The 144,179-nt window shown below is 33.9% G+C and overlaps 12 protein-coding genes and 3 long non-coding RNA genes across 19 annotated transcripts in view; 6 read left to right on the forward strand and 9 right to left on the reverse strand.

Moving 5' to 3' along the window:
• Window positions 1-5,177: 5,177 nt before the first annotated feature.
• Window positions 5,178-6,940, reverse strand: LOC144547611 (serine/threonine-protein kinase WAG1-like). Its single transcript, XM_078296302.1, has one exon. The coding sequence runs from the start codon at window positions 6,894-6,896 to the stop codon at window positions 5,436-5,438; it is 1,461 nt and encodes a 486-aa protein (XP_078152428.1). The 5' UTR covers window positions 6,897-6,940; the 3' UTR covers window positions 5,178-5,435.
• A 10,275-nt stretch (window positions 6,941-17,215) lies between these two features.
• Window positions 17,216-20,709, forward strand: LOC144547254 (nitroreductase family protein). Its single transcript, XM_078295848.1, has 3 exons — window positions 17,216-18,921; window positions 19,665-19,854; window positions 20,378-20,709. Exons 1-3 carry the CDS (start codon window positions 17,395-17,397, stop codon window positions 20,503-20,505), a joined length of 1,845 nt encoding a protein of 614 aa, XP_078151974.1. The 5' UTR covers window positions 17,216-17,394; the 3' UTR covers window positions 20,506-20,709.
• A 2,064-nt stretch (window positions 20,710-22,773) lies between these two features.
• Window positions 22,774-23,842, forward strand: LOC144547184 (non-specific lipid transfer protein GPI-anchored 9-like). Its single transcript, XM_078295771.1, has 3 exons — window positions 22,774-23,143; window positions 23,301-23,330; window positions 23,760-23,842. The coding sequence occupies exons 1-3, from the start codon at window positions 22,810-22,812 to the stop codon at window positions 23,840-23,842; spliced, it is 447 nt and encodes a 148-aa protein (XP_078151897.1). The 5' UTR covers window positions 22,774-22,809.
• A 16,158-nt stretch (window positions 23,843-40,000) lies between these two features.
• LOC144547246 (uncharacterized) lies at window positions 40,001-41,279 on the forward strand. Its single transcript, XR_013509058.1, has 3 exons — window positions 40,001-40,338; window positions 40,636-40,716; window positions 41,014-41,279. It is a non-coding gene; the product is annotated as an uncharacterized LOC144547246 (long non-coding RNA).
• Window positions 41,280-46,496: 5,217 nt separating this feature from the next.
• Window positions 46,497-49,125, reverse strand: LOC144547585 (Inosine triphosphate pyrophosphatase family protein). The gene is made up of 8 exons (XM_078296263.1): window positions 48,888-49,125; window positions 48,732-48,796; window positions 48,200-48,263; window positions 47,941-47,950; window positions 47,805-47,836; window positions 47,568-47,680; window positions 47,266-47,342; window positions 46,497-46,788 (listed from the first exon to the last, which is right to left on the reverse strand). Exons 1-8 carry the CDS (start codon window positions 49,018-49,020, stop codon window positions 46,668-46,670), a joined length of 615 nt encoding a protein of 204 aa, XP_078152389.1. The 5' UTR covers window positions 49,021-49,125; the 3' UTR covers window positions 46,497-46,667.
• A 2,751-nt stretch (window positions 49,126-51,876) lies between these two features.
• LOC144547656 (pectinesterase inhibitor 9-like) lies at window positions 51,877-52,884 on the forward strand. Its single transcript, XM_078296352.1, has 2 exons — window positions 51,877-52,394; window positions 52,511-52,884. Exons 1-2 carry the CDS (start codon window positions 51,991-51,993, stop codon window positions 52,695-52,697), a joined length of 591 nt encoding a protein of 196 aa, XP_078152478.1. The 5' UTR covers window positions 51,877-51,990; the 3' UTR covers window positions 52,698-52,884.
• A 5,966-nt stretch (window positions 52,885-58,850) lies between these two features.
• LOC144547281 (putative cinnamyl alcohol dehydrogenase 1) lies at window positions 58,851-61,668 on the reverse strand. 2 transcript variants are annotated; one of them, XM_078295886.1, is made up of 7 exons: window positions 61,524-61,668; window positions 61,104-61,204; window positions 60,896-61,009; window positions 60,518-60,745; window positions 59,886-60,171; window positions 59,304-59,454; window positions 58,851-59,192 (listed from the first exon to the last, which is right to left on the reverse strand). In XM_078295886.1, exons 2-7 carry the CDS (start codon window positions 61,190-61,192, stop codon window positions 58,996-58,998), a joined length of 1,065 nt encoding a protein of 354 aa, XP_078152012.1. In that variant the 5' UTR covers window positions 61,193-61,204; window positions 61,524-61,668; the 3' UTR covers window positions 58,851-58,995. The 2 variants fall into 2 exon arrangements, with proteins under 2 accessions (XP_078152012.1, XP_078152011.1); XM_078295885.1 differs by having other exon boundaries at window positions 61,104-61,212.
• Window positions 61,669-64,655: 2,987 nt separating this feature from the next.
• Window positions 64,656-69,960, reverse strand: LOC144547283 (putative cinnamyl alcohol dehydrogenase 1). Its single transcript, XM_078295887.1, has 7 exons — window positions 69,948-69,960; window positions 66,924-67,031; window positions 66,716-66,829; window positions 66,323-66,550; window positions 65,691-65,976; window positions 65,106-65,256; window positions 64,656-64,995 (listed from the first exon to the last, which is right to left on the reverse strand). Exons 2-7 carry the CDS (start codon window positions 67,010-67,012, stop codon window positions 64,799-64,801), a joined length of 1,065 nt encoding a protein of 354 aa, XP_078152013.1. The 5' UTR covers window positions 67,013-67,031; window positions 69,948-69,960; the 3' UTR covers window positions 64,656-64,798.
• LOC144547144 (uncharacterized) lies at window positions 68,449-69,212 on the forward strand. The gene is made up of 4 exons (XR_013509015.1): window positions 68,449-68,545; window positions 68,651-68,722; window positions 68,814-68,897; window positions 69,104-69,212. It is a non-coding gene; the product is annotated as an uncharacterized LOC144547144 (long non-coding RNA).
• A 21,155-nt stretch (window positions 69,961-91,115) lies between the features above and the next one.
• Window positions 91,116-96,297, forward strand: LOC144547579 (WAT1-related protein At5g64700-like). 2 transcript variants are annotated; one of them, XM_078296253.1, is made up of 7 exons: window positions 91,116-91,315; window positions 91,458-91,520; window positions 92,787-92,903; window positions 93,957-94,194; window positions 94,436-94,594; window positions 95,219-95,370; window positions 96,054-96,297. In XM_078296253.1, the coding sequence occupies exons 1-7, from the start codon at window positions 91,116-91,118 to the stop codon at window positions 96,181-96,183; spliced, it is 1,059 nt and encodes a 352-aa protein (XP_078152379.1). In that variant the 3' UTR covers window positions 96,184-96,297. The 2 variants fall into 2 exon arrangements, with proteins under 2 accessions (XP_078152379.1, XP_078152380.1); XM_078296254.1 differs by lacking the exon at window positions 94,436-94,594.
• A 1,038-nt stretch (window positions 96,298-97,335) lies between these two features.
• On the reverse strand, window positions 97,336-101,722 carry LOC144547185 (L-type lectin-domain containing receptor kinase IX.1-like). The gene is made up of 3 exons (XM_078295773.1): window positions 101,643-101,722; window positions 97,818-98,666; window positions 97,336-97,750 (listed from the first exon to the last, which is right to left on the reverse strand). Exons 1-3 carry the CDS (start codon window positions 101,720-101,722, stop codon window positions 97,336-97,338), a joined length of 1,344 nt encoding a protein of 447 aa, XP_078151899.1.
• Window positions 101,723-102,861: 1,139 nt separating this feature from the next.
• Window positions 102,862-103,365, reverse strand: LOC144547655 (uncharacterized). Its single transcript, XR_013509128.1, has 2 exons — window positions 103,137-103,365; window positions 102,862-103,098 (listed from the first exon to the last, which is right to left on the reverse strand). It is a non-coding gene; the product is annotated as an uncharacterized LOC144547655 (long non-coding RNA).
• Window positions 103,366-107,141: 3,776 nt separating this feature from the next.
• Window positions 107,142-108,469, reverse strand: LOC144547580 (uncharacterized). Its single transcript, XM_078296255.1, has one exon. It carries the CDS (start codon window positions 108,176-108,178, stop codon window positions 107,216-107,218), a length of 963 nt encoding a protein of 320 aa, XP_078152381.1. The 5' UTR covers window positions 108,179-108,469; the 3' UTR covers window positions 107,142-107,215.
• Window positions 108,470-123,803: 15,334 nt separating this feature from the next.
• LOC144547339 (putative calcium-binding protein At1g02270) lies at window positions 123,804-128,540 on the reverse strand. 3 transcript variants are annotated; one of them, XM_078295963.1, is made up of 11 exons: window positions 128,390-128,540; window positions 127,846-128,001; window positions 126,922-127,020; window positions 126,516-126,621; window positions 126,063-126,289; window positions 125,348-125,424; window positions 125,114-125,228; window positions 124,840-124,965; window positions 124,617-124,727; window positions 124,422-124,526; window positions 123,804-124,163 (listed from the first exon to the last, which is right to left on the reverse strand). In XM_078295963.1, the coding sequence occupies exons 1-11, from the start codon at window positions 128,390-128,392 to the stop codon at window positions 123,933-123,935; spliced, it is 1,356 nt and encodes a 451-aa protein (XP_078152089.1). In that variant the 5' UTR covers window positions 128,393-128,540; the 3' UTR covers window positions 123,804-123,932. The 3 variants fall into 3 exon arrangements, with proteins under 3 accessions (XP_078152089.1, XP_078152090.1, XP_078152091.1); XM_078295964.1 differs by lacking the exon at window positions 128,390-128,540 and adding an exon at window positions 128,238-128,256; XM_078295965.1 differs by lacking the exon at window positions 128,390-128,540 and adding an exon at window positions 126,757-126,826 and having other exon boundaries at window positions 127,846-127,868.
• Window positions 128,541-142,579: 14,039 nt separating this feature from the next.
• The window catches only part of SD3 (import inner membrane translocase subunit), a 3,173-nt gene continuing 1,573 nt past the window's right edge, over window positions 142,580-144,179 (reverse strand). Inside the window, exons 4-7 of the mRNA XM_078296321.1 lie at window positions 144,044-144,179; window positions 143,551-143,599; window positions 143,355-143,474; window positions 142,580-143,062 (exon numbers count right to left, since the gene is read on the reverse strand). The exon at window positions 144,044-144,179 is cut by the window's right edge and continues 43 nt beyond it. Of these exons, the coding sequence (XP_078152447.1) occupies window positions 142,904-143,062; window positions 143,355-143,474; window positions 143,551-143,599; window positions 144,044-144,179 (464 nt within the window). The 3' untranslated portion in view covers window positions 142,580-142,903. The remainder of the gene's footprint in view (window positions 143,063-143,354; window positions 143,475-143,550; window positions 143,600-144,043) is intronic.

Below are 144,179 nucleotides of genomic sequence, written 5' to 3' on the forward strand. Positions count from 1 at the left end.
AGGTGGGGGTAATTAATTAAAGGAGGTAGAAAGATGTGTAAGCCACGTAGCCGACAACATCGTGTTTTGGTCTGCATGGGGATAAGTTTTCATTTATAGAAAATATTAAAAAATTATAGAGAAGAAGAGAATGAGTAACTTGAAATTTAGATTTATAGATACACTCAAAAATTTTCACCTCCTTCGAACTTTATATCAGAAAATTTCTCCCAAATTCTATATTAACTCCATATATTGACAAGTGAGTCATATTTCTCATCATTTCTGTAATATTACTATACAATACAACATATTATATAATTGTCAAAAACCACAGAATCAAAGGTAACAAAAACTTTTGATGCGGAATTTTTTTTTTTTTTTTTTTCTGGTTCTTCCAAATTTCAATGTACGTACTTCTTTTTTTCTCTATTATTTTATAATATTTTTGATGAACAAAATTTTATCCTGCATGGATAGGAGATGTGATGGGCCCCACCTTATTTATTGCTTTTCTACTCAGCTGACGTACGTCTTAGAACTTCTCCAGTTCTCCCACTATTTTGAAAAAAAAAGGAAGAAAATGAAAAAAAAATGTTATAACAGAAAGTTTGGCTTGTTACGATATAAAAACAAAATTAAATAAAAAAAAAGCCAAAAATTGTATAAAGGATGGTGGCGTTTCAATTAAGACCCATAGAAAAGTATTTTCCATTTTTCTAAACCGTTGATTGTCAATATATTTTAATTGTCAGAATTAATTCATCTCATTGTTGTTTCCAATTTTCCTTCATATTATGTTTTCAGTTTTCACCAGAAAAGAAAATAAAAACGCAGCAGAAAACACCTGGCTTTTAATATTTTATTTTATCACACTCTTTTGGTTCTTTTAATATATATATTTTAATTTTGTAAGACCTGATGCACTGGTTTAATTGTTTTGTGTGTGTTGCGTTTATATATATATATAGGTGGATGTTGCCACACTGGTTTCCCAACAAAATTGGAAGAAAGTTTGATTTGGCATATATACAAAATATACCAAATATTTGTTATCCAGCATGCATGGGACCACTTACAAATTACAATTTCGCCTGAATTAGCTGTGCAATTAAGTATGCAATCCTTAACGTAATTAGCAATTAATGTATACCATGCACCTTATTCTATTTTTCATGTACAGTGTGATGTTGTTGTAATTTGACATATTCTTAAGTGTGATAATGCTAATCCACATCATGTCCTTGCTTGATGTAACTAGTATCATCCATATTATATACCATGCATGTTATTTTAATTTCATGATGTGACAAACAACATTATATTCTGCGAAGCTTCGCGTTACTTCGGTCTCTGTTATGCATGCACTTAATTATAGAATATAGTATATTAAAATATTATTGCAGGATGAAGACTTTCAGAAAAATTATGTACGCATTTTAAAAACTATATATAAAAACAAAAAATGATAAAAGTTTTTTCTGGCAAATATAATAAACAATATGATCATATTTTAAAAGGAAGGAACAGCATCTTAAAAATAGTTTAAACGGAAAAAAAAATTAAAAATATTTTCTTACTATGAAAAACTTTTAGTTATACAGTCAAAACTATTAAATTTTGTTTCGAAACTATATATTAAGTGGCACCAAGTAAACTATATGTGTGTATTGAATTAGATGGTTGGAGGTCAAGCTACCTAAAATTTTTTTGTTTGAATTTTTGTAACAAATGATTTCTTCTATTTAAATTTTAAACTCACGATCTTTTACATAAGAGACATTTTTTTGTCACTAGATCAAATGTTGATTCTTAACGTCCAGTAAAATCTGATATTGTACTATTCTTTTCTAGCATCAATTAATGTTTTTACTGGAGTAGACCTGGTGATAACTCAATATATAGTTAAGCATTTGAAAATAGGCAGCGGCGCCAGAGCCACGTGAGAGAGAGTGGAGGTAAATAATTCTATTGAATTTGCAAAATTAATTATCATGTAAATTTAAAAAAACACAATTTTTACACCAACTCCTGTGAAATTGTTATTATTGACACCAGTAAATAACTTTTCTCGCTCGGCCAATTGAATACTTCTTTTTTTTTTTGGGTTTGAAAATTGAGTCTATCATTAATTAATAACATAAATAATAATTTTCAGATAAGAAATCAAATAATGTTTTGATTAATCTAGTCGTTTGTGTTTCATAGTCTAGGTCTTGAAATTAGCACTTGAAATATGCACCGTACTTATTAAATGATCAAACCAGAATTAATTGCAACCATGGCTAAAAAATATTGAAATAAAAGTTATTATATAATTCTTGAAATAATTCACCTTTTTCTATTATAATCCTTGGTTAATGGTTATATATGCATATCTTATTGTTGTGTTTATTATGAGAACTTTTTTTTTTTTTTATCTATCTAAAATCAAATATCAAGATCTCTTTATGTAGGAGAAAACCGGACATGTCGATCTTGACCCAGTCAACTTAAATTAAAGCTTTAATTCCAATGGAATTAATTAATTAATGTGAAGACTTTTGTCTTGAGCCAGTGCTAGTCAAAAGAAACGATCGATGTCATGCGCAAATAGATTAGTATGATAGTACGTAGCTTATTACGATGTCAAAATCTTAATCTGATAATCTTGTGCGATTGCTCCGTACTTTTTGACCAAGCTAGTACTAATATTGAAATTTGTGACGGACGTTGATCAGAGAAATAAAGTTGTGGGAATTGAACTTGGTCCATCAATAGACACTGACTGACTGACATCAGTAGGTCCCAATTGGCGTGATGCCGGATCTTCACCACTGTAGCAACCATTGCTGACATGTATCTAATCAACTGATGACGATGACGAAGTATATATGCATGGCCACCAAGAAATGTCAAATGGAAAAATAAATGCCGATTCAGAGATCGAGAGGGGGTCCACTTCCCAGATGTGTCAATGGATACAATATCCGATCCATATATAGAAGGATTTTCATATCTATAACCATATATAATTACTTTTATTCACACTCTTTCCTTACAAATTAAATATTTGTTTATGAGTGAGGCTATGCCGCTATGGTAATTTACAATGTAATGTGCGGATATCTCTGTCTTAAAAGTCCAAATAGTTAATTCGAACCGCTCAACATTATTATCATAATAAAAATATACTTGAATATCAAATTTTATATTTTTCGGAATTTTTTTACTATTATTTTTGGTAGATAGAAAATCACTACTTTCGAATGGTATAGAATTTTTAGATCAAGTGATTTTCTAATCGTCTAAAAAAATATATAAAATTTGATCTCTAAGTATATTTTCATATGATAAAAATTTTGTGTGGTTCAGATCAACTATTTAGACTTTAAAGATGGAGATATAAATCCAATGCACGAAACGATACACGTATTGCAAAGTACCATAGCCTCACTCTTTTGATAACATGAAACGAAACAAATAACGGTAATTATTCAATAAATTGATAGTACATATAATTAATTTAATTCAAAAAAAATAACAAGTAAATATATGTATATATATTAAATACATTACGTGTCAAATAGCACACAAAATTATAAATTTTTATCCCATTTATAATTTTAATTCCATTATTTTAAAAGTGAATTACTATTAATTAAATAAAATGTTGCATAAATTAATTTTTGTCACGAATTACTAATTAAAAAAATATATAAATTGTTGGATAAATTATTTTTTTATAAATCACTAATAAAAATATTTAAAATGTAATCTGAATCAATCTAATAATAATAATAATAAGAATGATAGACTTAGATTATGGTGCTTTGCAATGTACCTATCTAGTGTGATTCGATACGATAATTGTTAGATGTATTTTGATTTTCATCCAGTGCGCATCTTGACACAAATCTGACATCTATTGTATTAAAGCACACTAGGTAGGTGTACATTGCAAATCACCATAACCTTACTCATAAAATTATATAGTTATATTTATTAATTATCTTATATGATAATGACTACAAAATAGTTTTTACTTGTTACTCTTACCAGATAAGTTAACTTTTTTTCTTAACTGTATCCATATTCAATAAGTTAACTAAAAAAACATTCAGCCATATTAATTTTATCAAATACTGTACAAATCAAATAAACCGAAAAAAAAATATAATTAATTAAGACCCTAGGGTCCCATTGTCCCAATTAGGGGTGAGTAAATCGCTCATAACTCGTGAGCCGCTCATTAAAAGCTCATCTAAACTCGCTCATTTATCCGCTCATTTAAACTCGCTCATTAACAACTCGCTCATTTATTTAATGAGCGAGCATGAGCATGACCCAACTCGCTCATAACTCGCTCATTAAGAATTTGCCACACCTAATCCCTGCCACATTTAATCCTATGTAATTTTGTATAACATCAACCTTGCCTCATTAAAATTGATAGATAGTGAGCATAGTTTCATATTTAATTATGTGTAATATAATGAGTACAATGTAACATTTAATCCTGTGTAATATACTAATATTCATAGTTTCATATTCATTTTTTTTGTAAATCGGCAGAATCAAAACCTCCGCCAAAAGCCCAAAACAAGTAATAGTCATAACAACTCACTCGTTTAAATGAATTATAACAATTTGTTGGATTTTATTACGATGACTTTTAACAAATTTTGTTATGCGTGGACACACTATATAATTTTGTTATGAGTCATAAGTCATAACTCGTGAGCCGCTCATAACTCGCTCATTAAAAGCTCGCTCATTTACAACTCGCTCATTTATCCGCTCATTTAAACTCGCTCATTAACAACTCGCTCATTTACTTAATGAGCGAGCATGAGCATACCCTAACTCGCTCATGCTCGCTCATTAATCACCCCTAGTCCCAATGGCCGCAATGGGCAACTCGAGGTGTCGTCGTAAGAGATCGATGTCCCAATGAGCAATCTCTCTCTCTCTCTCTCTCTCTCATAGTTAAAACAATGCATGTAATTATTTCAGCTTAATTTATATAAGTCATATGTTAAAATTTTATCCAATGAACTTGGGCATGCCATTTATGCCCGGCATTAATTTCTCTGCAGTTTCAAACTTAGTTTTCAGCTCAACTGATCATCACTTTCGTTTAGTAAGTATATATATATATATGAAGTACATATATATATAACTCAATTACATAGAAGTTAATGAAATGGGAGGATTCAGAGACATCCAAGTTCAAATATTAGATTCACAACATAGAAATTGAAACAGGGGCTCATCATAATTCATAACAAATTAAACAGTATCATACATTCTAATATATGATCCTCTCTCTATAATATATACCGGATCAATGTACCTAGCTAGAGTAATCCTCAAACCTTTGTACAATGCAAATTAAAGCCTCTCTGTCACACCTCGCTAAATCTAAAGGACAAAAAGAACAACTTAAAAAACAAAAATACAATTTTGGAGTCGAATCATTTTTTTTCCTTCTTTCTCCCATTCCTTGACTTCAATCTCAGTAGCCCACAAAATAATCCAATTTTACCCAAGAAACCCTTCTTCTTTTTCTTATTCTTTTCAAGGCCCATTTTCCCCCCGCATGTCATATTATTCCAACTGCCCCACTTGAACGTTTCTTTCACTGTGTGGGCCCCAACTCCTTTCTCAGCCTCCGGCACAGTCGGCACAACCGGCGGTGTAACACACCTTATCAATGACCATTGAACTCCTTTAAAGAAAGGGTGTCGTTTGATCTCAGCCGCACCACGCATTGCACCCAAACGCCTTCTCGGGTCCCGCTCAAGCAATCGACGGATCAAATCTCTCGCGTTTGCCATGTCATCGTCCTCTCCTTCTCCTCCCAAAGAAGGAAATCTCAACTCCTTGTTCAATATATTCTTTAAGGTTGCCTCCTTCGTGGGGCCCTTGAATGGAGTACGCCCATACAAAAGCTCATACAAGAATACTCCGAATGCCCACCAATCAACCGCATTACCATGTCCTGCTCCAGTGACCATCTCCGGCGAGAGGTACTCATGTGTCCCCACACAGTCTTTCGAAAATGCGGTATCAGGCTCGGCAACAAACTCTAATTCTTCATTTTCAAAATTTGCTCTCTTTTCCTTCTTTTGTTGTTGGTTTTGTCTGTTGAGCCTCCTTCGATGTACCTTTGGTGAAACCGGTGCAATGAAAGATAAGTCAAAGTCTGATAACATGACATGGCCATCAGACTGTATAAGCACATTCTCCGGTTTCAAATCCCGGTACACGAAACCGAGGGAATGGAGGTATTCTAGTGCAAGGAGGATTTCACCAGAGTAGAAACGGGCAGCGGCTAATGGGAGACGGGAGTGGGGCCGGCGCCGGAGTAGCGAATGGAGATCACCGCCCGGGCAATAGTCGATAAGAAAGCACGAGTAATGAGATGCTTCAATTCTCGCATAAAGTGTCGGGAGGAAAGGGTGGTCGAGAGAGGCCAAAGCACGGGCTTCGGCTAAGACATGAGAGTGTGAGGTCTCTGAGGGGAGTGTGTTGAGGTCGATTACTTTCAAAGCAAAGAGAGGGGAGGGAGAAGGGGATGTTTTGAGGCGGCAAAGGAATACTTTCGAGAGGTGGCCAGAGCCGAGGGGGCGAAGGAGAGAGAGGTGTTGGAGTTGGAGAGGGAAGGGGGAGGAGGAGAGAGAGTGCCATTGAGAGGAATGGGAGGAGTGAGGGTGAGGAGAGAGAGTGGAGGAATTAGAGGAGAAGGAAGGGAGGGAGAGAGAGAGGGAGGAGCGTGGGGTGGTGAAGGTGGAGGAAGTGGAGTTGGAGGAGGTGGTGAAGGAGGAAGTAGAGGTGAAGGAGAGAGAGAGGTCTAGCTCTGCGGGAGGGAATTGGGTTAGAGAGAGGAGGTCCTTGTTCTCTTCTAGTTCCATGGTCTCTAATGAGAGATACATGAGAGAGAGAGAGAGAGAGAGGAAGAGAGAGCTGAGTGTGGTGAGAGGCGAAGGAGAAGCCAGGGTGGATGGGGTTATATAGAGAGAGAAGGGGACTTGATATTAATAATTTTTGGTGTTTTTTATATTTTATGTCAATTATTTTAGTTCTTCCTTGTCGACCCCTCTCATCTTTTATCTCAATTTTCTATTTCTCAAGTCAAATTTGATACAGATTATTTTTTTGATGTTGTCCCAATTTTGGTAGTCAAGCATAATTCAGTTAGAAAAAAAGAATCTAACAAAGAAAAGAAAAAAGAACATGGAGAAGGAAAACAAATAATGCATGTCAACCCCTAGCTCACCTATGGTTGAGATATGTTGCATTTGTATGTCACAGGAATTGGCAAATTAAGTTTTAGTCACAAGCCGTTGTTAGCAGAGTTTGAAGATCGATCCGTACGTGAAAGGAGACATCTAATACATGTTGATTACTAATTAATTGTGATTTCATATATTAAATTGCAGAAGATCTGATCACGAATCAAGTTGTGTATACATATTATCTTTTATATTTCACGAGTGTAAGAATATATATACCTCTTGTAATATATATTACAAGTATATACATATTAATTTCCAATTAAATATATATTGGATTAGCTTGCCGGGATCAGATAACACCCAAGTAAGGAAGCAGATCTCTCGTTTTCTTTTTTGAGCATGGAAATCCAAGTTGTAATATTCCCTGGCTATGTGGCACTCATGCATCGATCACATGCTTTATCATCACCATGAGAGGCGATCATGAAATGCATGGCACTGGCACATGACCACAATTATCAAGTACTTGGAAAGAGAATCATGCACTAGCCTAATAACAATTAGCAACTTCTTTAGACTAAACAATGAATTACAAGTCCGATGTATGTATATATATAACATGCATGCATAGTGCGATTCATGTACATTATATACCCCTAACTCCACATGATTCAATGAATGAGATGTTTTATTATATTATTTGCCTAATTATTGGTACCTATGTATCGATCTAAAAGTATGTGAAAAACCTCACATTTGCGGCTTCTTTTCTTTGGTTTTTAAACTTTTAATTACCTCCTAAATAATTGGCTTTGTGAACGATCGAGTTATTATCACGGTAGCTATATAGCTAGCTAGAGTGTTATTCATATGATATATATAATTAATTCTAATTTTTATATTTATATGTTAGGTCTTGAGCATGTTGTGTGGAGTTCAATAATTAATCAGTTCCTGTAAATTAATTAATTCTCACTAATATATAGTCTTCCAACAAGTCATGTGAGCGCTGGAGATTTAATGATACAAAAATGTATTTCTGATTTTAATATATAATCTCTAAACTGTAGAACAATTAGAATGATCCATGGTAGGCTTGGGTGGTTGGGCCTGCATGCCCCAATTTCTTAAAAAGAAAAACAAAAGGAGAAGAAATGTTTTTAAACAATTAATTGGCAAGGAAATGAAATTTGAGCTTATATTGTGCAAATCGTCTCTAGACCATGAGCTTATGAGCAAAGTAACTAGAATTTATATATATGGTGACTAATTAATTTAGTTACCTGTGCACTTATATAGATTGAAGTTTAAACTAAGAATGAAAATATTGGGCAAACTTTTAACTTCTATTACAGATTTTCTGACAAGAAAAAACATGCATTAAACTGGAAAATTAACATGAACACACATCAATTGAAAAAAATATATTATAAATTAAATTAAACCGAGTATCGATGGATGAGCAATATGCATGGATTTTTTTCAGAAACCATAATTAAAAAAATAATTTTTAGGGAACCAATAAGATTACTTTTTTTTTTTCAAAAACCATAAGAACCGTGGGAACCTCACGGTCTGGCAATTTTTTTTTTTTCCAGACCGTGTGCTTCTCACGGTCTTGCGAAATTTTTTTTTTTTTTTTTTTTTTTGGATTTCTTCACACCTGCACGAAAATTGCCACAGAAGATCCGCAATTTTTTTTTTTTTGATTTCCAGACCGTGTGATTCGCACGGTCCACCTAAATTGAAATCAAGACCGTGGGAACGGTCCGGTCTTGATGAATATATCTCAAGACCGTGGGAACCCCACGGTCCGGTCCCTATTTGTTTCCTTGGCACGATTACCTCCTACTTCTTCCTTGTCGAGTCAGTGCATCTCTTCCCCACTTTTTTCATCTTCTCTCTTTTTTCTTTCTTCCTTCCTTCCTTCAGTTTAATTTTTTTTTGTACTCTCATAATTAGTGTGTTTATTTTTTTTAATTACATAAGTTTATATATTTTTGAAAGAGGAACAAAAAGAGCTTCAGATCTACAAATTTCATTAGGTATGTATTTGATTCTTTTATTTTTGATAAATAATATGCAATTATGAATAAATGAGTAGAATAAATTGCTTATGTAGGTTTCTTTAGTGTAATTGTAGTAATTGTTGGATGATTTATTTATTTGCATGTTTTATGTAGATGCATGGTTTATGTGCATGTAGTTTTTTTTAGTGTATATGCATGTAGTTTTTTTTAGTGTATATGCATGTAGTTTTTTTTAGTGTAGATGAATGTAGTAATTTTTGGATTATTTATTTATGATTTATGTAGTAATTGTAGTATAAATAAATGGTTTATGTATAATTTTTTCTTTTTGTAGTATAAGTAATTGTAGTAAGTTTATTTTTTCAATGACGATCATATTTTAGGTTGTAAAATTGAAAATGATATCGATTATTGATTATGAATTTTTTTTGTTCAGATAATGTCTCAAGTGATAATAAATGTTTATTATGGACGCGAAATTTCAGACGCACCAACCTGCACATTTCCTGTTACTAATTCAACCAGTCTTCATGAGCTAAGAAAACATATATATGTTAGCATTCATTTGCTCCCTAGTCAGTTCGATCTGACAATCAAGGCTCGTTTGAACACGGCACCACCTGGCTCAGCAGAAAAATACCAGTTATTTAGCGTAGACGAGGAAACGATATGGCACATGATGCTTGAATATGCCACTCCGGTACTGAATTTTAAACTTCTTGATTTAGTGGTTGAGTCAGTACCAGTTGATAGTCATACCAATTATGACCCATATCCGGGTAGTGTACCTGGAAGTAGTAGAGACACAACGGTGTCTGATTCACCCATATATTATGATGACCCACCCGAAATACCGATATTGGATGATTTGGTAACTCGTTTTAACGAGATGAATAATAATACTAGCTTAGACACAAACTCTAGCTCAGACACAAACTCTGACCTTGGTGGCTCAGCTGTCGGGGAAGATGATATGGCTGAAATGGAGGATCAAATTAGAATGCAAGATGTAATGAAGGAGTGGGTAAATTCTATTCCCTTTATTAATCGAGGATTGCAGCATCCTTTTCCGGCATTTAATGACGATGTGCCGATGCCATATAAGGATGAAGCATTTTTTGGTTATCCACCCAGAATTGACGGTCAATTTTCAGTGGGACAGATGTTTGACTCCAAAGCCGATCTTAAATCCCAGTTGGGTGCATTTGCCCTAAATAATAACTTAGAATTACAACAACAATATACCAATCGTACTGGTTATGTAGTTGTATGTAGAGCAGAGGGGTGTCCATGGAGGGTGTACGCAAAAACCACTGAGACGGGAAATTGGACAATTGCAACAAACCCAGACGAGCACAATTGTTACAGTATTGCTTGTAAAGTAGACAGTCGTCAGCTGACTGCCAGGATGATTGCAGATGTAATCAGACCTGGTCTAAAGGAGGACCTGGAGATGTCAATTAAAGCATGTCGATGTTCAGAACGCCGTGTAAAATTTTGGGGAGGTTCCACGATAAATTGGTGAAAATGTTTGCTCCAGTCCACAGAGGTTCCGTCTCCAAACAACCCTCGTCCTCGTGTCCATTTGCGGATATCCTCAAGTAAGCTGAAGGCTGGCGGAGCCGGCGGAGGAATTGCCTGAAAGAATCCGAACTGTCGGAAAACCCTCTCGGGAAGGTGATACTCTACCTCCCAGAAATGGATGCACCACACGCGGCATGGAAAGAACGCCTGGTCTCTTATCCAGTGCCAGTGCATTATGTTTTCGTAACCTCTGTACGGCGTCCAATTGACAACATTGGACTTCAAACGCTCAAACTGATCCCGATAATGCGATGTGCCTAAGTTGGAAACACATGACAATTATAAGTGTACATTCAACACATACTTATATGGAAAAACATAATATTTATTATTCAAATGTACCTTTCTTAGGGTTACTCTTCCATCGATGCGGAATAGTCCATTTTGCTCCATAAGCCCGTCTCTCATCCACTGGTTCGTTGTCAGATGGTAAATCATGTGGTCTAAACTAAAAAATTACTACACTAATCTACACTAATCTACACTAATCTACACTAAAAAAAACTACATGCATCATGCATCTAAACTAAAAAAAATTAGTAGCACATAAAATATGCAAATAGACATATCACCATACAATTACTACATTCATCTACACTAAAATTATACATAAACCATTTATACTACATAAGCAATTTATTCTACTCATTTATTCATAATTGCATATTATTTATCAAAAATAAAAGAATCAAATACATACCTAACGAAATTTGTAGATCTGAAGCTCTTTTTGTTCCTCTCTCAAAAATATATCAACTTATGTAATTAAAATAAAAATTACTCTAATTATGAGGGTACAAAAAAAAAAATCTGATGGAAGAGAGGAAGAAAGAAGAGGAAGAAAAAAAATGGAGAAGGGGGCGTGGGGGAAGACAGCCTCTGTCTCGTTGTGGGTTTAAAACCAAACCCAGACCGTGGGAAGCGCACGGTCTTCAGAATTGAGGGCCGGACCGTGGGATGCACACGGTCTTGAGATTGGAATTCTTCAGACCGTTGGATGCACACGGTCTTGAATTTCATTTCGGATCTTCTGTGACAATTTTCGTGCAGGTGTGGACAAATCCAAAAAAAAAAAAAAAAAAAAAAAAATTTCGCAAGACCGTGAGAAGCACACGGTCTGGAAAAAAAAAAATGGCCAGACCGTGAGGTTCCCACGGTTCTTATGGTTTTTGAAAAAAAAAAAGTAATCTTATTGGTTCCCTAAAAATTATTTTTTTAATTATGGTTTCTGAAAAAAATCCAATATGCATGGTATCCACGAATATCAAAGCAGCCGTCCGCGCCAACCCTTTCTTGCTTCAATGCTTCTTCTTTACATATTCATTAAAATATACTGAAGATACTGGTACTGTACTTTTTAAGTATTTATTGGCACAGAGAACATGGTATATTAACAGTAATATGACTGTACGCAGGTTGCTTCCAGTTAACCCCCACTATCTCTGATTCTGATCAGTACATATCTCAATTTCCTCGAAGTGTCAAAAATTACATCTATATCCTAATTAAGGCTAGTCATTTTTGACGTCAACACGGTTATAAAATTGAAGTTTTATTTATTTTTTGCTGCTCTTTTGTTGAAGTGACAACTGTCAAGGTAAAACTGTAAATCATTGAGCTTATGACAAAGTTGTTACAAGTTGTACCAGCATTTTGGAGATAGGTTAATTAATTTCTAATAAGAGAATTGTGTTCCAAAGAAAGGGGGATCTAGCCATCTAGCTAGGGGCACAAGTTCTTTGGATGGTAAAGGAAACGACATATACAGCTTTTACTTTATAATCATATATACGCACTTTCATGAAATGCAATGTATCTATCAGACTATCACTTTGTTCTTTCGTTTTCATCAAAAAAAAAAAAAACTTTGTTCTTTCGTTCTTTATGATATTTGTTTTTTTACTACCTACCAACGGTTTGTTCCTCCCATGATTCAACTATAATAGATCTTCTGCGTTGAAAACTTTGTAGAAGTTTGTGTTATGATCCTAATAGAGAAATAGACCGTGCTTCAATATGTGATCAACCTAGGCCTCATATTATTTACTTTTATCTTTAGGGTAAAATCACACATCATGTTATTTAGTTTCAAAGCTAATTAACTCAGATTATATATAGCTGTTCAGTACTTTCTTGGACTATATAATTAATTTTGGATAATACTTTTGACCACAGCTATTAGGGTTTATTTTTTATTCGCCGAGGCAATTACAATATATGTTGTGGTTCTGTAGCGGATCAAGATGCTTCTTTGATAAGTAAACTGCTAATGGTATGTACACACACACACACACTATATAGTACACGTAGAAGTAATGACATGAAAATAGGAAGAAACATCTCCACATTGTCTCACATGCATTTTTATTCGATCCCTGCTCACTTAACGTACCAAGTCCCAAACTTGAAAAGATCCTGCATGTACCAGCTCTCAGATATTGATTGGTTCGTTATATGATTTACGTTATATATATATATATATATATATATATATATATAGGAATATGCTAGCATGCTACGTGTAGCATAGCTCCCCTCAGTGCAACGGCTCAATATTCGACTTTTTAAAATCCTAACAATTGATCCGAACCGTTCATCTTATTCTTCATATTAATATGTGTTTGGAGACCAAATGTTACATTTTTTGGAAATTTTTTACTATTGTTTTAGATTTATTGAATATCGTTGTTTTTTAGACAAATCTGGACCATAAAAAACTGCGATATTCAATAAATATAAAAAAATAGTAAAAAATTTCCAAAAAATATAAAATTTGGCCTCCAAACACATATTAATATGGAAAACAAGATGAACGGTTCGGATCGACCGTTAGGATTTTGAAAACTCAAATATTGAGCCATAGCACGAGAGGCCTCCATGCAACCCATAGCATATTAGCCAAATCCTATATATATATACATACTAGTATCATTCCCGTGCGTTGCAACAGAATATATTATAAGAGAAAAAAAAATTCATACAAAATAACATATTTTCATGAAAAATAGACTAATAAAAAATAATTATTTAACAATAAAAGATTATGACAACGTATTCTCATACAAATAAAAGATGCAAGAGATGCATGTAGATATCTGAAGAGGAAAAACAAGTAAACAAAGAAAAAATCATTAAAAGCCAGATAACTTGTTATCAAATATTCTGATATGTATAGAAACAAAATTGATGATATTTCTAGATTTTTCACGGCAATAGCTATAGAAACATAGAAGAGAAATAAGGAATGAAAGAAATAAGGAAACATAATTATATCGCTAAATTGGAGAGGAAGAAATAAGGAATGAATGAAATAAGGAAATATATTATATTGCTAAATTTCAGAGTTTATTTAATTTTAATTGTAATGCATCATGTGGCGGTACGTGTGGTGAGTATATTTTTAGTTAAATTTAGACTTTTACACATTATTCAGATGCATTTAATCAAAAAAGACAGATTATGTAATTGAATGACTGAGATTAAATATGAAATTTCAACTTTTAATCATAGCCGTTGGCGAATCGGACACCCAACGTGCTTAATAATAGAATGGATATATATATATATATAGAGAGAGAGAGAGAGAGAGAGAGTGACTAATGTGCATTCGTATGCATATCGCCCGATATGCATATGGTCCAAATTTGAAATTTCAAAATCCAAAACGTCGATCCGAACCGTTCATCTTGTTCTCCATATTAATATGTGCTTGGAGACCAAATTTTACATTTTTATGCATTTTTTTTACTATTTATTAAGCCACTTTGAAAATTGTTGATCCAACAGTGGCTTAACAAAACAGTAAAATCAGCAGCCATCGTTGAATCAACAATTTTCAAAGTGGCTTACTAAATAGTAAAATAATTCAGAAAAATATAAAATTTGGTCTCCAAGCACATATTAATATGGAGAACAAGATGAACAGTTTGAATCGACGTTTTGGATTTTGAAATTTCAAATTTGGACCGTATATCGGTTTGGCTCACATCTAACGGTTTGGATCGATCATTTGGACTTTAAAAATCAGAAAATGACTTGGTCGCACGGGAAGCTAGGAACAATCGATTGTTTATTAGCCTATCTATGTGTGTGTGTGTGTGTGTGTGTGTTATATTATAACATATATGCATACTTTGCAAAAATTCATACAAAAATATTCATTGGTACATAATATATATTAGAATACGTATTCCCAACTTCCCGAAATTTTAATTAATATATATCCATTTTTTTAAAAGTTTCAAAATATGCACCTATTTTCAACTTATTTCTAGATCTGTCAAAATCAAAAAATTATTTTTCGAATCCAACCCCAATATTCAGAAAATAATTTTCCAGATTCAGAGGGTTTCTTTCCGGAAAATTATTTTCCCGATTTGGGGTTCTGTGAAATAATTCTCCGATTTTTTTTTTTAAATAAATAAAAAATGTTATGATTTATTTAGTTTTTGTATTCAAATATTAGAAATATTTTTATATTTTAAAAAAAAGATAGAATACTATATAATTTAATTTATTAGAAATACTGTAACAAATAATCCGGATAAATATTTTTAGGTTGGATTTTTTGCGGTTGTAAGAAAAATTAAAATATTTCTTTGTGTGTTATTGAAAAAAAACAAATAGGTTTTGGATCTAGGTAATTGATTCCGGTTCAAAATTCACTTCTGGATAAATAAAGAAAATATCATGGTCCTTCTATTTTTGAAAAAATAGAATTTGATCTGACAAAATGTCAGACGAAATGATTTCATATTAATTTTTTTTCAAAATAGATCCAATATCTTATAATTTGAATGTACTGGAAGGACTATGGTATTTTTTTATGTACTCAGAAGTGACTTTTGAATCGGGATCAACAACTAAAATCCCAAACTTTTTTATTTCTTTCCAATAAAACACAAAGAAATATTTTAATTTTTCTTACAGCCGCAAAATTTGGCCTTAAAAATATTGATGCAAGTTATTTGTCGCAGTCTTTCTAATAAATTCAATTATATAGTATTCTATATATTTTCAAAGAAATATAAAAATATTTATAATATTTCAATACAAAAAATAAATAATTCATAACATTTTTTATTTAACTAAAAAAAATACCGGAGAATTATTTTCCAAAAAGAGACCCTTTGAATGCGGAGAATTATTTTCCAAAAAAAGACGCTGGATCTGGAAAATAATTCTCCAATTTAGACAGATCTGAAAATAAATTGAAAATGGGTGCATATTTTGAATTTTTTTTTTTTTTTGGATATTAGTAAAAATTTCTGCCCAACTTCTGGTTTTTGAAATTCAGATGAATAATACCTATTCAATGAAATCATAGAATCAAAATTGTAATAGCAGTCTTATTTTTCTGTTAGAAAAGTATGATATATAGACTACGTGAAAGGAGGAGGAGACTAAGAGAGACAAGGCGGTATGTTTTTCTGTGATGCATTAATTGTTCATCTTTGTTTATATTTAATTCTCACCTAAGATTCTTTTCCCTACCTTTTGAATTTGCTGCTTAATGCAGTTGACCACAACACACTCATCACAAATCGGAGTTGTGAAGCAACGTGTCTATGTCGGACGAATACAGAACGAAAATTTATTAAAATGCTTGCAACATTTTTTTTGTTGGGTAGCAAGTATACAAAGATAATATAAAAAGGTTACTAATATTTTAGATTGGTGCACTAGTTTTGTATTTTAATTAAGATGTTTGCAAAATGCAACATTAACTTACAACCAAAATGCCCTTCTGTCATTTCTTTTCCGTTGATTTTGAGGATGTGTCCCAGTTCATTAATGCTCTGTTAATTAATTAAAGAAACATAAAAGAAAGAGCCGCAATAAATGAAGTTAGGTTTTGTTGAATTATATCATCACGCATCTAAGAACCAATCGGTTAAGCCATATATGGTTTCGGTAAAAACTATTAGCTGTTGGATCAAGTATTAAAAGTATATTTTACTGCTAACAAAATTGAAAAGTTAAATTATGATAGGATTTTTCGGTAATTATAGTTTAAGAAAAAGAGTATGAGCCTATGAGGCATGGTGGTCTCACACATTCTTTTTTTTTTTTAGATCGTTAGCCTCTCAGAGAGGCTGTCAGTATATTGTGTTCAACTAATGAAAATTTGCATTCGAGAAAAATTGAGCACAAAAATCAGTCTAGGTATTGTACGGGTGAGAGCCCGCTACCTAACTAAGCCCAAGTCTCTTGTGACCAACAAAAAAATAATTTTAGCAACATTGATTAAACGCAACGGCCGAAGTTTATATTTCAAACGGGTAAACTAATGGACTCGAAAATATCCGTAAAGTTTCCCATCGAAAGCCCGTTATCATTGGGCCCAAACGACCCGAACCTTCACCTCATTCTTTCTCCAAACAACCACACACTTCTTCTTCCATCACCCATTTGCCATAGCATGAACCAGTTCCCCAGTTGTTTCATGAACCGTGATCGGTTCCTCACTGCCCTTGTGCCTTATCCTGCCTTGGAATCCTAAAACCACGTCCAGACATTATTGATATTCACGGAGCTTCAAACGTAAGCGGTAACATCACTGCTTCGTGTCAAATACTCAAATGCCTTCTCGACCTCTCCTCCGCCTTCACTCTCCCAGGCCACGACCGTTATCTCTGCTCACTCTGGCAATGATTCACTCCTCCACATCCCGCCTATCCCACCATCTCCCGCAGAACCAAACCGAGTATACGACCCAAGCGATAGCGTACCACGACCGGACCAAGCATTCGCTCACCTCCGGTTACGCTCGCGGACCCGGTCGGCTCGACTGGGCCAACCAACCCAATCCCTTCCTCCGGTTCGTACCTTCGCCTTCCCTTCCCCTCCTTCACCCCACCACTCCCCTCTCCCCTCATTTTCCCTCTATTTTCAATTCTTTCCCTTCCTCTCCTCTCCCCCTCTCTCTCTCCTCCCTCTCCTCCCTTCTCTACTATTCCCTCTCTCTGTCGGCTTGGAAAACCACTACCTTCTCTACCTGGTCCCTTCGGGTCAACCCAAGTAGTGGCAACCTCCATCCGACTGAGTGCCACATTCTCTCTCCTCCCCTCCCCAATTCCCCTTACAACGCCTCTCCTTTTCTCTCTCACTACTCCCCCAAAGATCACTCCTTGGAGATTCGAGCAGTATTGCCCCCGAATTTGAAATTACCCATTCCTTCTGATTCGTTGATAGCCGTTTTCTCATCAATTTTTTGGCGCGAGGCTTGGAAATATGGCGAACGCGCCTTGAGGTATTGTAATCATGATGTGGGCCATGCAATTGCGGCCTTGGCAATATCAGCTGCTGCACTTGGTTGGGATGCCAAACTGCTCGATTCTCTGTCCCATTCTGAGTTGGAAGCTTTACTAGGTGTCACCAAGATGTATCCACCATTGCCCGAGCCATTGCCTACAAAACCAATTAGAGGTAACCTACCTTGGGTTGAGGCGCAACACCCCGATTGTGCATTGGTACTGTTTCCAGCTAATACCGATTTTACTGTTGATTATCCAGCTTTAAGAGAGTTCGTTAAGGGATTGTCTGATTTAGATTGGGCTGGCAAGCCAAACTCTCTCAGTAAAGACCATGTATGTTGGGATGTGATATACCACACAGCTGAGGCCATAAAGAAACCTGGAGATGATAACCTTTTTTCAGTGAACCCATTTCGTAAAAGCGGTCTGATATCAGAGAAACTTTACAAAGATTTCACGGTTTATGAGGTGGTGAGAAAGAGGCGGTCTGCGGTGGACATGGACCGAATCCACTTAATGGAGAGAGAAACCTTTTACCAAATTCTACTGCACTGCCTCCCATCAGGCGAGGTGGATCTGGGGGAAAAACAAGGGAGGAATTTTGCAATGCCCTTTAGGGTTCTGGATTGGGATGCTGAGGTGCATCTAGCATTGTTTGTGCACAGAGTCAACGGTTTGGAAAACGGAATATATTTTTTGGTGAGGAATGAGGATCATTTTGATAGCTTAAAGAAGGCAATGAGGTCTGAATTTGAGTGGGTCCGGCCCGATAAGTGCCCTGCCGGACTCCCACTCTATAGGCTTGCCAAAGGAGATTGCCAGGATCTTGCAAAGCAACTCTCTTGCATTCAGGTATATTGTTCAGCAAATCTTTTTGGTAGTTATATATATGTGAATCCTGGTTGTTTATGTTAGTTTCTCATTTTATGGTTCTGTCCAAATCAACCGGAAAGTCAAACTTTTTTAATTTGGAAAACAGTGAACTGAAGCCTGAACTACAACAAATAAAACTAAGATCCAACTGAATAAATGCACTAATTTCATTTTAAATGTCTGAGTTGAAAATTATAGTTGAGAGTCCAATATATTATTAGCTAGCTATGAAAGTATCCCAGTTATTTAATTGGCTAATTTTCCGAATGGAAAAAGGTATATGTAAGGCTGTGGTAATATGCATATTATGGATTGGCATGTGCTATGGATCCATATCTCTATCTTCGTAGTTCAAACAGTCGATCCGAACTGTTAAATGATCTCCATATGAAAATGTACTTGTAGATTAAATTTTACATTTTTAGAGATCTTTTCCTATTTGTTTGGATAGATAGAAAATCACTTGATGTAAAAATTCTGGACCATGCGAAAGCAGTGATATGGATCCATGATATGGATTTGATCTGTAATATGCATATTACCATAGCCTCAATCAAAAAGTATGTATAATATATTTTGCTTTAGTCAAACGAACTGTAAAAAGAAGGGAAATGAAACTATGAAAAATGTGCAACTGCTTTGCCAATGAAACCCTTGCACGGTGGTTATGAATATTTTGTTTTCTGTTGTACGAAATTGAAAACTATACAAATAAACTGCAGGATATTGCTTCTGATGGATGCTTTAGTTTGGGAATGGTGGCGCGATTTGAGCCAGTATTGCGTGAAAAGGGTGCATGGATGTACCCGCGGTTGTTTTGGGAGACGGGAGTCATTGGCCAGGTGCTGTACCTAGAAGCCCATGCTGTTGGTATATCTGCTACCGGTATTGGTTGTTATTTTGATGATTCTGGTAAGTTATATCTGCTATAATTGTATAAAAAACAAAAGTAACAATGAGAAATTTTGCTTGGCTGGAAATTTAAAAATTAGCTATGCACAGTTATACAATTCAATTAGTCTTTGGTTCCTTTGTAAATTACACGATAAAACATCAAGGTAATAAACATTAAGCCAGGTTGGCTTGATCTGGTTATATTGAATTTAAGGAAATGGTTTTCCTAACCGGTACTTGCAACCCAAAATGGAACTCTCTTTGTTTCAATTTAAGCACGTGTTAGATTTATGAAAAAAAAACCTTATTACCAAGGTTTAAAATTGTGGACAATTGATGGAATTTACCTTTACCAATACTCAAATCTAACAAAGGTGCTTACCATTTGCATAACTAGTAACAGAATTGAGTGGCCGTTGCCCTTATGAATATTATTGGGTTGAATATCCAAATGCTACAATTGGTGTAATTTTCAAGAAAGAAAAGGGACTTTTGTAGTGCTGATTGATACAAATATATGTTTCATGATTTTAATCTGCAGTGCATGAAGTGCTTGGATTAAAAGGGAGGGATTTCCAAAGTCTGTATCACTTCACAGTGGGCGGGCCTGTAGTTGACAAGCGGATCATGAGCCTACCCGCTTACCCGGGGCCTGGTATAGATGCTTGAGTTCCCTAACGTGACATATATTTAGCCTGTAGCAGTTTGCATTCTGAAATATTTTATCGAATTGTTTCATAACACAGTTGTAGAGTTTTGTTTGCTGCACATAATACTCTATTAAAATAAAGTCAATAGTTTTGTACTTGGAATATTCATGTACAGTTTTGTCAAAAGACCAGGATACGGTACAGAAATGTACCATTTTACAGATACAGTTTTGTTACTAGTGTAAGAGCTTGCCCCTCGTGTACATTATTATTTGACATAAATAAAAGAAAATTTTAGTAGTGGCTGCATGGTTGTAAAATTTAACGGGAATGGCAAAAGCTAGCTTATCACTTCGTTTTTGACTCGATTTAATGACAAATTAAACCATTGGAATAAATTGCAGAATGAACTTTAGATTGGAATTGGACGGAGACGTGTGTAAGAGAAAAGGGAACTTTATAAATATAAACAGAAGTTCGTGCGTTAACTCGTTCAAACAGTCATTGTTTTATTGAACCAAGCTATTATAAATTATTTGGATAAGTTGAATTTTTTAAGTCATTTAAATCACTCCACACAATCTCTCTCTCTTCTGTGAAATAAGTATCATTCTCTGTTCCTCTTCGAAAATCCCAACTGCATAGTGTCTTACTAAACTGATATTTGCTTTATGTTTTGATCACTTAGAAATGTTGAAATAGCTGGAGATGATCGATCATGACAGCTGGAAACTGATGTTTGCTTTAAGTTTTGATCACTTAGAAATGTTGAAATAGCTGGAGATGATCGATCATGACAGTTGGGATCTATTCTATTGGAACGAAGTCAGCATATAAATTAACAAGTGCTGTTATCTCACACCATTTTCACAAAATATTTCTTACATATTTGCACTGACTAGTTGTTTCTGATAAAAAAGTGCATTTCTATATAGTCTGGAACAACATATCACTATTTTATGTAAGCGGAGGAATCACTTGACAGTTGACAATGATTAATTTTACAATCTTGCTAATAGATTATTCAATTTTTTTAAGTGTAATAAAAAATAGAAAGTAAATTTATAGGTACGTTATTGGACATGTAGTAGCTCGACAATCAAATTTCATACAATTTTAGTATTGTTTGATGATGTGTCAAAAACCATTAATTTCTGACCGTTGAAATTTCAAGGCCCGATGTACAGAGAAATATATATCAAATTCATCATATTCTATAGTCACTAGATATATAAATAATATAGATCATATCAAAATGTCAGATTTTAAATTTAACTTTTATTTTTAAAAACTGTCAAAATAAAGAATTGCTATTTGTAAATATCTTATACGTTGTTGTAATACTTTTTCCAAATGCAAACACTGGTTTGTGCGAGTATAATTTCTCTTACTTTACATAAAAGAAATTTTAAATATAAATAGGAAGGAAGGTCAGAAAGTGATTGGAGGGATTGAGGCACACGTTTTGGGATATATATTATATTATATTATCTTTAGCAATATTCATGGCGCACATGATTAATTCATAATTGGTTGGTGCCAATGCTGTATATGTTTTTTAAGAATGAGGCTATGGTAATATGCATAGCACGTATTGTATTGGTTAATTTGTATTATGGATCAATAGTTTTGCTTTAAAGGTTCACCGTTCAATATGATATTTAATAGATCATTTAAAAATATTAATAAAGACATATAAAATTTAGTCCGCAAGTACATTTTCATATGAAAAATATGTTGAACGGTTTATATCGACTATATAAACTTTGAAAATATAGATATTAATCTATAATACAAACCAATCCGCTTTATGCATAGTACCATAACCTCGCTCATTTTACTATCTTCTTTGCCAATATTCAGGACACACATATTAATTTAATTCATAAATGGATAATTCTAATGCCTACCAGACTTAATTAACAATAGTAAACTAGTTTTGATCAAATCCAACCTGACAGCAGTTGTCTTCATTTTTTTTTTTCACACCAGCTAATTTAACAACTTTTTTTTTTCATTTTTGTAGATGCATGATCTTATTATTATAATTGCAAATTTGTAGCTATCACAGTGAATTATGCCATTCTAAAGGTCCATAGAACCATATTTGCAAAGTATCACTCATGTCACCTCACGAGGCACGATGAATAATCATTAACCAGCATACAAAATAAAATATTTCCCTTTATCTGGTAAAACAACAAACAAAGCAATAAATAAAAAGGGCGCCAACTTGCATAAACCAAGTCAAGTCAACTCTCTCTGGTATCAATTCTCAATTAGAGAGAAAGATTAAACATCAACATATATTAACAAAACAAAAATGGAGAGGATTTTAGGAAGGAGATTCTTCTCTCTGGTGATAGTGGCCGTAGCGGTGGTTGCAACAACACAAACAGAAGCACAGGACCTGCCATGCATTGCTGATCTAGCAAACTGTGCTGAGTTCTACAATAACACTGCTCTTGTGCCGACCGAAGCATGTTGCGGGCCCCTCGCAAGTGCATTGAAAAACCAGGTCACTTGCCTTTGTGCAGTTTTCAACAATCCCTTAATTCAGAAACAACTTGGTATTAACTTGCAATCGGGTCTGGAGCTCTTTAATCGGTGCAACATCACCGGTGCAGGCCCGAATATTTGCACTTCAGCAGCACCAGGTAAGCTTTGTCTAATTTTAATATGTTATGGCTTGATTAAATTTTCTTCTTTTTTGTTGGTTGTTTAGATTGATAAATTTTGCCAGGAGAACAGAGATATGTGTGATCTAACTTATATTTCTTTTCTTTATTCTTTTTATTTGTACTTCATCTTCAGCTCCTCCGCCTAAGAAGCCTCCAACTCCAGGTATATTTTCAAAAATGAAAAATTCTAAATGCAATTTATGTTATGTTGATATATGTTAACCAAATAGAGTAACTACAACTTCTATATAGAATGTCCATTTTAAAATTGTGCAGCTTAATTTCTAAGAATCATAATGTAGAGAGATACACCAAACCTGTTCAAGTTTTTTTTTTTTGTATTTCAATATATCTTTTGCAACTATATATATATATTTATTACAACATATGTAAACTGACATCTTTCTTTTGTTAGTATCACATATATCCATTTACAAGGATCGTAATGATAACTTGTTCAGACATCTTCAAGCATATTATATGACATATATCCGAATAAAACTTAATTAAGAAGTACACTTCATATGTTTTTCTCATAAATGAAAATATTGTAAGGTTGTGTAATGTAATTTATTTTTGTCTCGAGAAACAGGGACTCCAAATGGAGCACCATTTAAATCTGAATGGATTGGTTTTTCTACCTTCTTCTCCCTTATCCTCTTTATCATGGCATAAGGTGCTTATGTAGAACTCTCAATTTGTGCCATGTAAGAGTGTACGCATATATTGAAAGAGACATTATTCACTTCTGAATTGTGCTGTTTATTTATTCATTCTATTAAATTGCTGTTTATTTATTTATTTTATTCTATTTTATAAATTTTAGATGCCAATGAATGGAGAACTCTTTTTTTTTTTTCTTTCTCTTTCATGATTTCTTTCTATTTTATAATTCCGAGGAATCGTCAGGAATTTATAACAGAATTTTCCCTTTTTCTTTCATTTTAATTTGGATGCCAATAAATCATTTCTCTAATACGTTGCCTATATAATTAACATATTAATTAGTCTGTGGATATTAATTTTAAGCTGTACATTAATTCATTTAATTGGCATCGTGGCTGTCAACGTTGATCAATTATATCTAACGATCGTAGATGTAAGTAATGTATCCAACAAAATTAGCAATTTTATTTGGGATAATTCATCGAAAAACATTTGGTAAAATATCACATCTATTAATTTGTCCACATCAGAATTTACATAATCACCGCCTAGAGTGTTGGGACATTTATTCTTAAATATATTCCGTCTCATCGTACAAGATAGAATTTTAATCAAAATAATCCAGAGTTATTGCTCCTTAGACATGCCATGGAAACAACTGACGATAATTCCGCAATATCCAACACAGATTAGAATTAGTTTAATTTGATAAAGTAGAAAACGGGGTCTCAGGGAGATATGTGGGAGATATAAAGCATAAATATTGATTAAGTTTCTTTTTCAGTATTGGAATGAGTTACTGAGAGAGAATGAAGTCAGTTTTGCTTTTAGAGGAAATGACTATATCCTTTTTTTTTATATTAAGCACTTAGATGTTCTGATTCGTCAACAGTTGTGATTAAACGATTGAATTTTGGATTGAATTTCAACCCTTCAATCAAACAGATGACATGTTTTTTATTCTATGCATCTTTTTGATATTTTTCTATATCATAAAAGTCTAAATTTATTTAGAGCATCTCTATTGGTGCAATGTTTTGCAATTGCAAAATGATTATTGAAATCAATTTCAGTTCTTAATTGCATAACTCCCACAACCGTGCAATTGCTAATCCATTTTTTTTTGGTGCCACGTCAACTAATTTAATGGAATTTGACCGAATTGACCCTTTGACCGACCCCTTCCTTTCCTTTCCTTCCTTTCTCCGCGATATCCATCTTGATATACATCTGCGCCTCATGGTCATCACATCTGCAATCCATCTTCGCCCCATGGTCTCTCTCTCTATGATCCATCTTCATCACATCTGTGCCCCCATGGTCTCTCTCTCTCTCTCTCTCTCTACGATGTCCATCTACACATCTTCGTCCCCTTCCCTCTCTCTCTACAATGTAATATGTTCACCCCCTTCTCTCTCACTGTACGATGTCATCAGTTTGCTAAAAAATAAATAAATGCATATTTTATTCCATCTCATACATATTACTACCCTTACATTGTTTAGATTATCAATTATAAGAACAATTGAACAACAATATATAAGGAAAATACTGACATCTCTGCATATGCATTTCCATAATAATAATAAAAAAAACGTATTACAACAGTTTCAAAGCCTTCCATCTAAAAATAAAAACACAAAATACCACACAGCTAGGCCTACTTCTACCACCTGTCACAACTGACAGCACTACTTCAATTTGCATCATTTTTAAATAAGTTAGCAAAAATTCGCCCAACACCTTGGCATCCAGATCAATTCTCTCAGCCAATCTTCGTGGAGGCAGTTTGCTCCCTCCAAACATAGCCTCATTTCTTTGTGGGAAAGCAAGAAATAAACAAAAATGTACTGTCCTTGTCAGTGCCTTGCTCTTAGGTTTGCTCCTTTTTTTGAAATTATGGCAGCCAAAAAAAGCTTTTAAATAAGAATTAAGTACAAATTACAACATTCCATCCTAGTTACTGTCATCTCCAAAAAATAAAAGTAAAAAAATCTAAACTGGGAATGAATACTGGTACACTGGTACCTACCTAAATTACCAGCTGCTTACCCCACTGTAATGCCTAACTAATCAGCTGCTGGTTGAAGATTAGACCCCATTAGTCTTTCACAAGTTTTTGTTTTCAATGATATGATCATCTAGGATATTTACATCTAAATTGTGCACAGTTATTGTTTTCATATCTAAGAAATACTCAACTTAACTTACTACAGAATCAAGCATGTAAAACATAAAACAAAGTGCATAAAGTTAAGTCTTATTTACCTCACTGTTTACGAAGATATCTGGAGATCCTTCACAAAATATGTTCTCTCTCTTGAGAAGCTGAAACCCAGCCGAGCTGCTATTTTGATGGCACGTAGTCACCACATATAGATGCAATAAATTACTTCATTTTTTTTTACAAAAAACTTTCCTAAATATACAATTTAGACGATTATAACTAATTACCAACAGTATATAAATTACAATTATTCATCGTATCTAATTTGAATCACAGATACATGATATTATAACCAATTATCTACATTTGGTATCTTTATTAAATCCAAACCTGATGTAAATCGTAATTAATTAGATTTGATTGGTAGATGCATAAAATAACTACTAATATTAGGTTGTAAATCTAGGAGGTTAAACATTAATTTGAGCATCTATGGAAACAATTCAATCAAAATTCAATTTATGATTATTAGGTGATCTTAATTGCCGAGTTGGAATGCCAATTTTAATAAGAATTTTGTTGATTCCTGAACAAACAATCAATTTGATTTGTTTCATAATGAGCTAATTTCAAATCGAACTAAACTCAAATCAAGCTCAAATCGAATCACGAACTACGAATTTTTTTGCCACCCCTAGCTATAGCAATTCTGTGCTCAAACGAGATTTACTTAATTTAGCAATGTTGATGGAAGCAACCTTCTGTGCTCAAACAAGATTTACTTAATTTAGCAATGGAGAAATTCAGGCTTCAAGCGATTCCATACTTTTTGGGACGATAATGGGCTAAGAAAATAACATCTAGATCTGGGCCATTATTAATTGTAGCCTAAATAATTTGCTCTTTTCTCCCGTTGGGTTTTTCTTGATTAAAATGACACATGAAATGCTTGCTGTGGTCTACATTATTTTGAATGATGCTCCAAACTTTTCTATTTATTGTATTGACAACTTGGATCTACAACCACGGATATAAATCTGCTGTTATTCCAAAGGGATCATAGGATCCTGTTATTCTTATCTCAACTACTCAAAGTTTCTCATGCACGAATCTCAAATAATTTTTTTTCACATCCGAATCTCGACAAAGATCAACAGCTAGGATTAGAATAACATACTGGCGTGATTCCTTTGGAATAACAGCATATTTATTTCCTACAACCACACAGGAGTAATATAAAACGAAGTCGGTTATTACAAAGAATGATTTTCTATTTGATCAATCATATTATAAGTACCTGGACACGACTAATTAATAAAAGGAAGCAGCTAATAGTCCCCGGACCTCAGTCTCCCAAAAATCCCCGGACCTTTAAAACTAATCCTGTAAACAAGTCTATCAGCTTCGGTAATGTTATGTAAATAATTCTGTAAACAACTTCAATTGATGTTACACATATGAAACCGCGTGCTTCCAAAGCAAAACGCGTGAAATCAGTCCAAACCGCGTGGTCAACTAAGAAAGTACAATCAAAGTACAGCTAGCAATTATAATGGGGACCACCTTCTAGAAGTTGTAACCGGGACCAGATTTTATAATTTTGTAACTGGGACCAGATTTTATAATTAGTGAACAATTTATGTGAATTAAAAAATTAAGAAAAAAATTATAAAAAAAAATTATAAAAAAATTTCATTTTTCAAAATAATTTTTTTTTAAAATAAAATAAATTAAATTAAATTTACGTTTCTACAAAAAAGTTGATAACTTAAACGATATAATGTAAAATAGTAAAAATTCTATAAACATTATCAGTAAAGTCTGTAAAAATATATGAATTATTCTATTAGCAATTTAAATTGATTCAACAGTACTAAATCATGTAAACATATATACTAAATCCTATAAACATCTATACTAAATCATGTAAACATATATACTAAATCCTATAAACATATATGAATTATTCTATTAACAATTTAAATTCATCATTTTTCGAAACATATACAACATAACACTGAAAGAAAAAAAAAATTACAACAATTTTACATCATACAAATCACTACTTGCATACTCTTTAAAAATTATTTTGCAAGTATCCAAACTGTAATCACAATAGTAACCCAATACTGTAACTATATGAAAGTAATCATGTAAACAAAACGATATAATCCTATAACTATGACAAGGTAATCCTGTAAACAAAACTATGTAATCCTATAAACAACTAGAATCTGTCCATGAATTGTGTCAAAACACCAAAATATAGATGGTCACAGGATCTAGATATAGATGGTCACAGGATCTACATCGTGGATTTGGAATAGTTGAAATTCACATATAAAAAAACTATAATAACATGTGTTAAATTCTATAAACAAATTGTCTTAATCCTGTAAACATTTAGATATAATCCTGTGAACATTCACACAAAATCCTACAATTATCCGTTGAACTTAGATATTATACTTGAAATTTTATTTTTAATATTTAATATGTTAAAAAACTGTAAGTTAATGAGTATATATCATTGATTTTGAATAGTTGTGATGCACATATAAAAAACTATAATAACATGTGTTAAATTCTATAAACATATTATCCTAATCCTGTGAACATTTACATATAATCCTACAATTATCCGTTGAACTTACTTATTATACTTGAAATATTAATTTAAATATTTATTATATTAAAAAAATGTAAGTTAATGTGATGAATCCTGTTAAGATACAAAAATTATCCGTTGAGCATACATATTATATTTGAAATTATATTTTTTTACTTCGTCCTTATTTTTCAATATACTCATTTTACATCTTTTTATTACAATAAAATATAATTCCTACAAATATATATTTCTATTTGGTCATTATTTTTTTATTTGGTCATTACTTTCCAAATGTAGTGATTTTATAAAATTCGTTTACCATAACATATAATTCCTAGAATTATATATATGTAACGTGGTAAATAAATAAAAAACAAATAAACATATAAAAATCTATGAGAACATTTATTAAATTCTATAAACATAAGATATAAATTCTGCAATAGTACATATCTTATTTGCTAAGATAAACTCCAAATACAATAACATGTTTTAAAGAATTGATGTTATTTTAACCAAAAAAATAATGGCTTTACTTCTTCTTGTCCATGGGATTCTTATAAGCTGATTGCCGTGGCCGACCCTTTGAAATAGATGCAAGTGGAGGAAGAATTTTTTTGGTTGGTGCAGAATTCAAAACTTCATTCTCACTACTTGAGGAATATTGGTTCTCATTCTGCGTTGCTTTGGACTTCCGTTTTTTAACAGCTTCATCGACTGTTAAGATCAGCAAAACAAAATAATTTTAAAAAAATAAACAAAAACAACTTTACAAAAAAATGCAAATAACATGGAGGAGTTACCTCCTGCTGTACGTGTAGTCAACATGGCTACTGTTCGAAAAATGGCATCCCAATCACAATTTAATGTGTCACCTATTATATCATATGGAAAATAGCATCATAAATATCATTCTTTAAGAAAAAATTATCTAAGGGTACAAATATATTACAAGTGACTGTTATACATACTTGATATTTTGCCTGTAGAATTATTAACAGCCTTACCTACAAAATTTTTGGCACAAGTTAGGTAAAGAATATAAACAAATGAATTAAATAGAAGAAAGTTATTACTGTATTACCCTTTCCTCTTCCTGTAGGTTTTTTCCTTTGAAGTGTTGAACAATGTTCTTCTATAATGCCACTAGCACTACCTGTTGTAGTAACCATAGCTTCCGTATTTTTTTCATCAATCAATTGCTCAACTAATATAAGAAAAAACACCAGTGCTAATTAAGCATACATACCCAAGTGATTCTGTAATTTATATTAGTTGAAACTACAAACTATTTCACAAAAATATGAAAATTGCTTGATATTAGTTGTGCAAATTCAGTAATATATTACCTTTTACTTTACGTCCGGACATTTTCTTTGGATTAGTGGAACTACCCTTCAATCTACAAACACTTCTTTGAGAGCCAACATTATTATTCCTGTTAGTTGCATTCACAACCTCTTCATCTCCAGACCCAGAAACAATATTTCTTGATATTAATTGTAAAAAATTATAAAAAAAATACACTAAAACACAGAAACAACTTTACCAAATCTTCACATTACTAAAATAAAATAGTATTAATTAAAAACAAAAAGAAAAACCTCTTAATAGGTTTCTAAAAGCTTCCAACCCATTGAAAACAATATTCTGCTGCTCATCACTGGCACACCCAAAGCTTATCAGGTCATCAATTATTGGATTAATTGACCTTGTCAAATCATACCTCCTACAAATAATATAAAGTAAACAAATGAAAATAAATGTCTCATAATAACTGGTAACCACAATATATTAATTCCATATAAAAAAATAACATACAAAATCAGTAAAAAATAAGGGAAAAATACCTGTTATTCTCAATACTGTTAGTAGTGTCACATCCAGCCAAAATCAAACCTAATCGATTCTTGTCTTTCCTCCAACGATCAAGTATGTATTTATCATTAATACAATTTTGCTTTTCATGCTTTAAAACCATCAAAGCATGTGAACAAACTATACCAGAAGCCTCAAACAATTTGCAAATGCAAGAAAATTCTTTATACTCCTTGTTGTAACGCACCTCAAAAATATGACCCCTAATATCTTCAACTTCATAAATGTTCGTAGAGTCAGGTAGTTCCAATTTAAATACACAAGTCATATTAACAGAGGTTCTCAACTCATGTTGAAACCTGTAGAATATGGTAAGAGTATATGCCTTGGCAAACTGCTTCTCGAAAAGTAACTCTGAGTACATGGCAGTTGTTTTTGTCTTTGATTCAAAATCTTTGTCATTTTCTTTCTGCCATATTCTGTTCAAAGCACTATCAAAACTACCAACAAATTCAGCTAGAGTAGCCTTAGCTCTGAGATATTTGTCAAGAAAATGATTCATACCCTCCACACGTTGGGTAGTATTCATTCCAGCCCAGAATCGGTCATTTAAATAAATTGGAACCCATTTATGCCTCTGTGCAAACATACTTATAAACCACGGTGCATTTTCGTAACCAATTTCTGACATTAATGTTAACCAAGATTCTTCAAATTGTATAGGTGTTTTCGCATTGTATACAACATCTTTAACAAGCAGAATTATACCATCCTTGTTATCAGCACCACCCAATTTTTCAGGCAATTTGCGTAAAATGTGCCATGCACAATACCTATGCACTGTCTCATCACCAAAAACATGACTAATCCCTGATGCAATACTCGGGCACTGATCTGTCAAAATGCCACCTAGCTTAACACCTTTCATACAAGCTAGAAACTTCTTCATACACCATTTATAGTCGGCCTCAGTTTCTCTTGAGAGAAGAGCACAAGCAAAAATCACTGATTGCCAATGATGGTTCACACCAACAAAAAGTACAAGTGGCATATGATACCTATAAGTTATAACAGTAAGATAAATCAGTAAAATTAATCTGTCAGATCAACTTCATAATTCTGCACAAAAGAATAACCTGAATTAAGAATATGAACCATGTTACATACATAAAATATGTAAAGTAATACAAAAATATTACCTATTTGTAAGGTAGGTCGCATCCATGACAACAACATCATGAAAATATCTGTAGGCAGCACGGCCACGACCATCAGCCCAGAAAATATTACACAAATGCCCTTCCTTGCTATGCTTGTATGTGTACCAGAAATCCAAATCATACTTCTTCCTTTCATCAAAATAGTCAGAGAGTAACTCAGCATCATGTCCACCTAATGACCTCAATTTACTTCTCTTGTACTGATCTAAGTGGTTTTTAGCATCTTTTCGTGTAAAGGTACACTTCAAATAACCACCAGCTATCTGTGTTACAATATCTATATTATCAGCTGCTTTCATTCCTTGGTCTGCATTATATTCCATCATTGACTTATATCTCAGTGGAATAAACCGATAACAAGGGATAAGGAAAGATGACTCCGGATTGAGATCATGGTTATGAGTTAGCTCTATGTCACTCACTTCTCATCTATCAGTAATAGTGGAATACATTATCCTGATATACACAAGGCATTTTGTATGTACTAAAGGTCTCCGTCTCTTAGGAAAAGGGGCAGTATCAGGAATACATTCCTTTACATCCTTGAATTTATTGCATGCAAATTTATAATCTACAAAAATATCACCATTCTTGTGAAAGGTTCTCTTGTTTACTCCAAAACCAGTTTGGTACCCATACATTTGCCAGTATAAGTAAGCTTCTGCAACAGAGTCAAACTTATCACCTATTGCAGGTGGAGGGATGAATCGGATCTCATCAGGATCAGGTTCGCTTTCTAACTGATGGCCAACACTAACAACTTGTTCCCCCTCATTCTCAGCCCAATTCTGATTTTCACCAAGATTCCCCTTCTCAATAGGCTTCTCATGAGAAAATTCAGAAGAATCCTTGTTCAGATCCCATTCATGAATAGATGATCGGGAAACTGTATCATCCACACATTCTTCATTCGGGTCAGCATCCATTATATCAACCTGCCTTTACACAAACACAAACAAACCTACAAGGACATATGTTAAATTCTATAAATACAACATATAATTCTATAAACATAACATAATACATATCATATGGAAACAATTAATCCTATTACCAAATAATCACAATTTATCAAATTAATACTTCATCAACCAATGCATAATAAAGTTTCAAACTTCAGTTTATGTATACAGTACACATACAAATCACAATGTAAGCTAATTTATTAATTCTGTTCTACTAGAAAACTACCACACTGAATATGTAATTGAAACATAAAAATGACAATCTAATGTAATCAATCCTATTAACAAAAAAATTGAATCCTGCAAACAACAATGATCTACAAAGCAATATTAAATGAGAAAAATGACCTGTAATTTTCAAAACTTCAATGTTGTTCGTCAATGATTAATTCAAAGAACTATAGAAAACGCTACTCTTCGATTTCTGAGATTCAATACTTGATTGAAACAAAGAAGAAAAGGAAAAAAATCAGATCAGAAAAGGAAGGAAGTTTCAAAATTATACGAAATTGAAAAATTACATCAATACCAGTATATAACGAAGAAAATGTAGCTCTCAAAAAATCGATGTTGTTCGTCAATGCTGATGCTCCTCGATTCTGGCACTAAATAATCGATTGAAACAAAGAAAGGAAAGGAAAAATCAGATCAGGAAGGTTCACAAAAACAATTCAATTTTCAAAAAAAAGGAAAGCGATACAAGAGGAATGCCTTAAATAGGGAAAATGTCGGCGGAATTAGTGGGGACCGCGTCGCTGCCGGTTATGGAAGTTGAAACCGCGTGTGCAAATTGTACTTCTTCCGTTATCGGAGGTTGAAAGCGCGTCCGAACGACGCTAAAACAGGAAGGATTTATTAAGCGGGGATTATCCGGGGACTGAACGTCGGGGGACGTTACCTTTTCTCTTAAAACTAACTTAGAAGGAAAAAAAAAAAAAACTAGCCTAATGCAACTTGTGTGTTGCGTCCAGATTAAATTCGGTCTATCGAATCCAGATCAAGGTCTTGCAACTTGTGTCTTGTGTCCGTCAACTTTAATGGTTGGGTAAAGTTTATGGGGCTTTAGGTCTATTGATTCGGATTGTTTCAGGTAGCAAGTTAATTAAATACGGGTTGGTACTGATGACAGATTGATTGGACTGTTATCTTCTTCTTCTTTTTTAAATACATGTTCAATTTTGTTTTTTATAGGATGAACAGTAATACAAAAAGTTAATTAATTATTCAAGATTCTCAATATCTCCATAAATTTACCAAATCTTGTTATCGACATAAATCGTACTATCAACCATTAATTAAATCAAGCAAATGAGAGAAAGTAGCAAGGAGCCTGGATCGGACATCCCTTGTATATATAGAAATCAAAGATGTACGAATTATACACACGAGAAATTCGGTTCGTCGCCACCTTTCGGATTACGCATTTACGCACCCCTGGCCCTCGGTATAAGGCCTCAATACCAACTCAAATGATTGATCCTATAAATAGAGCAACCCCCGTACCCTCAGACTTAGTTCGAAAATTATAGTCACCACTGCATAGCGCAGATGGTAAAGACACCCCACTCTCCTTTGAGAGATGTGGGTTCGATTCCAGCCAAAGGCTGAAAGATGTGTGAGTGTGTGAGACCTACGGGCATATCTCCAAAAAAAAAAAAAAAAAAGTTTTAAAATTATAGCCTTTTCTCAACAAATAAAATGATTTCATCGCCCGGCTCTTGGTCAAAGTTTTTGCAGATCGCAAGAAATAAAAACAACCCAACTATCCTGCCTCGGACAATTCGCCATTCACTCACCCAGATGTGAGATGTTCCATTGTGAAAGCTGCGAGGAATCTTTCCACCCCCACTATGTCTCAAAGCGCAAATTGAAATAAACGGTCCAGATTAATTCTAGCCCAACTTTATTTGGTGTCTATAAAAACTGAGTGTTATGTTTTGAGGTCCGTGCCAGGTTAAAACAACCGTCCGATTATAATTGTCCCCAAGTAACCTGAGTTGGAGTAAATTGGTAAATAATTAATGGATAGTGGTAGACGGGTATGCTCTCCATCAATTAGATTCAGATCCGAGTTCAGATCCATTAAAAATTTACAAAATCTGTATACGAATTAATAATAATAAATTTGAGAATATAAATATGAATCAGGAACCATATCTTCCAACATTTTAAGTCCAATCCGAATAAAGGTCTAATTATTTATACAAAAAAAAATTACTATTTTTTTAGACGAGTAGAAATTACTTTATTTGAAAATTATGGATCATCCGAAAATAATATTTTTCTACCAACCTAAAAGAAATAGTAGGAGAGAATTTTAAATTTTAATATCTTAGTACATTTTTCATATAAAGATCATACTGAACTGTTTAGATCGACTATATAAGTTTCTTAATGAAGATATGGATCCATAGCATGGACATGACTCGCGTTTTTTTAAAGTACCATAGCCTCACTCTTATAAAAGTATAAATAAAAAATTAATGGTAATTAAATTAACTTAAATGACAATTTTAATTATTTTATTAAATAGCTTCAGAAACAACTAAAAAAGTTTCTAATATTAAATTCTCAATAAATTTCAAACTTAGATCCTTCTAGATTCATATATGAATTTAATAAATAAGATAAATATCATTCAAGATCTAAGAATATGTTTTTAATTTAATGGCAAAGATACATGGCTCTCATATGAGAGGTAATGAGTTTGAAACACACATAATAGAGAAATATTCTATAATATACATAGGAGTTTGAAAATGTGTTAAGTGGCTTGGCCTCTAATTCATGATTTAAAAAAAATATATCATTCAAAATCTATATGTAAATTCAATAAATGAATAAATATAATTTCATACAAATTCATTCGTACATATTGAGAATTATGTATATCCATTAATAGCTTAGATAGGGGAAAGTTCACATCAACTATCATAGTTGGACATTAGACCAAAATCAATTCCTCAATGTCCGATCAGAGCAGCTTGATTCACGTCAAGATTTGCACAAACTTGATTCACTCAAATCTTCAAGCAATCTTCAAGCGATACACATGAATCTTTCAAGTGAATCGATAAACTCAGATCACATATCAAACCGATTTTGATCTAATACTGAGCATCAAACACTTCTTCTTTCCCTTAATTGCAATGATTGATTTCGATATTTTAAGATGCCATAAGAGAAATCCTATCATTTTTTTTAAAAAAAAGAGGTAATTTCATGTGTACCTCTCAAAATCTTTGAAATTACGTATTTCCCCTTTCTAAAGTGCATAATATCATATATATTTACTCTTCTAAATTTCAAAAACTCGTAAATTAAACCAATTTATTAAGTAATTTATCTACTTCTTATGCTTACACAAATAAATATCTAAATGTCACTATTTAAGCGTTAAAAAGTAGATAAATTACTTATTTGCTATCGAAAACCGACCAATTAAAAGACGACATTTTTGAAGCTAACCATAAAGCAGTATACCCCTCGAATTAAATGTTAGCTTCAACCTCCAATCTGTCAATCGGATTCGAGGGGTATACTGCTATGTCTGGTCGCATTCAATTCTCATGCTTACTGGAGGTTGAAGCTAACCATAATCGATCGTATACATTTCGAGGTATATTACAGAGAATGACAAGTGCCGAATTATTTTATTAGTATTTGATAATATCAGAATTAAATTTCTAAAACATTTCCGGATTACAAATATAAGAAAGATGCAAAATATAACACTCTCTCTCTCTTTTCCGTCTGCCTCGCAGCGCTGAGGCTAGGGCTGTAAACGAGCTGGCTCGGGCCGAGCTGGGCCTTAGCTCAGCTCGTTTATTTTGGCCCGAGCCTGGACCGAGCGAGCTGGACCTAGGTCATCCGAGCCAAAACTTCTGGCTCAGCTTGTGACAAGCCAGCCCGAGCTAGCTCGCGAGCTGACGAGCTGGCTCGTTGGGCTGTTATTATACAAATAAAAAAATAAGAAATCTCATTCAAAAAATTTAAGAAATTGTCCAGCAGGCACATCTTCAAGTAACTAAAGTCATATCCTTTCTTCCCAAACCGAAAATACATCAATTTTGCATAATTGTGCCTTTAAAAATGGGACTGGACTTAAAATTATACGGGACTAAACTCTAAATTCACTGTAGCTTAACGAGCCGAGCTGACCCCTGGCTGAGCTCATTTATTTTGGCCCGAGCCTGAGCCGAGCTGGCTCGTTAACAGCTCGGTCCACTACCGAGCGAGCTGTTAGCGAGCGAGCTAGAGGCGAGCCACGAGCCGCGACCTTTTTTGACAGCCCTAGCTGAGGCTCGCAATTAATTTGGAATTTAAATTAATTAGTTGCTAGCAGTACTTATTCAATTATCAGAAGCCATGACCACCATCCTCTATTTTGCTCGAACAGATAGAAAAAGAATTGAGAAATGAGTACAAATAAAAATGTCACTCGTAATTTTCTTTTGCTCTTCGTTTTAAATATATTTTAGAGATGATAAGACTTACGTACGTAATTGATCTCTTAAAGTAAAAGTTAAGTAAACAAATACAAAAATATAAATCAAAATACATATTCCTTCGGCTATCTAGATTATCTCTCTGCATGTGTATGCCCCAAATTAAACCGACATATATATTTCTTCGGCTAGTGAACAAAGGCTTGTTTAGAAATTACTAGTCTATGTAAACCCATAAACACCTCAATAAAATAATTAATACAAAGTAAAACAAATAACAAATAATGAGAGACGTACACAAAATCATAAACTTTTTCACCATATATGGATCTGGTTTGCAAACACCATGACATTGATATCCACCTATATAGCAGATGTCCATTTGCTATTTAGTTTTTAAAAAGTCCTGCAAGCTAGCTAGGTAAGGTTCCTTATTTTCCCAAGCAATTTACTTGTACTGCTTATTGGTACTGTTAATTTTGATGGTTGGAACTGGTGCTTTGTAACAATTGTCAGGACTCAGGAGTTCTTGGAGAAAGTGATAGATCCTAAATACCGAAATTTTTATTAATAGGGAATTAATTAATTAAATATCGATAATGGAGAACGAATCTGAGACTTTTCGAGATATAAGGAAAACGTGATAGTTTATAATGTTGTCTGGACGTTATAGACTATCACGGCCTGGAACAGTACCAGTTCCTGCCAAAAAAGTGTCATTTCAATTTTCATGCCAAAACTTGGTCTGTTTCTGGCGGAAAGATAGACCGAAACAAGCTATTTCTGGCGGTGATGGCCTATAACGTCTAGAGGACGTTATAAACTATCACGTTTTTCCTATATCTTGAAAAAACTCAAATCCATTCTCCATTATCAATATTTATATAAATAATTTCCTATTAATAAAAATTTCGGTCCTAAATAACAATTAAAAATTGATATTCTTGTTTTTTTTTAACTTTTTTCTTTGTAAATATTTTATGCAGGTCAGCTGACTTAAACTTTTTTTTTTGTTTTTCATATTAATCTTATATAGCTCCTGCTCCTTGCACACCAAATCCACCTCCTCCACGTATGTCATACTGCTTTCTGTAGCTTTCCATTTTCTTTACCAATTTATCGTTCAACTTAATTTCTTTTTCACCAAGTCAAATTTTTTTGTTGTGTAACTTTAAATTGCGATTGGTTTTCACCAAGTCAAAATTTTCCCCCCTTCTTCACTTCTTCTTGCTTTTTTTTTTTTTTTAAAAAAAAAAGGGGCCAAAATTGCCTGTTTCATAATTATGCTACTCAGACTTTCAAATAGAAGAAACCCTCAAAAATAGAAAAGAAAACCATGTTATTTTTTGCCTCAGCCACAGCCACACCCACACTTGCATCTGTAACAACATCTCTTTTTCAATAATTGTAGCTCTGCCGCCAAGCGAAGCCACAGTGATGACTAAGCAGACGTGGACAACTAACTTCTTAAGCATCATTATGTTTTTCGGGTTATTTATATTGTAAATGATTTTTTACTGATTGATGATGTAATTCTCTTTGGGTTCATTGTATTATTTTCTTTTTAAAAAAAAAAAAATTAGAGTGGATCGGAAGAGAGTATCACCTGTTTCATTACTATGTGAAACAACTTTACAATTCATTGTATATTTCATGAGCTGTGCCTGTCTTTGATTGTAGTAATTTTTAATGAGTGAAGAAAAAACATGTCAAACCCCAAGACACACAACAAAAGAAAGAAATATTTGAGAGCAATAACAGAATCAAATAGAAAAACACGAGGCCCAAAAAAGAAATAATCACAGGGTGACTTGCTTCACTTAGTCCAGACGGACCAGCCCAGTCCATTTATAACAATTAAATGGGATTTAATCGGATAATAAACGGCTCAATCAGCCCAGTCCATGCAATCGCCTAAAATTACCTAAATTACGTTTGTTCTGATTCCATAGCATTTGTTCTGATTCCCTAGCATTATACGTTTTTTTTAAAATTACCTTAACTGTGTAATAATTATGATCCTTCTTCAGAGATTTCACATGATAACAAATTCGGAGTTCTCGATAAAATTAGCCTGAGACACTGTAATATATCTACAACGTAACGTCTCGGGCCTTCTAGGAGATACATTAATTAAGAAGAGGTGGTACTCTGTCGTGTCTGTGCTATTTCACTGAATATGAAATTATATTATTGATGTTATGAGTTTAATTTTTTTTTAATGCTGCTGACCTGCTGTACTCATTTATATTTAATTTCTATTTTTCATGTGCAATTTTGTTTCAACAAAATGAATGTACATGCATGTATCTTATTAAAATTATACCCAAAAAAAAAATGTTTAGTTTCAAGTTAATTTACTTGATTTTTTTTTTTTTTTGAGTTATAGAGAAGATTTGATTAATTCTATTTTAGCTAAAGGAAAATGAAATCAAATGAATAATTAAGCTGTATTTAAGAGATAATTAATATGCCGGCCGTTTTGTTCATGTCAAACGTCCTTGAGTTCAAAGAATAAGTCAGATACAAATGGCCAATGATTATATTTGCACAAAACAATTTTGAACCTAAAAGCCCCTCAGCTGTGCTCCATTACAAATTTCTTCTATATTTCTCCTTGATTTAATAACTAATCCAACTGTAAACCTCTACTGAATTGCTTCTCAACTTCTCTAAGCTTACTAAATAAATCTTGACTTAATCTTAGCTAGACATGTCAAAGAACACAGAAAATTGTAGCAAAAAAATAAATTAACTATTTTCCAAACATTTCATGCTCCCATGGACCGTGTTGACCTGACATTTGAGTGACAATGGATCTTCGAACCTTGTCTATGGAAAACAATTCTCTCTTTCATAGTTAAACCTCTCTTGTTTTCCATATAAACCTCTGCCACACATACAAAAGGACACAAATTAAAATAAATCATCTCTAAATTAGAGATATCATGGAAAACAAAATAACTATCGTGCTCTTTTTTATGGCTCTTGTGATGATAATAGAGACTAGCACCGGCGCATCTCCACCGCCACCGCCAACCAGCTTCACATGCCTAGCTGAATTGATGACGTGCCAAGGCGCAACCACACCGTCTCCTGCATGCTGTACCACCTTGAAAATAGTCTATGACACCGAAAAAGATTGTCTTTGTATGGTAATCATGTCCGAAAACGTAACCACCCTGCTTGGTATGAACAGTACACAAGTGTCGGGCCTCCTGGTCAAGTGCAAAATCGTCGATTCCTCGACTACCATCTGCACCTCACCTTTTGCAGGTACCAACAATATTTGCTAGTGTTGTTAATAATTATTTAGTGTGATTATAAATGGCACGTCATGCCCTAAGATTGAAAAATGAAAAAAAAAAATAGTAATTTTTTTTAAGCTAGTGGTCCATGTCTAGCTTACTTTTCATGAAATAACTAGATAATTTAGGAGAGCTGTTGTTAAGTGTTAATAATTTAAGAATTTAATTTCTAATTTGATTGCTTATTATATACTCTGAAATTAAGTAATAATTAAGTCTCTTATTATTCTTTTCTCACTGATTGATGTGGATAATAATTTTGCAGCTCCTCCTTTGTTCCCTTTTACTCCATTGGGTCCTTCATTACCATTTCTAACTCCTCCGGGCTTACCGCTGCCATCCCCTCGTATGTATCTTGCAATTATTTGATTCTTTTTCTGAAGCATTTAAATTTCATCAATTATTCAACAATATATAGATCATTAGATTTCAAGTTGCCTTAGCTTGAAGCATTTTTGAGTTTATAATGATATAATTAATATGGTATGACATTTAGCCAAATAACTTCAAAGAAAACTCAGAATGCTAATCAGAACCTCGTTTAGGGTTCAGTCTTGCTGCTGGTCTCAACCAAGTGCGTAGATTTATTTTAATTGAGCATTATCATGATCAGAATTTGATACATAACATGTAAATTTTCTAGCTCCACCAAGCGAAGCTTCTGTGCTGTACAGTACCACATGGATGCGGTTGTCAGGTCTTGCAAGCTTGTTTTTGTTCGTTTTCTTCTGTTGGTACCAGTAAAATGTGTCATCTTAATATGATCGATGAGGGATTTTTATGGCAGTGAGATGTACTTTTTATTATATATTGACTATGTTAAAGTACCAGATTGAGTTTTTTCTTCTTCTTTTTTACCGCTGTGAATTACTGGTTCTATCTAGATATATAATGAATTTATTTGGTGAATGCCAGCTTAATTAATTTGGAGTGAAGTTTCGGATGTTTATTATTTGTTGCAAACCGTTGAAAAGTTCTCTGATATATGTTCCTAATTACAGTGCGCTTGATATGAAAATGAACAAAAATGACCAGGGTGAAAAACGAAATAAAACTGTACAATCCCAGATCCTTTTTCCTGCACTATTAACATTGTCTTCTCTGTCTTTAATAGGAACTCAGTAGTCAGTTCCTTTAATAGGAAGGATATTGCATGTGTACCTAGCTAGTCTAGCTACCGTGTTCCGAAAACTAAATTAAGGTGTTTGGTTGACGACTAAAGTCAAAGGAGATCTGAGAATTGGTTAATTATTTAAATTTAAACTGGCTAAAATTATTCATATTTGATTGAGATCTAAAGTTATAAAGTTATGTTATGATTTATGTTATAGGACGTAACACAAAATTAAGATACTTGATAATATAGTATTATTTGGAAACAAAACAATTCTTGTCAGGAAATAATTTGTTCTTGTGTGTCCTTGATTTTTTTTTTTTATTTTCTCAAAATATTCGCCACAATATCTGTATTTTTAATATATATGCTTCTTTGGGCCTCTGAGATATCTCATATTCGGGGATAGCGCAGGAGCCAGTATGAGATATTTATATGAGATTGGTGCAGAACGTCTTTGAACGATTGAGATATTTATATGAGATTGGTGCAAAACTTGATAATATCTCCATAAAAACACAATAATACTTTAATTGGCCCCTCAAAGAAACAAATTTGTGATTTAGCTTAAGTAAAAAGGGAGAATTTCCTGTGTACCCATGTAAACTTTCAAAATAGCCAATATCTCCGTAAAAATACTATTACCATAATATCCAATATCCCCATCAAAACTTAAAATTATTTCTTATATCTCTTTTATTTATTTAACATATTATTTAGTTACTGTAAAAATCAAATTGACAATTATATCCTTCCTCTTCTCTTCTTCTCTACTTCTCTTTTCACACAAATAACTCTATTGCTCAAGAGAAACTTCCCCCATTGTTACATCCGTCTATATAGCTCTTTGATTACTGAGGAATTAAAAGTGATGGATAAGTGTGCGTACCTGATTCTTCTTCATATCTGTACAATTAGAGATTGCGAGATTGAAGGAAAAGAGATCCATAACCACGTTCCCAAAATGAATTTTGGGTGTCATATTATTATGGTCAATTGAAACCAGTATGGCCATTTGCAACTCAAATGGGTGGGTATGCTATGAATTGTTCGTGGAGTAGTGAGCTATGGTAAAGTGGTGGGACCCAATTGTGACATCTGTAATTATCAGAAATCCTAGTTGGAGTTACTCGTTGCTTCTGTACTGAAACGAGTGAAAAAAAAACTCATTCACAAAAGAATTGCGCATGGCATATGATGAAGCCTCTGAGTTTTAATTTGCAAGTGTGTTGATTTTATATTTTGTTTGTCAATTTGAGGATATGCAGGGTGTAGGGTATATCTTTTCATTCAGTACTGGTTTTTATGTGCTATTATACACTTAATTCTTACATAGAAATTTTGGTGTGTTGCACTTTATTTCATTGTGCTTCTATGATCATGAGAAGTTTACCGAATTTTCAAAATAAAAAAGAGCATAGATATCACACCTAAAATTCATTTTTAGAACATAGTTATGGATCTCTTTTCCTTCGACCTCACAACATCTAATTGTACATGTATGAAGTAGAATCAAGTACGCACACTTATCCACCACCTCTAATTCATCAACAGATAGTTATACAGAGGAATGTAATAATATGGGGAAAGGTTCTTTTGAGTAATAGAGTTATTGTGTGAGGAGACAATTAGAAAGGAAGAGAAGAGGAAGGGTATACTTGTCAATTTGATTTTTAAAATAGCTAAATAATATGTTAAATCAATAAAAGAGGATATGAGAAATAATTTGAAGTTTTGATGGAGATATTGAATATTATGGTGTTTTCATGGGGATATTGGCTATTTTGAAAGTTTACATGGGCACACAGGAAATTCTCCCAAATAAAAAATATGTATGTTGAAGACATGTTGCCGAAATTTTTATTAATATTCTCAATTAAAAAAAAATTACACAAATGCTCTTGATTTTTTTTTACTTTTAAAAATGCTCTAATCACCAAAATTCGTGACGGTTGCTACAATATTTTTTTTAGATGTGACATCCATTAAACGTTTATTGGATTTGACGTGCAGATTTTTTTTTCATGTTAGGTTTTTCAATTTCTTTTTGCTCCTTTTTCTTTTTCTGTCTTTTTTTTTTAAATTGACCTTGATTTTTCAAAATATTTACCATAAATTTGTTGATCTTTGGTGTCGACATTTTGGTACTCGTCTTTGATAGCTTATGGATAATATTCTCACTACAACAGATCAAGGCATCAGTGACCGGTCTGATGCTCGCGTCGTCGGTCGCTGATAGTCAAAATCGGTCGCTGATGCTCGTCCGATGATGTCATCGGTCACTAAATAACGTCATCTTAGTTGCTGATGATTTTTCAGCGATCGATTTTTTTGTTGCTGTTGGTTTTTGATGACGTCATGTAAAGGCATCAGCGACCGGTGAAACTAGTCGCTGATACTCAAAAAACCGATCTAGTGAAACTGGTCGTTGATACCCAAAATTAACAATTTTATCGAAATTGTCTACATTATTCACAACACCATAATACACCTGTCCATCATACTAATTTCTATATGTTCTCAGTTTGAGAAGTTAACAATTTCATCGAAACCATCTCCTCTAACTTAACAATTACATCGAAACTGTCTCATTTCAAGAAAACAGTTAAAAAGATGCAACAGGAACTTAGTTCCCAATTGTGCCACAGCTACTATTTAAAAACTAGCAAAACTATACATATATAACCCCCTAAAACCCTAATACACATGTCCATCATACTGATTTCTACGTGCTCTCAGTTTGAGAAGTTAACAATTTCATCGAAACTCTCTCCTCTAACTTGACAATTCCATCGAAACCGTTTAGATTATTCACCACACCATAATACACATGTTCATCATACTGATTTCTTACTCTCAGCTCAAATTGCACATAGGCCAGTGCATTGTTTATCTTTAGAAGAGCTTGATTAAATATATCATTGTACTTCACTGTTATTCAAAATGCAAAGTTGAAATCGTAGTGGTAATTTACAATTGTATCCACTTCAGATACCCCGCATCCTAATCAAATATTTGACATTCTAGAACTCACAGACCCGTCAGATTAAACAATCAAAATTTAAACAAGATGAACAGGCAGCAACAAATTCAAACAATACATATAGTCTATTTGAGGTTTTCAAAAAAGCAAAAAAAAAAGTCACAGGAAAAGGAAGCAGCTAACAGTCCCCGGCCCTCAGTCCCCCGAAAATCCCCGGACTTTTTACACTAATCCTATAAACAAGTTCATTAGATCATGTAATACTATGAAAACAATCCTATAAACAAGTTTAATGGATGTTCTGCAGATGAAACCGCGTGGTCCCAGATGAAAATGCGTGAAAGCTGTTAAAAACGCGTGACAGCTGTTGAAAACGTGTGACAGCTGTTGAAAACGCGTGACAGCTGTTGGGGACCACCTTCTATGAACATACACATAGTATCTTGTAAACATACACATATTATCCTGTGAACATACACATATTATCCTGTAAACATATACATATTATCCTGTGAACATACATATTGTACTTAAAATTATGGCAGTTGAAAGCGTGTCAGAACTAAGCTAAAAAGAGAATGCTTTTATACACGGAGATTTTTGGGGGACTGTAGCCCGGAGATATTACCTTTTCTAAAAAAAAATTGTCGGAAACACAACGAAATATGCATCACAATTCACATCTCATAATCCGGGCAATACTGGTTTCCTGATTTTATTCTATAGTTGCATAATAATTATTTGATTTGGCGATGAGATAGGGTTGTTCGTGGAAATACCCATTTCGTGAGATGTAACCTCCATTTTATGTTGAAATGGAGAATCCAGTAAAATCCAACTTAAAGGTAAGGACTAAGGAGGCGGCTCCCACATCCCATGTGATCTCAAATTCAGACCCCATGGAGCCAATGGCACTATAGGACCCACCACCTCTTCCTATTTCTCTTTATTTCTTCTCTCTCTTATATCTAGCTTGATCTTGTACAATTCTAATAATTGCATCAATGTTTTTTGTATGCTCCAGCCTCTATGCATCAGGTTAGAGAATGGCACGTTCTGCTACTTGACAAAATATAAGTTGCACACAAAATTCTAGAGGACCAAAACAATTATTTTGTGTCTCTGTTACATTTTTCTTTAGAATCAAATTCCATTCTATTTGCCTTTTCTATAGTTGACATCTTAAGGTTAGCATTTTCACATCTCCAATCTGGGCGTGCTGTACTAATTTGCTCCATTAATTGCTTTTGGATTTGTCTGTTCTACTATACCTATATTAATTTATCTCACTTTTGGTTCCAATGCCACACTTTAAATAAAGTGTTAGGTTTGAAACCATTAGTTACTAAAAGATAATAACATCAGATCAGGAACTAATACTTTCCATAACAGGAATGGAGATGGAACCAGTTATTCTGGTGCAAACTATGGTGGAACAAGCAGTAGTATTAATATTGGCAGCGGGGGGGGGAAGGAATGGGAATGCTTGGGATGGTTTTTGCGAGCGGCATAGATCGATCATTACAATTGTGCTCTATTCAATTTATGTCTTTAATGTTTCTCTTAACTCTATTATGTTGTTGTCATCCATTGTGATTTGTGAGAGACGGAACCAGATATCCTGCCCCCAGAGTCACTGCGGGGTGGGCCCGGTTACTATTAAAGTGTTTAGGATTAAAGTAATTTTGGATTTAGAGTTATATGGAGACCCACTCTGCAGTGACTCTGGGGGCAGAAATTTCCTCCCCCAGGGGGCAGACGAGACCCATATTGAAACATTTTGATTATTATATTTAAAAGAAAAAGAAAAAGAGGGAGGAAAGAAAGAAAGCAGGTAGGTCAGGAATTAGGATAGTTGTTATAGGGAAATGCGTCACGTAGTGTAGGTACCAAGTATTCTTAGAGTAAATGGCATTCCTTGCAGTCTAACAAGCAAAGAAGAGGCTTGTTTTATTTAAAAGAATAGACAATTGAGGTGCCTGTCCCTGTGTTAAACAGGCTTATCTAGTGCCTTTTTACTGCCATAAAATTTTCTCTTATGCGCCAAAAATTATTTTCTCTAGTAGATGCATCAAAGGTATCAAGTAGCCAAAAGTCATTGCACACAATTCAGTCCCAAGTCATCTCACATTGTACAGATGTCAAAGTTTCAAACTAAAACGATGCTATTACAATTATCTTGGGGAAGTTAAGAAAAAAATTATGCCGATCCAACGGTCTGAAAAATGTAACCAGCAGACGCAAAGTGTGCCTTGACCAATGACAGAGCTCTGTAGCGGTGTGATATTTTGTTCTTCTCTTCCTTTGGCATCTCAGCATACCTGCATTATGTAATGAAAAATCGAACAAAAGAGTAATAAAACTAGACAAAAATTTGAAAACATGTACTGATTAAAAAACTGATCAAGTTTTTTCTAAAGGATTTTAGTGCTAAAGAACCGTATAGGGTTGGCAAGTCAAATATCCAACATATCTTTCTTATGTAAAACCGCAATGCATCTACCATTTTCTGGTACTGCTCAACCATAGATATGCATATATGATAAATTCAACATATCAACCTATAAACTAGTAGTAAGCCAAATCATCCATCTATTGCAATACATCGCATAATCAATGATACTGATAATTTGTTTAAAAACACAACAAATTTAAAATTGTCCACAAGGCACTTTCTGGTACTGCTCAACCATTTTCTGGTACTGCTCAATAAGAAAATGGGATGATAGACAAGCCATTTAGACTACAAGTTAGCCACGTATACCAATTCAAAACAAATCGAGAACAGAGATACTAACGTTTGCTCATATCCTTCCGGCTGAAAAACTGGGTCCCATCCAAAATCATTAGGCCCCCTTGCAGGCACTATTTTCCCCTGAAATCCAATAAAAGAAGTTGAAAATGAGAATAAAATACTGCATGAGGTGTTTTAAAAGTAGCCATGCTGTTTCAGGTGTTTTAAAAAACAGAAGTCAAATACTTTGTAGGACATCGTATGGCTACAATACAATTTTCGTAAGAATTTAATGAGTATAAACTTGTATCGAAACCATGATAGAACATGCTATGCATATCACTGCTGCAGGAAATATTATCATACCGGTGTTTTACCCACAAAAGTTATCGGTTCGTCTTCTGGTCCAAGAGCAAGAGAAAATATGCACATAGCATAAGCTGACTTGTCTTCATAAGCCTTCAATAGATTATTCAAGCCTGACATAGAGAAACAAATATAAATAAAACCAAAGTTACACCAATATAAAAGATGAAGTTAACAGCATTATATATAAGGGAAAAAAAGAAGTAAAATTTGAAAGAAAAATTCATTCTTCTACACCTTCATGTCCAGTCTTCTGAAGAAACCACTTTCTGCGTATCCATTATTTCGAGAGCAGGTCAGTTATGGAGAACATAAAATTGATTAATTTCTTTGGGTAATCAATGAAATGATGATGAAAGAAGGCACGACTTACATGTAAGGTCCTGCAGCAATTTATCAACAATAACACATCAGTTTCTAACAAATTAAAGGACAAAAAGCTAGGATACAGTACGGTTAAATAGTTAAAATTGTACTAACTCTTACCACCATGTGGGTTTCGGTATAAAAGAGCCATTTAATTTTCTAATGTTGGCAAAATTGACCATTACTACAATTCACCTCTATGGTTTTACCAGTGTACAGAACCAACTGAGAAACCAATAATGTAAATAATTTTGAAGAGCAGTGACCTGGGAGGCCGTTGAGAGCATTGAAGCATAAGCAGGTGTCTTCCACCAAAACAGGACCATTGACCTACAAAAGAATTAAAACAGACAAGGAAGAAAAAAAGGTTGTTAAGTTGTGTCACGATTCATCCAAATAATCCCTCACTTGCTTCACCTTTGTAGATAAAGAAAGTTTAAGGGCTGAAATGAATAGATGCAGGGAATATATGGGACCCGCTCGTCAGTTGGCGGATACAACTTAAGATTGGGCTTCAGTTTTGTATGAGACACAGCATGAACAATATGGAGAAGATCACTGCCATGTCTGTTATCTTTTTGGTATGAAACCAAGCCAGTGGTTGAATGAAAAGTTTGTTCTGTTTCTCTTCTTCATCTCTTTATCAATCGGCTTTGTAATGTTTAAATTCAGATAAATTTATTTGAATTCCTTCTCCGATAAAAACCTTCACGATCACAGTACATGAAAAGCTACAAATGCGATTACATTATAATACATAAAAGAAAGGTATTAATACAGTAACTGGAATCAAATTACCTGAACAGCGGCGAGCCGGGCCTTCTCTTTAGATATCTCCTCTGGCTCACCTTGCAATTCTGGCACTGCAAATTAAACGTAAAACATAATTCACACGACGCAGTAGCATTTCTACTAAAAGATTCATCATATTAAAAGCGACCAATTTCATCGTACGGTCGAGTTTCAGGGATTGGAAAGGGATGGATTGGCCGAGGATGGCTCGGACCTCCTCCAGCTTCTTAGCATTTCCCGTCACAAAAGTCACGGGTCGTGGTAGCACCCGCATCGCTCCGCCCGAACCCGACATCTCGGCCTCCGAGCTTAACTGTTGAAGGGAGCACGCGCGGGTTTGCTAAAGGGTTTCTGGCTTTCTGGAGATGAGAGGTGATCGCACGGCTGCGATCTAATCAGATACACGAATATTTTGTTTACTCGGAACTACTGAGAGTATACCGTGCAATTATTTGGAATTCAGATCAAGAGCAATACCTGAATTCGTATCCTCTGCATTAACTCCAAAGGGAATGAATTCCCATCTCAATCATTCCATCTGTTTCAAAATTTATGCGAATCAAGTCCGCACTAATATTAAAGAATCTTTATGTTATATTAACTTTATTTAAAATCAGACGATTGAAATTAATATTTTGAATCAATGCAGAGAATACGCATTCAGCAATACCTGACACTGACAGGAGTGCGTATCCTCTGAGATATCTCATATTTTGCGTGACCAACATGTCAGGTGCCTATTCGGGGGTGACATAGCGGGCCAACATTATTTGCGCTTTGAGATTCTCACAAAACGTATTGCAACGGTTTAGATTTTGCAAAAGTCACGCAGAATATGATATATCTCAGAGGATGCGAATTCCACTGACAGTGCATAATGAGATCTGAGTGGTCCGTTTCAATCTGGCACAAATCTAGATACAGATCCCTATATTCTAAATTTCTAAACAGGCACCGAAATGATTTTGGTCCGACTGGGATCTGAGAGGATGTGGGTTCAATTTATAGGAGGTGCCGGAGCCAAGTAGGCCTTTGTTAGGCGACGGAGTTTAGGCTGGAGCTGGCCCAAAAACCATGGGCCGTTGTTAGGTGGCATCAACTTTTAGGATGAAATCAGCAATTTTTTTCTTTTTTTTGGATAAATCCAATAGCAAAATGAACTTCAAATTTTTGGATTTGAGAGAAGATCGAACACGAGGGAAGGATGCAAATGAGATATCAGGCGTGAAGAATCAAAGTTACAACACGGCACGTCGTATATTTACATTTCTAAGTTAAATTTTGTTATTGTTTGGTTTTTAATCTACGGTTCGGTTTAGAGAATTACAAATCAAATAAATTGAACAAGCCAAATGAAACGAAATAACAATAATTATTATGTTAATGATGTAATATCACACATATTAATGTCCAAATTATCAAGTTAATACTTGTATTATTAATTATGACTTAAAATTTCATACTAATTCGATTTAATCAAACCGAACAAATTAAAGTTCAGTTATTTTTAGTTTGTACTTCGGTTGATGAAACTATTCGATTGGTTCAATTTATATCTATACAAGCCAAATAAAAAAATATTAATTTAATTTGAATCGAAGCAATTAATTGGAAACACCCTCACCTTCGGTCTCGTGGTTGATGAAAGAACAACATGATACATGGGCTTGAGACTTCTTCCCATCATTCCATCAGCCGATATTTAATGCATGTCTACCTCGTCAGCCCAAGTCTTACCAATTTTGACCCCTCATTTTTGTTTTTCTAGGAGAACTATGCAAGTCACATTTTTTTTTTTTTTTTAAATATGGGTTGAGTGTCAAATTCTTGTGTATTAATATAGAAAATTTTTTCAGTTTGTGGATTTCAAACTCATATAACTTTTTACATAAAAATTATGTGTTTTTGTCACTAAATCAAAAACAAGTTCTTAAACATCACACTTTTAAATTCTATCAATAGAGACGCATAGGTGTCAACTGATCTCTATTTTATTTATAAAAATATTATTTGAATAATAATAAAAATATAGAAAGATACTTTCATTTTTCGATGTTATAGATGGATCTGAAAAAGAAATTTTGGATTCAAACTTTGGAACTGAAATTTTGTTCAGATTCAAGGTGTTTTTTTTTTTCTTTTTGTATTCTAAAAGCATTACTGAATATGTACCCCAGATATTTTTTTTTTCAAAACAGTAAAGGTGGCTTAATTTTTTCTAAAACTGAAAATGTAATGGAGTATTTTTTTGAAACATAAATAAAATCCTTTGGATTAAAAAAAAAAAAGTGATCCTAAAGTTTGGATCTAAATTTTTTTTTCTGGTCCATTTATGATATTAAAAAACACAGATACCCTTTATTATTTAATAATAATTCCTAGAAATAAAAAAATCCCCATGCAATGCTACGCTGAACTCTGTCGGTTGGTCAATCTTTGAATCTTTGTTCCTCTTGTAGGTCCTTCGTCCCCGTTCACCTCAAGTGGACCTAAAAGATTATTTTTTTTTCTCATTTTTTTTTTATTCAAAAAGAGAAAAAAAAAAATAATCTTTTAGGTCCACTTGAGGCAATCACGCTTGGCTCCATTCCCCGGGGGAGCTTTTAAAATGTATATACTAGTTTATGACAAAGGAAAGGTAATTTCTCCGGGGGGGTGAAAACTTTGCCTGATTATAATGCCAAAAAAAAAAAAAAAAACTTTGCCTGATTTTAAAAGATTTTTTGTTTTGAAGGTTCATTTTATAAGTTTGTTACTGAATTTATTATTAGTTTGTTCCAATTAAACGATTTTGTCATGGTTTTCTTTTATTAAGAATTACTAGACTGCTGACATAAGCACCCACTTTAGCAAAACTTACTATCTACTTGTATTTATAAAATATTTTATTTGTTTTATTTTGAACTACTGCTGATTTGCTACTGTTAAAATTGTCAAATGCCGTCAATAACTGTTAGCTTGTCCCACCGTTGCACTAGAGAGAATGTGAAGCCAAATATGTCCATCTCAAGAAGAAAGGATTACACGCATAGTTCCCATGTTTCAAAGGGCATACATGCAAATGTGCCATATCATAACTCGAAGCACTATGATTAATGAGTATTGAATACAGTAGGTCCCAATCCAAATTGGCCAAGGTTTTTAAAACTTGCTTAGAAGTCCAAACACCCCAACTTACATTTCACAACATAAATCACTCAAAACCTTCAAACACACCCAACAAAAAAAAAGGGGGGAGACAATAGGAAGAAGAAAAGAAATAAAAATGAAGCAATCTAATTCCCTCGCTCTTCTTCTCAATCTCACTCTGCTCATCATGGTAACAATCCATGCCACCGCTGTCACACCGATTCAATCCAATTTTATCCGATCTTCATGTAAGGCCACGCGCTACCCGGATTTGTGTGTTCAATCCCTTCTTACATATGCTCCTTCAGTTCGCCATAGCCCACGTCAGCTGGCTCATGCCGCATTGACCGTGAGTCTCACCCGGGCCCGGTCCACCTCAGCCTTCATAAAACAACAGTTCCCCAAACCGGATCCAGCCCGATCAAGGCAAGCCGGGGCAATCAAGGATTGTTTGGACACTATGAAGGATGGTGTTGATCAGCTCAGACAATCTGTTCAGGAAATGGGTCAGATGGGGCGTGTACACACTCGTCGATTCAGGTTTTCTGAAATAAAAAATTATAGCATCTTTCTTTTGCTCTTATTAACTTGTTGCCTCATATTTCATTCTTATCAGGCTTAATTAAGCTCATGATAATTGCTAATTATATATACAGATGGCACTTGAGTAATGTGCAGACATGGGTAAGTGCAGCGTTGACAGATACAAACACTTGTCTTGACTCACTCTCACACAATGCGGGGCCCACAGTCAGAACTGCGGTGAGGAAGAGAGTGGTGGAGGTGGCACAGGTTACCAGCAATGCACTGGCACTGGTAAATCGACTCGCACCACATTATTGAACCGTCAATCCTGGTATGGTAATCATGTATAATTAAAAAAAAAAAACGAATGATATTTCGTATCCTGTGTGTATTGAACTTCAATATTTATGTGAGATGGAATCATGGAATCTAGACGTACTGTATATGTTAGGTATAAAGTTCTGAATGTACTGTAATACTCTGTTTTTTAGTTTTAAAAATAAAATGTGTTTTTTTAATCTCTGTTTCCTAGCATGCAAGAATGGTCATATCGGGACACTTTTACATTTTGTATCTTTGTGCAAAAGCAAATCAAGTTTCCGTGAAGTAAGAATTAATATACTAGGCACTAACTGCCTAGGACTAGGAGATGGCAAAGTTTGGTGAAACATGTGATAAAACAACATTAACTTGTTATTATGTCATCCACGCTGTAGTGCATGTCTCTGTCTCTTTCATCTTTCTCCATTGTTTCTTTCCTTTTGGTTGACAAACTAAATGGTATGACTACTTTCACCGTTTCACCGACCTTTTTCACAAATTAGCCCTTTGTGTGACAACTTTCTTATTTCAAAAGACGAAAAAGGAAAGAAATGCAAATGACCATCTTCAATGATAGAGTTTATCACAAAAGGACTGGAGTTTGAAATGTTGATAAACGAGGACGAGTTTGTAAAATTATGGGTTCTTCATAAAGGTCCTCGGATAAGATTTTAACTTTTATTGATAATAAAATATGGAATACGCAAGGACTAAAGGAGAAAAATAATAAAGGGTATGGCCGTATGGGAAAGAGAATTAGGGATGTCAGAAGAAATAAATAAAGCCATCTGTTATCATGTTATGGGTCCAAGATTCTACCCATAATTTTTTACATTAGTCCCCACTCCCCACTCCCTGCGACTATTATTATTGTAATATTTTCTTAATCTATTTTTCCTCTTATTTTTCTACGTAGTCTCACAACGAGTCAATGACCGCACTAAAAATACCCCACAAAATAAGAAAGGTAAATAGTAGTCAAGAAATATACTTTTGGTGCTATGCGATTATTGACTGTACAGCAAGACTTATCTAATCAGATTTTTGCCCCACTATAATTTATGGGCCGGGATATTATCAGGGCATGAATTTCAATATTGAGGGCTCAAAGAATATTGTTTATAACTATACTCTATTTGTCTTTCAGTAAAATCTTTTATTTGTACTATATATTTATTTGCATTCTAGGTGTGTAAAGAAATAATTAAAGAGAGTTGATAAATGTACCTGCGGTATAATATTCACACTATACTCGTACTATAACTATCATAACTATTTCGGAGACTGCAAAAACTCCAACGCTGTGCACAGAAGTATTTATACTTATGAGGTAAACAATTTTTACATAAATAATTATCTTCTCAATTAAATCTTCCAAACGTACTTGCACCATAAATACTTGTAGAGGACCACTCAAACTACATGGGGGGTCATACGTATTTTAAGAACTGTTTTTTTTTTCTCCGTTCAATCTCGTCCATATTGCTAATGATTTGTGAGAAATTTTGTGTGTCTTTTCTCCGTTCAATCTCGTCCATATTGCTAATGATTTGCGAGAAATTTTGCGTATCTAAAACCACAAACGTTTTCTATGTAATTTTCTCTTTCAAATAAGATTTATGATGATGTACTTTTGAGCTCGTCGTCACACAAGTATTTATACATTGTCGTGCAAGTATTTATACATATACTTACAAGTATTTTTACATATGACACTGGATGACGTATAAAAGTATTAATATCAAGTACTGCAAGTATTTATACCTATACACTAAAGTATTTAAACCTATGTGATCGACTATTTTTGTTAGAGAAAGGTTGACACGAAGATGATTGAGGAGGGTTGATGCGGTGATACGGAGTCCCCACTACTTTATTATAAGGAGGTTTATGCGAGGACAATTGGAGAACTTGAAAAGAGATGATCATAACAAGTTAAGTATCAAAGTATTAATGCCTTAGTTTTGAAGTGTTAATTATTTATATCTATGAAAGTTGACGTGGAGACGAGTGCGGAGGCTGAAAAATAAGTGACCAGTTAATAGTGGGGACCATATAATTAGTGGAGATTATAGAGGAAAAGTGTTGCAGAGATGGAAACTCTTTTAGGCTTCTTTTTTCCCTGCATTTTAAGCTCATTGAGTCACAGATTGGGATCAAATTTAGGCCTTTAGCTGGATGTTAGTGTTAGATATGTGTTCTAAAAGTTATCTTATGTTGATCACTTTTACATGTTATGTTTATGAATTGGATGCTACATGCATTTTGTTCCATGAAATTTATGTTTATCTATAGAAGTGTTCAAGAAGATGTTCTTGGTCTTGAACCATAGAACTCTATATGATGACAAACATAAATCTCTAAAATGTTCACAGACTTGGTTATTAGCATGGAACACTAATATACCATGATAAGTTTGTCATGTTGATTAAAGTACATTGTAGTTCTATAAATGTTGATAAAGGCTTATCGTTTAATAACATGAGTATATGAAAGGTTTCATATATTGAACAGACCTAACGAATGAAAATATTATATGGGTTATGTTAGTGTCATTAATATTTTCATTGTGTCTCAGAATTCTAAGATATGAGATGTATTTCTTTTTCACATGAGAAATATATAATGTAATTAGTATTAAAAGCTGCTTATCATAAGTGGTGATAAAAATATTAGTTCCTTGTATATAACTTGTGCGGGAGAAAGTTATATGTCAATAGTATCATTGCCCCTCATTTATAATGAGTGATGATATTTTGTGGGCCCCTTGGTAAAGTAGAATTATAATGCATGCAATATAACTGAAGTGCAGTTATATATTTATATAATTTACTTAAGAGACCAAGAAACGAATATAATACAAAGATGACACGGTCCGACTTTGTATATTATTCATAATATCATGTGGCAAGGAATAGACACAAGTAATGTTATTTGTAACGTTACTTTAAAGGATCATGTATTGTAAAAAGGATACTTTACATCTATGTTATTTGGGTAACTATAATGTATAGCTAGAATACCGCTTATAGTTTATGGTAATAAAATGTTTTATGCCATTGCCAACATAACACAGATCCTCCATATAGGTCACACCAACTGAACGAGAAACAAGAAGGATATTTTATTTATATGATGTATATTGTTTCATATGACATGAAATAATATATATGTGATAAATAAATATCACGACTGCTTAGAACGAAGATAAATTTATGAGAAATGTGTATGTATATTATTTGGTATAATATGGTGCATATTTTATAGTATAATATACATGACACATAATTAATAATGTGCAAAACATTGTTATAACATAAGTTTATTAAAACCCAAAATGAATATGAGTTGATGCTGGTACTGTAGCGCGCACTGTAGCAGTTACTGTAGCAGCGGCTAGGGTTGTCTCTTTTATTAAAGAGAATTATACTAGGAATGTTACACAATGGAAATCCTAGTATATTTGTATATAATGAGAGGTAGAGAAGGTATTCAATAAGTAAGCAAGCAAGAAATTTTCTGAAAATTTATTTCCTTCTCTTCCTCTCCCTCCTAGCCGCCATCCCTATTCCTCTCATATTATTGGTTTCTCTAATGAGAAATTATTAGAAGAACAAGAAGGGTTATTAACTAGGTTCTAAGTTTAGATTAGATTAAGATCTCTAGCAAGGTCTTTCTAATCCTTGTTTAGTTCAAGGTGAACACTAGGAGGCCGTTTCGACAAACGAAGGTATCCAAGAGATCTAGAAGAGAATTCGACTTCTCTCTATTTACCAAATTGACATTTGGTAGAGGTATATCCAAATCACTTTTAGTAAATAGATTTGTGATTAATGAATGAGTAGATATCCATTTGCATACATTTGAATTGCTTTAATATAATTAGCATAATAAAGTAGATCCGTAGATGCTTGTAAGAAGGTTAAAATTTTTGAATTTATTGCCTTACCCCATCATGAAATCCTTCAGTTAGTCCATAATTGTACAAAAATGTAAAGCTTGATTACTTGTAAAGTGGCACTGGCTCACTGGCACAGTCATGAGAATTTCAAAATTATGAATTATTTATTTGATTCCAAACATAATATTTTTTCCACAGAGTTTCTTGCTCAATTGAGTTGGGAATGTCAGAACAGGAACATAGACAATAGGCCTAAACAGAACATGAAAGGAATGTCTACTTTTCTAAAATAATTCGGTCAAATTGGCAAGTACACTGAAAATAAAGCAAGAAACTGAAACTAAACAAAGGAAACCAATATTACCATCCATACATTCCTAATTAAACTTAACACTAATTATCTAAATAGTAAAAATAGAACGATACTGTCAAGGGATTGACTTATTTTTCACCTTTTGTTCTCCACAATCATGTCCCAGAAACTGGCCGGTCCAAAAATGAAGTCTCAGAAGAAGTCCATATACCAGCCCTGCCATCTGTACCTGTGGTACCGCCAGGCTACGTGAAACAGAACCACGGAAACAAAGGTTTTGTCACCTTTGGGCTTAATTAATGCCTATAAATTTGACCAATTTAACTCTATCATATAAAAGACAATCTTTTTGTTTGTTTGTTTTTGAGGAGAAAATACCCGTTCCCGTAGGCTTGCCATTAACAGAAATTTACCAGTACATCAGAATATCAGGAAAATGAGACTTTCAGTCTCCAAAAACCTGAAATTTACATTCCTCTGCATTGTAACTTTATTTCAATATTCCTATGCTACCAAAATTAACTCACTGTTTGAATAAAGGGTACGTAAATCCTATGTAATTCCAGCCCCAATCCTTCCCTTTTTTAGCTAAATAATCAGCCATTCCATTTTGGCTTCTTGGCACATAAAGACAGTGGAGACTCGGATTTTCTTTCAGTTTTCTCCAGCAGTTATATATTTCATGAAATGCCTTCCAATCCACATCAGTCGGGAGAGTAATTGACTATCAGTTTTGGCTAAAATCCATGCATGCTTTGGCCAGTAATTGACTATCAGTTTTGAATGCTCTTATGTACAAGAGGTTATGCTTACCCGTGTAGCATAATCAATTCCTTCCTTTAGGGCCTCAGACTCTGCCTTCAAGGACCTTTTTGTGAGTTCTTGAATGACAACAATAATGTACGATCAGCACATTGGTTATTTTGCTGATGCAACCCCCCTCCCCCGGTCCCCCCCTCCAAAGTGTTAATATATTATACGTTGATATAAACTCCGACTGCCTCAAGCATTGACCCAGCCTATGCAGATCGAGAAGCCAATGATTTTGCCACCAACAGCTGGAAGTTCATAAGGAAGATTTGCAGAGACAAAATATTATTCTGACCGTCTATGACCTCCATTTATTTTCAAAATGTTAATAATTTTAGCATTGAAATATTGACGCATGGCCATGACAACAACTGTTATTAACGTATTTATGATCGATTGTTTAAATCATTTGCTGGTTTCTTTAATGATTTAAAAATCATTTTTAAATGATGAATGGTTGGCGGTCGCATGTCATTCCTTGCTGCAACAATTAATGTATTTTAGCCATCAGTAAGTTGATTGATGATTTGATGTTACATTAGCACATTATTGTTTAAAATACATGAGCCCACGTACTGCAGAGTATATGCTTATGATTAAGCACTTCGTTAGAAGACAATGAAGAGAACATCTCAAGGGGAAGCCATATGTGGTGTCAGCACGAGTTGATCGCTGGAGAACCGGCAATCAAAGCAGAAAGAAGTGGCAGTTTTCCCCCTTCTTAGGGACATGTGCCTAACTGAATAGAAGAAACATAATAAAAAATGATAAAACAACGGAGGCCTTTAAGGAAATGAGGTACAAACAACTGAAAATAATTTAGAAAAGACTCTAAGGAGCCCCTTAAGCAATCCAGTTCTTAAGGGGTTGAGTTGGATTAAGAGTCCAAAGAAACTTAACTCTTAAGAAGCTTAATCCTCCAAGCCAAACAGGTACATACTGTTTTGTGAAGTAGAACCAAACGACTTTTTGTTGCTGGTAACATGTGAGTATTATCAAACCTTCTCTTTTTAGCCGAAATAGGAAGACCATTAGATATACTTCTAATAGAACAAAACTATTAGAACAATGTCCTATCATTCCAAAATTATCTTGTTATCATATATAAGATGATAATACAAAACTACAATTATGCAACTCACTGCATTATTATGTATCATACAAGTGACAAAGATAAAGCATTACACCTTTTTTTAAACATTCAACAAATTCCTTAAACATAGACTGCTAGATATAAGCTTTGTTTTTAGCCAGATCAATCTTTCATAAGTTCACTTGAAGGAGTTTTCAATATCAATCACAAAACGGTATTTCACATCCCTCTTGATCATTCTCTCGAGTGCCTCATTTATATGGTCAATTTTAATAAGCTCAATTTTTGGATATACTTTATGCGCTGCACAGTATTCCAGCATCGACTGTGTGTCCTTGGTTCCACCTGTCACACTCCCAGCAAGAGTTCTTGCTCCTACAATAAATTACAGTAATAAATATAGTTTGATGTTAAATATTGATTGAAACATCCAATTGCCATTTTAATGAGCAGGATAGACAATTTTAAAACAAAATAAAAACATACCAATATTAAGGCTAGCGGGACTGAACTTAATTTCACTAGGGAAGGCAACCAGTGCCATGGTCCCATGTACCTTCAGCGTGTTTAGATATGGGTCAAACGGGTGGTTCCCTGCTGCTGTGTCCACTATAAAGTCCAGTTTACCTTCAATTTCCTGCACATAAAAAAATTTAAATTGAATCTTTCATTTCTCATCTCTACTTGATAATTATGTCAGGATAACATTTCTTTAGGTCATTAATCTGAAATTCAAATTGAATATGTAAATTCCACATAAAACAGTACTACAAGGTTTTTTTTTTTTTTCAAGATTACGAGCCAAAATTAATAACAAAAACTGATAAAATAAGCTAATATCTTTTTGGTGGTTTGCAAATAGCACCCCTACTCGTGTGAAACATTGATGATTTTATCTTCTCCTGAAACTTCCTCTTTTCATCAGATTGTTTCAGCCCAACTGTACCGAAACCAATCAATCAATGGGAGTCTACCATAATTACTTTCCTCAATCAGCACTAGGAATACACAATGAACTTGTTTTTCTTTTCTTTTACTTTTTTTTCTGAAAAAAGATGTCATTATAACCTGCATTTGCTGTGGATCAGAAGAAAGGACAAACTTGTCAACTCCTAGGATATTAATTGCTTCATCCCTCTTTGACTCACTTGTGCTAAAAACTGTAACATTCAGACCAAATGCTTTTCCAAATTTGACTGCCATGTGGCCTAAACCACCTAATCCTACCACACCAAGCGACTTGCCAGGTTGGTTCATTTTGTGGTACATCATGGGTGTGTATACTGTAATTCCTGCACACAGTAGAGGAGCCGCTAATTCTAATGGGTACCCATCTGGTATCTTGAAACAATACCTACAGAATAATTTAAACAAGTCATGATCTGATAATTTGGAAGTTTTTATTGGATCTGGGAATTAATGAACTGTAAAGAGAAACATTTAAAATCATCATCTAGCAAGTTACAGACAAATAGGCACCACTATGATCATTGCTGCTATGATAGATCAATGACAGTACCAGTTGAACAAATAGGTTCGTCCAATGAGAAAGGTTCAAAAATAATGAGTTAAGTACTGTAGCAATCAGAATTATACCAGCACTAATGGGCAGTCAGATTTGAATGCTGGCCGGTTTTGTGATCGTTCTTTGTAAGAACATATAAGTTAAAATTGAAGCAAAAAACAGAAAATTGCCGTACCTATCATGTACCACTATGTGGTTAGAATAGCCACCCCTGGTGATGGTACCATCATAATCAATTCTATTGAAAGTATAAACACCTTTCTTACAATGAACCTCGAGAAATTCATTGCAATGTTCACAGTCTCTGCATGAGTTAACATAGGTCCCCACACCCACATGATCTCCTACTTTGAATTGGGTCACATTGGATCCCACCTCTGTTACAACGCCAGCTATTTCATGCCTGAAAAGATTGTATATAAATGTTTCCATGCATAAATGACTGTAATATTCTTTGGGGAGCTATACACATATCTCATGAATCATAATGGTGTATGTGTCATATGAGTGTGCACATGTGCATATATACAGAGAGAGTGAGAAAGGCATATACCCAGGAACAACAGGATACATAGTGTCATTGTGTAGGTTTCGGGTCCATACCACATCCGCAAAACAGACACCACAGTACTTAATCTTCAATGCAACATCATCACTTCCAACAGCCCTATCGAGTTATCAATTACCAAAAGTTAACTAGATATAGAATTTACTGCCGATTATACACATTGATTTCAATAGTAATTCTTTAAGAGACAAACCTTCGGTCAAATTTGTAAGGGGACAGAATTCCCGAAGGATCCCTTGCTGCCCATGCAAGACAATTCCCGTTTCCTGCTTCACCTTCCATCTCCAAATAGACCTGTCAATCTATGCAATCGTCAAAATTGAGAACTTTTGCATGACTAATTTCTCTTAGCTAGCACCACGGAATTGTGGCGAGTATTGAGGAATCGAAAGGTTATATATTTATCATGTCAACAATTTAAACTTCAAGTTTTAAAATGCTCCAAAGATGATCTAAACGCACAAGAACAACGACAAATTACCCGAAACCCACCCCCTACTTTATGTAAAGTAAAGACCCCTCGTTCTAGGTATAAAGAAAAGAAAAGAAAAGAAAAGAAAAGAAAAGAGAAACACAAATATCCTTTCCTCTATAGAACAAAAGGAGATGTTACCTGTGCTATTGTTTGATGTAGTTATTCGGCTCTTCTCACTTCTATAACTTTCTCCGAAGTATCAATAGGCGTCGAGTCTATTTGACTGGATGATCGTCGATGGTGAATAATTTTCAGACTGGAGACTCGAAGTAGTTTTACGGCCCTGTGACTAGGGCTGGCAAAAGAATTCGAGGTTCGTAATTGGATTCGGATTTGATTTGGGTTTGATTTGAGTTTAATTCGATTCAAAATGGGTTCGAATTGAAACGAATCAAATCAGATTCGGTTCGGAATTAATTCAAACTAAACTCAAATCTAGCCTGGTTCGATCGAAATAGGTTCATGATTTTTTTGTGGTTCGAATCTCATAAAATCGAAAAGATAAATCGAACTTTTAAAACTCATAAAATAGACCATATTTATAGTTTATATGGTACCAGTTACCGATTATGTAAATACAAATATATTAAAGATCCAAAAGCTTATCCCTCTAGAATGGCTGGGTCCACGAATTCATCTGTAATACAGATTCTGTATGCAATATTCGGCCCAAAAGCTAATCATTCAATTCACATCTTTCTGCTCGGCCCAAAAGCAATGCGAAGATGACAGCTGGAGACAACTCATCCGGTATAATCTAACTTCTTTAGTCCCACTTCGTTTAAACAAAATAAATGAAGCGCTCCACAGCCTATAAAAGCAGGCAGCAGTCGGATAGCATGATAAATCACTCAACTGGATTTCGGATGAGTAGAATTGGGTTTCTGTTATTACTGATACCCGGTCCGTTTCACTGTTTCGAACCTATTTCGAACCAAAACGAACCAGTTCGAATATGTACCGAACCAAACCCGAACTGGTCTATGAGGTTTGAAATCAGATTCAATTTCGAATCCGAACCCGAACCTGGGTTAGGTTTGGTTTGGTTTGGTTCGTTGCCAGCCCTACCTGTGACTAGTGAGTGGTAAAGAAATATCCGAATCTCGTGAACCTGCTCTATCATTAAATTAAACATTTCATTGTGGACCTGCTCTATCATTAAATTAAACATTTCATTGTGAACCTGCTCTATCATTAAATTCTTGAACGAGGAAGCTCGTGAGTGGTAAATATTTGTTGCATGACCGGATATATTTACTAATTTAATATTTTCCTTTGAAATGAATGGAATAAGTTGGTAAAATATTTTTATTTAAATGTTAAAATAAATGTCACAATTTTACCAATACAATATTTTTTTATGTTTTATTTACAGATTGTAATTAAGATGGACATGTTACAATTATTATTGATTTTCTTACTTGCTGTTATTATTTATTTATTATTCATCCATTATCCGTTAATCTCAAAGATATAGTAGGTTATGCACAAATATCATTAAATTCTTGAACTATATGATAGAGATGAGCAAGAAAATTATCTGTTCGACCTGGCAGCTCCGGTATTAGAATAGAGATCATTATTTCAAATTTGATTTTATTTTTGATTCATTCTTACCAGAGATGAAAAAATTCGACGTGAAGTGATGGAGTTAATTGACCGCCAGGCTATGTGAAACAGAACCACAGAAACAAAGGTTTTGTCACCTTTGGGCTTAATTAATGCCTATAAATTTGACCAATTTAACTCTACAGTCTTTAACTCTATCATATAAAAGACAATCCTTTTGTTTTGTTTGTTTTTGAGGAGAAAATGCCCGTAGACTTGCCATTAACAGAAATTTACCAGTACATCAGAATATCAGGAAAATGAGACTTTCAGTCACCAAAAACCTGAAATTTACATTCCTCTGCATTGTAACTTTATTTCAATATTCCTATGCTACCAAAATTAAGTCATTGTTTGAATCAATGTTATCAGAACCGGACCAGACATTGATCCGGTAAAGCTTCAGGCCAAAGGGTCACTAGTCGGACCGATGGATCAACCGGTTTACCTGTCGGTTTTTCAAATACTTGTATTTATTTATGAGATATTAGAAATATATATATATAAATAATCATATTTCTTATTGGATATCTATGAAATTTCAAGCATACTAATTAATTTGATACAAGTGAGTCATATTCTATTTTGATTTTACACACTTGTTTTAAATTCATTTCAAATTCGAGGGCCATTGTCATTGTACTAAGTTACTGGTCACAGCTCATATTTTTGAAACGTGAGCAGTTGTAGTTTCTCACCTTTTAATCTTGTGACAGTGTATGCGTTATTGGTTCCTTGGTACTGATGGTAAACTAAACTCGTGGTTGTCAAATTATTAATCAAACGGTAACTATTCATACATGACTTGCTTTCCTTCATTTTTAAGCAAGAGTTTTTAGAAAATTCTGATACTACTCTAATACTGTCCAATAACATGAAACTGTTTCGTGCAAGAACTAGATAATGTGTTTCAGTTCAATAGTGTCAATTTTAGTTCAAATCTTGCCTTGAACATTTCATCGAACACTTTAAGAGAGTTCTCTTATCCAATAATATCATGTTTAATATTAACCTTTCGAGTTCTATATGCTACTTACAAACTTAAATCAATGATTGATGAGATTACTTACACCTTGAAACAATGAAAATTGAAATGGAGGCAAGGAAACAGTGTACTCATTAAAGAGAAGTTCCTGTAATTTCGTGATTCTATCCCTTAATACGTAGATTTGCCTGATTTTCATTTTCACGGGTGTAGAAAATGGCAAGAACTGGAATCACTTGAGATAAGGAAAGAGTGAAGAAAGAAAGAACAAATCTAATCTACAGAAGACTCAGTTTTTCTAATTTGAACGGTTCAGTGATTTTTATTGAAACCTGTCGGTTGAACCGGATTTGACCTGTTTACTAGCATAAACAGTCCATCAAACGAATCAGACCGGACAATTGACTAGGTCCGGTTTTTTCTGACTGAACCGCCAGGTCCGGTCTGGTTCTGATAACATTGGTTTGAATAAAGGGTACGTAAATCCTATGTAATTCCAGCCCCAATCCTTAAAACGACTTTTTGTTGCTGGTAACATGTGAGTATTATCAAACCTTCTCGATTTAGCCGAAATAGGAAGCCCATTAGATATACTTCTAATAGAACAAAACTATTAGAACAATGTCCTGTCATTCCAAAATTATCTTGTTATCATATATAAGATGATAACACTAAACTACAATTATTGCAACTCACTGCATTATTATGTATCATACAAGTGACAAAGATAAAATATTGCACCACCTTTTCACATTCAACAAATTTCTTTATTATGGACTGCTATAAGCTCTGCTTTTAGCTAGATCAATCTTTCAGAAGTTCACTTAAAGGAGTTTTCAATATCAATCACAAAACGGTATTTCACATCCCTCTTGATCATTCTCTCGAGTGCCTCATTTATATAGTCAATTTTAATAAGCTCAATTTTTGGATATACTTTATGAGCTGCACAGTATTCCAGCATCGACTGTGTATCCTTGGTGCCACCTGTCAAACTCCCAGCAAGAGTTTTTGCTCCTACAAGCAATAAAGTAATAAAAATTATTTTGAGGTTAATTCGATTGAAACATCCAATTGCTATTTTCATGGGCAGGATAGATAACTTTAGAACAAAATTAAGAATTTACCAATATTAAGGCTAGCGGGACTGAACTTAATTTCACTAGGGAAGGCGACCAGTGCCATGGTCCCATGTACCTTCAGCGTGTTTAGATATGGGTCAAACGGGTGGTTCCCTGCTGCTGTGTCCACTATAAAGTCCAGTTTACCTTCAATTTCCTGCACATAACAAAATTTAAATTGAATCTTTCATTTCTCATCTCTACTTGATAATTATGTCAGGATAACATTTCTTTAGGTCATTAATCTGAAATTCAAATTGAATATGTAAATTCCACATAAAACAGTACTACAAGGTTTTTTTTTTTTTCAAGATTACGAGCCAAAATTAATAACAAAAACTGATAAAATAAGCTAATATCTTTTTGGTGTTTGCAAATAGCACCCCTACTCGTGTGAAACATTGACGATTTTAACTTCTCCTGAAACTTCCTCTTTTCATCAGATTGTTTCCGCCCAACTGTACCGAAACCAATCAATCAATGGGAGTCTACCATAATTACTTTCCTCAATCAGCACTAGGAATACACAATGAACTTGTTTTTCTTTTCTTTTACTTTTTTTTTTTTCTAAAATAAGGATGTTGTTATAACCTGCATTTGCTGTGGATCAGAAGAAAGGACAAACTTGTCAACTCCTAGGATATTAATTGCTTCATCCCTCTTTGACTCACTTGTGCTAAAAACTGTAACATTCAGACCAAATGCTTTTCCAAATTTGACTGCCATGTGGCCTAAACCACCTAATCCTACCACACCAAGCGACTTGCCAGGTTGGTTCATTTTGTGGTACATCATGGGTGTGTATACTGTAATTCCTGCACACAGTAGAGGAGCCGCTAATTCTAATGGGTACCCATCTGGTATCTTGAAACAATACCTACAGAATAATTTAAACAAGTCATGATCTGATAATTTGGAAGTTCTTATTGGATCTGGGAATTAATGAACTGTAAAGAGAAACATTTAAAATCATCATCTAGCAAGTTACAGACAAATAGGCACCACTATGATCATTGCTGCTATGAAAGATCAATGACAGTACCAGTTGAACAAATAGGTTCGTCCAATGAGAAAGGTTCAAAAATAATGAGTTAAGTACTGTACCAATCAGAATTATACCAGTACTAATGGGCAGTCAGATTTGAATGCTGGCCGGTTTTGTGATCGTTCTTTGTAAGAACATATAAGTTAAAATTGAAGCAAAAAACAGAAAATTGCCGTACCTATCATGTACCACTATGTGGTTAGAATAGCCACCCTTGGTGACGGTACCATCATAATCAATTCCATTGAAAGTATAAACACATTTCTTACAATGAACCTCGAGAAATTCATTGCAATGTTCACAGTCTCTGCATGTGTTAACATAGGTCCCCACACACACATGATCTCCTACTTTGAATTGGGTCACATTGGATCCCACCTCTGTTACAACGCCAGCTATTTCATGCCTGAAAAGATTGTATATAAATGTTTCCATGCATAAATGACTGTAATATTCTTTGGGGAGCTATACACATATCTGATTCATGATAATTATGATTCATGATAATGATGTATGTGTCATATGAGTGGCACACGTGCATATATACAGAGAGAGTGAGAAAGGGATATACCCAGGAACAACAGGATACATAGTGTCATTGTTTAGGTTTCGGGTCCATCCCACATCCGCAAAACAGACGCCACAGTACTTAATCTTCAATGCAACATCATCACTTCCAACAGCCCTATCAAGTTATCAATTACCAAACGTTAACTAGATATAGAATTTACTGCCGATTATACACATTGATTTCAATAGTAATTCTTTAAGAGACAAACCTTCGGTCAAATTTGTAAGGGGACAGAATTCCCGAAGGATCCCTTGCTGCCCATGCAAGACAATTCCCGTTTCCTGCTTCACCTTCCATCTCCAAATAGACCTATCAATCTATGAAATCGTCAAAATTGAGAACTTTTGCATGACTAGTTTCTCTTAGCTAGCACCACGGAATTGTGGCGAGTATTGAAGAATCGAAAGGTTATATATTTATCATGTCAACAATTTAAACTTCAAGTTTTAAAATGCTCCAAAGATGATCTAAACGCACAAGAACAACGACAAATTACCCGAAACCCACCCCCTACTTTATGTAAAGTAAAGACCCCTCGTTCTAGGTATAAAGAAAAGAAAAGAAAAGAAAAGAGAAACACAAGGATCCTTTCCTCTATAGAACAAAAGGAGATGTTACCTGTGCGATTGTTTGATGTTGTTATTCGGCTCTTCTCACTTCTATAACCCTCTCCAAGGTATAAATAGGCGACGAGTCTATTTGACTGGAGCCCTGGATGGTCTGGATCCCCTAAAGTAACATCTGAACTCAGCGAGTGCTAGGGATTCAAACACAAGACTTTTCTAGATTCAAACCACAACTAGGATATGACGTCTGGCTACAACCTTGGTTTGGGGAACAATTTTTTTATTTTTACAAAATATTAAAAAAAGAGTAGTTTTTCAACTAGCAACTAACAGATTGGTTTTTTTTTTTTTGCTAAACTAAAGTTTCGTTTCAGACATGAAATTAATTACTGAAACTTTAATTTGATCTCTCTTCTTTTACACCATCACACCAAGGACTACACTGGTTTTGCGGCCCCACCTTGATCGAATCAAATATCCGGTCTACTCTCACCTCTTCTTTGACCGAAACAAATATTCAGTCGCTATCCCACATATCTAGATTTTAAAAACTTGGTAGACCGTAGATATCTCATATCTCAGTTCTATTATTAAGCACGTTGGGTTTCCGATTTAACAACAGTTACGATTGAAAGACTAAATTTTAAATTTAATCTCAGTTTTTCAATCACATATTTTGTCTTGTTCTGATTAAATGCATATGTTTTATGTATAAAAGTCTAAATTTAGTTAAAAACATACTCGCTACACGTATTGCCACATAATATGTTACAATTAAAATTAAACAGACTCCAAATTTTAATAATATATTTCTTTGTTTCCTTATTTTTCCCTCTTCAATTAAGCATAAGTCACTTTCCTTTTCTTTTTTTTAATTTCCTTCTTCTTTGTTTCTATATGGATCACAATGAAAATCAATTTTTTTTGTTTATTTCCTTATTTCTCTTTTCTTTTCTATACATATTGTATACGTATTGCTGTGAAAAATCTAGAATATATTTTGAATTTTGTTTCTATTGATACAATTGAGAATTTGTATTGTTGCCAGAATTATAATAGTCTTAAAGAGAGGTATAAAAATTAATAGAAAAATAAAATTATATTAAATTAGAAAATTAGGATGGCTTATTGTTGGATCATATCATGATGATGGCTTATTAGAAAGGCTTACCTATTGCAATATATAGATGTGGGGACGAACAATGAAGAGCTACTTAAGAATGAGTTTTATATTGGATTAAAGCAAAGAAGAGTAGTTAGCTAGGTTGTCTTATTCCATGTCTCTTTTTGTTAATTTTCATTAGCATTATAGTCAATTTTTTTCTTGAAATCCGTTCTTAAATCGTTTTTTATTCGTGTTGTGTATCAGGACTACCAAGATTTTCTTCATGAGTTCATGACAGCTGTCAAGAAAAAATTATGCAAAAAAATTCTCATTCAGGTGTGAAAACAATTGCGCATCAATGATTTTGTAACTAATAAACTTTTGTATTTTATCAAACATACATAGTTTTGTTCAAATTTCTGGCCAGTTTGAAGATTTTGCAAACCATAATGCGTTTGACCTTCTTTCAAGATATCGCTCAACTCACACTATCTTCAATGATGACATACAGGTTATGAGGTGAGTATTGTGTTTAAATTCAAAACCATTCGGTTATTGAAATTTCAACCTTCTTTCTTCTTTCAGTTACAAATATAATGTTCACTTTTTTTCAAATAAAATAGAATCCCTGAATTTTTTTTGCTTGCTTATTAAGAAATTCTTACTTGCTTATTGGAGTGTTTTTTATATAAAAATACAGTATTTTTAATATTTCAGAGTACACCCGTTGTTGTTCTTGCAGAGATTATTGCAACTCTAAAGTTTGTTGAGGAGAGCTTGCCAGATCACACTTATCTATTCATGGATGCTAGAGAGGCTTTTCTAAATTCGATTTTACATATTTCATCTCACCGTTTCATGCTATCTTGCAAAGGTACCTAATATTACTAAATTCCACATGTGACCCCTTCCCTGTTTACATGTAGAGTTACAATCAGGCACAACTCTTTAATGAGTTCTTATATGGTTTGATTCTTTTGGTCGACCTTGTCATGTTAATGGGACTATATCAAAATTCCAAATAATATATTACTTCAGGTATGTTAAAGGGTGGTCAAATTTCTATCAAAATTATAATTTCTTAAATAGGTAATTGTAGCTAAGTAAGTCAACTAATAAAATTGTGTTCAGCTTTTGCTTAACAATTTAATCAAAAACTTCAATTGCAGCCACTCCTGCGATTGACATGAAATAAAATAAAAAAGATGACAACAAGTTTTTCGTGGGTCAAAAGATATTAACTGAAATTGTGATGATATATTCGACATGACGTTGATATTGGCCAATTCATTGGAACAGGAAATTAAAGTTTACCCCATCGCAAAATTGGTTTTTGAATTCTTATACATATTAAAGTTATTGAACTTTGGATTTATTCTAATCATAATAATAGAAACTAATGGAGTATAGAGTACCATGTTCAAATTAGCAAAAAAATAAAACCAAAAGAAGGTCTACATTTACAAAAAAAAAAATGTATGTATTAGTTAAACAAGTTAATGTCAACAAAAATGTCTCTCCATATTCTATTCAATCTTATAATATATTTTCGTTGCAACGCCCGGGGAGATCTGTGTCTTTGATGTGCCTCTCTTCTTCTCTTTCTGCAGCTGCGCGTGCGGTACCCCCAACAAATCCTGGCACAAGGACCTGAAATTCCCGTACTCGACGCTCATCACAGGCTCCCCGACAATAGTCATGCCCCACAGGCAGCTGACATCCTGTAGGGTGACTGTCATCTCAGCGTGAGGGAGATAGAATTAGTGGGTCTCGGGACGCCATCGCTCAATGAGGCCAGAGCACAATCCTTTGTCGGTATTCTCCTCGGCCATCTGGGATAGCTGATACAATCCCATGGCACGCAATGTCTCAGCATAGGCCGTCCGGTACTTAAGCCACATCTTGTTGTGGCGTGTGGTCATTGCATCTAATCCCTAAATTTTAAAAAATGTCAGATCATTTAAATATTCATATAAATGTCATTTTAATTAAAATTATAATTTTATTAATAATATAAAACTTACCCCAGTGGCAGCCTCTAAGATACGGTGCTTCGCGTTCGGGTACCAGAGAAAGTTTGGTATCCGATCAGTGCGGTGCCGGATATCGGGCACCACAGATGTCAACGCCTCCTCGACGTACTGTGACATCTCAAACGGAGTGGGAATATGGGCTGCATCTCGGCTGGAAGAAGGTATGTCTCTCGAAGATGCCATGCTGTATTTTATATTCTGGTCTTATTAGGATTTGTAATTGAGGAGGGATCAAGTTACAACAAGCATTTTCTACATTTTCAAAGTCCAAATTGTCGATCCAAACCGTTAGATGTGATCTCTACAATAAAATGTGCTTGGAGAGCAAATTTTACATTTTTTGGAATTTTTTTACTATTTATTAAGATGGGTACAAAAACTAGTCAATTCAGACCATTGAATTTTGTACTCATCTTAATAAATAGTAAAAAAAATTCCAAAAAATGTAAAATTTGGTCTCCAAGCACATTTTATTGTAGAGATGACATCTAACGGTTTGGATCAACGATTTGGACTTTGAAAATGTAAAAAATTCTTGTTGTAACTTGTTGTAACTTGATCCCTCCTCTTTGCAATTATATTTTGGTCTTAATTTTGGCAGCTAATTAAAATTTGGACCTAATTTACTTGGTCTGGTAAAAATAATTACTTTTGGTAAAATAAACTAATTATTTTGGTCAACAACTAATTTTACACCTACTTAAAATTTGGACCCAATTTACTTGGTCTGTTAAAAATAAGTACTTTTGAAAAAATAAACTAATTATTTTGAGATATTACTAATTTTGGTAGAGTTCGATATTTATTTTGGTCGATAAATAATTTTGCTTCGATTCAATATTTATTTTGGTTAATAACTAAATTTGGTACAATTCGATATTTATTTTGGTCAATATCTAAATCACAAATTATAAACACTAAATCCTAAATCCTATCCTAAACCCTAAATCCTAAACCCTAATTCTAATCCTACTCCTAATCTAAACTAAAAATTGAAATTAAAAAGAAGAAGAAACTTACTCGATTGGAGGGGATTGAAATTCCTGAAGTTGTGAGGAAATCCGACACCAGCGGCCACTATATATAGGGTCTAGGGTGGCCGCATCCCCTAGAAGCGACCATGGCCACATCCGATAGAAGCGGCCCAGAATGAGTACCCGCTTTCTCTAGGAGCGACTGTTACGTTATGAAATTTTTACAATTAAATTCGAATGATTTAAAAGAAAGAATCGATAAATCATGTTAATAAAATGGAAGTTTAAACCTTAATTAAGGTTCCCCTAAATAAGTAAGTCAATTGTGAATTGAAACCGCGTCGAAATTTCGAGATTTCGGAATTTTATAGCCCCAGTGCGGATTAGGTTGACCGCAGTGCGGGTGGAAGCCATCCGCAGTGGCTCAGGCTTTTTCTGGAATTTTGCCAAAAAATTGACTAAGTAGTGAGTGCGGGTGAGGGATCCGCAGTGCGGATGAGTTTAGCCGCACTCATGAATTTCTGTATTGCAATGAATTTTCCTGAAATCGGCTAAGTAGTGAGTGCGGGTGAGGGATCCGCAGTGCGGATGAGTTTAGCCGCACTCATGAATTTCTGTATTGCACTGAATTTTCCTGAAATCGGCTAAGTAGTGAGTGCGGATGAGGGTGAACCGCAGTGCGGATCAGGTTCATCCGCAGTAGGCTCGGACTTTTCCTGGATTCGGCTGACAACCGACTAAGTCTCGAGTGCGGATTAGGTAACCCGCAGTGCGGATTGGCTAATCCGCATTCAGGGTAATTTTAACCCTAAAACCCAAATTAAACCTTCTCTCTCTCTCTCTCTTCCACCATTCCCCATTTCTAAGTGAAATTCGTCCAAGAGAGAAGGAAAAGATCCCGTGAGTTTCCGTTTCGTTCAGACTCCCGATTGTTGCGAGAAATCGAGTTTGGAACCGAGAAAGCAGCCGAGGATCTCTCAGAACCCTTCTATTTGGTATTTCTTTCTCTCCTTTTTACTTTCGAAACCTCGAATTTTCTCGATTTCTCGGATTCTCGTTTTAAACCCGAGATTTGTGCTCGAATTGCTCGAGGACTAGTTCCTCTACACTTCTTACTAGTTTGTTTGTCATTCTTTTTCCCGATTTCTTCCGATTTATGAAATCTGATTTCTAGGGTTTCGTGCCAAAATTGAAAGTTGGCCTAATCGTGATTTGATTTGCTTAACCCGACCAATTAGACTTGTAATCGGTAGGGTTGCCTCCTGATCGTGAATTTTTAGAACATTTAACAGCCGATTTGAGGTTTTGACCAAATTAGGGTTAACCAAACGGTAAATTGAAATGAACCGAGAACCAAGGTAGTGAACCGGTGATTGATGGTCACCAAATGGAGAGTTGTATGGTCCCGAGGACCTAGAGGATTTTGGTAAGAAATAATGAACCGAACGAATTGATACCAAAAACATAGAAATTGAATAGGGAAGGTATAAGCCCTAGCACCACTCGATTAAACTCCTCGATCCTGAACCAATGTTAAACCTAGTATACGTATAATATAGGTGTAGGCTCGGTCGAGCAAGAACTTGCGAGACCATACGAGACGTCCGATCCTTAGCTTAAGCGGTACGCTCGTCATAATAAGGTGCGGGATTCTTGGACTTGTTTGATACTTTGTTTTCAGGAATTAAACTGTTTATTCGTTTGTCATGTTGAATGATTAATTGTTGCATATTTTGGAATTCGTACTGCATATGGATTCTTGCATAAATGAGAATGATTTGAATTGTTCGGTTAAGATTGATTGGCATGTTGGTATGGTTATTAATTGTTTAGTTCTATGAATTGTGCTTGTTGTGAATGAATCTGCCAGGCCGACCTGTTTAGGTGGCTGGATAAGGTAACGGTGACCTATCCGTTGACCTGTGTTTATGAATTTGCCAGGCCGACCTGTTTAGGTGGCTGGATTCAGGTGACGCTGCTGACTTATGCGTCGATCTGTAGAATTTGCCAGACCGACCTGTTTAGGTGGCTGGATTCAGGTGACGCTGCTGACTTATGCGTCGATCTGTAGAATTTGCCAGACCGACCTGTTTAGGTGGCTGGATTCAGGTGACGCTGCTGACTTATGCGTCGATCTGTAGAATTTGCGAGACTGACCTATATGTGTGGCTTGAGATATATTTGCTTGAGATTTAGCAAAGTTGACCTGTATAGGTAACTTTGAGTCCGTGTGTTTGCATATGTGTCAAGTTGACCTGTATTGGTGACTTGTAACCGGACCTTAGGAAATGGTTAAGCCAAACAGCAATTGCAGATGGGTGTCCGATAAAGGGTCCAGCTTGGTTGGCCATCTGTAGGTGTCAGTAACCCTACAGATGTGGGTTTGATAAAGGTTCAGCTCGAAAGAACATCTGTAATTGCTACAAGCCCTACTGAACTGAGTTAGGAATCGAGTTAAGCCAAAATATATGTTGTGTTTGAGATTCATCTTGGAAATTCCGTAAACTGTGTTTCAGGTTGATTAACTGTTGTCGAGTAGTGGCATTCTGTTATTTATGTTTTCTTATATAACTGTTTGCATTGTTGTTGTTTGGGTTTCATTATTGAATATAGAGTTTGATTGCAAGTCCAATAATTCAAATGTGGCAAATTCGCACTGAGAATTTATTCTCACCCCCACCTTCCCCGTTATTTTACAGGTATTGGTGCGACTGATTCCGGAGAGGCACGAGAGTAGTAGGCCTTGGTAGCTTACCAGTATATGACCCTAGATATCTTTTGTTGTATAGATTTAGGGTAGGCCTCGTGGTTGGTATCCGGATGAGATACTTTTGTTGTATTATATGCTGACCAGACTGTGTACTCTGATATATATATTAGAAACTTGTTTGAATTGCTTGTTGTTTGGTTTGAAATGTGAGTAGCCTTGTAAGCATACACGGCGTTGTATGCTTACGGCGGGGGACTGTTACGACCCGTGGCCGCGGGGTGTGACAGCTCTCTTTGGTGGTATCAGAGCTCAAGGTTTAAACCCTAACCAGACTGATAGGATACGTGAGTGGGGTACGTTATACTTGGGGTCGTCACGGCTAACGACTTGTTCGTTCTATGAGATAGGTATATGCAAATCTAATGACTATTTTCTTCTTATTTAAGAGCTATGGAAGGACGCCGAGGTAGGGGACGACCTAGAACTAGGAACCCACTGAACGAACCGATCGTTCATGCGAGCGAGGCCGGATCTGCAGGGCCGGAGGTCCAGAGAGTTGATCTTGGACCTGTAGGTGCGCAGAACCGGGACCGAGATCTAGACGATAGATTGATTGCGGCTTACGAGAGAGGCCGCCAAGCAGAGAGACATGAGGTGGCACCGGAGGCTCCCCGAGGAGGTCCGGAAGATTTTAGGAGGTTGTACGACTCCTTCATGCGCCTTAATCCACCTCGGTTTAATGGCACTGGCGAGTATGCCGCTGCGGAAGAATGGCTCGCGAGCATGAGTGCCAAGTTAGTTCTGTGTAGAGCGCCAGAACAGGATATGGTGGAGCTGGCCGAGCAGCAGTTAGAGGAGGGTGCGAGGTTCTGGTGGGATGGAGCCCGACGTAGTTATGTCGGGGAGGAGGCCAAGATTCCATGGGAATGGTTTGAACAACAATTCACTCGACGATTTCTGAGTAACATACAGCGAGAGGCGCTGCGGAGGAAATTCCTGGATTTGAAGCAGGATGGGCGAACGGTGGCAGATTATAACAACGAGTTCCTCGCCCTATCCAGGTATGCAATTGATGTGCAAACTGATGTGGTGAGATACCATAGGCAGTACCTGGATGGACTTGACGGGGGGATCTCTATGATTGTGGATACCCCGATGGCTACTGAGCTGCAGGCCATGATGGATCATGCTGAGCAAGTGGAGTTGCACGGCAAGAGGAGAAGGCTGCAAATGACGGAGAGGAGTGTGAGGCAGAGGGAGGACCAGAACAGGCAATTGAGGTCGAGGGGAAGACCATCGACAGCTAGACCACCCTTGAGACAGTTTGTGGCACCTAGACCCCCTCCGAGGCAGATGGCAGCACCGGTACTCCGGCCGGGTTTTGTTTCAGTGTGGTGCCATTCATGCGACCAGGAACACTCGGAGATCGAGTGCAGACGCCGCAACCAAGCCTGTTACACCTGCGGCAGTATGGAGCATTGGGCAAGAGAGTGCCCGAATGCAGCACTAGGGTTCCAGAGGAACAGCGGTGGCAGAGGGCCCATGGGACGTGGAACTGGTAGACCACCATTCCGTGGTCGAGGTGCTTCCCAAACCAGCGGAGGCAGGATTGGAGGTCGAGTGGCTGCCCATGCACTCGGTATAGCAGAGGTTGCATATGACGCAACGAGGACTCTGGAGGAAGGAGAAGGCTCGCAACCGTCTGATTCTCGAGCTGATGTGATGACAGGTATACTTTCTATCTCGGATGAGAGTGCCTATTGTTTGATAGATACTGGGTGTAGCCATTCCATTGTATCGAAGGCTTGGGTAGAAAGGTATAACTGGCCAACCGAAACCAATAACCAAGTCCTGAGTGTCCAAACCCCTTTCGGTTCGACTGACCGAAAAATAACCATATGCCGAAACCGAAAAGTCAGAGTTGATGGAAGGGATCTCGAGATAGACCTGTTGGTTATGGAGATCACGGGTTACGACGTTCTATTGGGGATGGATTGGCTAACAAGACATGCCGCAACGATCGACTGTCCGCACCGCAGGATTTGTTTTGTGACCGCGAAAGGTGGTATGTCGTGCATGCTTAACTGTAGGAAGGTTGGAGGGTTGATACCGTGCATCTCGGCTGTGGAAGTTAGGCACCTGATCGATTCAGGGTGCACTGCATATCTGGCAGCAATAGTATACACTGATACGAAAGTTCCTGAGATGAATACGATTCCAGTGGTGTCGGAGTTCGTGGATGTGTTTCCGGAAGAAATAGTCGGATTACCACCGGAACGAGAAGTGGAGTTTAGCATAGAAGTGGTACCGGGTACGACACCAATTTCAAAGAGTCCGTATCGTATGGCTCCTGCAGAATTGAAAGAACTCAAGGCCCAATTAGAAGAGATGCTGGAAAGCGGGTTTATTAGACCGAGCACATCTCCATGGGGTGCTCCGGTGTTGTTTGTGAAGAAGAAAGATGGTACCTTGCGGTTATGCATAGATTACCGTGAATTGAACAAGGTAACCGTCAAGAATAGATACCCGTTGCCCCGAATCGATGACTTGTTTGATCAGCTACAAGGATCTTCGATCTACTCCAAGATAGACTTGAGGACGGGGTACCACCAGCTTAGAATACGTCCGACTGACGTGGAAAAGACAGCCTTCCGAACGCGCTATGGGCATTACGAATATATGGTGATGCCGTTCGGGCTAACGAACGCTCCGGCTGCATTTATGGACATGATGCAGCGAGTGTTTCACGACCTATTGGATTCAACTGTGGTGGTGTTCATCGATGACATCCTGATATATTCAAGGTCACGTGAGGAGCATGAGGTACATCTGCGGATAATGTTGCAGAGATTGAGAGATCATCAACTATTCGCAAAGTTTTCGAAGTGTGAGTTTTGGCTTGAGAAAGTGGCCTTCCTTGGGCACGTGATATCAGGTGAAGGGTTGGCCATGGATTCAGAAAAGATTCGGGCGGTGACCGATTGGAAGAGGCCAGAAACAGTTACGGAGATTCGCAGTTTTCTGGGGCTAGCCGGATATTATAGAAGGTTCGTGCTCGGATTCTCACAGTTAGCTGCTCCCCTCACGAAGCTTTTGCATAAAGGTGTGAAGTTCGAATGGGGTGCCACTCAAGATCAAAGCTTTGAGGAGTTGAAGAATCGGTTAGTAACTGCCCCGGTTCTTGCCATGCTCATCACCGACGAGGAGTATACCGTCTACACCGATGCATCCGGATCTGGTTTGGGATGTGTACTGATGCAGAAGGACCATGTTATAGCATACGCTTCTCGGCAGTTGCGATCGCACGAACAGAATTATCCGACCCATGATCTGGAGCTAGCTGCAGTGATCTTCGCTTTAAAGATTTGGCGGCATTACTTATATGGAGTGAAGTGCCGTATCTTCACGGATCACCAAAGCTTGAAGTATATCTTCACTCAAAGGGAGTTGAATTTGAGGCAGAGGAGATGGTTGGAGCTGATGAAGGACTACGATCTGGATATCCAGTATCATGCCGGAAAGGCAAACGTGGTAGCAGATGCGCTAAGCAGGAAGAGTCAGATCAATCTGGCATCTATTATCACCAGCGAGACACACCTTCTCGAAGAAATGAGAAGAATGAATCTGCACGTGGGCGCATCCCGTGAGTTTGCATTGGAAACCTCATCTCGATTGATTGGAGCGAGCAATAGGGCAGGTACAGCTACAGTTGCCTCGATTATCTTGGCTGCGGTCGAGGTTCGACCAGAGTTACATGAGCAGATTCGAGCAGCACAACAAGAGGACCCAAAATGCCAGAAATTCCGACAACATTTCGAGTCAAATGCAGACTCACCATTTCAACTCCACGAGGATGGTATTCTGCGGTTCCATGACCGCATATGCGTTCCGAATGACTCAGAACTGAAGAATCTGATTCTGTCAGAAGCACATGACTCGGGGTATACCATCCACCCTGGTGAAGTCAAGATGTATCAAGATTTAAAACGATATTTCTGGTGGCCAAAGATGAAAAGGAACGTGCAAGGCTATGTTGAGAAATGTCAGATCTGTCAGCAAGTCAAAGCGGATAGACGAAAGAGGGCGGGACTGCTCAGACCTTTGGAGATACCCATGCGGAAATTCGAGTCGATCACTATGGACTTCGTGACTGGATTTCCGAGAACCGTTGGACGATATGATGCCATATGGGTGATAGTGGATCGGCTGACGAAGATTGCACACTTCATTCCACTCCGGATCGAGACATCCGGAAGAGAACTAGCCGATTTGTTCTTGCAATACCAGTTTAAGTACCACGGATGTTCGAGGCACATTGTCTCCGACCGAGACACTCGATTTACATCTCACTTTTGGGGAAGCTTTCAAGAAGCCATGGGCACGAAACTGAGATTCAGTACAGCCCATCATTCGCAAACCGACGGTCAATCCGAACGAACAATCCAAACATTGGAGGACATGCTTCGATCCTGTGCTTTAAGTTTCTGAGAATCTTGGATCAACCACTTGTACTTGGTAGAGTTTGCGTACAACAATAGCTACCATTCAAGTATCGGAATGTCACCACAAGAGGCACTTACAGGACAGCAGTGTCGCACACCGCTGTGGTGGGGACCCGCAGGTACGTATTCACCTACCGGGCCTCAGATGTTAGAAGAGATTGCTGAAACGACGAAAGTCGTTTTGAGTCGGCTTAAGTCGGCCCAGGAGCGACAAAAGAAATATGCGGATGTGCATAGAAGACCGTTGGAGTTTCAAGAAGGGGATCATGTGTGGCTTCGAGTTTCACCCGTCAGGGGTGTACACCGATTTGGCGTATCAGGCAAGTTAAGCCCTAGATACATTGGACCATTTCAGATTTTGAGGCGAATGGGACCGGTGGCATATGAGCTTGCATTGCCACCAGCATTGGACCGGGTTCATCCGGTGTTTCATGTGTCACAATTGCGCCGATACGTACGAGATCCATCTCATTGCATTGATCACTCGGACCTGCATGTCCAAGGTGACTTGTCCTATCAAGAAGAGCCAATGCAGATATTGGACCGAAAAGAACAGCAACTTCGGAGCAAAACGATTAAGCTTGTACTGGTCAAATGGGGACGCCATTCGACTAAGGAAGCAACGTGGGAACATGAGGAAACCATTCGTGAGAAGTACCCGGAACTATTCAACAACCAAGGTACGCAATTTAGTTCAGAGGACTGAACTCTATTTTAAGGGGGGGAGAAATGTTACGTTATGAAATTTTTACAATTAAATTCGAATGATTTAAAAGAAAGAATCGATAAATCATGTTAATAAAATGGAAGTTTAAACCTTAATTAAGGTTCCCCTAAATAAGTAAGTCAATTGTGAATTGAAACCGCGTCGAAATTTCGAGATTTCGGAATTTTATAGCCCCAGTGCGGATTAGGTTGACCGCAGTGCGGGTGGAAGCCATCCGCAGTGGCTCAGGCTTTTTCTGGAATTTTGCCAAAAAATTGACTAAGTAGTGAGTGCGGGTGAGGGATCCGCAGTGCGGATGAGTTTAGCCGCACTCATGAATTTCTGTATTGCAATGAATTTTCCTGAAATCGGCTAAGTAGTGAGTGCGGGTGAGGGATCCGCAGTGCGGATGAGTTTAGCCGCACTCATGAATTTCTGTATTGCACTGAATTTTCCTGAAATCGGCTAAGTAGTGAGTGCGGATGAGGGTGAACCGCAGTGCGGATCAGGTTCATCCGCAGTAGGCTCGGACTTTTCCTGGATTCGGCTGACAACCGACTAAGTCTCGAGTGCGGATTAGGTAACCCGCAGTGCGGATTGGCTAATCCGCATTCAGGGTAATTTTAACCCTAAAACCCAAATTAAACCTTCTCTCTCTCTCTCTCTTCCACCATTCCCCATTTCTAAGTGAAATTCGTCCAAGAGAGAAGGAAAAGATCCCGTGAGTTTCCGTTTCGTTCAGACTCCCGATTGTTGCGAGAAATCGAGTTTGGAACCGAGAAAGCAGCCGAGGATCTCTCAGAACCCTTCTATTTGGTATTTCTTTCTCTCCTTTTTACTTTCGAAACCTCGAATTTTCTCGATTTCTCGGATTCTCGTTTTAAACCCGAGATTTGTGCTCGAATTGCTCGAGGACTAGTTCCTCTACACTTCTTACTAGTTTGTTTGTCATTCTTTTTCCCGATTTCTTCCGATTTATGAAATCTGATTTCTAGGGTTTCGTGCCAAAATTGAAAGTTGGCCTAATCGTGATTTGATTTGCTTAACCCGACCAATTAGACTTGTAATCGGTAGGGTTGCCTCCTGATCGTGAATTTTTAGAACATTTAACAGCCGATTTGAGGTTTTGACCAAATTAGGGTTAACCAAACGGTAAATTGAAATGAACCGAGAACCAAGGTAGTGAACCGGTGATTGATGGTCACCAAATGGAGAGTTGTATGGTCCCGAGGACCTAGAGGATTTTGGTAAGAAATAATGAACCGAACGAATTGATACCAAAAACATAGAAATTGAATAGGGAAGGTATAAGCCCTAGCACCACTCGATTAAACTCCTCGATCCTGAACCAATGTTAAACCTAGTATACGTATAATATAGGTGTAGGCTCGGTCGAGCAAGAACTTGCGAGACCATACGAGACGTCCGATCCTTAGCTTAAGCGGTACGCTCGTCATAATAAGGTGCGGGATTCTTGGACTTGTTTGATACTTTGTTTTCAGGAATTAAACTGTTTATTCGTTTGTCATGTTGAATGATTAATTGTTGCATATTTTGGAATTCGTACTGCATATGGATTCTTGCATAAATGAGAATGATTTGAATTGTTCGGTTAAGATTGATTGGCATGTTGGTATGGTTATTAATTGTTTAGTTCTATGAATTGTGCTTGTTGTGAATGAATCTGCCAGGCCGACCTGTTTAGGTGGCTGGATAAGGTAACGGTGACCTATCCGTTGACCTGTGTTTATGAATTTGCCAGGCCGACCTGTTTAGGTGGCTGGATTCAGGTGACGCTGCTGACTTATGCGTCGATCTGTAGAATTTGCCAGACCGACCTGTTTAGGTGGCTGGATTCAGGTGACGCTGCTGACTTATGCGTCGATCTGTAGAATTTGCCAGACCGACCTGTTTAGGTGGCTGGATTCAGGTGACGCTGCTGACTTATGCGTCGATCTGTAGAATTTGCGAGACTGACCTATATGTGTGGCTTGAGATATATTTGCTTGAGATTTAGCAAAGTTGACCTGTATAGGTAACTTTGAGTCCGTGTGTTTGCATATGTGTCAAGTTGACCTGTATTGGTGACTTGTAACCGGACCTTAGGAAATGGTTAAGCCAAACAGCAATTGCAGATGGGTGTCCGATAAAGGGTCCAGCTTGGTTGGCCATCTGTAGGTGTCAGTAACCCTACAGATGTGGGTTTGATAAAGGTTCAGCTCGAAAGAACATCTGTAATTGCTACAAGCCCTACTGAACTGAGTTAGGAATCGAGTTAAGCCAAAATATATGTTGTGTTTGAGATTCATCTTGGAAATTCCGTAAACTGTGTTTCAGGTTGATTAACTGTTGTCGAGTAGTGGCATTCTGTTATTTATGTTTTCTTATATAACTGTTTGCATTGTTGTTGTTTGGGTTTCATTATTGAATATAGAGTTTGATTGCAAGTCCAATAATTCAAATGTGGCAAATTCGCACTGAGAATTTATTCTCACCCCCACCTTCCCCGTTATTTTACAGGTATTGGTGCGACTGATTCCGGAGAGGCACGAGAGTAGTAGGCCTTGGTAGCTTACCAGTATATGACCCTAGATATCTTTTGTTGTATAGATTTAGGGTAGGCCTCGTGGTTGGTATCCGGATGAGATACTTTTGTTGTATTATATGCTGACCAGACTGTGTACTCTGATATATATATTAGAAACTTGTTTGAATTGCTTGTTGTTTGGTTTGAAATGTGAGTAGCCTTGTAAGCATACACGGCGTTGTATGCTTACGGCGGGGGACTGTTACGACCCGTGGCCGCGGGGTGTGACAGCGACCACGGGCAAGGTGCCCGCTTTCCCTAGAAGCGACCATGGCATTTTTAATAATTTCAAAAAAGAATGGTGTTTTGGTTTTTATTATTTTTGAAAAATGGTATATATAAAAATTTCGGGCCTAGAGGTGTACAACGACCGGGTTAATAAATTTAGCCAGTGTTTATTGAATGGTGTTTTGGTTTATTATTTTTGAAAAAATGATATATTTCTAGGGGTGTACAACGACCGGGTTAATAAATTTAGCCAGAATATGAACGCTAGCCGATTGAGTTAGATTGGATTTAATTAGATTTTCGTATGGTATTATTCATTTGAATCTCCCATATCAAAATTCATTGAAAAGAAAAACTGGCTATAATGCTATGTCGCAGGTACTTCCGGGAATTAATAAAAGCAAAATCATATAAGATTGGTAATAACTATTAGGCGCTATAAATGTCACTTGGCTTTCCCACACCAAAAAAATCACTTAGCCAGGCAGGCATTTCTTCAGACAATTCATCACATATTGAGATTACCTTGTTAAAAATTCTTATATTCTGACTGGTCGAATTAAGATGGATTTTTAAAGGTAAAGTTACAATTAAATAAAAAAAAACAGTTATTTAATATTCAAACTCCGATATTTTTTAGTTACCACCTGCATTCTTTGAAATTCGTGCATTGCCATTGATGTGCGTAGATTGATTCCGCCCATGACCCTTTCACAGATTAGTGCTGTATTTGTGGTAACATTTTTAAATTTTAAGAAATCAATAATTATGTCAGAATTTTAAAATATTAAATTGATAACTAAATAAATTTCGGGCTCTTATGACATCACAATTTGACAAATAATTGGATTGATTTAGGTGGGTTTGATGGGTTAGTATTCCTTTTATACATAACTAATAACGACTATTCATAATTTTCTTTAGTATATTAAAGCCTCATATTTTTTTTAATTATTATTCAATATATGTTATTTTACAATTAATACAAGAATTTTTTTTAATCTACACAATTAACTATAAGACGATGTTAATTACTTCTCCGAAAAAAAACAGAAGAAAAGATAAATGGCAGAGAACTTGCCACATTTTGTTGTTGTTTTTTGTCATGAGCAGTTTGTCAAAATAAAAAGGAACGGAACGAAAACAATCCCACTACAAAGTGCTAGTTTTCTCAACTAGGAGTCTAAGACTTCTAGATTAAAACCTAAAGTAGAATATGACGTCGGTCGTGACATCAATATTTTTTCAAAGAAAAATGCGTAGGCAGTGACATCAATACTTCATCCTAGGCTTGAGAAAGAAGTACAATGACAAGTCAAATATTTTAATGTGTTTTAATTAAGTTATCAAACAAAAGTGTTTTAAGCAATGTAATAAAATGCGGTTTATATGGCCACATATGCTTATTCGGTTATAATCTGTATAAAAATATGTATGCGGTAAATATATGTGGTTTTGCATATTATTACTGTATATTTAGCTGCATATTATCACATATTTATTTGTATGGTATCAAATACTACCGCATATTACTGCATATTTATAGATAGAGATGGGCTACGATGCATTGTAATGCATGGGCACCCTTGTGCATTGGATCATAAATCACCGATTCAAAATCCAAATGACCGATTCAAACCGTTCATCTTGTTCTTCATATTAATATGTGTTTGGAGACCAAATTTTACATTTTTTGGAATTGTTTTACTATTTATTAAGCCACTTTGAAAATCGTTGATCCAGTGGTCCAGAAATTTTTACTGTTTTTTACTGTTCACCTAGATTTTCAGATTTTCAAAGTGGCTTAATAAATAGTAAAAAAATTCCAAAAAAAATGTAAAATTTGGTCTCTAAGCACATATTAATATGGAGAACAAGATGAACGGTTTGGATCGGTCATTTGGACTTTGAATCGGTGATTTATGGTCCAATGCACAAAAAATAATAAAAAAATTCCAAAAAATTGGACTTTGGATCGGTCATTTGGACTTTGGATCGGTCATTTGGACTTTGAAGCGGTTTTCAAACTAGCTTAATAAATAATAAAAAAATTCCAAAAAATATAAAATTTGGGCTCCAAGTAGATTATAATATAGATTAAACATCTAACGGTTTGGATTTGTTGTTTGGACATCACAAAATAAAAAAGGGGTTGCAGCACCTTGGGCAGAAATGCTGCCGGCAGCATTTTAGCCAGAGGTGCCGCCGCCTTTTTTTATTTTGTGATGTCCAAACAACAAATCCAAACCGTTAGATGTTTAATCTATATTATAATCTACTTGGAGACCAAATTTTATATTTTTTAGAATTTTTTTCTATTTATTAAGCTGGTTTGAAAACCGCTGATTTCAATGCTGTAGAAATTTACTGAAAACAACGGTTTTCAAACTATCTTAATAAATAGTAAAAAAAAAATTCAAAAAAAATATAAAATTTGGTCTCCAAATAGATTATAATATAGATTAAACATCTAACGGTTTGGATTTGTTATTTGGACATCACAAAATAAAAAAAGGGGCGGCAGCACCTTGGGCTGAAATGCTGCCGGCAGCAAATTAACCGGACCCTATATATATATAGGGATGGGCTACGCTACTCCATGGAGTAAAACGCGTTTGTACTCCACGCCGTATTTTCATTTTGAAAATTCAAATGACCGATCCGAACCGTTAGATGTGATCTCCATATTGAAATGTGCTTGGAGACCAAATTTTACATTTTTTGGAATTTTTTTACTATTTATTAAGCATTTTTCAAAATTTCTGTTTTGCTGTGAACAGTAAAAAACAGTAAAATTTTCTGGACCATTGGATCAGCAATTTTCAAAAATACTTAATAAATGGTAAACAAATTCCAAAAAATGTAAAATTTGGTCTCCAAGCACATTTCAATATGGAGATCACATCTAACGGTTCGGATCGGTCGTTTGAATTTTCAAAATAAAAATATGACGGTGTGGAGCACCAACTCATTTTACTCCATGGAGTAGTGTAGCCCATCCATATATATATATATATATATAGAGAGAGAGAGAGAGAGAGAGAGAGATGGGCTATGGTTCATTGCAATGCATGAACCCCCTTATGCATTGCACTATAATCACGGATTTAAAGTCCAAACGACCGATCCGAACCGTTAGATGTTTAATCCATATAGAAATGTGCTTGGAGACCAAATTTTACATTTTTTGGAATTTTTTTTACTATTTATTAAGCATTTTTGAAAATTGCTGTTTTGCTGTCAACAGTAAAAAACAGTAAAATTTTCTGGACCATCAGATCAGCGACTTTCAAAATTGCTTAATAAATAGTAAAAAAATTCCAAAAAATGTAAAATTTGGTCTCCAAGCACATATTAATATGAAGAACAAGATGAACGGTTCGGATCGGTCGTTTGGACTTTAAATCCATGATTTTAAGTGCAATACATAAAAGAGTTCATGCATTGCAATGCACCATAGCCCATCTCTCTCTCTCTCTATATATATATAGACGCACACACTCATACACATACACATACATACATACATACATACATATATATTCTTATTTTAAAATCCAGATATATATACTAGCATAAAAATCTATATATGCGGTATGCGGTGGCCTTCCGCATACCGCATAGCAACTGCATTTAATAGCATTAGTTTTAAAGACCAGTTAACTTTGATATATTTTAATTTTCTAATATTGCTCTAGGATAGTTTAGTTTTTTTTTATTCAACATTATTTTATTACTATCAAATACCACTTCTTTAAAGTGACTTTATATTTACTTACTTTTAATATTACTACTGGGTCCTGATGAAAGACAGAGAACATGCCAAAAAATTTAGTTACCATCTCAAAATTCTATAATTTGTCCTTTATTATTGTTTTTTATCAAAATTCAAAAGTTGCCACATGCACAGACTAGATTCAATTCAGTCTGTGCTTTATGATGCGCATACTGAGTATACACACCAAATGTCTTTTTCTTAACTGAATTGTTAACCGAAATAGAACAGAAAAAATAGTTTGCACATGTGCTAGTTTTTAAAATTTGGTCCAAAAAGTAGTAAAGTGCGAATTACGAAATTTTGAGATGGTAACCGAAAAAATTCGGAAAAAAATGGGGAAAATCGCCAATGAATTTGTATCTTCTGCATTAACGCACCGTTTGAATTAATCTAGACCTTCCGATTTAAATCTGCACTAAATATCAAAGGTGCGTTGTAGATATGGGCCGAATTGGCTCAAAATTAGATCGGACCGACAAAGTTAACTCAGCGTTAATGCAGAGGATATGTATTCATCGCCAATCGCCAAAGTTATATTACATAATGAATTGTGATGTAAACTGACTAAGGCTTCTTTTCATTTCCCCCCATTTTAGCCCACTCGGCTCAGGTTGGTATTAAATTTAGGCCTTTAAGTGTTCTTCAATGTTAGTCCATAACTGTACAGTGTACAAAAATTGTAAAGCCTGATTACTTGTAAAGTGGTCTATATTTTAGTCCAGAGGAGTTATTACACAATTGAATTGGGAATGCTCAGGAAAATAACGCAGACAAATCAATAGGCCTGAAAAGAACTTGAAAGGAATGTTTCCTTTTCTAAAAGATATTGGTGCTTCTGCTCAAGACAACTCTTACGATAAATATACAGGTCTTGATAAAAATAGTTATATTTATGCACATTTTTTAAAACAAATTTTCAAAATTTTGAAAAAAAAAATTTAATTCATAATTTTGTAGGTCGATGTTCTACATATGAATTTTAAAATTTAATTCATAAGTATTTTAGCTGAAATACTTATAAAAACATATTAATCGGACTCTATATGTGAGTCTCTCTTTCTAGAGAGAAGAAAAAGAAAAAGTGCATACTAATATATGCTTTTAAGATGATATTTAATTTGTCCGCACATTATAATATAGGTGTATGCTCGAGCTTTTTTTCTTTGTAAAATGAGAACTCTTTATAAACTTCAACATTATTATTTATTTAATTTTAGAATGAAACTTATGTCCCTCCGTAAGATGTCCATCATAATCTTCAAAATCCAAGTAGAGCCCATTAGAGTATATATATTATCAAGCTCTCAAAAATAATTTGTGAGAGAGAAAAAACAACTTACGTCGCCTCATCTATTTATTCACGAACGATAAGTTGGTATGATAATATATAACATGTACGTACGGTACCTAAGCAAGTAAGCGGTGACAGTGCCTCTTTCTGGCAGGGGCGAATTTAAGGCCTGACAAAGTTAGGAGCCAATATCTCACGATCTGTTTCGAGATATTGTATGAAACTTCACAGTCTTGTCCTATGAAGTTAAGAATGCATGTCGGTAAATTTTCATGATTTTTGAAGGTGTTTTGATATGTTAATCAGAGGTGCAAAGTTGGACTTAGAAGCACTCCTTCAGCAGTTTGGGCAATTTTTGAGAGTCGATATCTCACGATCTGTTTTAAGATTTTGTATGAAACTTCACAATCTTATTCTATGAAGTCAAGAATACATGTCAGTAAATTTTCATGATTTTTGAAGGTGTTTTGATATGTTAACCAGAGGTGCAAAGTTGGGCTAAAAAAAAAAAATTCAAACCGTAAATATTATATACGGTCCGAATTTTTAAATAAAAAAAAATTCAAACCGTAAGGAATATTTACGGTTTGAATTTTTAATTGAAACCGTAAATAATCTGTACGGTTTGGGCAAAAATAAAATTTTGACAAAAATATGGTTATTTATAATAAAATATTTATAAATTTGAATATTTTAAAAAAACTCGCCCATAAGTTGGTTATCAGATACGTATATATATTATATACAGGAAGTTTCTTAGCTGGCAAGTGATCGGGAAAAGATCCTAACAAATAGACTTGCGTCGAAAGGTACTTCAGTACTACTTGAGATATATACCTCCTAAAAGAAAGTACTTTTTGAAATACCGGGTTGGAAAATATCGTAATCAATCTGATTTATGGAGTAAATACATATGCACTATATTTAGCTAGAAATTAAGTAGAAAATATCGTTATGAATAGAATAATAAATTATTTATTCGGTACTAGTTACGGGTTATATTAAGGACATGTCGATGACATTTTACTGAAATTAACCTGCAAATTATTTTACGAAAATTCATACTAATAATAAATATGTACAGCGATAATTATATAAAAAAAGGGGGAATTTCACGTATACCCTCAAAACCTTCAAAATTACGTATTTCTCTCCCTAAATTTGAAAATTACGTATTTCCCCCTCTAAAGTTCAATAATTCACATATTTACCCATTTAATTGTCTTTTATATTAAAACTCATTCTAAATTTATAAAATACCTATTTTACCCTTCATTAAAAGTATAAAACGCCCCATCGAACTCAAATTTGAATCTGAAGTGTTTCTCTACCGTTCGATCAGCGCGCATTGCAATAAGCACAACAATAGAGTGGACACTTTTTGCAAGGAAAAAAGTGCATTTATGACGGTACTCCCTCGCGAAAAGTACCGTCGCGAAAAAAAAGTTGAACAATGACGGTACTCCGTCGCAAAAAGTCACTCTTTTATCCTCGCGAAAAGTGTTTTATTCTTGTAGTGAAGATTATTACGTGTTCGCTTCAAGATTCGTGTTAATCTAGTCCGCACGAATCTCAAAGCAATTTTGATATGTGTGCATTGCATTAAGATCTGTGTACATTGCTTCAATTTCTGTGTTTGTTCGCTTCAAGATATGTGCTAATCTAGTGCGCACAGATCTCAAAGCAATTCAGACGGTAGATAAACCTTTAGATTCAAATTAGTGTCATATGGGTGTTTTATGTTTTTTTAACAAAAAGGTAAAATAGGATTTTATAAATTTAGAATGTGTTTTAATAGAAAAGACAATAAAATGGATAAATATGTGAATTTTTCAAGTTTAGAGGGGAAAATATGTAATTTCAAAATTTAGAGGGAAAAATACGTAATTTTGATGTTTTTGAGGGGTATATGTGAAATTCCCCTAAAAAATGTTGAAATAGATGTTCAATTATATCGTAGGAATTAATAGCTATGAAAAATCCTTATTTGTTATCAAAATATGTATATATATTCAATTTTTTATTTATATTAATTTAAATTCACTACAATAAGAATTAAATAAATTAAATAGAGTTAATAAAAAATCATTCAAAAAAATATCAAATTATAAAAACGATGAAACGTAGAAGGATCTCATCAGATTTTCTGACTTACAATATTTTTTAAAAAGAAATAAATTTAATTTACAGATGAAAAAAAATGTATTAATTGATCCGATCGATGGATATTAATTCATCAGATATTTCTTTGCATGCAGTTTTTTAAACAAGTCGCTGGATATTAATTGATCCGATCGATGGTCCACAAAAAAAAATGTACATGGTACTGTATACACATCAATTTATGTTGTCTATTCATTTCTTGATTTTCTAGAAAAGCATATATACTACAAACATACAAAATTCTTAATTAATTAGTAGCATCTTAATTTCGGTTAATGCGCAAATTTTCAAACTCTTGAACAGAGGAAAATATCTCAAGCTAGCATATTTTAAATGATGAAAATTTAAGTGGCATTGTAATATTGATATGTACTCGGAACGAATATTCTTGTTTTGAAATGTGGGCTCCAATTCTCCAAAAATCTGCCATAATTAAAGACGCGGCTTTCAACTCTAGTTAATAAAATTTACATTTAAGGTTTTTCGTGCTTGTATCCAAGGCTATATATATATATATTGACTATAAAAATAATAACTATTTTAAATAATAAAGTACACTTTAAATAGGTATCATGCAAGTTTCAAACGGACACGGTATCTGTATTTGGATACGTATATTCGAATATGATTGCCTAAATGAAATCGGGTAACATAACGCAACCCATTGGTAAAAAGAAATAAAAAAATTCACTGAGAAAATAAGAACGTACGTACGTCTACATTTGTATGAGTAGACATCATTTGATGTTAACAAATAACAAATGCATGTGGTATATATGGTGATATTTAACAGGAAATGATATATGAGAAAAAAAAACGTGCACAGACTATATATATATAGAGTTAGGCTGGGGTGCTATGGATAGCATAGTGGCATCTATGCTACGGCTCAATATTCGAGTTTTCAAAATTCAAACGGTCGATCCGAACCGTTCATCTTATTCTCCATATTAATATCTGCTTGGAGACCAAATTTTACATTTTTCTGAATTGTTTTACTATTTATTAAGTATTTTACAAAATTGTTGATCCAACGGTGACTGCACAAAACAGTAAAACCGTTGGATTAGCGATTTTCAAAGTGGCTTAATAAATAGTAAAAAAATTCAGAAAATTATAAAATTTGGTCTCCAAGCGGATATTAATATAGAGAATAAAATGAACAGTTCGGATCGACCGTTTGGATTTTGAAAACTCGAATATTGAGCCGTAGCATAGAGGCCACTATGCTATCCATAGCACCCCAGCCTAACTCATATATATATATATCTCGTAATTCTGATTACAACTGTGAAGGCTAATTAAGACACAAAAAACACGGCAGAATTAGAAATCAGCACGCCACTGCTTGATGTTTAATTAATTAATAGTTGAACCCAATTCTAATATAAGACAAACTATGTTTAAGTTCGATTAGGAACAAAATTACCTACAGAATATCAATAAAATGAGGACTCGAGCCTAATCTTTCCTAGAAAAAAAGTACAGAACTACCTATATATAATTATACCATTAATTTTGTTTGCTTAAAATAGCCGATAAATTAAATTTGGTTACACCGTGACATGTGAACGGGGATCCTACATAGGTTTATTTGTTGTAAGCCTTAATTACATGCAATTAATGAGACACTTGTGCCGCGTCTGTTAAGTATTATTCCTTCCCCATGCTCGGCATCCATTGCATATAATCAGTTAAACGGATCTCTCTCTCTCTCTCTCCTCTCTATCCCTCCGTAATATGTGCGATTGCTCTCGATGTGTGAAGGCAAAAATGAAGGATGGTTGGAGAGTTGGAAACCAGCCATATACATGGTTTTGGTTCAGATTTTCACAACGGGCATGATACTTCTCTCAAAGGTAGTTATCAGCGATGGCATGTTCGTCTTTGCACTTCTCACACATCGAAGTCTTTTTGGTGCTCTTATCATTCTCCCTTTCGCTCTCTTCTTCGAGGGGTAAGTTTGCCTTTGCATGCATGCATGTATAGTAATCACCGCATGCATGATCTCATATCACATGGTTAATTAATGATACTGGTAATTTCTGATTGCTATATATTCTGATTACTTGTACAATTTGTTGAAAAATTAATTGTAGAGATGCGTGGAAAAAGTTGGAATTGAAGTCCTGCTGCTGGATCTCGTTGAATGCAATCCTTGGGTGAGTCAATTTGCTAGAAACTTTACAGATTTAGAGGGATTTTTAATACAATTATAGGCATTATAGATTTGATTTTAGTTCTAGATATAAAGTTTCATCACAATTCCAGAAGACAATTCCACCTGTCAAATTACATCCGTTCTTTTTTTTTTTTTTTTTTGTACTTTCTGAGATCACCTCTACTGTTGCCTAGCATGGTGCTTGCAATAAACATGTGGATTGGCCCGCTATACAAAACTATTCATGAAAGGGTAGCACATACAGTCTACCAAGAAGGTCCTCAATGAAAAAAAAAATAATAAATAAATAAATTACAACAAACCCATACTTCTGAAATTTCAAATGGAGAAGTTGACATCTTTCTATGTTTTCTATGTAACCTCTTTGAGTGTATTAACCAGACAAGATGGTTGACAGAAACAAGGACTCATAATTAAAATAAAATTCAGATCTATAATGAGAAATGTCATATAAAAACATTATTATTATTATTGTTATTATTGTTGTTGTTGTTGTTGTTATTATTATTACAATTATTATTTATTAGAATTATTACATCATTATCAAGTAGTTTGATTATTCATACTTTGTTTGTATAGTCAACACCATAAATAATTATGTTCCTTAATAAACTTTACATAACCTCCGACAAACCTCCAACAGCGATCCAGCAAACTTGACGAGTCTCTGGTAGATTTCTGATGATGCTGCAGTGAACTTTTGACAATGCCATGGTAAGTTAAAATTAAGCCATAGAGAAAATATTCTAATGTGACTAAAGTCATGAAATCTAAACAAGCGACAAACTAACCCCAACATGCTTAAAGTAATCAGGCAAACTTTTATAGTGTTTCGATAAACTTTTAGTGGTGCTTATTGTTGAAATTACGACATTCTCTTATTTCAGCTTACATTGCTAGGGTTAACTTTTTAGTTTGCCCAAAATTTCAAATTTCATACTCATGTTTGTATTACGTCGGGTTACTAATTCAATTATATATTGCTAGAAATTCATCGAAAATTGTCAAAAGTTCACCGGAGTTTTGTTAGAGGTCTACCGGAGGTTGCATAAAATAGAATGATAATTTGTTAAATTTCTAACTAGTCAGAGAAAATTATTAACTAATCAATATATTTGTAACAATATTATTATCAGTACTGTATTGATCAACTCAATATATTATTTTTATTTTGCTCAATTTCATAATGCCTTTTGGTAATTCATTTATATCTAGAATTTAATTCATCGCTTCTCCTTTTGTGCAGATATGCAATTCCGATGGGCTTATATTACTATGGTCTCTATGACACAACCTCTTCTTATTCTGTTATTTTCTTGAATATAATCCCGATTGCGACATATATTCTTGCTCTTATTTTCAGGTAATTATCTAACTATATGGTGAGAAAATCCCTAAGTTTGAAGTTTAATTCTTCTCATATGGAAACACGTATTACAAAACAGAGGAACCAAAAACCATAATAATAATAATAATTTTGATAAGCGAATTACCATGTTAATTAATTAATATACTGATTTTTATTATTAATCCCCTACGAATTAAACTAATTCTTCGGAATGACTCATCAAAATACAATCTACATAATGCTTGTTCCTTCGGTACATGCATATGAAGCAAAAAACCACATGTATAAAAATTTAAAGATAAACACCACCATGTACTAAAAGCAGCGTTTTTAAATGTGATCGCATAACTATATGCAGTTGGCAGCCACATTAAGAATTCCATGTCCGCATATGCGAATATACGCATATGCGGACATGTCGTCCGTATATGTGGATATGCAGGCCAAATATGCGGTCCCTGCGGTTGCTCCCAAATCAAAAAATGTCCCATATAAATATTGTTCTAGGGGAGGCTTGAACCCATGACTAATAGGAGTGTAATAAAAGACACAAACCATATTTTAATAACTCATAGTAAAACTGCATATATACTTCTGCATTAAAATCTGCATATGCAGTAAAAACAATGACTAAGGGCGTGTTCGGATTTTACTGTACTCGGACTGAATTTTTTTTTCCCACGTGAACAGTAAAATTTAGTTCAAAATTTTTGCAATCCCATTCCTATTCCTATTCTTATTCCTGTCCGTCTGCCGAACACGCCCTAAAAGTGAAGATATTCCTTTATTATATAATAACAAACTTTAATTTTTTTTCAAAAAATATTGTACTTGGTACTTAGACTCATAGGAAGTTAGACTAAGATATTAATACATGTTTCCATTTTCAACTGAAGTGCATACTTTAATCAATTCTCTATATATGGTCACAATTTTTTTTTTTTTAGAATACATATCCATATATTAATATATAGTATCTGTATATCTATTACTTGTATATTTGTATATTACCGGTGCTCTACACCACCTACACATTGCAAACTAACTAACCCCAATTATTTTTCTTAGGATGGAAAAATTAGGGCTTTGCAGTCTGCTAGGAAACATGAGAATTTTAGGCACTCTAGGTTGTTTCGGAGGGACATTTCTTGTAACTCTATACAAGGGCAAAGTATTTCATTGGCATGCTATTATCAGAGAACACCAAGAAGTAGTGCATAAATCTGTGTCTAATGAAAATCAATTGCGCGGTACTTTGTTACTAGTAGGAAGTTGCTTTGCTTTCGCTTGCTGGTATCTACTTCAGGTAAATTTGGAACAATGATACTTTTTTATAGTGTGATTATTTGACAATCTTTTTAATTAATATTTTGTAGACTTCATTTATGTATATATGACGAATGAAATATATAGTTGGCAAGTGTAATAATTATAAAATCATGAAATGGGCACTGATCATTCCATTATTATATCTTTTTTTAATTGCAGTAGAATTTTGTTTTGAACATGGGTTGAATTTAAGTAAATATTTTTTTACTGTAGGACAGTCCAAAGTTCTGAAAGTATACCCCTACAAGTATTGGTCATCAATGATGACTTGCTTGCTTGGTGGCATTCAAACTGGAGTTGTGGGGATAATTTTGAAGAGAGATTTAAAGTCATGGCATTTAGGATACGATCTACAATTACTCACGATCATATACTCGGTAAAATAATTTGCATTTTCGGTTCAATGAAAATTCAAGCCACTACCTGATCACAATTTCAAGGCGCATTAGAATAATTTGTAAGATGTGTTTTTACATGCATGCGCTTTTCATTCCATTTATGCAATAAGCATGATGCTCATGCTATAAAAAGCAGAGGCAGAATAGAAAAATGGAATTGGGGGTCTGAATAAGTTATTGTAGCATTTTTTTTTTATGAGTATAGAGTATTAACACTTGTGTAAATTATATAATATAAAAGACAAAAATTGCTAATTTGGCTTAGCCACCAGAAGTAACCTAAATCTGCCCCTGATAAAAGCAACACTCATAATTATACGATGTATATTCAATAACCAATTCTAATTTTCAAAAAAAATATTTGTTTAGGTACATAGAAATGCATATTTGACAATATTACTTAATAAAATAATGAATAAAATAATATTTTAATTAATGAGTTTGTAAATTTTGAAAGAATTTTTATAATATACTTCAGCATTCGTATTAGGATATTGCTTATACAGTACATAATGATGGACAATTTAGAACATTAAATTCATGGTAAACTCTTTCAACAAGACACTATAATATAATATGTATGTTATTTCTAACTAATTTCAGGGTGCATTCAGTACTGCTGCCAAGTATAGCTTGAACTCGTATGCTGTTGAAAAGAGGGGAGCCAGCTATCCTCCTATGTTCAATGCGCTGTCACTTATCTTCACAACTTTCTTAGCTTTTCTCTTCTTGGGTGATGATCTCACAATTGGAAGGTCAGTGGATATCATATATAAGTATTATGATGTTAGAATTTGATATTGAATTGAAAGAAATTAAGATAGTTTCATTGATTGATTGATTATTACATTGCTTACAAGGATTTATGCAGGCTAATTAATTAGCTGTTATAATGTTTTCTACGTACCTATTCTACTAACCGCTCCTATTACACAATATTATCTAATTCATCGGATTGATCCTAGTTGATTAGATATTAATGTGATTGATATTGTAAATCTTGGAGGAACTATCTGACAAGTTTTCTATGGTGCTGCTAAGTGTCTCCAATTAACATATGAAAAAAAAAAAGTTTCAGACCAAGTATATTAAAATGTGTTTCCCATACCGCTAATGTATACGTAGTAATTATATATTTTACTCATAGAAGTAAATATTATATTCAAGAAAAGATTTTAGTTCTTCAAATTTTTGTATCTTATTAGGAAATATGAATATAATTTTTTGTATTCCAACTGCAAGTACACAGATTCAAATGGAATATATGCTCTATAAGATGGACTTGCATTTGTTTTTGTTTTTTTTGAGAAAACCTTGCATTTGTTTTTGTTTTTTTTTGAGAAAACCTTGCATTTGTTATATGCTAAGCCTAAGGTATACAAAGATAAATTTACATTGAAAAACACATAACATTTTTTTTCTGTTCCTGAAATTGCAGTATTTTAGGTACAATAGTGATTATTGGAGGGTTGTATCTTTTCCTTTGGGGGAAAAGTCAAGATGTACGTCATGGAAACATTAGAAAATCAAGATCTGATAACACAATAGAGGATAGAGCAGCTGTCTAGGTACGTAGTGCCTACAAAAATCTTCAATTAATTAAAGATGAGAAAATTGATATAATAAATTTTGGTAGATCAACAATTTGTACTTGTGTGTATCAGATACATTTTCAGAGCAATGAAGATAGGTCCAATAGCAATAGGATTTTGTATTGTTTTTTATTCTGTGTATGTGTAGAAGTCATGCAATAGAATAAATTAAATTATTATATGCTAAGCCTAAGATGCTTTACTGAGACTATTTTGCCATCCTTCTTTTCGCTTTTTGATACAGTAGTGAGTAGTGTGAAAGATCATACAGCAAAAGTAGTATTTAGTAAAATCGAGCTCCCCTTGTAGATTGTAATTTGTAACTAGGATATATAAATTTTATTACGAGTAGAGATCATTTAATTTATTTTGATAATTTTGATAATATTTTTTACAAAAAATGAATATTTGAAAATTTAAAGTAAATTTTTTGGTATTATTGAATACATTTAGATAACCTAAAAATTAAATTTCATGCCATTTTTAGTACTGTCAATTTTTTTACCATTGAATTTCAAATCACATGTGATATAATTAAGGTGAAACATATATGAAATGTAAAAGATCTAAACTATACCATTCAAACTATCATGTCAAATTTTGATTAAAAATCTCCGAAAAGAATTACTGGATGTAATGTAAAGGGACTACATATATTATAACAGGTACAAGTGTATTGTTTTAATGGTATAGAATAAATTAAATTTCAATAGATGCATGAGTATGACCACATATTTATATGTTCCACACACAACAAAAAAATTAAATACAACGCGGCACACCGGACAGATTCACAAACACACTGAAATAAATCACAACAATAACATACAGTCCTTGTATGTAAGAACAAATTATAAATAAAATTAGGTAAAAACAATCACTTTCATTTGTAGTCCTCTCTTAGTTGAATCTAAGCTACACCTCCTCAGACGACCACATGGAGGTTCCGGTAGTGCTAGACAACTCTGTTGTTGACCTCCTTCCAATCACTCCTTCAGAAAACAAACGTTTTACACTCCTGAAACTTGAGAGCTTTCCGTGCTAATCCAATATCCGGTCGATCGGAGGCGACTGGATGAGCGCACCAAAGCCCGGCCCACAAACAATACACGCTCGATTTCTTTCACACTATATATACTCAGCTTTTAGTCTTTCATCAGCAACTTTGAGGAGTTCTTTCCTCTCGTAATGCTCCCAGACAAACCGTGTCAAGTCTAGATCAATTGGTCTTCTTCCGCATGCTATTTCTAGTAGGACTATGCCAAAGCTGTAGATATCAGATTGCATGTTCGGTTTGCTTTTGCCGTCGTCAGTGATTAATTCCGGAGCCACATATCCCCAGGACCCAGCTGCACTTGTTGTTTTTGCGTTAAGGCCGTGATGCACAAGCCTCACCAGTCCAAAATTACTCAGCTTAGCATGCAAGGAGGAATCTAATAGCACGTTTTCAGGTTTGATGTCTCTGTGAACAACTTCCTTGTTGCATTCGTTGTCAATTTGCAGATAGCATAGAGGATCGGTCAGCTCGAGGACAATCTCATACCTTTTAGTCCACAACAACAAACGATGCTTATCGAAAAGTGGCTTAACGGCTTCCATTTGGCATGTACTTGTATACCAATAAGAGTTGACCATTTTCTTCACTCCAACCGAAGAACTCTACTAGATTCGGATGCCTTAGGTTGCTCAGAATTTCGACTTCTGATTTCAACTCCTTTGATCCTTGGGTTGATCCTTGTTTAAGGTGTTTAACAGCCACTTCATCACAACTGTCTCTCAAGTATCCCTTAAACACGGGACCAAAACCGCCTTCACCGAGCTTGTTCTTTTCTGCAAAATTTGAAGTAGCTACTACCAACTCCTTGTAACTGTACTTTTCTGGTAACTCAGGGCGGTCTTCTCTTTTCTTGATCAGAGAGTTCTTTAGCCACACAAGAACCAAACCAGTTCCCCCTAAAACCACCATGACCGCAATAGTGCACAATGCAACTATGTAGACTTGCGGGCCAGATTTTGGCTTTTGTGGTGGAGGAATTGGGTTGGAACCAAAGGTGGAGTTGAACTCCCAGGAAAGGATCTGATGCAATTCATTGTAATCCTTATAATAGTTGGCAGCTGAGAAACCTACCGTCACTGTAGTTGGAAGTACTTGGGTCAAATTTAATTTATAGGGGAGGATATATAGGATCACCAGGTGATTCTGAATCACCTGAAAGTTCAAAGACACGTTCAGCATTTGTTCACCGGCACTGTAACTGACCCATGCATGTACCACATTTGCAATGATAACCTCTTCAGAGTACTTATGGACAACAACGGAATAAATATTGTATACATCAATCCCAACGTGATAAAAATGAGGATCCCACGCGTCCTTATGGGTGTCAAACTCCACAGCCACCACCTGATTTTGAGAACTACCCGTGTAGTCATGTTCAGGAAAGAGGCCGAGGTCGCCGCTGCAAGAGGAACTTGGCCATACATTAAATTAGGAGACAGGAAAAAGGCGAAGCCATGGCCGAGCAATAATGATCCGTTGATAAAAAAGGGAGAAATGTGTGAGAAAGCTGGCAGGTTCACCAGTGACACCATCCACGAGTGGAATGGATGTGCTATCGGTCGCCCAACCGCACTCATCTTTTGGACCCGTGAGCTAGAGGATGTGGTTGTATATAGTAGTATCGCCGTAAAATTTTACATCCTTCCATCCTGTGGTGGAGTTATATATAGTTGAAGTAGGCACCCGTACTAGCGCTTGCAAGAGATTACATTGATTAATAAGTAGAGTAGGCTTGTGATGAGGATCAAGTTCATGGCAGCAAAGATGAATTTCAGGACGTTTAATGTTAGGATCTATTGCAAAAAGGAGGAGAAGGCCAACGGACACTACTACAGAATTTCAAATCTGCACCGGTTTTTTTTACATTTAAAACTGGTTTTCAAACCGGTGTTGATTGGGCCGGTGCTGATTCCATCGATTGATTAACACCGGTTTAAAACCGGTGCTAAATGTAATGAAGCAACACTGATTTTTACATAAAAACTGGTGCTAAATGTAATGAAACAACACCGGTTTGTACGTAAAAACCGGTGCTAAATGTTATAAGCTAAACCGGTTTCTTCATAAAAACCTGTGTTATAATTAAGCTATATCCAACACCGGTTTTGTTAAATAACCGGTGTTATATATCAATTGAATTGTTCATTAATTTTTTTTAGAACCGATTTTTATCTAAAAATCGGTGCTAATTTTTTTCTTATTGTTTGGAATTTGGTTGTACATTAGGCTAGCTTCTGAATTTGCTAGCCATAAATTAAAGTGAGAAAGCAGAGAGAGAGAGAAATTAGCTAGAGAGTCAATCTAGAATACCAAGCATAGTTTAGAGTGAGAAAGAGAGATTGGAGAGTGTAAAGAGAGAAGGGAATGTGATTCCCTATTTATATAGCTAACAAAGATTCTAATTAAATACATATCTCAACTGTTAAACCAACATAACTGGTTCTTCAACGGTATTATCCTTGTATAAATATTTGTACAAATATATTGGCTCTGTAGCTCTCGTAGCATTAATATAGATGGCGTGCATGTTTATCAAGCTGTCAAGCAAATGATCTGATAATTAATATTGAAATAAAATGATGATTGAATAATTAATGAATTACAATTGTACAATTGGGATAAGGGTGTTTGTGCAAATAAATCTATACACTAATACAAGGCACCCCCGCACACAATAAATTAATGCATAAATAAATTACGGCATCAAAATGTCCGCAAAATTTATGACTTACCAAAAAAAAACAGAGAGGTTATTTCTACTGTATTCTATGTAAGGCATAAAATGAAAGAACGGAACATGTCATATGCCTTTGTTTTCCCTTCTCCCTCCGCCTATGGTTTTAAATAAATTCAATTTCTTTAAAATCATATGATATGAGGATAATTATTTGTCTTTGCCCTCCCAAACTGGCTTCTTTAATAAGAAAATTTCAGGTCAAATAATATAATAGAAAAACCATTTGCTCACTAAAAGAAGATAAAATAAAAATGTTTGACGAATTTACTCTTTAAATTCTTCCGTGTATTTTGTATCATGCGCATGAATATGTCAGTTTTTAAAATCATCACCATTGATAAAATTAGATTTTGAACATACGATCTCTTATAAGAGTGTGAATCAGTTCGTATTGTGTTGCCAAAATTCACTTTACTATGTCCACATTATTATCCTATTGTTATAGATTTTTGTTTATATAAAATAAGCTCAAAATAGATTGACTCCTATTTCTTACTAAAAAAATAAATAAATAATAAGCTCAGAATTTGTTTCATTTAATATGCAAATTTGAATTTTAATCATTTAATATGTAAATTTGAATTTTAATCATGCCTTGCCAGCTAATTAGATAGTGCACAAGCTAACATACCGATGAGTATTCAACAAGGACATTTCTGATTCTTACTCGGATATTTTTCCTTTTTTTTTTTTTTTTTGAAAGCTTGGTAGTGGGTTGGTAATTTTCCCAATTTTAAAATGCTAACTTTTATATTGTTTTCTTTAAACACAGAGAAAAATTCTGACATTGTATTCAAAGTAATAAAAAACATACTATATATATCTAAATTAGGTTGCACTTTGCAAAACAGTGCGCTGCAACTAATTATAAACTCATATTTTTAATCAGCGACAGATATATAAATGCATCTAAGCTGAGGTTTGACTGTCAAAAGTCAAAACAGTGTGCTACTCCGAAATGGATATAACTGATCAACGCTGGTGAACACAAGCTGGCCAATCACAAATTTAATAGGATGTACAAACGGAGTACAGCCGTACGGTTGTCAACAGATATAATAAGAAATGATATAAAACTACTCTTTTATCTGCAATTTTCTTGAAATTTCTCCATCTCTGCCCGCTGCAATTAATGTTGGACAATCGACATTTTCATGTAAACCTATTTAAATATCTATAGAGTGAGTCCATGTAAATCTATTTAAATATCTATAGAGTGAGTCTATGGTACTATGCATATATATTATGGGTTCTCCTCTTACAAGACTCATTTTTGTCAAGTTTGTGAGAACACAGTTTAAGAGAACAAAATACTTTGTTTCTACTGGGTTTTTGCTCTTTCATTTGTTTTCTAACTTTCAAATTAGATTTCGGTAAAAAAAGAATGTGAGGGAAAAGGGTTAAGAGAACTTCTAGAAAAAGAATTTTTACAAACTTTTCTCTTGAGGTTTTTTAAACGGTTGTTTCTCCGCTGGAGGTGAGGTGAAGGACAAACATTGTTGTTGGAGATGTTACGAAGGCGGTGGTGACAAGAAATGTTGGTGTAGCTCGCAGATTTGTGTCTCGGTCGGCGATCTCGACTTTCACGAGTTGTTCTTGTTGAAAAACTGTGCCTCATTCGGTGATTGCGATTCTCACAAGGGTTGCTTCTCGAAGGTCCATGCCTCATTCGGTGGTCTTGGTTTCGATTGGCAGCCTCCACTAGCCAAATACGCCATAAGAGTTGTTGGACGTGTTGTCTCAACTCATTCATCTCAACATCTCTTCGGTCTTGGTCTTCATACTCAGGCCGGTTGCGTGTTTCACGTGCACCATCTTCAACCTTGAGCTCTCATACCAAATGACATGGTCCAGCCATGGAGATTCACAAGGACACTAGCTAGTTCAACGAAACATCACTCAAGAGGAGCAAAGTTCAACCCAACAGAGGATATGAGGAGATAAAACTCAACTCAAACAATAAAATTCGTAAATATTTAATAGTTGTTTTACAAAATAAGCATGACTTCTCTTATAGCCTTATAATGACCTCCAAAAGTCACCTAAACATTAATACAACTTCAACTACTTTTTATCCTCTCAAAATATACTTAATTATCTTCCTAGAAACTCTAAAAAAGACTCCCCTAGAAACCACAAAACAAAGGTGGATACAAACACATTTTTGACCATATTAAAATCCCACTAAAAACTCACAACTAACTAATTAATGACAAGCAGTCTCAAAACTGATCAGTTCTCTTGGCATGCCTGTTTGACCATGCTATATTTGGAATCTAAACAAATGTATGACATAAACTTTGTAAAGCTTGTTGTTAGCTTTCCACATAATTTTGGATCACCTAAATCGGAGCTCGTACGAAGAATCGATGGCCAAAAAACTAAAGACATGTCAGTTAGTGCAATGCTGGACAGATAAATTTGCTACTGCTGTAAACATTCAGTTTTATTTTAGCAACTAGTTATTCTCAAGACCCATTAATAAAGCGTCTCATATGACATGTCACTGAATGATAAAACCTATCTGCTTCAAAAGTATCAGAACAGTGCAATCCGGGCGGTGTTAGTGTATTTTAATTGGAGATGTGACTGCTCTCAATAGATACTCCTGCAAATTCACTCACTTCCTCCCATTGAGATTGTACTGCTTACATCATCACTATGAATGTTCCTTTATAATACTCCTACAAATTGCAATCCAATATCTTCCTTTTTTGTTTTTGACAAAAACAAATTGCAATACAATTTAATTTAGTAATTAATCATGCCACCAACGCATGCAATGCAAGTACTAATCTAATCTATCGCTTTTTAAACAAAGGTAAAGGTACATGCATATCAGCATTCAATTGGATTAATTAATGTAGACTATAGATCTTTCTTCTCGTAATTTTGCATTGCTTCTCTTTTGTAGATTTCTCTGAAACCATGCTTTCCTGACCCAAACGAGCTGAAAGGGTTTCTAAGAGTAACATGTGAACTTCCAGTTTTCATGACATTTAAGCAAAAGTAACCTAAATAAACTAAGTCAAAGAATAAACCAAAAAGCAAAAATAAAAGACACCTCACTACTACTACTATTATGCTAATTCTACTACTACTGCTACGCTAAGTATCGTTAGAGTTATCCACCCTTTTTAGTGAAGATCCTATCACCAGCCGGTGAGAGCAACACTACTGATCTCAAAATACACCAGGTGGTGCCAGGATCTTTACTTTTACCAGTGTAAGTGTACCAGTTTACCAGCACCGGCTAGGGGTCGAAGCTGAGTGCGAAAAAACCCTAGTCCATATCTCGGTAAAAGCAAGTAATATGTATTGGTGGTTGCACGACGCATTAAGTGCGAGGAACCGGTGAAACAAATCATGTATTATTTGAACATATTTCGACCTGAAATTTTTATTAATATAAAAAAATTCAAAATTTCAAAATCTACACCCAAATTCAACTTATTTTCAAATCTGCCCAAACTGGAGAATTATTTTTCAAATCCAACCCCCAAATCCGAAAAATAATTTTCTGAATCCAAAGGTTCTCTTTCGAGAAAATAATCCTCAGTTTTTTCAATTAAATATAAAATATTATAAGTTTTTATTTTTTATATTAAAATATTAAAAATATTTTTATATTTCTTTGAAAATAGATACAATATTATAAGATTGAAATCCGTGCGATTTGGGGCTGGATCTCAGTAGATTGTGGCAGCAAGGCCACTCTGTCACTTATAATGCTCCGTCACGTATTTAAGTCATCTGCAAATGATTCTGCCCACTACCCTTGTGAAATTGACCGGCAAGGGAAGGTGTTACGGCTGTTATTTTGTCGGTGGGGTTTGGTTATGTTGCATTTTTCTTTCCGGTGGTTTCGGTTTCGGTTGGGGTTGGATATGGTAAGGATGCATGAGAGAAGTTAGAGGATGGTATATACCAAACTAAATACTTGCACCGTACGCTCATTTATGGAAACATGACTGAAGTTGACAGATAATTAACTTCAGTCAATTTAAAAGGGACATGTGAATAAATGATAAATATTTAAAGGCGCTCAATGGCGCTAATTCAGTGCCAATAAGCGCAACTAGTGCAAATTAGCCCAAAATTATGCTAATTACACTTAATTACATTAAATTAGCAAAATTCGACGTAATTGCGCTAGTTACGGTACTTCACGCTAATTACGATAATTTACGCTAATTTCGCTAATTGTGCTAATATCCGCTAATTTGTGTTAGTTCGAGCTAATTGGTGCTAGTTTGTGCTCAATGGTGCTAATTCAGCACAAATTACCACAAGTAGCGTAATTAGCGCAAACTAGCGTAATTTGAAATCATGGGTTCGGGATCAAGTCACCCAACACACTTTCAAACTCCTATGTATATTATAATAGATTTTTTCACTTTGTGGATTTCAAACCCATGACCTCCTACATGAAAGCCATATGGCTTTGCTACTAGACCAAAGGCAACATCTTGATATGTTTAGTAATTAATCAAAAGGATTGATGAGTGCTGATGCGCCGTTGCCTCTCTTTGCTATTTTGCTCTGTGTAGTATTCGGCCTTAATGACAATAGATCATCTGTCAACTGCTTGAGAGCAGAGGCATTTCGATGCCCATCAGACCGGGTTTAGTTTTTCTTGAGGCAGCTCCAATTGTTAAGTCTTTTTCTTGCTCTTTTCTTATTTTTGGAACCCTGATCCTTTTCGTTTGTGATCTGATCTAAAAGACGAAAAAAATAATAACGTGGTGTCTGATTGTCTGATTACTGAATGTTATAAAAAAACTAAAAATAATAACCTGGTGTAGATAGTTGGAATTAAGCCCAGGCCCAAAATTTATTGACCCAAGAATCAAACTACAGATTGTCGTGGTATAACTAATTGATACTTATAGACAGCCTAATGGTGACGTCATTAGCAAACTGCAAAAAAAAAAAAAAAAAAAAAAAGGTGTTTAATTGTCCATAACTAGTTGTTCACAAAAAACTATCATTTGACTTGCGTGAATCTTATAAAATTTCAATTCTATACTGTAATCTCATATAACGAATTATATACAAAACGCACTTTAAATCATAACATCCAGCGGGACCACTTTGTGTACTTGCAACTTGCACGACTTGCCAAACTATATGTACTTACTGCGGGACCACTTGATGTACTTCTCTAACTTACAGTTAATGACAATTTTAAAACCTTGTAGAACATCTTACAACTATACCACTTCTCAAACTTGTAGTTTTTTCAAATTAACCTCGAAAATTATGTAAAATTAATTTTTTTTAATCAATTTTTTTCAAAATTAAAATTAATTTTAATTTTTTTTCTTCAATAATTAATATTTATATATACATTTATATCATATAAATGAACACTACACATACTATAAAACATAAAGATGCAAACTATAGAACTTCAATACTGTAAAATTCTCAAATGTAAACTATAAAACTGAGATAAACACAATGCAAAATTCAATACTACAAATTTAAAATATGTATACAATAAAACTAACAGATGCAAACTATAAAATATCAATATATTAACTATTCACAACTATATTGTTAAACATTAGTAACTACTCACAATCATAAACTATCACTATTGAAAACATCACTGTTTAACAGTAGCAAAAGCAAAACTGCAAAATAGTTATCAGTTATCACAGAAAATACCCCCAAGTACAAATTCGGAGAAAATCTCAAAAAGAGTTATCACATGGAAGATTTCAGGCTGAAGTAAGAAATAGGTAATGGATCCGTTATTCTATCTAAGCCCTACAAACCATAGCCCAAAATGATAATAATATGATCAATGTGAGCCTTCAATCAAGGAAATGATCCATAGCCTGTATAATTTCGGACCCACAGTTTTGAGATGTTTTGACACAGGATAGTCAGAGCCTGAACACTGAAATGTTCGATCCGGAATTATTTATTTAGACTCAACGCAAGGGGCCTTCTCTGACGACACTGTTATAGCTGAAAATAACATACACATACAAGAGGCGGAGTTTAGAGAATTAGCATCCTCTGAGATATCTCATATTTTGCGTGACTTTTTGGAAAATCTGAACCGTTCAAATACGTTCTGCACGAATTTCGAAGCTCAAATAATATTGGCCCCCTGTGCTACCCCCGAGTTTAGAGGGGTGGAGCGGGACGTGTAGAATATTCACAGCCAGATCACAATTAATTTGTTGTCCTGGATCTGGATTTGAATTCGAGATGGGGGATGGGGGGATCCGTATCCCCTCAGATACATGAGGATACAATGAGTTACGAATTGTCTAGATTTAGTCTCAGTGGGGCAAAATAAAATTCGGTGTCCATTATAAATAGGGGATCTGTTTTGAGATTCATGCCAGAGAACGGTCTGGATTTTCTAATTTTACGTGGAGGTTGAGTTAGATCCGGTGAAGTTAAATCCTAACCGTTATTTAAAAGTGGTTCTGTGTACCAATAAGACAAATTCTTTACCGACTCGACTGGGAATAATTCATGAAATTGGGTACCTAAGAGGATACTCACTCGAGAGGCACCGGCACCGGAGCATAACTACATTGTGCCTAACTAAATTTGATATTTTCACTGTAGAATTTCATAATCAAAAAGAAAAATATGCTTGTAGTCAAGGTTTGCTATAAGATGATGGCCCCACCCCCCAAGTGAAAAAATTCATATATTTTTACATGAATAAATGTATAGTGATGACGATTAGGGATGTATATTTTAAATTGTATCTCACCAATATGTTTCTTACACGCTAAACAATAAAATAAAATAAACATCATTAACACAAAGTTGGATACAAAGTAAGAGATATAAAACACTATATCTGATACGAACTTCCAATGAAATCAACAAGTTTCTGATACGCGTACAATGAATTAAATTTAACAAGTAAAATATACATCTTCTTACTAGAATGACATTGAACTTATTGGAAAAGACAAGTTGACCCTGAAAGGAAAATTTAGCTGTAAAATGAAAAAGAAAGACAAAATGCAAACCTAAAATCATATACAATGTAAAAGTTAAATTCCCAGCTCTTACATGGTTCCCAATTATTATTCCTTATTTCTCTGTACTGTGGAACAATTCTTCCAATCTTCGATGAAAAGAATTAGAACGGCATCAAACACACCTTGAATTATCTTTACATTTACATTCAACTGTTAAAAAAATGAAAATTGCAAAAAAATAAACAAAGATCAAGGAATGGAAGAAACCTCCAACTTCCTCTGCATCTTTCTCAATTCCAACCAACCCAAGAACCTATACACCTTTCCAAACACATTGAAACAAATCAATGCCAATACCCCAATACAAACAACTTGGCAATTGATCCACTCGGCGCTCGCTCGAATCAAAAAAACTGAATCGAATGCGACTAAGAACCAACTTAATCCTTCCAATGCATTTCTAATAGACACACTAATCTTCTCCTCCCCATAAATCCTACAAACCATCCGTGAGCAGAGCGCAAAAATTATAGACAAGGTCGTTCTTGACAAGCCTCTGTAAGTTGCTGACTTGCCACCTACAATCAAGGGCTCATTTCTACAAACGCATGACGTGCATTCACCCGAAAGCCGGGAACCCATTAATGCCTCCAGCCCGGTATAATACGGTAGTATAACTGCATCTACATACAGGCTCGCGTGCAGTATGCCGGATACGGTAGATGCCTCGAGAACCGCATACCTCAGGTCTTGATCAGCCTCGTTTCGAAATGCCAGTGCAGAGACTTGGAGTAGGAGTAATATCGCAGGGCCCACATGTGAGATTGGAAATATGGTATTGATCCTCTGCCCCTTGGCTAGGATTAGGAGTACCAGCGGAAGTAAAATGGGGCCTGACGGAACCAAGTACTTCCTCTTTCGAAGGATCCAATTGTTGGGTATGCCTCGCTTGGCCATGGTGAGTTCTACAAGGGTGAAAAATGTTGTAGCCATGAAACAGTAAGATATGAATATGAGTACTGCAAGGTCTATAAATGCGGAATAATCGCCGACATAGGTGCTGTCACAAAAGTAATGGTACGAGCAATTAACGAAATCTGTGGTTTCTTCTACTTGCCATCTTGTACATTTGAGAATTGAGGTCTTGATATCTTGCAAAGCCCATTCATGGTGAGCCGGCATTTCATCGAGCATGTATTGTGCATAGTCCATGTTGCTGAAGATAGTGTCAGTGGGGTCTTTTTAATCATATCTCTGGGTTCTTCTTCTCTGCATTGGAGGTTTCATATATCCCCTTTAAAAGTCTCTCTCTCTTGCTTTCTAACTATGACTCTTTCTCTCTCTGTTTGTTGTGATGGTGTTGTAGCTTGAACGGGGTAAGAGAAGCAAGATTGAGAAGGTCCAACTGATGCCCTCTTTTGTTCTTAAGAGGGGTAATTTGGTCAAATTGAGGGCATGAGGAGAGTTGCAAGGTTTTGCTGTCATGGTGGTTGAGTTGAGAGGGAGAGGTTGAAGGGCTGCTTGACTTTATTTCTAAGTTATACAAAGTTTGATTGGTCTAATTTGGGTAGTATATACGCTGTGTGGTTCCTCTGTGGCATTCCTCGGTGCTATATTTGTGTTGCTTTAATAAAGCTGCTCAAGCAATTAATTGTACTTGAAATTTATTTAAAGTTCTTGTGATCTAGCCGTCTAGGTTAAATTTATGGAACCTATTAGTTAAAGGAATCAGATTTCCTGCCTCCTGCCATCAGAGTCACTGCGGGGTGGGCCCGGTTATTGTTAAAGAATTTAGGGTTAAAATGATTTTGAATTTAGGGTTAAATGGAGGTCCACTCTGCAGTGACTCTGGGGGTAGGAATTTCCTGCCCCCAGGGGGGCAAACGATTCGATTCTTTAATTAAATCATGTAAATTTGATTTGTGTCCAGCTAATTAAGTAAATCTCTTGAAATAAAATTAATAAATTGCATCATATAAATGATCAGAAGTCCAAACTCCAAAGCATGTCAACGATCTAGGAATTAGAATTTAGAGCAATAGGAGTACATGTGACACATGGATAATTGCACATGATTTCATACAGCTATAGCCAAAGAAAGACTAGAATAGGAATATGTAAGCGCAAATGTGACTAATTCCTTTTTAAATTCTAGGTGGATAATTATTTTAAAAGTTAGTTAAGGTAGGTGTGGAGCAGGTCTTGTGAGAGATGTAAACCTTTAGACGCAATAAGATGGCTTATCCTTCTCCTCTATTAATAATTTAAAATATTCATATAATGCTCTACGTATATTTCTTTCTTAAAAGGACTTGATTGATTGCTGCTTCTATGATTAACCCCTTTCTCCTTCCCTTGTGACTTTGTCTAATATATATTGGTTCTTAACTTCTTATTTATTGCCATAATGTAAAAAATAATTTAGTGAGAGAACTATACTTAAACAAATTTTTGACGGTTTTACATAAAACATAAAACAAAGGATAAAGATATGAACAAAGCTACTTCGGTTTCATACAGCACATGATCTGATGAAATAGAAAAAAAAATATAACTAGTACACTGTGACAATATATTTACTCAAACAGAGTTTGAGCTACATCAACTTTATTAAATAATTGACCCGTTGAATATTAAACAGAAATTATTTCTTTTGAATGTCGTTTTTGCTATAACAAAAAATACTTATCAAATTAATGGTCCAGCATGGGTGACCTAATTTTATGATGTCGCCATTAGAAAATGATTAACTAAGAGACAATTTGGTTGGTGGAATAAACTAGAAAAATGATTAAAATCTAAGTTATTACCATTTACTTTATTGGAGCAATTGACCCATTAAATATGAAAAAAATATATATTATTCATAAATTTTGTTTCTACTATGTTACAAAAAATTATCAAATTAATGGTCCGACATCACTGACGTAAATCTATGATGTCGCCATTAGTGATTAGTATAAGAGACAATTTGGTTAGTGGAAAATGGAAATACACTTGAAAAATAAATTGAAGTGTATCTCCATTCTTATATTATTGATATCTCCATATTATATCTAAATTACAGCCCTAATTTACACTGAAACATGTGCTTTAAAGCCTATAAATGTGGACTTTTTACTTATATTTCGATGAAATGTGGTACTGCTATGCTTTGTTTGGTATTTTGCAGGAAAGAGGGCGAAAAACTGGATCTGACTACTTTTCGTACGGCCCGTATGACATTTTGTACGGCCGTACAAGATCTGCCCAACTGCACAGAAGGTTCCACAACAGAGGCACAAAGTCTCCAAGACAAAGCACAGGCATACGGCCCGTACGGGGTCCCATACGGCCCGTACGGGGTCCCCTACGGCCCGTAGGGCGCAGATTCGGAAAATCCAGCTGGAATCTGAAATCAGCTTAATTTAAGGAGGCCGAAAAGGAAGCCTCTGGAGACGCGATCTGGGGCATTAAATGAGATATTTCCTCACCAAAAAAAGGGGGATTCACCACTGGAACTTGGACGACCTTTCTTGGAGCAAAAGACAAGAGGAGGAGAAGAGGAAGAGAAGTGGAAAACGCGAGTTTGCAACGGATCTTCGGATTTCTCCACTGTTTTGTCATGAACTCTTTTATTTTCTGTTATTTGTGTTATCTTATGAACATGAGTAGCTAATTTACTTTGTTTCTAGGGCTAAGATGTAGTTTCTAATTTGGTTTTGTTTGCATGCTACTTGGATTTTGTGTTGAATGCTTTGTTTTTACTTTGTTGAGTAGTATTTTGATTGCTTTATTTGTGCTTGCTTGAATTGATTAGTCATCCCGTTAGATGAATGCGCACATCTAAGTGTTAGGAGCCAAGTCTATGACATTGAATCTAACCGAATAAAGTATATGAAGTAGGGTTAAACCAAGGAGTACCCGAAAGGTGAAACTTTCCTTGAGGCGAAAGTCCTTGGATACTTTTAGTAAACCAACAAGTAACTTAGATAAATTAGGCCAAAATGCGAAAGTTGAGGTTTAATGCATCTAAGAGGGAAGTATTTGAGTCCGGTAATCGGGTATTAGGCCAAAATGCGAAAGTTGAGGTTAGGTATCTAGATCTGGTCGATAGAAACCCTAAACATTAGTATCAACACAGAAAACAGTAGCTGCAGCATTAACTCGGGGTCCCCTACGGGCCGTATGGGAAGCCATACGGGCCGTATGCCTCGGGGCTGAACAGAAATGAAATCTGAACCCTGGAAACGCCTTTTTATTAATTGAAAACAACTTTAATTCTTTTTATTGCTTTTTAAACTTGTCATAAATCATTAGAATTGTTAGAACTAAACCAAATCAATTTCTCTACTTCTAGAATCTCAAGTAATTTTAGGATAAGTCCGGTCATTTTCTTCCATCCCTGTGGATCGATACCTGAGCATACTCATCGATAGGATAGTGCACTTGCTATCTGATTTGACAGAGTATAACAAAGGTTTAAAAGGTATAGCTTGCTATACTGAAACTTTGTAGCATATATTCTGTGCGAACAATTATGCCGCCAACGACTGAGATTGAAAGATGAATTTTCGAATTGAATATCAACCCTCCAATCACATAATCTGTTTTTTTATTAAAAATATATATTTTATGTGTAGAAGTCTAAATTTAGTTAAAAACATACTTACTACACAAACTGCTACATGATATATCACATTAAAATTGAATAAATCCCTAGCGATCGGTTTCTTTATTTCTCCTTACAATTAAATTATTTCTTTCAATTCTTGCAATTAAATTATTTCCTTATTTTTCCATTTTCTCTGTTTCACTTCTCCTCTTCCTCTATAGTTTCGACAATGAAAATGAAAATAATTATATCTTTTCATATTTTGTTTAAAGCTATTGTATCTTTGTGAATAGATGAATAACAAATCTTGTACTGATGAAAACAATCATATCTTTCTGATTTGGAGAGAAAATAAAAAATATCTAGAACTTTTGTATAGAGAAATTTTTATTGTTAAAAAAAAAATTCATCAGGAATATATACGTAGAGAAAAATCCTTATTTAAATCATTTAATTATATCTTTTCCAATTTTGTTTCTTTACATATCATTTCTCCTCTAAATCATTTAATGACATGTCTTGTTTGTAGAGAAAAATAGATATTAAATCTCAATGATACTTCAAAAAGAATTATTTATGTTATATTTGATTTTTTTTTTCATTTGTTGTTGTTTCTTTTATTGTTATTTATTATTTATATTTCCTTTTTTTTCATTTCTCTTTTATTTTCATTTAAATTTTTTTTTTTGTGTGAATGTTAAATAAAAAAATATCTTTATATTTTATTCAATCTTATAGTATGTCCCGTTACAACGCACGGGCACAATACTAGTGAGATATAATTTATGTAAGACATCACATATTCCTGTGGTACTTACCGTTTTTTGGAATTAAATTTACATGTATATAGTTATACATGCATGGTTCTTCTAATTAAATTTGGGATTAATGACAATTAGTGTAACGTTTGAAGACATTAAGTTTATATAAAGTGCAAACCATATATGTATTACCAATAAAGTAAAATTTCTATAAGATTCACATTTAAATCCGTACATAATTCAACCTTATAAATGTACCAAATTATAATAAGTACATAGTTTTATTTATAATAAAGTGCAAACCCTGCATTACCTATAAAGTTTCAACGTATAAATTGAAGTTAATTTGAATCATATTAATATATGGTTCATATAATTAATTAATCAATTATATATAATTCCTCCATCGCTGACCTAATTCTATAATGCCGACATTAGTTACAAAAGACAATTTGATTATTGGAAATACACTAAAAAATGATTGGAGTGTAGCCGTGTAGGTTATTAACTTATTATGTTATGAAATACATTGTGTAGAAGCGAACACGGAGATGACTAGAAGAAATTAAGTTTGTTGAACTATATATGGTCCTACCAGGCTACCACCTGATGTATAATACAAGGTACAACTTATGAATAATTGTTCTTTTATTGGGTCTGGTTGTGGAGTAAGATATCGGGTCGGGTTCACAAAAGGTTGGTGACAAAAAAACAGATGGGTCAGAAACAGGAGCAGTTGAGGTACGCCAGTCACACATAGTATTATAATTAATAAAAACTATTATAATTTTGGCTGTTATAGCTAATATTCATGTTCTTGGTTGTTACTTGTTACCTATTGTTCTTGTTTTTAAATGGTTGTTAGTGTATTAATTTGCTCGCTTTGTGTGCTTGTCAAGTTGTCATGTTTAAATGGTTGGATTGAGTATATAGTTTTCATATAATTAATGATTTAGTACTATGAAGAATGGTTGCTAAATATGCATGGGAGGTACTATTTCTTGTGTTTTTATTCAATTGAGAGAAATCAATAATGCAATGACACCCCCTTTGTTACTGAAAAGGTTGGCTAACTTAATTTATGGCATAACATAATTCCTATCAAAACGGTGTGTTTTTCTTTGTTCAGTATATACGAATTGAGAGTGGTAAAACTTTTGTCTTCTTAATTTATATCAGTTTTATTTTTCTCTTTGAATATTTGATAAGATTTTTTAAATAATGCAATATTAAGTAGAAAATTGAAGGATAACAAAAATTATATCTTTTAATATTAAATGAGATACTTTTATTCTATTTTTATTCCTTTTTTTTATTTTGAAAAGATCAAATTCTAAAAGATACCGAGTTTCCGACGAAGGATGTAACTTGATCACTTTATTTATTTTTATTAATATATTTGAATCATGTATTGTTTTCTGAAAAAAACAAGAAGAAGGAGAAAACAAAGATTTCAAACATGAGATCTACAAAATTGGGTTAGCTCTTCAATATCAGGCGTCTCCAAAAATTAACATTTCCTTACTCTTTTAACGAAAAGTGAAGAATAAAGGTCTTTTAGGAATTTCTTTATCAATTATTTTAACGTCTAAATTTTAGAAACTTATAATATTTTTCTTCCTGATTTGAATGCTAAAATTGATTGAATTTCAATAGTTCGTGTGTGCTTGCTCTAGTTATTTTGTAAATTTTATAATTAAGCTAATTTTTTTATTTGGTATTTTTTTTTACTTAAATTTATTTTTTTCATTCTGACTTTTTAACTTCAATTAGCTTTTCATACATGTCTGCGTACCAAATCGAATTTTATATGTACTTAATTTATTTCATTTTTAGTCCCTTTTAATGCTCATAAAATATGACCTTATATCAGTATGTTTATGTGATTTATATTGTCATAATATAAATTAGTGTTATGCACTTTCTTATTATTAATATCTTGTTTCATGAAGTTAGATAGAAAAATATGTATTCATGAAGAAATTAACAACAATATAAGTTGCTTGATCACATAACTGCATAAATTACATTTCCAAATTATAACATTCACAAAATAAGTTTTTATTATTGTTTACATTCATTAATTATTATATTTCTTTATATAATATTTTTAATAATTCCATTTCCAGTACATTGTATACAATCTATATTTAGTCTAGCTTAAACCAAAAAAGAAAAGATATTAAATAAATATAGAACTGATATAAAGAAAAAAAAAAAGACTTCTCTCGGTCCTCAATATTATAAATGGAGTTCTCAAAATAACATATCCTACTAAAATTTTTGTCCAACTTTATGACATATAAACAATTTCAATTCAGATCGGTGTGGTTTTCTTTGTTCCGTATTTATGAACAGTAAGTTGATAACACGATCCAATCAAATTGGAGAGAATCGATGGGTTTTCCTTTGTTCAGTTACTTCAGTATTTATGTATAACACGATGAGAAATCATTACTATTGTCGCCTTGTCGGTACAATTTTTTTTTTCTTCTTATTAGACAGTTTGCTCCATTGTATAGGTCTCCATCTCTCTCTCTCTCTCTCTCTAAAAAAAAAAAAAAAAAGTAAAAAGAGAAAGGTGTCCAAGTGGGCACAAGGTCAACTGGTAGCTGCGTGATTAGAACGGGGCTTCAGGGTTCGAATTGGACCCATAAAAAATTAATAGGAAAAAAGAAAAGAAAAGAAAAAATGGAGGCAGGGGCGGAAATAGAAAATTTTAATACAGGAGGCTGAAAATTAAAATGCATAAATGTAGCAAGTGGAATTTGAATTCAAGACTTCTCATCTACAAGATAAAATTCTAACCACTAGACTACAAATAAACATTTGATTATTATTGAAGGGGGCTGAAGTATGTAGAAAGTTCTGAAAAAATAAAATTTAATTAAATTTCAATAAATATAACTAAAATTTTAAAATCATAGGGGTGACTTAGTCATATTTTCAATACATTAAGATCCGCCCTTGAATGGAGCAATGCAAGAGAGAGTGCACCAGAATTGTTCTTTGATCTGGCACGAATCTCAAAATGGACACTCTATATTTACAATACACACTCAGTTTCAACTATTCGGCTGGAATCATACCAAGTATATTTGAATTCGGTGCGGTACCGTAGAACAGATAAGTTTGTATTATCAGTTTATAGTTTTATTTCTAAAGTTTAAAAAAATAATTTCAACCGTTTTAATGCGTGACTTTCATATGAAATTATATTTGAAGTTCAAATTTTATAATTTTTATAATTTAAAAATAAAAGCATTACTTTCTAATGGTTAATATAGTTACAAAAAATTAAGACATGTAAAATTTGATTTTCAAATATATTTTATACAAAGATTATGTTAAGCAATTTGAATTGATTATTTGCACTTTGAAAATAAATATATAAATTCACAGTGCAGATCGCTACGTAATATCCATGTCACTATAACCTTGATTAGATTATACTGTCAGTACATTATTATATGAATTATATATATAAAGGAACAAAGAAGGGTAGGATTACAACTCATACTTGGTTAGAATAATGACTCAACTTGGAATAATTCCAGCTTTACATTACTCGGAAGTACTTCCGCCCACGTGTGCAACATCTGTGTTAAACAGAGAAATTCATTTTTTATAGCTAAAAAGGAATCATTTGTTTCTGCTTTATTTTTTTTTTCTGTTTTTGTAGAATTGATATCTCCGAATTTTTTATTAATATCCTAAAAACAAATTAAATTAATGAATATGTCCTCGATTTTTTTTATAAAAAAAATGTCCTAACAGCCCCTGTGGGGGGTGGCCCACTCTCGGCACCAGACCGCTCCCCACAGGACGGTCCACTTTTCTTTTTTTTTAGAGAATAATTGGAGAGCGAGAAATATAATAATTTAATTATTTGATTATTGTCAACATATACCATTTGCTTGAATAATCAAACGCATACAATAAATAGTAAATGCATTTTAAAATAATTATATGGGCAATCCTTGAATAATCTCTTAGACTTTTGAAAAAACTAATACCGGCCGTTGTATGTCTACCGTAGATAGAGAACTTCAACCAAATTTTTGAGGTACTAAACGACATTTTTCTGCAATTCTAATTCCGTCGAGTGCCCGGGGATGATCCCCGTTCAAGGTCCCGACCGTCTCGTCCCCCCTTTCCAAATTGGTGTCATATGCGCAAATCCGATTTTTCTAGCCAAACTTATAGCTGTTTAAAGTTAAAAAAAAATGATATTTCCGTGCAAAAACACCGATAACGCACCGATGCTTTATGCCCAGCTTAATAATGGGAGAAGTGCATCAATGTTTCATTGCCAAAACATCGATGACGCACCCATGCTCTCTAAACGAACATAACTTTATTAATGCCAAAACATATTCGATGACGTACCCATCTTCTCTAAACGACCATGACTTTAAAATGCATTTGTTATTTATTGTGTGTGTTTGCTTATTTTTTTAATGGATTACGGTTTCATTTATTATTCAAAGATCATTGAAATTATTTATGATTGTTCAATATATGTCATTTACACGGTATTTATTATTATTTTCAAAATTCAAAACCGTCTCCCCTTAGATTTCACAATCTCGTTCTAAACTTTTATGTTGATGTTTTTCATGAATTATTTGTTATATTTATGATTCAAAAATCATCGAAAGCATCTTGTTTTGAATAAAAAAAATAGTTATATTTATGATTTCATAAACTTATTCTAAAAATTATTTAAACAAAAATATTAAGCTTAAAAAAAAGTTGACATCATTGGACATTTAGGCAATCTAATCATATTTCCTTGTGTATATTTGAATAAAATAAATTATTAAGAATCAATGACAAGTCCTTAATTAGTGTTATCTTTAGACTTATGATATCAAACTGACAAATCAAGTCAAAATTATAAAGAATTACGAAATCACTTATCAATATATCAAATGTCTTATTTTTTTTGACATACATCATAAATAAAAAAAACTAAAACTCCACAAAACTATTTAAATGAAAATATTAAGATCTAAAAAAAAAAAAAGTGGACCGCTTCTGTAGAGGGCAGTCTAGTGTTGAGAGTGGACTACCCCTACAGGGGCAGTTAGGGCATATTCATTAATTTCATTTGTTTTTAGAGTATTAATAAAAAAAATCGGGGATATCTCATACTAGGCTTCAACAGTTATCCATACCATTGAAAAACGATTTTTTAAAAAGATTTCTATACTCTAATTTGGAGGGCACATAAAATTGTAAAGCAGTAATTTTTAAGTTTTCACATTTCTCTTTTTACTTCCCCTTCTATTTACTCCTGGAGCAAGGACTAAATAACTTTCTCATATATATTACACAACTGAAAAAATTAATTGAAACTTATTGATAACAAATTAATTAATAATCTTCACAACCACTCAAAACTAACTTTTAGTTTTGCAATGGACGAAACTTGATGACACAGTTTGAGTTATATTAAATATTTTAGTAAATGCCGTAAAATATTTATAGTTGTTTGATGAACAGCAAAAGTTTCGTCCATTTTCACATAATAATAACAACATGCCTATAAATTTTCTCATTTTTCAAAAATAAAATAAAAACTAATGTCAAATTGTATGTCAACTCAATTGTCAATTAAGAGTAGGATAAAATTCACAGTTGATTTTGTGTCAATCATGCTTCACATTTTTTATCTCTGTTTTTAAAGTCTGAATAGTCGATTTGAACCACTCACATAATCTATATATTAAAATGTGCTTGAAGACCAAATTATATATTTTAAAAAATTATTTTACTAATTAGATAGGTACATCACTCTTTTGAATGGTCCAGAATATTCTAAAAACAATAATTAAGTTCCTATCTAATCCAAATAGTAAAAAATTTCGACAAAAATATAAAATTTGGTCTTCAAGCACATTTTAATATGGAGATCATATTGAATAGTTATGATCAATTGTTTGGACTTTAAAAAAAATAATAATAAATGAATAGAAAAATTGGAGCACAAAATCATTGATATATTTGAACCCTCCTTGTCAATTAATACATCCTAATTCTAAATATAATGCCGAACAATTAACACAATTTATTTAAAGAAAATGTAAAACTGTACATCATTTGGACCCACCGATGTAAAGAACATATTTTAAATCCTTGTATTGTGGATTAGTGGTACTAAAAAATGAATTATCTAATACTTAAAATAAACCATGATCTGTGGACTTTGTGTTTAATAGATTTTTCTATTGTGTTTTTCACTTGTACGTCTGCATTATGTTTTTCATGCTGACAAAGCACATGCATAGGGATATTGTCATATTGACCTACCTTCCTTTTTAAAAGAAAATAAAGAGCAGCTGGTAGCTGGATAGTCATCCAAAGACCAAGTGAAAAATAGACCTAGTTGCGCCTACGGGCCTCCCCCCCCCCCCCCCAAAAAAAAAAAAACTAATATCTGCATCATTTTTATTGTCTCTCTTCAAATGAGGATTAGAGAGATAGAGAGGACAGCACGGATAACAAAAATTTGGAGAGCAGCAGATCTCGTTTCAAAATATATGATTATTCATGCAGAGTGGGGGTATGTGTGTCATGAATAACACATATTAGTTCATATTATGAATCAATGTCTTCAATTTTAAAATTCAAATAGTTAATTTAAACCTTCTATCATGATTTTCATATGAAATTGTACTTGCATATTAAACAATATTTTTTTGTTTAACTTTTACTATTTATTTTGCAAAAAAAAAAACTTTTACTCTTTTTATTGATAGGTAGAAAATCACTTCATTTAAAGATTCTAGATCATTCAAATGTATCTAAAAAATAGTAAAATAATTATAAAAATTATAAATTTGTTCTGCAAATACATTTCACACGGAAATGATGTTAAATGATTCATATTAACTGTATGGACTTTAGAAACAAAAATATTAATCCATAGTACATACTGCAGATTAATCCACACTATGCATATTACCATAGCCTCACTCATTCATGCATCTTTTATACATATATAAATAATTGGAAAATTATGTCTAGACTAAATAAATTACAATTAAATAAGAAGTTAGTAGGTATGAAAACGGAGGGGATACGGAGCGGATAGAGGTCAAATCATATTCATATTTCTTTTTAATTTTTCGAATACATATATGAATCATATATTAAATAGATATGGATATGGATACAGATTAAATTGGATATTTATAAAATAATGTAAAAAAAATAAAGTTCATAATATTTATCTAATTATAATGGTGAATAACAATATTTTTTCACAATATATATTAAAATATATGATATATATCTACTATTCGGATACGGATAATTGAAACATAAAACCATGTCAGTATCCATATCCACACAGATATCGAATATCCACATCTAATTTATTGAATACAGATCAAATATTATACATACCTTTTTCACCCCTAGAAATTAGACATTAAATAGTGATATTGCACATTCTTCAAACAAGAGAGTTCAAATTTATCATGTCCGTTCATGCTACGTTGTACCTCATATTTTTTATTTCTGCTTTTAAAATCTGAATAGTCAATTCAAATCACTCAACATGATCATCATATTAAAATAAGTTTGGAGACCAAATTTTATATTTTTTGAAAAAAAATATTATATTTTTAGATAGGTACACAGTGATTTTGTATCTATCTAAAAAAATAGTAATAGAATTAAAAGAATTTAAAATTTAGTCTCCAAAAATATTTTTAATATGAAGATCATGATGAACATTTTATATCGACTGTTTGAACTTTAAAAACATAAACAAAAAATACGAATCACGAAAATATGAGACATTTTAACCCTCCTCTTCTTTTAAAATAGTCCGATCTCTATTTCATTTCTAACTGTGCCTCGAGAAGAAACAAATCCAAAATTAATTGCAGCAATAACTCAAGAAATTAGAACATTTTTGTGTGTATTATATTGGCAATAGTACCCTGCTAAATTTTTCATTTCCCTTTTCGGTTAAAATTGTTGTATCTGTATTTTTTTTTCCCCTTCTCTTATTTCTCTGGTCTCATTGCTTATTGTTACATAGAGTTCATGGCCAATTGACTGAAATGATCCGTTGGGACTTATATCTGATCAATGGAAAAAGAAATCATCTCAATTGACCTAAAAAGTATTCATCTTGAATTAATGTAATGGTACAAGTTATCGAAAAAATTCCGTAAAAGAACTATGATTAATACAACTGATGACCGACTGGTCCGGTAGCCGGAAATTTTTATTAATATATTTTCCAAAAAAAAAAAAAAAAACTAAAACACTTAGTAATTCCACTTTTATTCGGACCGCACAGCCAATCTACAGCCTATTTATAGAGGGCTGCAGATTGTCTTAGAGGTCCTTCAAAAGCTTGAAAAATGTACTATAATATTGAATATATTAATTTTTGAGAGACCTTTAAGTCAATCTACGGTCCCTCATAAATGGGTCGCAGATTGAATGTGCGGCCCAGGTAAATGTAAAATTCTTTCATTTTGGAGATGTTTTGGTTTATTTTATTTTATTTTCTTTTATGCTATAAATAAAATTTTCGGTCCGGTAACACTCCTGTTTTGTATTTATCTCATGAAAAGAAAAAGTCTTAAAACATGAAGAAATTGATAAAGTTTCTAACATGAATAATGCACAGCATTTTATATATATTCTAATTTTGTTTCCTTGAATGCGGTGACTCAACTAACGAATGAGACCAGCAGCCGAGGTATTATTATCTAAGGAGTAGGCGAATTAAAATTATGCAAAACCAACAAACACTTGGATTTCCGTCTGCTATTATTCTTCGTCATGATGCAGGATTCTCTGGAGCAGAGGCGGGGTCAGAGAGAAAAGAGAAAGAATGGCGTCAATTAATCTCTATTTTTTTAATTTTAATTTTTATGCATAATTTTTTATATAATTTTGATTAAAATATTATGGTACTATATAATTGATTTACATTCTCCTCTCTACAAATATTTTATATAATTAACTTCTATAGTTCGAAATTATAACTCTGCTTCTCTTCTAGAGTTTTTACGCAATTTAAATATGTGATGAGTCGCTGACACGTTGGACATATACATGTTTCAGAAACTAGTTTTAATATACTAAACAGTTTTTGCAATTTTTTTTGTTGGATTTTTTAAAGTTGGTGGATTAAAAAAGTTAAAGAATAGTATATTTTATTTTAAAGTTTGACAATATTATATCTATTCTCTGAACATATTATTAAACTTCAAATAGCTGACAAAGTTTTCAAACTTGGCAGAAGTTAAAAAAGAAAAAGGTACCTGACCCATTCTTTTATTTTAAAAAAAGAAAGAGTCTGTAAAGGTAAAAATTAAAAACTGAAACAAAATGTTTGGCACCCAAATCACACGACTCCTTACATATATACAGATTTCACACTCGCTCCAGAGAACCAAACTAGAAATGTCCCCAAAAAAGTACAAAAGTTTTCATGCAAATTTTTTTATTTTAGTTTTTGAGAGACAGAGCCTACTTTTGTAGTTAGGAGATGTCTAATTTCAACCTAAGTATAACTCCTAACTACCTAATAAAATTGTACCGCTCCAGCCTCAGCCTCCAGATGTGCACTAGTATCCAGAGACCGGAAAATATCTTTTTTCAACTTACCAACCACCTTTACAATTTTCAAGGTCGGATGTATAAAGATTAAAGCAAGGTTGCAAACCCGTTGAATTTTAGACATCATTATGTCCAATACTTTTTCTTTTCCGTTGTGAACTGAAATGGTACCACATTTATAATGGGAAACATTGATAATGAACTTGATAATTATATAGTAAGAAACATCAATATCTAATAAATAATAGACTAAGTTGGATGTTTATTAAAGAATGTTTGTTCGTCAATCAGAAACCATGAAACCTAAATATATATATATATATATATATATATATATATATATATAGAGTACGGCTAACGCGCTTCCTCTAGCATATGGGCCGAAATGCTTCCGGTCTAAATTTGAAATTTTAAAATCCAAAAAGTCGATCTGAACCGTTCATCTTCTTCTCCATATTAATATCTGCTTGGAGACCAAATTTTACATTTTTCTGAAATTTTTTACTATTTATTAAGCCATTTTGAAAATCGCTGATCCAACGGTAGCTTCTGATTTTTACTGTTTGGTAAGCCACCGTTGGATCAGCAATTTTCAAAGTGGCTTAATAAATAGTAAAAAATTTCAGAAAAATGTAAAATTTGGTCTACAAGCAGATATTAATATGGAGAAGAAGATGAACGGTTCAGATCGACTTTTTGGATTTTGAAATTTCAAATTTAGACCGGAAGCATTTCGGCCCATATGCTAGAGGAAGCGCGTTAGCCGTACTCTATATATATATATATATATATATATATATATTTAATTTAATCGATATCAATAAGCTACCTTTTTAAGTGATTGATAAGACACCAATAACTTTATTTCTTAAACATAGATAAGTGTATACATATAACCCAAATTAATTAGCAAATAAAATTGTTATTAAATATAACTTATTCCAGCTATAGTGTTGCTTCTACATCAATAACATTCTGAAACTTTTTTTTTCTACGATAATGAAACAACACCAAGATCTATTTTTTGAATCGTTGGTAGTTAGTTTCAAATTATCTTTCAAAATTTGCAAATCAACAAAAAAAATTCACCAAAACTTCAGCTAAGAGCATAAGATTTTGCTTAGTTTACACTCCAAAAATCGTCATATAACAAGAGATATTAGATATGTAGGTCCATACATTCTAAATTATATGACCTTTTTCATTTAATGCCCGGCATAAAAGTATTAGTTATGATGTCATTATCATAGGACTATACCATGTATCCTACTAATGTATAGTGCGTTTTTTGTGGCACTTGTTGTGTATAGCTCCGTGTGGCAAGTCACTGTGCTGCATCTTTCTTAAACATGCATGCCACATACATTGTGATTTTGTTTTGAAGAAGGCAAGTTTGTTATCGAATGTTAAAATATTCATCGTGTCATGCTAAAAGACATCCGAGTAATTTTTAATTAAAATTATTCTTCAACCTTAATTCCAATTTTTTTTTTTTGTTATTTTTTAAAAAGTGAGAAAATCTAGAGACAAGGTTTTTGTATCTAACTTGTTGCTCTTGAGGAGGCAAGTCTCGTTTCAACAAATTGAGCGTATTGTGTTAATTCAGAAATTCAGCAAACATTTGATCTCAGTATTTAAGACGAAAGGGATAGCAAACCCATTCTTGGAAGGGAAAGCAACAAATGATTAGTTAAGCAAATTAAAATATTTCATTCTTATACTAATTATAAGAAAATGTTTCTAGTCGACTAGTTTATTCATTTTAGCTCATCCCAACTAATTCAAACATCCCAATCTTTGAAATCTACATTTGCACATAGTAATAACATACACTAAAAAGGACAAACAAAAAAACGAGATACAGAAAAGTACAAAATGGAAAAAAAAAAGAAAATGAGCTGAAATTTCAAAAGGCAATTTCATCTCAACTTTAATCAATTGTATGTACATAGCAACAGAACCATATGTTGCTTTTTACCTTCTGTTCCTCTTAAAACATGAGTTAGAAAAGAGCAGCTTATGTAAATATTTTGAGAGGGGAGAAAGTTACGGTCAGGGGGGCATGATCGGAGAGGTTATAGTTATCAGGCCAGATCCCTGTTTCTACCTCAGGTGGAAATAGAACCGCATCTTTTACAGTAAGACCATATACAACATCTTTGTTATGAAAACTTTCCTGCTCGAGAGCCCTCTCCTCTAAACATGTATTCTCACATTGGTCGTGCCAATCTGTGTTCCAAATTGAGGACTGCCAAAATAATAACCATCCTTTAGAAGCTATTTGCAGTACTTTTATCTCAGTGCTCTGTTTTTTTGTATGGATTTTCTTCTTCGATCCAATAACATAAAAGCATGGCCCAATTGGTATGCTGGGTTCTTAAAAATTTAGGCCTTCCCACAGCCCAAATTACTTATAATGAGGTTAATAAAGTCCCAATCTAGAGACTGTACCAGTTCAGGCCGGTTTGTGGTGAGTAAAAATAAATTAAAGAAAAAAGTAAAGTACCAGAAATTCTGGAAAATCCAAAACGCCGTTCCTATCCAGGTCAGCGTGGGCCCACAATTCATCAATCTCCTCCCTCTCAAGTCCATTTGGATGAAGCAGGTTCAACTGAAATTCATTTACAAAGAAGTTTAAAAAAACATACATCTACTTTTCACGAAATCATTTCTCTATCTACCAACTATGAAGAAATTGTACCTCATATAGTGCTTCACAAAATCTAGAATAAGTGATATAATCACAGGAATTATCAGCCTTCAGCAATTCATATGCATTATACTCTGAAAGTGAGGCTACTCTTAGAAGATTCTGCCAAAAGGGAAAAAGAAATTTTCATGTAAGTAAAAAATGTAAACCTTAACTAGTAGTATCCAATCCGAGAACATTTTAGTGTTGACCCAGAAACAAATAAAATGTGTACCTTAATAATAGCAAGAACAGCTTCATTCCAGCTAGTTTTAAGGTGCTTCCTTTGCATGTTTGGATTTAGCAACCAAATAAAATCAACACCACATATATTGCCTCTGTGATTCCGATGGCTTACCCACTGCAAAAGAAAATGATGACATTATAAGAATTGGATCATGATGTTTCCAGCACACAACAGATGTACTATTAATCATTTGTTGCATCAAGAATCACATGTTTATCAGTCAAATTTTTGTTTGGATAATATATTTATAAACAGTATATACCTTGTGGCAGTCTGCATCATTGTCAGTATAATGATGTGCTTGGTCATATGATGATACAAACCCCTGTGACCGAAGAAACTTATAAACTTGCCCTCGTTTACTTCCATTCCAATCCCTATAAGAAAAATTATATGCATCATAATGTAATACATGGATTCATCTCACAATAGATAAATTACCAGAATAAAGAGTCAGTTTCAAAGTAATGTAGTTCGTTGTAGCTTAAAAGCTTACCCAGATAAGATAATTGGCATAGGACCGAGTTTATTTTCTTTCTGGTATGCTTCAATACACTGAAGGATCTTGTATACCTAAGGTCAAAACAAAAGGAGGACTGTTATACAAGAAAGAGTTGCGGCAGAAACTTTTACCATTATAAAATTAAGCTTACTAAAGATACCATTTTGGATGTGCAAGTTGTCTTTTCAAGATAGCGAAAGAATTCATTGTGTGTACCTTGTTAACAAGGTTAAGAACCCTAAAACCATCAAATAATAATAATAACTATCTTAAACTATTAGCAGATGAACACTTAGTTTCATTTTTATTAATGAAACTGGACCGTAGGTCTTTTTAACAAAAAAAAAAAAAAACTATTAGCAGATCATCAGCATCAGTTGGTTGACCCTTGACAACTCTTAATACCTAAGTTGACCCTTGACACCTCCTAATACCTAAGTTGACCCTTCACCCTTGGATGAGTTGACAAATGGTTTGTGCATAGCTATAACTATACGACTTTACTAGGTCAGGTCTGGCACCTCTAGTGAAAATATGTTTTAACCAATGACATATAAACAGCAGACTGACAGTATACATGGTTTCAGACTTCACCAGATCAACATTGGCACTTCATCCAGTTAGAGATTTAATAGATAGTGATGACAGTTAAACAGACCCTAAAAAATGATGCATAGTAAAATTTAATTGCTTTGATGTATGAAATTACCTGTTTCAAACGAACAATCGAAAGAGTCCTGTCATGAGGAAATAACAAATGTGTGTTGACAATCAGGATCTCCTGCTGAAAGTTTTCATCTACATTTCCAATTTGTGAGAAGGGAATAACAGATTCAACATGCAACAATTGTGCGACACGATCTCCAAAATCATTGAATAGGCACTCCTTGTAGTTTTTGACCTTAAAGATTCCCTTGTTTACAGCAGTCAGTAGACCTGTGACAGGAAATATGTTAATCTGATGTAAATATCCTCTAAACAATCATCTAAGAAAGAGCAACTGAAATAAACACTTATATTTTTATATTACTTTCCCTACAGATGATTAGTAAGTGTTTGAGTAAAATAAAAATTGATAATAACACCTACTGAACAATAACATTGCATTGAGAATATCATGATTTAGCTTTAAAAAAAATTCACATAATCAGTAGTTCCTTACCATCTCCACGGTTATTGGTACGTGCCAGCTTAAAAGTATCGTATTTGGCATCGCTCAGTCTCTTCTCGTACAGTTTAACAAGTTCTTCACTACCTAGCCACACCTCCTGACAAAAGACATTAACTTAAATTTAGTATGAATTATGAAAATGGTGTTGCAGCAATCTAATACCAAAGAGGCATTTCTAAAGTAGCTTTCTTATTTCTGAGTTCATTGCACAATATGGTATCTAAAATATTACCATTTCCCATTTTTGGTCCCAAAAGTTCCTGATTTCCCAATTTTGGCCTCTGATTTGTAAAATATGATACCTGCCACAAATTTTCATCCAATAAATAATTGAAGAACTTCCTACAAGTGATCATGGGCTATGAGTCTTATTTTGCTCAATAAATGCTTTTAGTACCTGGAGGCAGATAATAGAAGAACAGTCGGATAAGAGCTGATCTAAGATCCGTTGATTCCTGCTCAGCCAATAAGCTCTATAGTCGCTTTCCCTAGTACTCTGGACCACCACCACAACAACAAAAAATTAAGATATGCCCATACAAAAGAAATCAACAAAATATATAAATATTTATTATACCAAGGTTTTTTAAAGTTTAGCTTCTAGACAGTTTTTCTGGTTTAGCAACCAATATTGGGGTACTGGAGTCCACAACACTCCCAATATTTCCATAATGGGAGGATTTCATACTATGAGTTCTGACAGCCTTTCTGATGAAAATTTGGATCTTCACAGGGAAATGACAGAGTGCATAATTTATATTCACTGCTATGGTGAAGTCAGCACGATTGTGTGGCTCTTTATGGGATGTAGACATCAAATTCCCTTGTGGGTGTGCAAAGATGGCTTAAGGGACCTCTACACACATGTTGACATGAGTTTCTACAGACGTTGAGGTTTATACAGGGTCATGGTATCCTGAATTCCTGATTAAACAAAAAAGGGTACTTTGAAAATATCATTTGATCAATATTTCATCAGTAATTCTGCACAACAATTGGTTGATGAAATGTCTGACAAACAGTTCCAATAGTTTACCAAGGCCGTGCATCTCTTTGGTACAAATCTATTAAAAGAAACAACAGAAAAGGACTACAGCTCTATCACGACAACTAGAAGTTTAAACTTCTAGAACAGATTAAACCAAACAAAAATAATAATAAGAACGGGAATAGAATGCCAGGAAAAATAATATTTATTTTCTGATACTAGCATCTGTCAAGCGTGATTGAAATTGAAAGAATACCCCCAATGTAAGTAACAATGAAATGGGAAAAATGATAAATTGACCAATTTAATTAAGAAAGTGATATGAATTGATACCTCATGATCAAGACGTTTGTAGATAGGTGCTAGAATGTTGAAAGTAGTGCACGACACTACAGCCGGCTCCGGGACCACGCAACAAACTCTATTGCCTCTCCATGATCTCTTTCTCTTTCTCCTACATAATTTGCTCTCTTCTTCCCTACCCTTGACCTAGTACCATGAGAAAAAGGAAAATCAAATCAACAATGTGCTAAAAACAAAGATCAAATAAAATCACGAACGAACAACGTAAAAAGAAAAAAAAAAATGCAATTATTTGGGATTCTACGAATTATTGAACGCATTCCTCCCTCTTCTTCCTTCACTTTTGTTCTTTTCACAAATCGAAAGAAAAATTAGACCTTCGCTGATTCAACAATTGATAACGAAAATAGAAACTGTAGTACCATTATACGAATTAATGAAGAGCTTTTTCATTGCTCTTCATTATTTCGTAAATTGTCAATGGTTTCGTCGCTATTGTAATCAGACCGAATGAAATCAAAACGACAACAGAATAATTTGTACACCAAAGCGAAACAATAGGAGATTTTGTTACCATGGTGCCAATTGTAGCGATATCTTTCCACTGTTTTTTTTATGCTGTCGTTGTATTTTCTTGTTTGGGAAGTGATCTGATAGCCAAAGAGAAGCTTGGCCGAGTTAAAACAGGCTGTCGCTTTTTATACGCACAAATGGGTTGTCTAGTACCGGCTATAGCCGGTTGCACTGCATATCGGCAACCGGAATTGGCGATTCCGGTTCCAGACCGTTGTGCGTTACTCCATAAAGCAACACCTCTTACACATGCCCTCCTTACATTCTTATCAGAACTGGAGATATCCAATTATTCTAGTCAAACTATAATCAATTATCCAAAACCTAATAATATATAGGAAATTAATTAAAATCCATGTACCTATATGACCAACATAGTGAAGAAACCACTTTGACAAAAAAATATAGTATAATTTTCTTTTAGAGAAAAGATAAAAAAATTAAGTTGTTTAATTATATTATTATTTTTAGAATAGAGTATGAATATTTATTGTTTCTCTGTTTTCCTTGAGCACTGGAGGTGAACGCAACCCGAGAGGTTTTAAAAATCCGAGGCAAAGATTCCAGTTTTCTGGTGCTTGTCTTTGTTTAAGTCTATCGAGGTACAGTGGGATATGTCGATGAGTTTTTTTCATAAACCATAATTGAAAAATGGATTCTTAGGGAACCAATATGATTACAATTTTTTTTTCAAAAACCATAAGAACCGTGGGAACCTCACGGTCTGGCATTTTTTTTTTTTTCAGACCGTGTGCTTCTCACGGTCTTGCCAAATTTTTTTTTTTTTTTTTTTAAAAAAAAGCAGATTTTTTTTTCAGACCGTGGGGTTCCCACGGTCTCAATTTTTTTTTTTTTTTTTTTTTTTTATAAAACAGAATTTTTTTTAATTTTTTAATTTTTTGTATTAAAATATTAGAAATGTTGAATATGTTTCTTTGAAAATAGATGAAATACAATATAATTTGATTTATTAGAAATACTGCAATAAATAACCCGGATCAATATTTTTCAGGTCGGATTTTTCGCGGCTGTAAGAAAAATTAATATATTTATTTATGTGTTATTAGAAAAAAATAAAAATGCTTAGATTCTGAGTTATTGATCCCGGTTCAAAAGTCATTTCTAGGTAATCCAGAAAATATTGTGATCTTTCTAGTAAATTTAATTTATGAAAAGTTGTATCTATTTTTGAAAATAATAATAACTTTTAAGTTATTTAATAATTGTTATTCAAAAAGAATTCTCAAAATAGATATAACTTTTTATAAATTAAATGTCCTAGAGGGATCACAATATTTTCTGGATTACCTAGAAGTGACTTTTGAATCGGGATCAATAACTCAGAATCTAAGCATTTTTATTTTTTTCTAATAACACATAAATAAATATATTAATTTTTCTTACAGCCGCGAAAAATCCGACCTGAAAAATATTGATCCGGATTATTTATTGCAGTATTTCTAATAAATCAAATTATATTGTATTTCATCTATTTTCAAAGAAACATATTCAACATTTCTAATATTTTAATACAAAAAAAAAATTAAAAAAAATTCTGTTTTATAAAAAAAAAAAAAAAAAAAAAAAATTGAGACCGTGGGAATCCCACGGTCTGAAAAAAACAATCTGTTTTTTTTAATAAAAAAATCTGTTTTTTTTTAAAAAAAAATAAAAAAAATAAAAAAATTTTGGCAAGACCGTGAGAAGCACACGGTCTGGAAAAAAAAAATGCCAGACCGTGACGTTCCCACGGTTCTTATGGTTTTTGAAAAAAAAGTTGTAATCATATTGGTTCCCTAAGAATCCATTTTTCAATTATGGTTTATGAAAAAAATTCTATGTCGATGCCACTTGTTTTCATTTTCCTATTTCTCTTGATGCTCTCCCGTTTTTATGTACTTGCTTCAACTTTCTATTTTTTGGTTTTCTCAAACTTCTACATCATAGCATTTTTTATTATTATTTTCATTGATTCTACAAATGCTCGTATGTACAAAATATAGCGGTGCTGAGTGGGAGGTGTATTGTCGGAGGTCGGATAAGAGCAGAGGCAGGATTTTCGTCGGAAGAAAAAAATTATTGAATTGGGTTTAAATAGTTTATTGAATTTAAATTTATTAATTAATTGAATACTTGATAAAAAAATATGTTTTGACTTATATTTTTCAATGCCCTAACTTATAATTTTTAATCCTATAACTTATAATTAATATTACCAATCATAATTCAAGAAATTTATTTTGATTTTAACACTAAATTTAACCCGAATTACAAATCAAACATCCAGAGGGGAATAAATTTTTCTTCAGAGAGAGACAAAATCGATCGGTACCAATAGATTACCACTAAAACTCGAAATCCAGGGGAGGTGGCTCCCCCCCCCCCCCCCCGGTGGTACAGTAGATCCGCCCCTGGATAAAAGTCGTTCGATGTATGTTTAAATTAGTACAAATTTTAAAGTTTTCTTTGTAAATCTTGATGTGCATGAAACGTTTCCTTCAGATCAGACCGCCCTTATTCCGCTTAATCTATTAAAATTAAAAATAGCATAAATAAAAAGTTAATGTTGATCATAATAATACAAGAGGAGTTTCAATGTTTCTATCATATATTTATTTTTTAATGTTAATAATTTAGAATTCAAAACTGAAATATCAAAATAATATGAGTGAGTCTATGGTACTATGCATATTACAATTTGGTACCGTGCTACAGCTCTATATTTGAGTTTTAAAATCACTGTTTTTGGATGGTCCAGAATTTTCAGATCAAGTGATTTTCTAAATATCTAAAAAAATAGTAAAAATTTTTTAAAAACTGTAAAATTTGGTCTCCAAAAACATATTAATATGGAGAACAAGATGAACGGTTCGGATCGACCGTTAGGATTTGAAAACTCAAATATAGAGCCGTAGCACGGTATGCATAGTACCATAGACTCGCTCAAATAATATTATTAGATTTGATCTTATCATTTTCTCTATCCACATTTAAAAAATCATGACATTCCAATTTAGTTTTGATCGATATCAAAAGTTTATAAAAATACATTGATATAAATAAATTTTGAATGTTATTTTTCAACTTATTAATTTACACAAAAACAAAATAAAAAGTGATAAAATCTGAAATTTTATCTTTCAATCATAGCCGTTGACGAATCAGAACATCTACGTACATAATGTAAGAATGGAGATATATTAACTAACATGTTATAATCTTTTAGAATTAGAAATATCCCCTCTCAGAAATGTTACTAATATTAGCATGACATTAGGTATATACTGTCGTATTGGGTCAGGAAAGGTAGACTTAAACCATACACTATACATTCTAAGTTCGGATAAAATTCGAACCAGATATAGAAAAATATACCCATAATTTAATTGATTATATATTTAAAATCATACCTTATTCAGATTAATTAGGTTCGGACTGATCCCGATTTAAATCCAGATCAAAATAAGATCAGGAGTCAAGACCGGATAATCTAGTAAAAATAGCACCTCTATTTATCAATTAATCTTTCGTTTGTCAATTTTAATTTTGATTAAATTTTAATTTGTAGAGAATTTATATTTAAAACAAACTTCCACGAAATTAATTCACACTTAACCTTGTAGTTGGACAAACAAAATTTACACGTAATACATTACATATACTCTAAATAGCAAATAATTGGAACAAAATATTCCCCAACACACAAAAAAAAAAAAATCGATCCTTTAAAAGATATGTTTCCCATTATCCATTCCTTTAAAAGATATTCCTCCCCGCATATTGCTTCCTACACGTAATGAATGTCTCAATGAAATTAATTAGGAAGCTGATAACAGTATCCGCACTACAGTACTTGCACTATATCCACAAGAGGACTACCGAAAATTAAATGTGAAAAAATAACTTTTTTGTAGGGATCGCAAAAATTCCACAACTCATAATTTTTTTCCTAAATTATTAATATATATGCATGGAAGTATTTATAGTTATGAGGTGAACAATTATTTATTGTACGGGTACTGTAGCGCGAAGATAATAATACCCGCAGTACTGTACCCGCACTGTACACTCGGGGGGGCCACCGAAAATTAAATGCAGAAAGATAACTTCCTACATGGACTGCAAAATCTCCACAATTTTTTTTTCCATATTATTAATACCTACGCATTTTTTTTCTTTCAAATGAGATCCATAATGACGTACTTTCAGACTCGTCATCACGCAAGTATTTATATTTTGCCGTACAAGTATTTTTTACATATGACATTGAAGTACATATATCTAAGTATTGAAAGTATTTATACTTATACACTAAATTTTTTTGTTAAAGGAACTCGAAAATGGATAACCATAACAAGTCACGCATCAAAGTATTAATATTTTTTTTGAGTGTTGATATATTATCTTCTAAGTATTTATAACTACGAATGTATGCATATCTAATTATTTTTACATATGACACTGATTGATATCTAAGTACTAAAAGTATTTATATCTATGCATTAAAATATTTGTTCCTATGAAGTCAACACGAGTGTGGGATTGTAGAAGGAAAACTATATAATTAATGAGGACCATAGAGAAATGATGTTGCTATGATTTTAGAATAATAATTAGTGGGGACCATAATATATTATTTCTCTAAGTGTGATACTGTAGCATGCGTATTGTAACGCGAATACTGTGTGGGTACTAAATTAATTATTCAATTAATTATTGCTTCCAGGTGGAATTGATAAACGGTGATATGGATTGAAAAAGATTGCATTTAATCCTGCAAACAGCTAATACAGAATCAGAACAGCTATTCAGAATCCTAAACCCATGATCTAGTTTCATGCAAACAACATCACCTTTTAGAAATCCAAAAATATTTATATGGGTCATGACTCATGAAAATATCCTCAACTGTACAAAATTCAACCCCAATTACAAGAGAAAGGTGTAGGTCCGATGCCCATCGGATCTAGTTTGGTTCCGATTGGTAAATATACTGTCTAATTTGCTTCATAATTTGTGCGCACCAATATTAAAGCAGACGCGAATCCTAAAGCCAATCTAACGGTGATTGAACCCGTTGGAACCAAAGTAGGTCCGATGCCCATCGGACCTACTCTGTTTCCCAATTGCAAACATGCATATGCAACAGAAATGGTTGGCGAATTTGGATCCACAAGAACAAAATAATTTCTTTTTTTCTCTCTAATAAACTTTCGAAAATATTGTCCATTATTCCAGAAAATTTAATTAATTTTAGATGAACAATTCAAACTAAATTAAAATATACTTCCAAGTAAGGATTGCAACGGTTACAACTTACTTATCCATTTCTTTAAAATAATATAATAAAAAGAGTTGCAAACAATTAGCATGTAAACTTTTTGTTTATCATATTGTTTGTTGCGTTATTATATTTAATTTCTTGCTTTGGAAACTTTGAAAATAAAATTAAAAATTGATGTTACTTGAGAATACATAAAACAAATTGAACTTTGATGAAAGTGAAACAGAATTAAAGGCTAAATGATTAAATCTGATAGTTCATTGCTAGAGAAATACTTTTATGTTTTTCTTTTTAATTTAGAAGGATAATTTTTTTTGTATTTTGAAGTTTCAATATAAACCTAGAGAAAAATTTAAATGAATATTGATTACTTTTTCTTCTGAACTGAATAAATAGCTTTCAAATTAATAAAATAAGTTCAATGAATTCTAAATTGCATGAGTATTTTCATCATTTGATTTTGTATTTCTTTTTTTCAAACAATTTGAATATCATTAGATTTCAACCAGATGCCATTAAATATGAATCATTGCAAAGTTTTGAGTGATTTGATAAATAGCAAAACTTACCTCAAATTAAACATTGTTTACATGCATGAAATACATAAAGTATAAATCATATTTCTACTACCAGGTTTCAAAATTATAATTTATTTTCGATGTATAACAAAAATGTCAATTTAATTCATTGTTCGTATATCCTAACAGCAAAATTATATTTTCAAATTAAAAAATTACCGTTTAAATTATATTTTTACTATTTTAGATTCAAATATGGTTTTCCTTACCATAATCTAATTAAGACAGAATAAAAAAATGAGCAGTGTTAATTACTGTTTGGAGTGCGACTGCCTAATTATATTCGTCCGGATATTAACACAAAATCTGAGAATTCTCTCACATAAATTTTTATTCCGACGAAAAAAATAATCTATGCAAAATTTATACACGAATCATCTTCTTTTCACGTGTCAATTTTTTTTTATAGTATTCGTACTTATCTTCAGCGTGCTTTTTGATACAGTGCGCACAGATTCTAACACATCAAAATATATCAATCTATATAAATCCTTAAAGTTCTAAAAATATAAGTCCTGGATTTATTTGAATTTATACAAAATTTATTATTCGACGTATTAAATTTTATGCTCGTGAATTTTATATTCTTATACAATCGTCTAAGGAAGCCTCAGTAGGAGCAAAAATCTTTTCCTTAAACAGTAGGAGCAAAAATCTTTTCCTTAAAAAAATGGTTGAATCTCAAAATTCTCCGGGTGAATCATGAATGGCGTACAAGAAAGATGCCAGGAAAAAAGGAGTTTGTGTTATTTTATTTTATTTTATTTTTTATATTTTTTTCAGGGGAAAAAGGGGGTTTGTATTGTGCCCAGCCCACCTGACCACCTCACATGACAAAGTCCGGATATTTGGTGTAAGTGTCTGACACGTGTCGCGTTCACATTTCTTAAATCGATTGGCGCCAATACCACTGTTTAAAAAATGTGGCTATCACAATAATTACAGTTCCAATGGACCTGGATTATACTCGGTGCGTATGGAGAGTTTTTCTTTCTTTCTTTTTTTTTTTAAGAAGAAAAAAGTCGAAATGCGTTTGGTGGATATTAATTCAAAATAATATTTTCAGGGTGTATTTGGAATATACTCTTTGACCAACTAAATTCGAAAATAATACTTACTAGTATATTAAATGGGTTGGGAGTTGGAACCTATTAACAATATTTGACCTGATAATTTTGATAATATTTTCAAATTGAATATAAATATTGAAAAACAAGTTTGCAAACATATTACCTTACAAATTAATCATATGGATAATTTTATGCAATTTAGATAAATGTCATAAAAGCAAATTATTGCAAATTTTAAGTCATCTAATGAACAATAAATTTAAATAAAAGTTCATAATATTTTATATGCACCATAAACATATGGCTACATATCAAAATTTCAATTCCAGATTTCAAATATAAACATTCATTTCAACGGTCAAGATCATCAAGTCCATAGTCGATGCATTGTTGATAAACCTGTAACACCAGGCCAGATCTGTTAGTTACAATAAATTCTGCACCGAGTGTAGCGAGGTTGGGTGAAGGGAAACCAGCGGCGAGACTTGTGGGCTTTAATGCGGGCCCAGTAGGCCCCGCACTGCGTGAGAAGGCCGCATATTTGACATAACATAACACAACTAGATAATTAGAATATCATTTTAGATCCATGAAAGCTGAAAGCTGCTTCTCTTTTGTTCTTTCCAATTTTCAGCATTTCAAGTGGGGTCACAATAAGACGGCATCAAATGAGTTCACATTTTCATTTTTATTATTATTATTTTTTTCAAATTATTCATATGCTGCTACTTTTATTTGTCTCTTTTGTAGATAAAGTAGTCCCCCTTTTCCATGGGTTTATTGATTAAGAAACGGTATCATAGCTGGCTGTATTAGAAAAAAAAAAAAAATATATTCTCCAATTATTCGGCTTTATTCAAGGCATGTTGTGATGCCTGAAGAATGGAATGCTAATGGTTGCGGATTAGAAGAAGCTTTTAGTCAAATAAACAAGTACCCTTTCGGTTAATTTACCCCTTTTCAAACCGACCCATGATCATCATAGAATAAAAATGTAATACTTAATTATGCAAGTGGGTTAAGATTATAATTACAGTATTAGTTTATGATATTATTTTTGTCGGCCTTGGATGCATTCGTTTATAATTCTAGCGGAAGTGAAGATACTAGTGTAAATTTCTCTACAAATATCTTGTAGATATTACACCACGCATGTACTGATCGATTGGAGATATTTTTCATATTTTGTATTCATATAAAATTAATTTTATGTATATTTTATATTTACGTATTACGTATTAGCGTTATCTGTATTTTATTCTTTTTTAATCGCATCATAACTTTATAAAATATAAAAATGACAATTATTGATGAGTTAGGCTACTATGACATTGGTGTTATTTGAAATTAAATAACACCAACTTTTAAACCCTTAGATCTGTCTTGAGATTCGTAATATCCGCTTTTACTGTTCAAGCACTTTATTTTGTACGAATCTCAAGGCAGATCTAAGGGTTTAAAAGTTGGTGTTATTTAATTTCAAATAACACCAATGTCATAGTAGCCTAGCCCATTATTGATTTATTATTTAAAAAATATTAAACATAAAATAATTTAAAAATATTACATAAATCCAATTTGGCCACAAATCATTAATAAAACTATAACAAATGTTTGATAAATCAATTTGTAATAAATAAAAATATATATATAAATTATAATTATCATACAAATAAAAGTTATTCTCATATAATCTTAATTATAAAATAGTTCTCATTTGTACCCTTGCGTTAAAAAAAAAATTCTCAACCATAGATTTTGTTGCTAAATATAAAATATGACACAGAGATAGATATTGTTGCCATTCCTATCTATTGGTAGATTGTGTTGATGAGTAATGATGACCTAGTCCCACGTCTGCAAACAAAGGAGAGCTCAATCCTTTAATTAATGCTCAGATTATCTAAAGACAACAAAGTCTGATTGTAGTGGTCACGCCTTGTCCTGTATACTCGGTGAAATATTATCCATTATTAAACTTAAAAGAGATATTTTATTTGAAAGTGTACACTGATATAACATTGATATATGCTTTCAATTTGAGTTTATCTAACAAACATTTGCGGCCGTTCTTCGGCTCTGAAGTATATCTATTATTAAATGTCATGACTCGGACAAAGAGAAAAACAAAAAAAAAAGGTGGAATTTTGTTATAACTTTTCCAACTTGGGAAATATGCTAGACTAAATGACTAATACGGAATAAAATCAACCTGGATATCTTTGAAAATATTAATCACGGAATCATATAAAGTTATGTAATTTGAGCTTATCTTAGTGGATTTGTTTTTGTGAACCATAATAAAAAAAAAAATTTAGGGAACCAATTTGATTGGTTATTTTTTTTTTTACAAAAACTATAATTACTGAATAGGCTATTTCATACGTGCCATTTATATAAATTCAAGGGTACCAATAACCTATTCAGTATATCTCATGTCATAAATTTTTTGCTTTCTGTAGAATAGCTCTGTACCGAATAGGCTATTCGGTATAGTTTTATTTTTATTTTTTTTCAAGTTTTTGCTACCATATTTTTTGTTTAAAAAAGTTATAATTTGATTTTATGTTGGAACTTGGGACCCAATAGCCTGTTCGGTATATGGAGAATATGAATCTTCTGTGACTACTGTCAAATAAAAATGTAAAACTGGGAGGCACCGAATAGTATTTTTGGACGCAATTGGAATTGCTTATACTTATGTTTTTTGTAAAAAAAGTGTTGGTTCCTTGAAATTTCTCCCTTTTTTTTTTTAATTATGGTTTGTAAAAGAAATTCCATCTTAGTCCAGGTGGTATGTGCAAGTTGGGACATGAGCACATAGAATGGATATTAGAGGCCGGACAAAAGGAACTTACCTGTCCCTACTTTCCGATCAAAGCCAATTTCAAAACCGGTGGCTCAGGCTTCTGTCTTCACGAATCAGATCCTCTGGCCTTTTTCCATCACATCAATTAGTTGTGTGTGTCTGTTGCGGTGGATCATATCTTACTTTTTTATCTTCCCGGTCATATTCAAATATGAACCACTCATGTTGTATACTGTTATTTTATTTTTTTTGTAAGGCAAGAGAAGAGAAGAGAAGAGAAGAGAGAATAAGAAAATAATTTATTATTGTGATTTTATGTTAGCTTCATATGTGTCTCTGTTTATAAAAAAAAAATAAAAAAATTAGTTGTCCCACAATCAAACACTTGATCTTTAAATTTAAGTAAATAGAACCAAGTTGCTTTTGAATAATCATCAATAAATAAAATAAAATGTTTGGATTCGTTATATGAATCAATTGGGACCGGTACCCATTACATCAGAATCATAATGTATTAAATCAAAAACAACTTTACTTTTGCTAGTAGAAAGAGAAAAATAAAATTTTGTTTGTTTTGCTAACTCGCATACTTCACAATTAGTATAATTCAAAATTTCAAATCTAAAATACTATTTAAAATCTTGTTGGAAGGACGCTTAAGTCTTTTATATCAGAGATCAGAGTTAACGAATTTTGCGGAAGCACAAAAAATTAATTTGGAGTTCAAAAAATAGTATCTATTTTCAAGAAATCATTCACCAATTTTGATGCCGGTTTCCCGGTTTTGAAATATAATATTTTTACAAGAAAATATTACATTATAATTTAATTATTGTGTTAATTTATTTATATAAATTAATTTTATAGAAAATATTTTTATATATAAAATATTTTCAATTTATTTCTTGCATAAATTAATTTATCACATGACATTTATTTTTGCCTTCATACTGTTTGCAACCAAGACTTATTTATTACCATTAATCGGTTTGAGGTTTGACAATAATTGTTTGTTACCAAATATATGGTCTGTTGCACAATTATCTATAATAATTTGATTGAAAAATAAATCTTTTTAGTTAGAAGCAGTACCACATGAGCTCTTATTTTGAATTTGGTTAGAATGCATTCCGAGAATTTGTTGGAGATGTTGTGGCACCGGGATTGAATTGTTTGTGACATGAATTTGTTTAGCAAGCATTTCGAGGATTTGTTAGAGAAGATGTTGTGGTATCGGGATTGAATTGTTTGTGGCACATGAGTGGGAAGCAGACGCATCTCTTCCAGTCCGATCCAATTCATCTCTCCCTCTTTTCTCTGCTACTTTTCATCCTTTCGCCCCGAGATTATGATACAATAACCAACATCGATCTCAGGTGTGGCCCTCTTTTTTGCAATTTGAACAACAATTGGGATTGCTTTGGTGATTGGTGAGATCAGATTTTTATGTCATTGTTGTTTGATTTTTCGGAAAAGATTATTTTTTATGTGAATCTGATAAAAAAAAAAAATTGGAAAATAAAGGTATTCGATATTTTTACCCAAGTCACAAATAACAACAGGTGTTAAGCCGTTTATGAAATTATTAAAAATATCAACGGGTGAAAAAACAGTTTTTTGGTTCTTTACTGATAAGAACAAAGACTAGAATTTTGTTATCGGTTTTCTGGTACGTGCAGAGAGAGGACTATTTTGTCTCTTTGACTCTTATCCTTCTATCTCTTGACACTTATTGAGTTATTAGCTCTTTGGCTAATGACTCTACTTTCTTGACACTGATTGAGTTCTTAGCTCTTTGGCTCTTGAGTCTTTTTTTTCTTTTATTTTCTTCGCTCGTACCGACTAGCTTTGCTAGTTTGGATAGTACTTGTGCAGAATTTCAAATCTATGACTCTAATACTATGTTATTTTTTATAGACAAGAGAAGAGAATAAGAAAACAACTTATTATTGCATTCTTATTTTTTCATGTGTCTCTATCTATAAATAAATAAAAAATTAGCCGTTGCACTATTTCCTAGTTTATTAATTACAACCGCTAACTACTAACCACTATTCCCTACAATTAGCCGTTACAAATAAAATTTGAAACTAGCTGTTATATTTTAACATATACTATAATGAAATTTTAATGAAAAATATTAACTGAGAGCAAAGTTTAAGTCATTTCTTTATTATAAAAAAAAAACAAATTATATTCTAGGAGAATTATGTGTAGAACAATCAGTCTTAAACACCGCCTCCTATGATCCCATCTCAAAGATGCAATTTTTTGTGTTAGATAAAAATTGTATTTAAGACTTTAAATTTTAAATATTCATAAAAGATCCTCTAAACATGAAATCTCTCAAATAAAATGTACTGTCTTAAATCTTAATCATAAAATAGGCACAAATCAAATGAGGTGGAATAGAGGAAGAGTGAGGAATTGTGACGGAATAGTAGTTGAACGTGAATAGAATTGAATAGAATAGAGAAAAAGTAAAAAAGTGAAAATATTATGGAAATATGCAGTCAAACTTTTCTCTTTTACACTTTAGCCCCTCTCTGTTTCATCTCACTTTCATAGTAGATGTGGAATTGAGGAATAGTGACTTTTTTCACATTTGAAAATTAGTTCAATTCCACTCTTTCACTATTTCAAATGTGCCGAACACGATTAAATTGCATGGAATATAAGCCTCTTTTTTTTCACTATCTCACTATTCTATTCATTTGTCGAACGGGCACTTAAGTTTTAGGGGGATATGTTGTGCCTTAAGGAAACTTAAATAGTCATATGATAAATATGTGGTTCAAATTCAATTGATAAAATAAAGCAATGATTTTTTTTTTTTTAAAGTTTGTATTTTTTAAGGAACTAATTATTAAGAAATTAATAATGTAAAGAACTTTATGTAAGAGATCATGGGTTCAAAATCAAAATGAGAGAAATCATTTGTTATATTATAAGAATATTAAATAGTTGGATTGCTTGACTTCCAACTTTTACTTAAAAAAAAATAAAAAAAAAATAATGTAAAGAGCCGGCTCCTAAATGCACACCAGTATATAAATTTTATACAGTTTACTTCACCAGTTACCGACCTGATATGGCAAAAAGCGAAATTATGCCGTAAGAGGTTCATTGGCATATGCCTCAATGCCCAAGGATGACATTGGGTCTCACTCACATGAGAGAAAGGAAATTAGTTACAGCGTGATCAGTCACGTCACGTCACGTCACGTCACGTCACGCGTGTCGATTATGTGACGTGATCGCATTCAAGTAAAAATTACACGTTATGTCACGTTATGCAAATCAATCATATCATGACACGTTACAATATGAAACATAGAGTATTCAACTTTTTTAATACACATAGAATATTAAAGTTTCCCTTTTATTGTAGGTTCAATGATACTGGTACTCATGTCATGTAGTACTGATTTTTATTTTCTCTAGTTCAGTATAATGAATATTTGTAATTGAATTTTTAAAGTAATGCCATATTTTAATGGTCTTTCTTAAAAAAAAAATTGCAACATTATTTACTTATTTTAGAATTTTTAGAATTTTCATATTTTTTATTTGAATTTTCATACGTTACGTATTGTTACGGCGTGACTACACATAACGTGACCGTCCGTTACCATTGTAGCCATGTCACATCACATCACGTGAAAAAAAAGTTGGCCACGTCACGTCACGGCATGTTACGTATTTCCTTCTCTACCCGCATGTATTATACTAAGTCTATGTTCGACCCGCATATAAAAAATTCACACTTGACTTGCGGACAATGCCTCTTCAGGAAAGAAAACATAGCGGATACGGATTGGATAGTGATAAACCATATTCATATGCCTTGTTAATTTTTCAGATCAAATATTAGACAAATATGGATACTTATACGGATCGAATTGGATATTTATTTAAAAAAAATTAAAATATTATTAAAAATACTAAAATTCATAATATTATTAAATAACATAATTCGCTCATAATATATATTAAACTATATGGTATATATCTACTATTCGGATATGAATAATTGAAACATAAAATCATATTTGTATTCATATCCACACGAATATTATATCTAATATTCACTTCTAATTTTTTCGAATACATATCGTATATATTACCGTTTTCACCCCCGTGCCTCATGCCAACGAGCATTTCACATTCCAAAGGCTCCAATCCCTACTTTTAGTCGTTTTTAATTGCTTGTGCGATAGTCCTCTGATCCTATCCACAATTTTTCCCCAAAGGCATCTCGTGCAATGATTTTCTCACGCCTTTGATATCTTTTGACCAGTTTTTACCGGACAAAGGAATTTGGAAATAGACCACCAGCGTTGTATTTTTGTGAATTCAATTTCAGCCTGGTAGGCTGCCGCCCAGCAAATGCAAGGCCACATAATCCACATTACCGTAGCAATGATAAAGTAAAAAATAATTTCATGGATGGCACCAAAGGAAAAGATATACCCAACATCATTCTTCATAATACAAGCAACATTAACATCACCGAAAGGTAAAGAATCAATCTCTTGAAGAGTTGAAGATGAGTGTTCCAATAACTTATTAACTTGTCTTCACATCTCCTCATGCCAAGGCCAAAACTTTTGGGGCAAAAATAAATTGAAAAAAAAAAGAAAGAGGCCGCACTATCTACGGCCCAAAAACAATGACAAATTAAAGACAATTACACAAATGTTCCATCTCAAAACTCTTCTCTCCTAACTTTTTTTCTTTTGTTACATCTTTTTTCAGGTAACTTTTTTCTAGGTTAGGCAGGGACATAGGATTCGAGCATGAGTTGAACTTTAGATGGAGAAAATATCTCGACTATTAGATAGGTGAACTTCCAGTTCTTGTCAGACTGGTCCTTGAACATCTCAGCAAACACCTTCCCTGCTCCATGCGGGCCCCGTATGAAAAAATTTACCTGAAAAAGCAACAAATATTCTACTTAATTTATTTCTTTGAAAACAGCTGCTTAAAAACTCAATGTAATCAACAGAAGTATGCAATGCATATTTGAAGGGAGTGAGGCTACGGTACTATGCATATCACACTTTGGTCCATACTACGGATCCATATCTTCATTTTCAAATTCTAAATAGTCAATCCGAACCATATGAAAGTGTACTAGGAGGCCAAAATTTACATTATTTAATTTTTTCAAAGTCTAAAGTGTGATATGCATAGTACCGTAGCCTCACTCCAAGAGAGTATACCTCAACATGTTCAATACCGTCTTCATCAGTCCAAACACGGTTAGGGATGCGTTGCCGTGCTGCACGGTTTCTGCTCTCCTGGCCATATCCTGTAACTGGAGTTCCTATCCTCACAGTCACCTGATAACAATCAATAACACCTATATCAATTTGATTCATCTACCTTTTTTGGGTGATTTTGAGATATAGCACACACCTGACTGTCATTCTGTACTCTTGTGAGGGCTTTTCCAAAAATTTTGTACCTGCACAGTATTTAGAAAGAACAAATGAGTATTCCAATATGTATTAATCATATTTTGTAGAGTACATATGATTTTTATACACACATAACCAAACATTTTTACAATTTGCTAGTAGCAACCAACATTTTTGTGTTTATTGAAATTAATACATAAAACCACTAAAACTAAGGTTGCAAAACCAATTGCTTCATTGTTAACTTGATATAATTAACATTATTAGCTTTACGAGCCAATAATTCCAAAAGAAGGTCAATTATAGTGGGGGCGAAATCATCACATTTCCCATGATAACTCACAAATGTTCGAAGCAACTTGCAAATACTACAAAATGTTAAATACTATTTTGATTATCAAAGAAGATAAACACAATTTGAATTGCCATTTTTAGCACACAACTGAATTGACGGAGTATTCGGAGTAAGATAGTTGAAGGGAATTACATACTCTTTGGGCTCAAAGATGAGTTCCTTAAAAACACCATATGCAGCTATGCCAGCAATACCAAGACCAGCAAGTATTATAAGACTGTATGAAGCACCTTCTGTGAAGGTCACCGGCTTTTCTGGTATGTGATACGTCG

This window comes from Carex rostrata, chromosome 31 (genome assembly GCF_964058835.1).
Source record: "Carex rostrata chromosome 31, lpCarRost1.2, whole genome shotgun sequence".
Taxonomy (NCBI): domain Eukaryota; kingdom Viridiplantae; phylum Streptophyta; class Magnoliopsida; order Poales; family Cyperaceae; genus Carex; species Carex rostrata.

Excerpts from the sequence above, each read along its gene's own strand:
- LOC144547611 (XM_078296302.1), bottom strand. The coding sequence starts at position 6,896 with ATGTATCTCTCATTAGAGACCATGGAACTAGAAGAGAACAAGGACCTC.
- LOC144547254 (XM_078295848.1), top strand. The coding sequence starts at position 17,395 with ATGCCTTCTCGACCTCTCCTCCGCCTTCACTCTCCCAGGCCACGACCG. Across the intron at positions 18,922-19,664 it reads AGCAACTCTCTTGCATTCAG|GATATTGCTTCTGATGGATG; the intron begins GTATATTGTTCA and ends AATAAACTGCAG. Across the intron at positions 19,855-20,377 it reads TTGTTATTTTGATGATTCTG|TGCATGAAGTGCTTGGATTA; the intron begins GTAAGTTATATC and ends TTTAATCTGCAG.
- LOC144547184 (XM_078295771.1), top strand. The coding sequence starts at position 22,810 with ATGGAGAGGATTTTAGGAAGGAGATTCTTCTCTCTGGTGATAGTGGCC. Across the intron at positions 23,144-23,300 it reads TTGCACTTCAGCAGCACCAG|CTCCTCCGCCTAAGAAGCCT; the intron begins GTAAGCTTTGTC and ends CTTCATCTTCAG. Across the intron at positions 23,331-23,759 it reads TAAGAAGCCTCCAACTCCAG|GGACTCCAAATGGAGCACCA; the intron begins GTATATTTTCAA and ends CTCGAGAAACAG.
- LOC144547585 (XM_078296263.1), bottom strand. The coding sequence starts at position 49,020 with ATGTCGGGTTCGGGCGGAGCGATGCGGGTGCTACCACGACCCGTGACT. Across the intron at positions 48,264-48,731 it reads CCCGGCTCGCCGCTGTTCAG|GTCAATGGTCCTGTTTTGGT; the intron begins GTAATTTGATTC and ends ATTCTTTTGTAG. Across the intron at positions 46,789-47,265 it reads CCGGAAGGATATGAGCAAAC|GTATGCTGAGATGCCAAAGG; the intron begins GTTAGTATCTCT and ends TACATAATGCAG.
- LOC144547656 (XM_078296352.1), top strand. The coding sequence starts at position 51,991 with ATGAAGCAATCTAATTCCCTCGCTCTTCTTCTCAATCTCACTCTGCTC. Across the intron at positions 52,395-52,510 it reads GTACACACTCGTCGATTCAG|ATGGCACTTGAGTAATGTGC; the intron begins GTTTTCTGAAAT and ends TTATATATACAG.
- LOC144547281 (XM_078295886.1), bottom strand. The coding sequence starts at position 61,192 with ATGGAAGGTGAAGCAGGAAACGGGAATTGTCTTGCATGGGCAGCAAGG. Across the intron at positions 60,172-60,517 it reads CACATAGTGGTACATGATAG|GTATTGTTTCAAGATACCAG; the intron begins GTACGGCAATTT and ends ATTATTCTGTAG. Across the intron at positions 59,455-59,885 it reads CTGATCCACAGCAAATGCAG|GAAATTGAAGGTAAACTGGA; the intron begins GTTATAATGACA and ends TTTTATGTGCAG.
- LOC144547283 (XM_078295887.1), bottom strand. The coding sequence starts at position 67,012 with ATGGAAGGTGAAGCAGGAAACGGGAATTGTCTTGCATGGGCAGCAAGG. Across the intron at positions 66,830-66,923 it reads CCTTACAAATTTGACCGAAG|GGCTGTTGGAAGTGATGATG; the intron begins GTTTGTCTCTTA and ends ATAACTTGATAG. Across the intron at positions 64,996-65,105 it reads TCCCGCTAGCCTTAATATTG|GAGCAAAAACTCTTGCTGGG; the intron begins GTAAATTCTTAA and ends TATTGCTTGTAG.
- LOC144547579 (XM_078296253.1), top strand. The coding sequence starts at position 91,116 with ATGTGTGAAGGCAAAAATGAAGGATGGTTGGAGAGTTGGAAACCAGCC. Across the intron at positions 91,521-92,786 it reads TCGTTGAATGCAATCCTTGG|ATATGCAATTCCGATGGGCT; the intron begins GTGAGTCAATTT and ends CCTTTTGTGCAG. Across the intron at positions 92,904-93,956 it reads ATTCTTGCTCTTATTTTCAG|GATGGAAAAATTAGGGCTTT; the intron begins GTAATTATCTAA and ends TATTTTTCTTAG.
- LOC144547185 (XM_078295773.1), bottom strand. The coding sequence starts at position 101,722 with ATGGCGTATTTGGCTAGTGGAGGCTGCCAATCGAAACCAAGACCACCG. Across the intron at positions 98,667-101,642 it reads ACCTTCGAGAAGCAACCCTT|CGGCGACCTCGGCCTCTTTC; the intron begins GTGAGAATCGCA and ends TTCCTCTTGCAG. Across the intron at positions 97,751-97,817 it reads CAACTCTTATTGGTATACAA|GTATGAGATTGTCCTCGAGC; the intron begins GTACATGCCAAA and ends GTGGACTAAAAG.
- LOC144547580 (XM_078296255.1), bottom strand. The coding sequence starts at position 108,178 with ATGGACTATGCACAATACATGCTCGATGAAATGCCGGCTCACCATGAA.
- LOC144547339 (XM_078295963.1), bottom strand. Across the intron at positions 126,622-126,921 it reads CTTCTATTATCTGCCTCCAG|GAGGTGTGGCTAGGTAGTGA; the intron begins GTACTAAAAGCA and ends GTCTTTTGTCAG. Across the intron at positions 124,728-124,839 it reads CTGTTCTTGCTATTATTAAG|AATCTTCTAAGAGTAGCCTC; the intron begins GTACACATTTTA and ends CCCTTTTGGCAG.